The sequence below is a fragment of the Mustela nivalis genome (genome assembly GCF_964662115.1).
Source record: "Mustela nivalis genome assembly, chromosome: X".
Lineage (NCBI taxonomy): Eukaryota > Metazoa > Chordata > Mammalia > Carnivora > Mustelidae > Mustela > Mustela nivalis.
In genome coordinates this window covers 42569953-42714131 of record NC_139040.1, presented here as the reverse complement: position 1 = coordinate 42714131, position 144179 = coordinate 42569953, and the positions used below count along the sequence as shown (strand labels likewise).

The window sequence follows — 144179 nt, the reverse complement described above, 5'->3', positions numbered from 1 at the left end:
TTTATCTGTTGCCATATCACCCATAAGGAACCTCTGGAAAATTCCCCACACGCTCATGAGAGAATGAGAAAGAAAAGGGTAACATCGCTATAACAAAAATAACACCCCCCGCCCCACTGAGGCCGCCCTGCAGAAATAACTAACAGAAATGAGTGTTTGGGAAACCCAAGAAATGCCGCATGGTTAAGGAGAGCCCACAGCTGTCCAAGGAATAAAGTGCACTCCAATACAGATTAAAGTAGTGCTGATCCTGTTTTGGTCAAAGTAAAAATGCTGTAAATATCCACAGAATGCCGCATCAAGAACAAAAACTATAGAGTTTGTCCCACTTTTTAAAGCTACAGGTCTGTCCCGCCAAGTAAGGTGGCTCTGAAAAGAGCCTTTGATTTGCGAGGTGCTCAGGCGGTCCGGAGGCAGCTCACTGGCAGAAGGTGTACCTGAGGATGGCTTTGGTGGCCTCGGACGCGGCGTGCTTGCCAATCTCCCCGGGCAGCAGCAGGCGCACGGCTGTCTGGATCTCCCTGGAGGTGATGGTGGAGCGCTGGGTGGAGCGGGCCAGGCGAGAGGCCTCGTCGGCGATGCGCTCGAAGATGTCCTTGACGAACGAATCCAAGACGCTCACGGCCTTCTTCGAGAGGCTCAGGCCCTCGTGAACCTGCTTCAGAACCCTGGGGAAGTAGGTGGCGAAACTGTTGTGGGAGCAGCAGTGGCGGCGGCGGCGGCGGCGGCGGCGGCGACATTGGCCCCTCGGCGAATTCTGCTTCGGGCCCTTCGGGTCAGCTTCTGTGGGCTCCTCCCCTGTGCCCAGGCTTTCCTCCCGAGCGTTCTCACAGCCAGGCTCCGCCATGTGGGGCTCGCCTTTCCCACGCTCCAGAAGGAAGGACAATGGTGGCTGCGGGGGAAGGGGGGGGTGCGCTGGCCCGTCTATAGTCGCTGCGCTTCCTGACGTCACGGGCAACCTCCATACCTGATTGGACCAAATGCAAGGCAGGAAAGCGGGGCTCTATGCCAGGCCGTGTCACCTGTTATTGCATACCCTTGAACGTGACATCACATCGGACAGTCAGAGAGGGAAATCCAGTGCCCTCTAATCTCCTTGGGACCTCGGTCAGAAAATGTTTCAAACATTCCACTTCGTTGTGCATTTTGTCTGCTGGTTTTCAACGTCAAGACAGTAACAGATCTTAGAAAACTCATGTTTTTATTGGAATACTTTATATTCCACGTCATTACCTTATTTCCGATAAGCAGTAAGTGGCATTGGATCAGGATGTGCTAGAAACCAGGATGCTCTGGAGACCCAGAGTCAACGTGTCCACCTGTACTCTGGAAAACGTTCCCTGGGTACTTGAAAACAATGTGTATTCTACTGCTTTCGGATGGAATATTCGGAACATATCTGCTAAACCCATCTGGTCCAGTGGGTCATTCAAAGCCATTGGCTCCTCCTTGATTTTCTGTTTAGACCACCTGTCCATTGATGTAACTCAGGCCTTAAGGTCCCCTACTACTATTGTGCTATTATCGATTAGTTCCTTTGTGCTTGTTATTCACTGTTTTTATGTATTTGGGTGCTCCCACGTTGGGTGCATAAATATTTATAATTCTTATAGCTTCTTCTTGGAGTATCCTTTTATTACTATATAGTGTCCTTCTTTGTCTCTTGTTAGAGTCCTTTTTTTTAAAAATTGTGTCATGTTAGTCACCATACAGCACACCATTGGATTTTGATGTAGCGTTCCTGATTCATTATTGCAATGTAACACCCAGTGCTCGTCACAACACGTGGCCTCCTTAATACCCATCACTGGGTACCCCCATCCCCATACCCTCCTCCCCTCCAAAGCCCTCAGACTGTTTCCCGGAGTCCACAGTCTCTCATGGTTCGTGGCCCCCTCTGAATCCCCCCACCTTCAGTTTTCCCTTCCTTCCTCTAATGTCCTCTGTGCTATTCCTTATGTTCCACATATGACTGAAACCGTTAAGGTCCAGTTTGTCCGATACAACTATCGCTACTCTGGCTTTAGTTTGACATCCACGCGCATGATAGGTGTTGCTCCATCCTCTCACTTTCTTCCCAACCGTTGGTGTCTTTAGGCCTAAAACGAGTCTCTTGTAGGCAGCATATAGATGGGTCTTTTTTTTTTTTTTGATCCATTCTGTCACCCTATGTCTTTTGATTGGAGCATTCAGTCCATTCCCATTCAAAGTAATTATCGATAGATATGTATTTATCACCATTTTATTAACTGTTCCGTGGTTGCTTCTGAAGATTTTCTCCGATCTTTTCTTGTCTTTCTCTCTTTCATGTTTTGCTGATTTTCTTTAATGACATATTTGGGTCCCGTTCTCTTTATTCTTTGCCTATTTATTAGTGGTTTTTGATTTGTGGGTGCCATTAAGTCTGTGTATAACCTCTTCTGCACAAAGCAGTCTATATTAAGTTGATGGTCACTTAAGATTGAACCCATTCTTGGCTCCTCTCCTCCTCATGTTTTTGGTACATGTTGTTACATTTTAGTGTTTATTTATTTTTATTTTCATTTTTCGTAGTGAGGGAGAGAGTGGGGAGGGGAAGAGGGAGGAGGAGCGAGAGAGTCTGAAGTGGGTTCCACGCTGGCTGTGGAGCCCAATGTGGGGCTGCATCCCACAACGCCAAATCATGACCTGAGCCGAAATCAAGAGTCAGACACTCTACCGACTGAGCCACCCAGGCGCCCCCACGTTGTTACATTTTAAATCCTTGTATTCTGTGAATTCTTTGACTGGCTTTTTACCAGAATAGTCAATTTTTAGTGCTTTTGTGGGTTTTTTTTCCCTACCTTGATACTGTCACTTTGGGTCTCTCGACTTTCCACACAGAGTCCCCTTTACTACTTCCTGCAGGGCCGGTTTAGTGGTCACAAACTCCTTTAGTTTTCGTTGGTCTGGGAAACTCTCTATCTCTCCTTCAATTCTGAATGGCAGCCTTGCTGGAGAGAGTCTTCCTGGCAGCAGATTCTTGCCTTTCAGCTCTCTGCATGTATCATGCCACTGCCCTCCGGCTTGCAAAGTTTCTCTTGGAAAGTGTCCCGCTAGCCTTACGGGCTTTGGCATTCCCTTGTAAATCACTGTCTTCTTTTGTCTTTCTGCTTTTCAAATTTTCCTTTTCGCCCTATTTCGCTGATTTAATTCGAGTATGCCTTGGCGTGGTCTGTTGATTTTTGTGGCAGTTCTCTGTGCCACCTGGATCTGGATGTTTGTTTCCGTCCCCAGTTTAGGGAAGTTTTCAGCTACTATTTCTCCAAATAAGCTTTCTGCCTCCTTTTCTCTCTTCTTCTTCTTCTTCTGGGACTCCTAAAATGTGAATGTTATTACATCTGATGGACTCACTGGGTTCCCTAAGTCTATTCTCGTTTTGGGTAATTCTTTTTTTTTATCTCCATTGTTTGGCTTGATTCCTTTCCATTACTCTGTCTTCTAGGTCACCAATTCATTCCTCTGCTTCTTCCATCCTGCTGTTCATTCCGTGAAACGTGTTTCTCATTTTGTTTACGGAGTCCTTTATCTCCGTTATGTTACCCCTTATCTCTGTGTTAAGGGTCTCACTCGTGTCTTCCACTCTTTTCTGAAGTTCAGTGAGTATCGTCACCGATCATTGCTTTAAATTCTCTAGCAGAGATGTTACTTGCATCTCTTTTGCTTAGATCTCTGGCCGTGGCCTGGTCCCATTCTTTTGTGTGGGATAAAGTTCTCTGTCTCCTCATTTTGTCTGCTTCTCTGTGTCTGTTCCTGCATGGTACGGAAGCCAGCTACGTCTTCTGCTCTTGAAAGTCATGACTTTGTGAAGAGGTAGTCCCAGAGTGCCCTGCAGTGCTGTGTCCCCTGTTGATCAGGACTTGTCACTTCAGGAGAGTATCCTATGTGTGTCGCTTGTGCCCTGCTCTTGTGTCTGAGTCGGTTTCCTTTCAAGGCAGTCATGTGCACTGACTCTCTGTCTGTTGTGGGCTGTGCTTGTTCTCTGTGGTGTTACCGGGACCCAGGGACGGGGTGGGAGGGGCGTGCCCACCAGGGAACTTGGGAGCAAAATTTGCGTGGGGCCACTGGTCCTCTGCCGGATTCCCCCAAGTGCTGTGGTGGCTGGGCCTGTGTGTGGGGTTGGCCAGGGGCATGAAGCTGGATGTGGCTAGAGGCAGTGGCTGGGTACAGCTGGGCCCCACCCACAACAGTGGCTGTGGGTGCACGGCTGGGAGAGGCACCGCTGCTGGGCACGGTTCAGTGGCTGGGCAGGGAGACAGCTGCACACCTGGTGGCTGGGTGGGGCATGCACAGGTATAACAAATTCTGCCTTGAAACCCCCACCCCCAGGGCTGAGGCCAACAGGCTTGGAGTGGACAAGTCCTCAGGAGAACTGGGGGGCATGGCACACTGCTAGCGGGTTAGGTAGCAAGTGTCTGTGCAGTGCACAGACGGCCTTATGTTTATGCTGCGGGGCACGGGAGGAAAATGGCACCTGCAGCTCCTTCCTGCTCAGAGAAGTCCCCCACCACGCTCCAAAATCAGTATGAACAGTTCTGTCTCCCGTTTGCCCCGGGCATCGTGTAAACTGCCATTTTTATGTTGCTTCTCCACACGGGCTGCTCTCTCTTTAAGGGTGGTGACCCAGCTGTCACTCTCCCTCCTGGCTTGCTCAGCTTGCTGAGACAGCTGACTTTCAGAGCTCCAGGCTCCGACTCCCACTGGTTATACAAACTCATGGTATTCAGACCCTCTAGTTCCCACAGCCGAACGGTATGGGTATTAGTCTCCTCTGTGTGAGTTCCCTGGTGCGAGCGCCCATTTCTCTGCCCTCCCTACATGTTCCTGCAGGCAGCCTCTCTCCACATTTCTGACCTTGCTAAGCTTTCAGATGCAGCTTCCTCCCTATATTTAGCTGTGGGGTTCGTTCTTCCAGTCGTTGGGTTGCTCTCTGGTTTATTGACTTGTTGTGGATGATAACTAATTGTAAACGTGGGACAGGGTGAGCTCAGTCTCCTCCTACTCTGCCATCTTCCCAAGCTCCTCTGGATTCCCATTCTTAAAACGACTTTTTAAGTAAAACGATATGTATGAGACCAATGTGCATGAATAACTTTGAAAAGCCTCTGTAAGTCATGTGGACAGAAAGGGCATTTTGAACTGGCAGCAATTAGCATGACGGAAATTAAGAGACTGTGAAACAGAATGTAATTTTTCTAAATGGTCCACAGGCCTTTCTCTGAAAAAGCATAGGGCTCTGAAAAGAGCCTGTGGCTTCAAATATTTAGTTCCCCATGTAAATGGCAATTTCTAGGGACCACCCACAGGGATTTACTGGCCCTTCATTTTATGGTAGCTTTCCTTGAGTATTTATGCAGCAGGCCCTCCATCCCTTTTCATATCCCTTTGGATTTATCTCTCTTCTGATGGACTCAAGAAAAGGTTGGAGTGCTGTCCATTAGCTAGCGTTTGTCTCACCCTTTGGCTCAGAGTGACACCTTTCACAGGCTTCTACATTCAAGTCACAGATTATTTCGAATTTATTTTAAATGTCCACATGGGATACATAGCAAACATGATGAAATAGTGGGTTTTAGTGCAACTCATAACAAACTTCAAAGCACCGAACCCCCCCAAACACCCCCCCCCCCCAGTGTGTTCTCTCTTCACAGATATATAGGAAGCTAGAACTCAGTTAAAGGCAAAGCACTCGGATAGTCACCAACTACCTTGAAATTCAGCATGTACCTATAGGAAAAGGAAACAAGAAAGGAAGGAAGAAAGAAGAAGGCAAGCAGGCAGGAAGGAAGAAAAGGAAAGGAAAAAGAAAAAGAAAAAAGCAAACCCAAGCCTAGCCCACGTACCAAGAAGAAAAAACACAATGGGTATTAAAGGGCATTACCATTATCTTAAGTCCCCCTACCCATCCAATCACCTGACGTAGAGGAAGGAGTCCTCTTAGTGCTCTTAATCGCCAAACAGCCTCCTCTTATTTTGATGCAAAGCAATAGGGACAGGTCCCACTGTGACATGGGCATGTTTGCCCTTCAACCACCCTAGTTCAAAGCAAGAGCTTCAGCAGAAGTCCACAGGCAGACAGACACCACCACCACCTTCCCCCTCAATCTCTAGGCGGTGCCCCGTGTCACAGGAAGGCTGTCATTGGTTCAGCTATGGTCACCCCAACACCCTTTGGGCCAATGGTCGTGGATCCTGTGCCACCAGATGCTTCTTGGCTGCTTCTAGCAGAAGCTGGTAGCACAGCGGCTCTCATTGGAGAACCCCGTCATCCATGCTTAACTGCAGTTCAGGAAGACTTTTGTGTCAAAAGGGAAAGATGACAGAAGCAGGTTAAATTCAAAAGAAGTAAATTAGGCCTATCAGAAGGTCAGGAGCTTGAGTAGGGCATGAGTCTAGATTCAGTTTTCTGCACAGTGTTTGGGTCCTCTTTTATGTAATTAACTGAATTAGGTTGAGGGGCTATGTTGAGCAAGTGTGAATGGGGTAAGTGTGAGTTCTGTATCTGCTACAGCCCTTCCCTTGTTGCTATATCAAAAAATCTCGAGAGGACACTACTCTAGGCAAGTAGAAGAAGGAGAATACAAAAGGCAAGTAAAATTACTGTAGACCCAGCTGTGACGGTAAAGAGTCCTGAAGGGGCTGACCTGAAGGAACAGGCAGTTCAGGAAAGTGACGAAATGTGATAGGGTCAAGGAAAATCATAACAGACCGCACCACACACATATATTAAAATGGACTTGCTCACGGTTAAAAGGGCTTTAAGAATGGGCAGAATGGCCCAGGCTGAAACGCCAGAGTAGGTGGCACTCTGGGGAGTTACAGGTCTTTCTGGGCCAAGTGAGGTGGCTGTGAAAAGAGCCTTTGGTTTGCAGGGTGGTCAGGCGGTCCAGGGGCAGCTCATTCGCATCTGTTGAACCTGATGATAGCCTTGGTGGCCTCAGACACAGCGTGCTTGCCAATCTCCCCGGACAGTGCAGGTGCATGGCTGTCTGGATCTCCCCAGAGGTGATGGTGGTGCGCTTGGTGGAGCCGGCCAGGCGAGACGCCTCGTTGACGATGCGTTCGAACATGTCCTTGACGAACGAATCCATGACGCTCACAGCCTGCTGTGAGAGGCTCAGGCCCTGGTGAACTTGCTTCAGAACCCTGGGGAAGTAGGTGGCAAAGCTGTCGGGGCAGCGGCCACCGCGGTGGCCACTGTGGTGCCCGCAGCACCTTGGCTGGTCCTGTTTTGGACTCTTTGGGTCCACTGCCATAGGCTCCTGGGTGCCCAGGTTCTCCTCAGAAGAGGTCTCACAGCCAGGTTCAGACATTTGGGGCTCGCCTTCCCGACAGCTCAGAAGGAAGGTCACTGTTAGTGGTTTGCGGGGCACTGGCTCACTTATAGTCACCGCGTTTCCTGATATCACCCGCAAGCCCTATCTGATTGGACAAAATGCAATCCCAGGAAGCTGGTCACTTAGCCAGGTCTCATATTTGATTGCAGGCCCTCGAGCTTGACATCTCTTCCGTCCGTGTGGTAATCAGACAGTCCATGTGATGATGTAGTTTACCTCCAGAAGTGGGGTCACAATCTCAGGGTTATGAAATCCAGCACTATTTTCAGCTCTGCACTATATAAACTGTACCTTTACTTGGAATATTTGAACTTTTTTTCTGGCGGCCATCACCAGAAATTTAGAGGCTGCCTGATTACCACATGGGCTGAGGCAATGTCAATACGTCAAGCATCAGAAGTAAAGGTGTAGTTTACCTCAGATTTCCAATGTGAAACTTTTTTTTTTATAAAGAGAGCGAGATAAAGTAAGAAAGAAGGGGGAGTGGCAAAGAGGAGGGAGAGATTCCCAAGCAGGCTCCAATCTCAGCACAGAGCCCAATATTGAGGGGATGTCAAGCTCAAGTTTCTGGAGACATAGCTGACATATGAAGACATAGCTGACTTCAGTTACATGCAGGAACAGATACAGAGAAGCATAAAAAATGAAGAGAGAGTGAACTTTATCCCATATGAAAGAATCGGAGCAGGCCATGGCCAGAGATCTAAGCAAAAGAGATGTAAGTATCATCTCTGATAGAGAATTTAAAGCAATGATTGTTGAGGATACTCACTGACCTTAAGAAAAGAGTGGAAGACATTAGTGAGACCCTTAACACAGAGATAAGGAATAACATAGCAGAGATAAAAGCCTGTGTAAACGAGATGAGAAACACGTTTGATGGAATGAACAGCAGGATGGAAGAAGCAGAGGAATGAATTGTTTTCAGAGTGCTGTGGTCTGAAAATATGCAGGGAATGATTGCAATCTTTTGGTACTTATTGAGAACTGATTTGTGACCCAGGATGTGATATATTCTGGAGAATGTTCCATGTGCACTAGAGAAGAATGTGTTTTCTATTATTTTGGAATGTAATGTTCTGAATATATCTGTGATGTCCATCTGGTCCAGTGTGTCACTTAAAACCTTTATTTCCTTGTTAATCTTTTGCTTGGGTGATCTGTCCTTTTTAGTGAGGGGGGTTGTTAAAATCTCCTACTATTTTTGTATTATTGTCAATGGGTTTCTTTGATTTTGATATTAATTGGTTTATATAATTGGCTACTCCCATATTACGAGCATAGGTATTTAAAATTGTTAGACCTTCTTGTTGGACAGACCCTTTAAGTATGATATAGTGTCATTCCTCATCTCTTATTATAGCTTTTGGTTTAAAATCTAATTTGTCTGGTATAAGTATTGCCACCCCACTTTTTTGATGTCCATTAGCATGGTAAATGGTTTTCCACCCCCTTACTTTAAATCTGGAAGTGTCTTTGGGTCTAAAATGAGTCTCTTACAGACAGCATATCAATAGTTTTTTTTTTAATCCAGTCTGATACTCTATGTCTTTTGATTGGGGGTATTTAGCCAATTTACATTCAGGGTAACTATCGAAAGATATGAATTTATTGCCATTGTATTGTCTGTAAGGTGACTGTTACTGTATATTGTCTCTGTTCCTTTCTGGTCTGTTACTTTTATGCTCTCTCTTTACTTGGAGGACCCCTTTCAAAATTTCCTACAGGGTTGCTTTGGTGTTTGTAAATTCTGTTAGTTTTTGTTTGTCCTGGAAGCTTTTTATCTCTCTTTCTACTTTCAGTGACAACCTAGCTGGATATAGTATTCTTGGCTGCATATTTTTTTCGTTGAGTGCTCTGAATATATCAGGCCAGTCCTATCTGGCCTACTAGGTCTCTGTGGATAGGTCTGCTCCCAATCTAATATTTCTATTATTGTATGTTACAGACCTCTTGTCCTGAACTGCTTTCAGGATTTTCTCTTTGTCATTAAGACTTGTAAGTTTTACTATTAGATGACAGGGTGTTGACCTATTTTTATTGCTTTTGAGTGCAGTTCTCTGTGCCTTTTGGATTTTGATGCTCATTCCCTTCACCAAACTAGGGAAATTTTCTAATTTGCTCCAATATACCTTCTGTTCCCACCCCCTTTCTTCTTCTTCTGGGATCCCAATTATTCTAATATTGTTTTGCCTTTTGGTAACACTTATCTCTCCAATTAACTCCTTGTGGTCTTGTAGTTATTTATCTCTCATTTTCTCAGCTTCTTTATTCTCCATCTTTTGATCTTCTATATCACTAATTCTCTCTTCTGCCTCTTTTATCATATCAGTAATAGCCTCCATATTTGATTGCACCTCATTAATAGCTTTTCAAAAATTTCAACTTGGTTAGGTTTTAGTTCCTTTATTTCTCCAAAAAGGGACTTTACTTCTCCTGAAAGAGATTCTCTAGTATCTTTCACGCTTTTTTTGAGCCCAGATAGCACCTTGATAATCATCATTCTGAACTCTAGATCTGACATCTTAGTAATTTCCATATTGGTTAGGTCCCTAGCCATCGGTAATACCTCTTGTTATTATTATTTTTTTTTTGAGGTGAGTTTTTCCACCTTGTCATTTTATTCAGCTAAGAATAGATGAATGAGAGAACAAAATCCTAAAAGGGTCAAAATGACCCCAGAAAAATATACATTAACCAAATTGGAAGAGACCTGAAGCTGCAATAGGGGGAAGAAAGGAAGAAAAAAATGTATATGTATTAGCCTGGTGAATAGAACAGAGCCACACACTTGATTTTCATGTATTTTGGTCTGTTAGAAGAAACTGCTCCCAAAATTTTAAAGAAAGAAAAACATATATATACAAAAATAAGGGTAAACATGATGTGGTGGAGTATGACTGTAAAGATGAACATTAAAAAGGATTCTAAAAAAGAACTTGGTAAGATAAGAAATTGGTTGAAAGAAAGAAAAAAATTGGAAAGAACGTGATCAGCCTGGAGACTAGAACACAGCTATATTTAAGGTACATTTTGATCTCTTAGAAGAAACTCTATCTCAAAATTTTAAAGAAAGAAAAACCTATATGTATGCAAAAAGTAAGGCAAAATACAAAGAAGGGATAGAATATCTATAACAGTCAAAATTAAAAAAGATTTTTAAGAAGGTCTTGATAAGATAAAATAGTTAAATTTTGGAAAGAGGAAAAAATAAAAAAGTAGACTGAGAAAAAAATAAAATTAAAAAAATTTAACATTGAGAGACTAAAGAATCATGGGGAAAATAAACCATGAATTCTATGTGCTGTATTTCTATAGCTCTGAAGTTTTACATTTCTCATTGATTGGTGGACTTGGTCTTGGCTGAATGTTCTTTTTGATCCTCTTGGGGAGGGGCATGTTGCACTGATTCTCAAATGTCTTTGCCTGAGGCAGCATTGTGCTGCCCTTGCCAGGGGCCAGGCTAAGCAATCTGCTCAGGTTTGCTCTTGAGAGCTTTTGTTCCTGGAAGACTTCATTCCCTGAAGGAGGGGAATGAAGATGGCGGTCTCTCAATCTCTGGCCCATAGGAGCTGAGAGGTCTAAGCCCCACTCCTCAATATGACCTCAGAGAAAAGCAGTCAAATCCTCCTGTCTCCCTGGTCTGTGGCCGCACTCTGAGCTCACCCAACCTATTACTGAGTGTTTCGGTCTCTGGTGCATGGTCCTGTTTGAAGTCTCCAAACCCAGCTGATTCCTGCCACACGTTCCTATGTGGGTTCGAGCAGTGGCCTGTGCCTTGTATCATGATTTAAGGTAACCCTGACCTGAGTGCCCACTCCTCAGCTCTGTCTCTGTAGCCAGCTTCACTGCTCCAATACCTGGGAGCTCTGCCACACTCAGACACCCCTGATCTTTTTGTGTACCCACGGGTCCTGAGGCCACATGTCCCCACGAGGGCTCCACCCCCCACTTAGCCTCTGAAGCAATGTCCCTCAGTGGAACAGACTTCTAAAAGTTCCAATTTTGTGCTCCACTGCTCTACTGCTTGGTGGGAGCTCCCACTCAGTGCAGTCTATCTTCCCATATATCACCTCAGATTCACTTCTCTTCATGTCCTACCTTCCAGAAAGTGGTCACTTTTCTGTTCCTAGAATTGCTGTTCTTCTTCTCTTTGATCTCCTATTGAGTTTGTAGGTGTTCAGAATGGTTTGATAACTAGCTGAACTCCTGGGACCTCAGTCTCCTACTCCTCTCCCATCATGCTCCTCCTCCAAATTGTCTCCTTTTTCTGTTGACCTCTAAGGATGATTTGTCTTCTGCTCCTTCTATGCCTTGCTCCCCCAACAAATTTTACCTACCAAAATTATATTCACCCTTTTTAAAAAGATTTTATTTATTCATTTGACAGACAGAGATCAGAAGTAGGCAGAGAGGCAGGCAGAGAGAGAGGAAGGGAAGCAGGCTCCCCACTGAGAGATACCCTGAGATCATGGCCTGAGCTGAAGGCAGAGGCTTTAACCCACTGAGCCACCCAGGTGCCCCAATTATATTCATCCTTTAGTTCTCTTCTTGAATATCACTTTTTAAAAATAAATGTTTATTTTTATTTTATTAAGGTATTTAACTTTATTGACATTCAACATTATCTTAGTTTTAGTCATATAGATGTACTGATTTGAAATTTGTACATGGTATGAAATAATACTCACAATAAGTCTAGTTAACCTCTCTCACCATACCTAGTTAGAGAACTTGTTTTCTTGTGATGAGAAACTTTTAAGATTTATTCTCTTAACAACTTTCAAATATACAATACAGCATTATTAACTATAGTCACCATGCTGTACATGACATTCCCAAGGACTTTATTTTTACAGTAGTTTTAGATTTACAACAAAATTGAGGGGAAGATACAGAGATTTCTCATTTACCTCTGTTCCCCACACATGCACAGCTTCCTGATTATCAACATTACTCATGAAAATGGTATATATATATATATATATATATATATATATATATATTTTTTTTTTTTTTTTTTTTTTTTTTTTTTTTTGCAAAGGATGAACCTACATTGACAAATCATAATCACCCAAAGTCCATAGTTTCCTTAGGGTTCACTCTTGGTATTGTACACACTGTGTGTTTAAAAATGTATAATGGCATATATCCATTATTATAATATCATACAGAGTGTTTTCACTGCCCTAAAATATTCCCTAACCCTGTCTACCACTGATCTTTTTATTGTCTCCATAATTTTGCCTTTCCCAGAATGTAGTGTAGTTGGAATCATATAGTATGTAGCATTTTCAGGTGGGCTTCTTTCACTTAGTAATATGTATTTAAGATTTCATCCATGTCTTTTCATGGGTTGATAACTCATTTATGTTTAGTGATAAATAATATTCCAATGTCTAGATATTCCACAGTTTATTTATCCATTCACCTACTGAAGGACATCTGGGTTGTTTTCAAGTTCTCTTAAGTATGAATAAAACTGCTATAAATATCCACATGAAGGTTTTTATGTAAACATTACATTTTCAACTCCTTTGGGTAAATGTCAAGGAATGCTACTGCTGGACCATATGAGTATATTTAGTTTTATAAGAAACCACCAACTGTTTTCCAAAGTAGCTGTACCATTTTACATTCCCAACAACAATGAATTTGAGTTTCTTTTGTTCTACACCTTTGTCAGCATTTGGTGTTGTCAGTGTTCCAGATTTCGGCCCTTCTAATAGGTGTGTAGTGATATCTCATTGATATTTTTAAAGATATTTTTATTTATTTGTCAGACAGAAAGAGAGAGTGCACAAGCAGGGGGAGCAGCAGGCAGAGGGAGAAACAGACTCCCCACTGACCAAGCAGCCCATTGCAGACTCCATCCCAGGACCCTGATATCATGACCCGAGCTGAAGGCAGATGCTTAACTGACTGAACTACCCAGGCATTCCATGATATCTCAATGTTGTCTTAATTTACATTTCCTGATTGGAGCATCTTTTCATATGCTTATTTGTCATCATCCTATCTTCTTTATGAGGTGACTTTTAATGTCTTTTTTAATTAAAAATTTTTAAAAATTTAAATTGGGTCATTTTTTTTATTGCTATCTGAAAAGCCATCACCATACCCAAGGCCATCTATGTTTTCTTCTATATTATCTTCTAGGAATTTTATAGTTCTGTGATCTATTTAGATGTTTAAATTTCATTTACCTGATTTATTTATTTTTCTAGAATTGCAGTGATGAAAGTTTTTGTTGTTGTTTTTGTTTTGTTTTGTTTTTTGCAAATTGTCCCCTGAGTCCAGAAGACATCTCTCTTTGATAGTTTAGTGAAAACATGTATTGTATTTTGCCATGTGAGAAAGGCTGCCAGGGTCCTTGTGGTTGGCCACTTTAGGAAGTGGTCTTTTATCCCTTCTCCTTTCTTCTGCTAGACAAGAGCTTAAGTACAGAGGAAGGAGTAATTTGGAAACCCATTTACTGATTGTAGTATACACCAATCCAGAGCATTTCTTCCCAGGTATTGGTGGGAGATCATCACTGGGGAAGAGACAGAACAGGATGGCAAAGGGTTTTTGCAGCATATTTCTTCCTTAAACTTCTTTTTTTGTGTGTGAGCTACAATTGACCTATAACATTGTGTGTATGATTTGTTGATTTGGTACATTTGTATATTGCAATATGATTACGACCATAGTGTTAGCTAGCACCTCTATCATATCACATAATTATAATTATTTTTATGGTGAAAACACTATTCAGCCTGTAGAAAAAAAGAAATCCTGCCATTTGTGACAATATAGATGGACCTTGAGATGAGGTGAGTCAGAAAAAGATAAAGACAAATATTGTATGATATAATTTATACATGGAATATAAAAAAAGGTGAATTGTAAAACCAGCATAGAATGATGGTTGCCAGGGACTGGGGTGGGGGTGGAGGAATTGGGAAGAGGTTGTTTAAGGGTACAAACTTGCAACTAGTAGTTAAATTCTGGAGATCTAATATATAACATATTGATGATAGTCAGAAATACTTCATTACAAACTTCAAACTAAGAAATTAGATCTATGCCATTTGGACTTAATTTTTGTGAGGGGTATTCAAGTATTACTTCTTCACATAACCTTTTCAGAGTACCTCCTATCATGAAATGGGTAGGACTTCATCCTCCTTAGAACATACCGAACACTTGTTTTTTTTCTTCTGTTATGGTTGGGGTGACCAAGTAATTTATTTTTCAAACTGGGATGCTTTTCAGAGTGAAAGAGTATGCTACTTGCTCAATTGGTTGAATATCTGCCTTTGACTTCATCATGATCCCAGAGTCCCAGGATTGAGCCCCACATTGGGCTCCCTGCTCAGCGAAGAGTCTGCTTCTCCCTCTACCCCTCACACCATTCATGCTCTCTCTCTCTATATCAAATAAATAAAACCTTAAAAAATTACATTGCGGGCACCTGGGTGGCTCAGTGGGTTGAAGCCTCTGCCTTTGGCTCAAGTCATGATCCCAGGGTACTGGGATCGAGCCCCACACAGGGCTCTCTGCTCAGCAGGGAGCCTGCTTCCCCCCACCACCCTGCCTGCCTCTCTGTCTGTCAAATAAATAAATAAAATCTTTAAAAAATACATCAAGACAGCAGATACTAATGATAGTATATATTATCTTACCCATATTCTAGTCATTTCTGGACTTAACCCAAGGATTTTGTGAACTTTAAAGTATTTTCTTACTCCTTAGCATCATCTTATTTTCTGAAGCTCCCAGCATGACATTTTTTGAATGTATGTAGAAGCCCTCTTATCTGCAGTGATTCTGTCTACTTAGTTAATTGAAAAAGATAAAGGAAGATATTAAGTGTTCATGATACCTACTTATCTTACACATTATATTTTTCCCAGAACATGTATTTATTTGATCACTTACCTTTTGATCTAGGATCTATCAAGTCCTTTTCTTTGAGGGTAAGTTTATTGACTAGTGCTCCACAAACTCTTTTTTGCAGAAACGGCCTTTATAAGGCATTAACTCTGATTTTCAGGACAGTTTCTTTCATGTAGAGTGATATCATAAAGATACTTGCAAAGTAATAAGTAATAATTTTTTCCTTAATTTTTTTCCAATTTGAAAAAACATATTGTAACATAAAATTTACCATCTTAACCATTTTAAGTGTATAGTTCAGTGTTATTAAATTCATTCTTAATATTGTGCAACCATCATCAGCATTCATCTCTGTAACTCTTTTCATCTTGCAAAATGAAATATTATACTCATTAAACAATAACTGTATATACTGCCTTCTCCACATCCTCTGACAACCACAATTTTATTTTTTTACTATTATTTTGACTATTGTAAGTACCTGTATAAGTGAAATCATACAATATTTGTCTTGTGACAGTCTTATTTCACTTAGCATAATATCCTCAAGGTTCATGTATGTTGTAACATGTGTCAGAATTTCTTTCCTTTTTAAGGCTCAATAATAGTCCATTGCATGTATAGACCACATTTTGCTTATTCATTCACCCACTGTTGGACACATGGGTTGTTTCCACATTTTAACTATTGTAAATCATGCTGCTGCTATGAACATGGGTGTGTAAATATCTCTTTGAGACTTTGCTTTCAATTCTTTTGAATATATATCCAAAAGTGAAATTGCTAGATCATATTATAATTCTATTTATAATTTTTGAGCCATACTGTTTTCTACAACAGCTGTTTTTACATTTACATTGACAATACGTAAGGGTTCTAATTTCTTACATCCACTCCAGCACTTGTTATTTATTTAGTTTTTGATAGTAGTCTTCCTAATGGATATGAAGTGGTAACTCATTATAGTTTTGATTTTCATTTCTTTGATGATTAATGACATTGAACATTTACATCTGTTCTTTGGAAAAACATATATTGAAGTCCTTTGCTCATTTTGGAACTGATTGTTTGGGTTTTTTGTTGCTGAGTTTTAAGAGCTCTCTATATATTGTGAATATAGCCCCTTATCAAATATATGATTTGTACTTATTTTCTCTCATTCTATGGATTATTGCTTTTTTTTACTCTGTTGATATTGTCTTTTGATGCACAAAATTAAAAAAATTTCATGAAGTCCTATTTGTCTTTAGCCAATCTTTCCACATCTTTGAATGCAATTTTGCAGAGAAACAAATCTTTTCATACTTCATTTATTTGCATAACATTTTGTTAAACTACACAAATAAATTGCAAGTAGAAACAAGTTTTGTGAGGCAGAAACAAGTTTTGTAAACAAACCCAGTTGACTCTTGGTAAGCCTAGAGCACGATGAGGGGGAGCAGAAGCATATGAAGAAACCAGAGATTAGCCTACTAAAACAATGGCTCACTGAACCTCAGACATCAGTTAGTATGTTTTACAGAGATCATGAAGAAATTTTGTTAATCTGGTGTGTTAAGGGGAGTTTTAATTGAGAACATTTATTATATAAGGTTCTGGTAAATATTTGTTGGGTTTAATTTAACTGAAATTAATGGAATCCCTAAGAAGCTTTTCTACTCTATATTTTTATTAGCGGTTTACTCACTGTGTCTGTGAAAGGAGAAATGCACATAAGATGACCCCCTTTTTAAAAAATTAATTTATTTATTTTCAGCATAACAGTATTCATTATTTTTTCACCACACACAGTACTCCATGCAATCCGTGCCCTCTACAATACCCAACACCTGGTACCCCAACCTCCCACACCACCGCCACTTCAAACCCCTCAGATTGTTTTTCAGAGTCCATAGTCTCTCATGATTCACCTCCCCTTCCAATTTACCCCAACTCCCTTCTCCTCTCTAACTCCCCATGTCCTCCATGCTTTTTGTTATGCTCCACAAATAGTGAAGCCATATGATAATTGACTCTCTCTGCTTGACTTATTTCACTCAGGAAAATCTCTTCCAGTCCCGTCCATGTTGCTACAAAAGTTGGGTATTCATCCTTTCTGATGGAGGCATAATACTCCATAGTGTATATGAACCACATCTTTCTTATCCATTCATCCGTTGAAGGGCATCTTGGTTCTTTCCACAGTTTGGCGACTGTGGCCATTGCTGCTATAAACATTGGGGTACAGATGGCACTTTTTTTCACGACATCTGTATCCTTGAGGTAAATACCCAGGAGTGCAATTGCAGGGTCATAGGGAAGTTCTATTTTTAATTTCTTGAGGAATCTCCACACTGTTCTCCAAAGAGGCTGCACCAACTTGCATTCCCACCAAGAGTGAAAGAGGGTTCCCCTTTCTCCACATCCCCTCCAACACATGTTGTTTCCTGTCTTGTTAATTTTGGCCATTCTAACCGCTGTAAGGTGATATCTCAATGTGGTTTTTATTTGAATCTCCCTGAGGGCTAGTGATGATGAACATTTTTTCATGTGTCTGATAGCCATTTGTATGTCTTCATTGGAGAAGTGTCTGTCCATATCTTCTGCCTATTTTTTGATATGATTGTCTGTTTTGTCTGTGTTGAGTTTGAGGAGTTCATTATAGATCCTGGATATCAACCTTTTGTCTGTACTGTCATTGGCAAATATCTTCTCCCATTCTGTGGGTTGCCTCTTTGTTTTTTTTGACTGTTTCCTTTGCTGTGAAGAAGCTTTTGATTTTGATGAAGTTCCACTGGCCACACTAATCCAAAAGAAAAGAGAGAAAGCCCAAATTCATAAAATTATGAATGATAAGGGAGAGATCACAACTAACACCAAGGAAGTAGGAACAATCATCAGAAGTTATTATCAACAGTTATATGCCAATAAGCTTAGCAACCTTGATGAAATGGATGCATTCCTGGAAAACTATAAACTACCAAAATTGAACCAGGAAGAAATCAACAACCTGAATAGACCGATATCTAGTAACGAGATTGAAGCAGTGATCAAAAACCTCCCAAAGAACAAGAGCCCAGGACCTAACGGATTCCCTGGGAAATTCTACCAAACTTTCAAAGAAGAAATAACACCTATTCTCCTGAAGCTGTTTCAAAAAATTGAAGCAGAAGGAAAACTTCCAGACTCTTTCTATGAAGCCAGCATTACCCTGATCCCCAAAACAGGCAAAGACTCTACCAAAAAGGAGAATTTCAGACCAGTGTCACTGATGAATATGGATGCTAAGATTCTCAACAAGATCCTAGCCAACAGGATCCAACAGCACATTAAAAAGATTATCCACCATGACCAGGTGGGATTCATCCCTGGGCTACAAGGATGGTTCAACATTCGCAAATCAATCAATGTGATAGAACAAATTAATAAGAGAAGAGAGAAGAACCACATGGTCCTCTCAATTGATGCAGAGAAAGCATTTGACATAATCCAGCATCCGTTCCTGATTAAAATGCTTCAAAGTATAGGGATAGAGCGAACATTCCTGAACTTCATCAAATCTATCTATGAAAGACCCACAGCAAATATCATCCTCAATGGGAAAAAGCTTGCGTCCTTCCCGTTGAGATCAGGAACATGACAAGGATGCCCACTTTCACCACTCTTGTTCAACATAGTATTGGAAGTCCTAGCAACAGCAATCAGACAACCAAGGGAAATAAAAGGTATCCAAATTGGCAATGAAGAAGTCAAACTCTCTCTATTTGCAGATGACTTGATTCTTTATATGGAAAACCCAAAAGACTCCACCTCCAAACTACTAGAACTCATACAGCTTTTCAGCAACGTGGCAGGATACAAAGTCAATGTGCAGAAATCAGTAGCTTTCTTATACACTAACAATGAAAATACAGAAAGGGAAATTAGAGAACCAATTCCATTTACTATAGCACCAAGAACCATAAGATACCTGGGAATAAACCTAACCAAAGAGGTAAAGGATCTGTACTTGAGGAAATTGAAGAAGACACAAAAAGATGGAAGACCATTCTATGCTCTTGGATCGGAAGAATAAATATTGTTAAAATGTCTATACTGCCTAGAGCAATCTATACTTTTAATGCCATTCTGATCAAAATTCCACCGGTATTCTTCAAAGAGCTGGAGCAAATAATTCAAAAATTTGTATGGAGTCAGAAGAGACCCCGAATCGCTAAGGAAATGTTGAAAAACAAAAATAAAACTGGGGGCATCACATTACCTGATTTCAAGCTTTAATACAAAGCTGTGATCACCAAGACAGCATGGTACTGGCATAAAAACAGACACATAGACCAGTGGAACAGAGTAGAGAGCCCAGATATGGACCCTCAACTCTATGGTCAATTAATCTTCCACAGAACAGGTAAAAATATACAGTGGAAAAAAGACAGTCTCTTCAATAAATGGTGCTGGGAAAACTGGACAGCTATATGTAGAAGAATGAAACTTGACCATTCTCTTACACTGTACACAAGGATGACCCCTTTTATTAAAATTAAAATTTCAACCCTTGTTCCTCTTGGCATAGCTTATCCTTCCTCAGCACTTATTTTTTCTCCATAGTACTTTCCACCCTCTGATGTACTAAATATATTATTTATTTAGTTTTCTATTTTCTGTCATCTTATGCTAGAATCAAAGGTCAGTAAAATACAAGAATTTGGGGCTCATCTATTCAGTGATGTGTTCCTAAAGCGTAGAAAATGAAACATAGTAGGTGATCAATAAATTTTCATTGAATGAATAAATGCATGATAGAATGGTTTTATAGAATGTTATAGCTGCAAGGAGCATTTGACATAATCTAGTTCAATCTTGTTATTTTATATAGACATAACATAGAATTCTAGTATGAGACACATAGGTAGATCTGGGTTCAAGTTAATCACTTGCTATGTGATTTGGGCAAATTACTTACCTTTCTGTCCCTCCATTTACTCATATTTAAAATGGGGATAATAACAGAAACCCATCTTATAATGCAAATTGTGAGGATTCAATGACATGATGCATGCAAAACAGTATAGTGTTTTGTGTCTAATACATGGTTAATTTTGTCTCAGTCAAGGTTTAGCAATTAAGATCACATCAAGGATTGTTAATAGAAGGAATATGATGCAGGGGATTGGTAATAAAGGGAATGGATGAGCTGAAAAGCCAAACAGGGCATGGTAAGGTAATCCATTGACCAATAGTAACAGCAAGCTAGGACTTAGAGGGATAAATAGGAGGAGGTAGTATTACCAGAGCCCAGAGGCTTAATCATCTGAGTCTCTCTGTCAGGAATTGAATCTATAGGGAAGATTTAGCTGCTATAGAAGATGCCATCCCAGAAGAGGTGTGGAGAGAAATACGTTGGTTTCTCTCTTCTTAGTATGAAATAGCCTCCCTCCAGTATCTCCCATTGGCTGAACATAGCTGGAAACCAGCTCATGTGGGAACCTGGAAAAGGCAACCTTCAGAAGTCACGCCCTTCCTGCCCTGGAAGGATAGAGTAGAACCTGGAAAGGAGGAAGAATGGTATGATGTTTAATCAAGAAGAACTATTATTGCTATTATTGGCCTCACTAACACAATGCAGAGCTAACCAGCTAGAGGCAGTCTGTTACATAAGGGAAAATGTGCTAAATGATGAATCAGAGCCAGATCCTGTCATGTTCAACACCATTTACATTAGTCATGATGTGATTGACTCACAAGGGATTGGCTGGGTGTTTTAACTCTTTGAGGTCCAACAATACTTTGTTTCTGAGTTGGAACATCATGTGTTAGCAATGTGCATAAGTTTTTTTCCTACCCCTAAACTTAGGCCACTTCCTAGTATCACAACTAAATGTTACTTACAGTTCCATAATTTCCAACCAAAATTAATGTAAACTGAAATGTTTAATTTTTTGATGCTTAGTTTAAACAGCCCAATTGTGGACTAAATTTAAATTAAAAACTCAGCATGAATCGGATGGTTTATGTCTCTATGTGATGGCTTTTATATTAAATGGTTTACATGAATGCTGTTGCTTATGTTGGAAACAGGTTGTCATGCATATTAATGAGACCCAGGTGTTAACTTCATGCTGTTTTCTTTCCAACGAAGAAAATCTTTACATTAAGTTAAAGTGCTTTTATAAGTATTTGTTGTAATAATTATAAGACAATGTTTTATGCATCACAATGTTTACCAGGCTTATTTCCTAATTTCAGCCCACTTCATAATTCCTCTCTTTTCCCACTGCACTTGTGCTTTTGTATCTAAGGGCTTCCAGTCAAACATGGAAATAGGCTGAAGGTCCTGAGGAGATCAAGAAAGACAAACCTTCCTCCATCAGTTCTTCAAATGGCAAGACTTCATGTTCATCTGTGTTCTGTCCAAGGTCATCTTATACTCATCCCTTGTGGTTTTCTCCTTCCCTATAAGGAAGGGAGATTGTCCAAAGTGATTGCAGGCTATAAGACCCCATATGTTTTATAATTTTCCAATATTGCCTTAGAATACTTTTTTTGTACTCCATTGATCATTTCTGTGACTTCTCTCTAGCCCTCCACCTTTTCTTAAAGTGCAAAAACCTGGGATGATTGGATTTCTCTAAGAGGAACTGACCAGTGTAAAACATAGTAGGACAATAGCTTTGTGTATCTTGCTCATCTTAGAGAAAGTTCTCAGAGCAGTAATAATCTACCTGATTTTCTGAGATTGCTATTGTGTGCTTGTATTCAAAGAAAACACCCTCTGAATACATGGTGGGCATACACTCTACTCAGTTTCACAAAAAGTTTTTGAGCACCTACTGTAAGCTAGGCATTATGCTATGTTCTGGGAATATAGGCATATGTAAGACATCATCTTTTTTTTCATCTAAATATTTTTTTAAATTTTTTATTTTTTATAAACATATAATATATTTTTATCCCCAGGGGTGCAGGTCTGTGAATCACCAGGTTTACATACTTCACAGCACTCACCATAGCACATACCCTCCTCAATGTCCATAACCCCACCCCCCTTCTCCCAAACCCCTCCCCCCAGCAACCCTCAGTTTGTTTTGTGAGATTAAGAGTCACTTATGTTTTGTCTCCCTCCCAATCCAATCTTGTTTCATTTACCCCCTTAACCCTCCATGTTGCATCTCCACTTCCTCATATCAGGGAGATCATATGATAGTTGTGCAAGACATCATCTTAGCTCTTGGAGAATGTGTAGTCTTACAGGGAAGACATGTACATAGAGTTTTTAAACGCATAGTTTTGTTATTGAGGTATAGACTGGGTAGTTCTAAATCTCATTACAGACCCCAAACCAGCCTTGGGTAGGGATCCTAGAGGATGCAATACCTGGAGTTAAATCTTGAAGGCAAAGTAGGAATTATTAGGCAGAAGAGGTGAAGATACAGCGCTCCTGGAAGAAAGAACAATGTGAACAAAGGTAAGGAGGTGTGAAGAAATGGTCTATTCAGCAGTACAGTATTAACTTTGGATTTATGAGTGAAGTGCAATTTGATTGAGAAAGTGATGGGGCTAGGTTGCGAAAGGCCTGCTGGTCATTCTATGGAGTATGGCCCTTCACCTTGAATTTATTCTTGGGACAGGGATGAGATGGATGGCGTGAGGAGGGATGGAAGGGTTTAAGAAAGAGTACGTGTTTTCCTTGAGGTTAGAAAGGAAGAGATGGTATGAATAACACCTTATCTTGAAATGACATTTTTTTCTCTAGATTTTTCCAAAGCTGACATATACACCCTGAGGCTTCTGTCTGTTTGTATGGGCATGTGAAGAATTTTTTTTAATCAAGAAAATTAAAAAAAAAAAAAAGTAAGCCAAAGGACTCAATTTTTAAAGTAACATTTGTTGTGTTTTTTTTTCCTGATTCACAGTAACACATGTTCATTTTCAAAATGTGGAAAGTACAGAAAAGTACAAAGGAGAAAATTTAAATTACCAACAATCTTCATATTCAAAGAATGCATTTTTATTATCTTGGAGACTTTCTTTTCAATCTTTTCTACACACACACACACACACACTTACTCACACATACATATACATACATTCACACCCACATACATACACATTTTGCAAAGTTGGGGTCATATGAAATACCTTGTTTTATAACCTACTTTTTTCCACTTAGCCTTATATAGTAACTAGTTATTAAATATTCTTTTTTGAGATAGAAGGCACATGCATGCATGCAAGGAGGGGTTCAGAAGGAGAAAGAGAGAGGAGAATCCCAAGCAGGCTCTATGCCCAATTTGTAGCCCCCTGCACGGCTCCATTTCAGCCCTGTGGTTATGACCTGAGCTGAAGTCAAGAGTTAGATGCTTAATGGACTGAGCCACCCAGGCACCCTAACATATTAAGGATTCTTTTACAAAAACTTTGGTAGTTGCATAGTATTTCATTAATCTTATGTGCATATCACTTATTCCTCATTTTTTGTTAGACATTAATTTTTTCACAATTATACATAATGCTGTGATAATCATGCCCATACATAAATATTTTTTGTACCTTACTGATTATTTTCTTCCTTGGTGAATTCTTAGAGGTAGTATTGCTAGAAAAACGGGGCTGAAAATTTTTTGGAACTTTAATAGGTTTGCTAAATTGTCTTCTAGAAATGTGACTCCATTGTTACTCCCACTTATTACAAATGTTTGAAAAAATGCTTCCCGTTTCTCCATATTTTTGTAAATATTGTAGGGGTAACTGGTATCTCATTTGTTGTAATTTATTTGATCACGAGTGAATTTTACCAAGTTTTCTTATATATGTATGTCATTCTTATCTTTTTTATGAATTTCTTGTATGTATTCCTTCTGTATTTTTATTGGCATGCTATTTATTCATAATTGATTTTTAAAAGTGTTTATATGATAATTTTACTATATATCTGTCCCTCATGTTACATTTTCCCCAGTCATTAAAAAATTTTTTATTCGTGGCATTTTCCTACACATTTTGATGTAGTCAAATATATAATATTTCATTATGGTTTCTTTTTTATTCTTAGAATAAAGAATTTCCCTATTTTATGTCCAAATAGTCACCCATCATTTTTTTCTTTTTATTAAAAAATATTTAAGTTTCTACTCTGTATGGAATTTAGTTGATATATATTGTGAGAAAGGGGGTTGAATGTTTCTTTTCCAAATAGTGAGCTGGTTAGTCCAGTATTATTTATTGAATAACTGATCTATTCCTCTCTCATACTAAAATGACATATATGTTGTATATAGAATACTCATTTAAATTCCTATCTCTTTCTGGACTTGTTATTCTTTTGCTCTGATCTGTCTGTTCTGGTATTAGTGCCTTTGCAATTATTATAGTTTTTTTAAAAATATTTTATTTATTTACTTGAGAGAGAGAGAGAGAGAGAGAGAGAGAGAGTGAGCAGGGGGTAGGAGCACAGGGAGAGGGACAAGCAGACTCCACACTGAGCATGGAGCCTTGTACAGGGCTCGATCCCAGGACCCTGAAATCATTTACCTGAACCAAAATCAAGAGTCAGGTGCTTTGTTTCCCATATGACCTTTAGATGTATTTTGTTCATTTTCCAAGGTAAAATCCAATTGTAATTTTGACTGGAATTATGGCACATTTATAGATTAAAGAGAGAGGAATTGATATCTTTAATTTTTTTTATTATTTTTTTATTTTTTCTTATAAACATGTATTTTTATCCCCAGGGGTACAGGTCTGTGAATCGCCAGGTTTACACACTTCACAGCACTCACCAAAGCACATACCCTCCCCCATGTCCATAACCCCACCCCCCCTTCTCCCAACCCCCCTCCCCCCAGCAACCCTCAGTTTGTTTTGTAAGATTAAGAGTCACTTATGGTTTGTCTTGGTAAGTCCAAATACATAAAGATATCAATTCCAATGAAACAAGGAATTGATATCTTTATGTATTTGGACTTACCATCCAGGAACATCATGTGGCTCTCCATTATTTGAATTTTTTAAAAAATGTATGTCCTCAGAACTCAATTTTGAAAATGCCATGTAGACTAGGATAGACAGCTTGCATTTAGAACCTGCATCTTCATGTTGAGGATTGGTGGCTCATTATCTGACCCGATGGGGCAGCTTGACAACTGCAAACACAAGGAAAGAAATAGCATGAGAAAATTGGTAAGGCCCTTTCAACATTTAGCCCCAGTATTCTTCAGATGTTCACAGTTGCACATATCCTCCTAGGTCACTTTGGGTTTTTTATCTTGACAAAGGCATTGTGCTTGAATTTTATTACTGTTATGGAAGAACTAGAGTCTCCCTTGTGAATAGCAATATGTCAACACATTACTAATTAGAAGAGACTTTACAGCTAAAAAGACCCAAGGGAGGGCTGGATTTCAAGCAGAGACCTAATTTTAAAGCATGAAAGGTAGCCAGAAAATTCTTAAGTGATAAGTTTTTTTAACTTGGTTGTTAGATTCCCAGACACACCCATTCAGTGCCACACACACACACACACACACACACACACACCATGCACAATTTGCTGTTTGAGTTGTTGAAGTAGGAACCTTTTCATTGTTTAGAAGAAAAAATATAACTTGTATTAGTGTATCACTTCATCTCGTTTGAAAATAGGAGACATTTATAAAAGTATCTTTATTCAGTTAGGGAAATATGAAGGTTATTGGCTTGATAGTTTTGGACATAAGTTGAAAGTGAGAAAACCCAAATTCTGAAGTAAATAGGCAGCAGTATTGGAGGTAGTATTAATGGTTATTTCAAATAATAGAATTCCATTCCCATATTAATTTGGATATGTTTTGGGAGACATAATTAAGGTCATTAGAGGAATCTAATCAAGCCTCATCAGGCTTTTACTATATGATTTGTGAAGTAGAATTTATAATAGGTTTCCATTCTATACAATTAAGAATCAGGATTCTTGTTTGATCACTGTAATACCAGTGTATAGGTGTTAATAGGAATAGGTCTGGTTAAGAGGGGACAGAGAGATAGGACTTCTGGAATGGTGAAGTAAGGACTTCCATAAATCTGGATGAAACTCAAAAACATTAAGCCAAGTGAAAGAAACCACTCATAAAAGATCACATATGTATGATTCCATTTGAACAACATATCCAGGATATGAAAACCTATGGAGACAGAAAATAGATTAGTAGTTACCTCAGTTTTGTTCTAATAATTACATGGTTGCCTAGGTTTAGGGCAGAGCATGGAGGAGAATTGGGTGTGATTGCCTACATGTAGTGTTTTCTTTTTGAGGTGATGAAAATTTTCTAAACTTAGATTGTGGTTCTATAACTTGTATATATGGTAAAAACTACTGAATTGTACATGTTGGGTGAATTTTATGGCATGTGAATTAAATGTCAATAAAGCTTTCTTTAAAAGAGGGTGCAAAGGGGCGCCTGGGTGGCTCAGTGGGTTACGCCGCTGCCTTTGGCTCAGGTCATGATCTCAGGGTCCTGGGATCGAGCCCCTCATCGGGCTGTCTGCTCAGCAGGGAGCCTGCTTCCTCCTCTCTCTCTCTGACTGCTTCTCTGCCTGCTTGTGATCTCTCTCTGTCAAATAAATAAATAAAATCTAAAAAAAAAGAGGGTGCAAAATAAAAATTTAGCAGAGCAGGAGTGATTGAGCTGATACCACCTATTTTGGGCAAGTATCTAACTATTCTGGACCTTATTTTCTTCATCTGTGAAAATAAGAGCAATAATTTCAACATCAGAGAGTTGTTTTGGTAATTAAATGAGGTAATTTTAAAGCATTTAACTTAGTAATTGACACATAGTAGTTTTATAGGCCATTAAGAAGGAGGTCAAATTCCAGGTGACCCATTGCTAAGGTGGAGAAAAAGTAGTTACAGTAGAATAAGTGGGCAGTCAGGATCAAGAGTCCAGGAAGTCCGAGTCAGCAGAAATGACATATATGCAGGGTTGGTGTCTACCAATCCCTGGAGTAAGTGTCCTTTGCTTTATTCTGTTTTTATACTGCTTATGAGTTGGATAACCCAGAGAGGACTATCAAATAGTGATTTCAATTAGATAGAGATCAGGGTCTACAGGTTAATTTGCCCTTATGTGACAATTGAGGCAAAGATACTAGGGTTATCTTACACACAATGTCCTGTTTTTTTCTAGTTAATTTTCCCATCAGATGCAGCATCTGTCATATATCTTCCCTATCCATTGTCATAAAATTAATAAGCTCTGCATTTTCATACAATGGAGGGAAAATTATGATTTCTTGGCTGAGAGTTGGTTTGAGAACTTGTTTTCCCATGTATGCTGGTGGGGAAATCAATCCTTATCTATTAGTCATCTCTTTGCCTCTCCCAGAAATGGAATGTATTAGGCTCTCTTGCCCATTCTTGGAACCATTTGAACTACCTACTTGCTTTCTAATCATAGCTCCTTGCTTGGTCAGCTTCTGCTAGATGGTCTGGGGAAATTAGAGCACTGCTGAATGTTTGTCTTTGAGAACTTGTCTGAAGCCAACATAGCTCTTCTCTTTCTCTTTGCCAATTAACTTAATGAGGTGTTTTTTTTTTTTTTTTTTTTTTTGGATGGCTCCACTGAGGTTTGGTAAAAATGAGAAGGAATATCAAAACCAAATAAACTTAAGTCTTGGAAGAAAAAGCGTAACTGGTGAATTGAGTGTTACCATCAGAGACAAGTAGCTCAGAACCTTGGCCATGAAAGATCATAATACAGCTAGTGGGGAAATGCGAGGCTGGTGGAGTCCTGGAGCTTTGCAACTGGAGGCAAGAAGCCTGTTAGTCAGACAAGTTTTGTAAATCACTTTCACTTCACTCATGGTGATGCTTATAGGAAGCTCCTCCTATAGGCCACAGAAGTTACACTAGGTGAAATCTATACTGCTGTTCTTCATCTTTGTTGGGATAAAATGAGTCAGGATTTTTTGGATTCTTTAGGAGAAGTTATAGACATGTTAACTATTTTCACAGGATTGCTAAAATCTGTCAGTCTTCTTGACTGATTAGTAAGTACTATTCCTGAGATATAGTGTGACAGTTTTCCATTTTATATGGCAGATTAGATGATGAAATATTGGCTGCCTCAAATGTCCTGGAGGCATTCCTCCAGTGAACTGCGTCGAAGCAGGAAGTTCTTCAGAGTTCTGTGAAGGGAAATCAATCCTTGGGAAGATCAGGGAGGTGCTCTGCATGTTATTAAAACAAATTTGGTTAAGACATAGCAATAGGGAGACGAGAAAGACATTCTGGAAGCTGGTGTCAAATAACAGCCTACAGATTGAGTTTGTTCTCAATGGAAGAAGATGAATATGACACTTTTAAATGCTGATGGGAATATTTCAAATGTGGTGACACACTTTGGTAATGGACTCTTTTAAAGAGTTGAATGCCTTGGTAGAGGTGAATACGCATTATCCTCTCACTTCAGGGAGACTAGGTGGCTAAATGGAAGAAAAAAACAGTGCAACAGCCCCTTAGTCCCTGACATAGTTTCTCTGGTTACTTCTATTGCCACTAGGTCTTAAGAATTCAGTGATTTATTCATAACACTTGTTGAGTGTTGAATGGGTCATTAGTCTCCTTTATTAAGGTTATTTAGAGAAATGGGATATCTCAGCAGAAAATGTTGCAGTTGAATACCTTGTATATAGTAGATGATGGTTTTGGTGTCTCAGAGGGAGAAAACGAAATAACAAAACTCTCTTGGCCCTTACACAACCCTATGAAGTATCCTTATTAATTCCATTATACAGATGATGAATCCATAGTTTGGATTGTGGAGCCTACATCTTTTTTTTCTTTCTTCTTTATTTGAGAGAGAGAGAGAGAGAGAGAGAGAGAGAGCATGGGGTGAGTGGCAGAGTGAGAAGTGGACTCCCTGCTGAGCAGGGAGCCTGAGGCAGGGCTCTATCCAGGGACACTGGGATCATGACCTGAGGTGAAGGTGGACGCTTAACTGACTGAGCCACCCAGGTGCCCCTGTGGAGACTACATCTTTAATCATAAAACTGTATTGCTTCTTTTTTTTTTTCTTTTAAATTTCTTTTCAGTGTTCCAGAATTTATTGTTTATGCACCACACCCAGTGCTCCATGCAATGTATTGCTTCTTTCTATGGGAAAGTGACTTTACCCAAAGCAAATAGGGCTTACTGAACACTTTGCTTAGATGAAATACAGTGTGCTTATATAAAGTTAGGGAAGGACTCATCTTTAGTTACCCATATTAACAAGGTGGGTTTTCTGAGTTGCATTTTCTGGTTAACTGAGAATGTTTATGGATATTCATTCCACTTCTCATTCACATGGTGGTGGTTGTAAGATTACTAACAACAAATGAAGGCAAGACTTGATGCATAAGCAGTTTTCAAGCCTCACATTTGTTATTGTTGGATTGGCTAAAACAAGTCAAGTGGCTGAGCCCAGACTCAAAGGATGGAGAAAAAAGTCTACCTTTTGTGGTAGGAGTGGCTGCATACAGGGATTTGTGGACAAATTAGGAACCATTGTTAAAACAATCTACCACACCTCCCACTGCATCTCTCACTTGCTTTTAAAGCTTGTTATTTAGCCATATAAGATTGCTTTTTCTTCTCTGAAATGTCTTGCTGGTTCTTGTTTCTGTGCCTTTGCTTGTACTGTTCTCTATACTTGAAATATACTCCACTACCCATTGTTCTCTCACCCTATCACCATTTGGTTGGTTAATATCTATTTATTCCTTAAAGGTCACCTCCTGCTTCCTCAGTCTCCCCTGTACTCTGTGCAGACTTCCATCACCACACTCTATTATATTCATCTGTTTGAATACATATTTGATACATATTCATCTCCTCTTACCAGGCTTTAATCCCCCTTGAAGGCAAGTACTGGATTTTATTTTGTGTACTTTGAACTTGACAGTGTACTTGCTATATAACAGGAGCTTAATATATATATTTCTAATAATACAACAAATAAAGTGCTTCCCAATATTTTTTTTAAACAATAATACACCTATTTTCTCATAGTTTTTTTTTTTTAAGATTTTATTTATTTATCAGAGAGAGAGGGGGGAGAGAGCAAGCACAGGCAGACAGAATGGCAGGCAGAGGCAGAGGGAGAAGCAGGCTCCCTGCTGATCAAGGAGCCCGATATGGGACTCGATCCCAGGACGCCGGGATCATGACCTGAGCCGAAGGCAGCTGCTTAACCAACTGAGCCACCCAGGCATCCCGGCTTCCCAATATTTTGATAGCTGTGGTGCTGCCTGATTTTCTGACCCTGCAAACTGAGATTTTTTGCTGAAGTTGTAACCAGTTGTTTGATTTCTTCAAGGTTCTATAAGACTTTCAAAGCTTAGGGTTGATTTTCTATTGAGACTTTGCAAGGCCATTTTGAGATATGGGGAGAGATAATGTGGGATGTTATCAAAACTACCATTGGGAAGCACTTGCTTGGGTGGGTACTAGCCAAAGCTATTGCCCTTACTTGCTGAGAAGAATGGTTCATTTCTCATATTTGATGTGAAAATACAAAGACTTATAGATACAAAGTGCTAAGCTAAGTAGCAGAGGGGACAGTAAGGGTGTTGCCTAGCAATTGAACATGTGTATCATATACAATATTTGTGTTTCTGGATGAGAGGTCAGAGAGATAGCTAATATGCTGAAGAAATATGGTGACAGCCATTTGTACCCATAGATAAGAAAATGAAATGTTGCTCATGATGTCCAAGAGGTACTGAGAATGATTGAAAGTCTGTGAACTTGTATGTTTTCATGTCTGTCAGCAGATATTTTTCTCCTTCTTTCAAAGCACCAGCCTTTTCATAGTCTTTATTCTTCATCCCCTTTCAAAAAACAAACAAAAAAATCAACCCAGCATTTAATAGCCTTTGCTGAGAAAGAAGTGAACACATTTCAACAAATCAGATACCCACTTAGCTTAGCCTGGCAGAGGCTCCCACATAGAAAGCTGCCGTAATGGACCCACTGAGCTTTGGCTGCCCAGGAATTTCAAAGGCTTTAATGATCCCAGCTCATTGTTTTCCACCAATGCCTTTATCTTCAACAAAAGAAGCAGTGGCCCCAGTGAGGCTTTCTTTACTTCTGCAAGCTTTATCATCTTTTGTCTCTGCTCAGTCTTTACCTCCTCTAAAAAGCATTCATGCCATCTAGCTCACCTTCTGGTTGGATGGAGGCACTGCCTTATTCTCCAATGATAGAGGCCTATTCAAGGGAGATATTTCAGGCCTTTGAAAAGACCTGGATATTGGGAGAAACGTGGAGCTTGGGGAGAAAGATATAAAACCAAATACTATATGTTCTTTTCCAGCATATGACCTTCAAAATTCACAAAAATTCTTGTCAGTTTAAAATTTCTAAAGCCTCAGATTCTAAAGAAGCTCTTTGTGGGGCTTTGTTTTTAAGGATTTGAGAACTGGATTTTGGTGGGTCACATGACCCCCTATTGGATCTCTCATTTACAACTTGAATTTTTGTAAAGTGCAAGGCCTTTGCAAAGCCATAAATACATGGAGCTTGGCTTCATCTTTCTTAGCCCTTGTCTTCTAGTCAGCTTTACAAGGTAACTGCCACCAGACCACAACCTACCATTGCCTGTAAGATTTTGAAAGTGTCTCTTAAAATCTTGTGAGCAGGGGCTTCCCCACCCACGTGAAACCATTAACAGAACTCAAAATAGTTTATCAGCACAAGCTTGGGAGTTGAATAGGATGCTGAAGAGCAAGACAGGGTGGTAGAGTGATGTAGGTAATTGACTTCCTCTAAAAGGTTGATGGGTGAAGGGAATTAGGAAAAGACTGGATTTGAAAGGCATGCATAAGTTCCTGAGGGAAAGGGATAATTTTTATAAGGATCCTCCAAAACAGTTATTAGTTTCCTAAGTATTCTAGAGTTTTATTTTGCATACACAAGCAAATATGAATATAGGGTTAACCCCATCTTTTTAAAAAAAATGTTTATTTATTTGGCAGAAAGAGAGATCACAAGTAGGGAGAGAGGCAAGCAGAGAGGGGGGGGGGGAAGCAGGATCTCTGCTGAGCAGCCACCTCGATGTGGGGCTTGATCCAAGACCCAGAGGTCATGACCTGAGCCAAAGGCTGAGACTTAGCCTACTAAGCCAGCCAGGTTCCCCATCCCCATCTTTTTTTTTTTTTTTTTAACATAGATAGTAGTATAGAACATACATTATTCTGCTTCACTTAAGATATCTTGGATATATTTTGATGACAGTATAGGGAGGACTTCATCATTCCTTTTTATAGATGTGCAGTAGTCTAACTAATAAGCATGTCCTATTTTCTCAACTCAATCCCTATTGACAGAATTGCATTTTTGTGATATACATGAGAATGCCTTTCTCCCTAGTCTTACCATATTGTGAATTATCAGATTTTTATTTTTGCCAGTCTAGTAAATAAAAAGGCATATTTAAGTTTTATTTTGTAATTCTTTTATTATTAGTGATTTTGCACATTTCCCCATATGTTTTAAGAGCTGTTTGAATTTCCTTTTCAGGGTACTGTTGCATTCTTTGACCAGTTTTTGTTGTTGTTGGGTTGTTGGCCTTTTAACATGATGTACTAATCTTTGGAATTTGAGTCTATTAAGAAGCCTTCCTCTGATATACAAAATGAGATGCAGAACCCCATTACATTCAGTGTAAAATACTAAGCATCACACTGTCAGGAGTAAAGCTGGGTTGATATGAGAAGAGCATGGGAGGAAGTTGTTCCCAAGTACATAATCAGCTAACGGGGTGCCTTTTTTTTACACACTTCACAGCACTCACCATAGCACATACCCTCCCTCCCCAATGTCCTTAACCCCACCACCCTCTCCCTCCCCGCCTCCCCCCAGCAACCCTCAATTTGTTTTGTGAGATTAAGAGTCTCTTATGGTTTGTCTCTAAAGGGGTGCCTTTTAAACAACTGTTGAAAAGGTTTTATTGCTGATATGATGAAAATGCATCAGAGGAAGCAGTGTGAAAAATAAGACACATAGAGATAGCAGCCAAGGATAGCATGTCTCCATTCCCCCCACCAGCTAATAGCCCAGGCCAACTTGGCTTAACTGGCTTAGTCTCTGCCCCCTGTTGGAAACGGGCTATTACCTCTCTTCACTAACCATTGATGACTAGTTCTGTGTGGTTGGGTTTCTGTGAGTAGCTTTAGCTTCAGTTTAATATAGACAGAACTCACTCTATGAACATTTAAGTTTCTTTATATTTTTTAATTTTAATAATCTATTTAACTCAATATATCTAAAATATTATCACTTTAACATGTAATCAATATAAAAATAACAATATAGTTTATATTATTGTTTTCCATATTAGGTTTTAAAAATCCAGGGCTGCCTGAATGGCTCAGTTAGTTAAGCAGCTGCCTTCAGCTCAGGTCATGATCCCAGCGTCCTGGGACTGAGCCCCATGTCCATATGAGGTTTCCTGCTCAGTGGGGAGTTGGCTTTGCCCTCTCCCTCTGCCCCTCCCTCCTCCTGCTTATAGGTGCATGTTCTTTTTTCTTTCTTAAATAAAAAAATGAAAAAACCCAATATGCATTTTATGCTTATAGCATATTTCAATTTAGATTAGCTGCATTTCAAGGGCTCAATGGCCTCCTGACCTGGCAGCTGTCATATTAGACAAAACAGTTATAGGCAATGGAGAGCTATTGAAGTCTTTTTAAAAAATTAACTGTACTTTTTAAACAGTTTAATTTGAAGTAATTTTAGTTTTACAGAGAGTTCTCATATGCCCTTTATCCAGTTTACCCTAATATTGATTTTTTAATTTTCTGTATTGTACAACCTTTTGTCCCTTTCTCTACCTTTTTGAGAGATTTCTTCCATTTTAAAATCTTCTCATGTATATTTTATTTCATATGTTTAATTTCTAAGAGGTTTGTCTTGTTTTCTGGTTATTTCTACTTATGGTACACTGTTCTTGATTCATGGGTATTCTATCCTTGATCTCTCTGTGGTTATTAATCAGTTTTTACTACTTCCAGCATTGTTTCTATCGCTTATTTTTTTAAACCTTTCTTTTGTTAGTGCCTTTCCTAAAACGTTTGGTGATTCCTGGTTGTTCTCATGTTTAATGTAAAGCATTAGTAAATACAAAAGCACATGAATGGACAACTATCTGTGGGTGGGACTTGACAACAAGTAAAAATCACACTGGATAATTATGTGAAGACACAACTTTTTAGGGGCGCCTGGGTGGCTCAGTGGGTTAAGCCTCTGCCTTTGGCTCAGGTCATGATCCCAGGGTCCTGGGATGGAGCCCCGCATCGGGCTCTCTGCTCAGTGGGGAGCCTGCTTCACCCTCTCTCTCTGCCTCTCTGCCTACTTGTGATCTCTCTATCTGTCAAATAAATAAATAAAATCTTTTTTAAAAAAGACACAGCTTTTTAATTAGGAGTCCCATATTAATATCTATAGATCTTTTCTCATGGGCTGCTCAGCATCCCTGCAGAAGTGTTCTTCAGTTTTTTGCCTGGGCAGTATAATCATGTTTGCTAGTATTGTGAGAGATACATGAGGGAAGAGAACTGAGGGTTTCACTATTCATCATGTGGACATTTATTTAATGTTTTTTATTTCAGTAAGATCTTTCCTGCTCATCTTCAGCTGTTCCTGGTATCCCCAATTCCAGATCTTGTCTGGTTTAACCTTATTGGAAATTGATCTGTGTGGAGTAGGAAGTAGCTGTCTATCACCTGCCCACTTCTGTATTCCTTCCTTCAGGGATATCTTGTATCTCTAATTTTTGAGCCTTTCCTGGATTTTTGAGACCAAGGTAGGCTTGCTACTTGAAGACTACTATTACTATAGACTTAGATTTCAAATTTATCTGACTTGCAAAGTCAGCTACTACTTAGCCATCAGCTTTCCATTTTTCTAAGATGTTTAATTGTCTGCTATTTTCTCCCCTCCCAATCTCTTTGCACATATGGGTTTATGTGTTTTTATTCATTTATTGTCATTTTAGTGAGGATTCAGGAGAAAGTGGAGATAAACAGTGTTCAGTAATCAATACTTAGCCCGAGGTCTGAGCATTTGAATTTAAGAATTATTCTTGTATAAAAATGGTTCCATCAGCCTGGTGTACTTTCTAAGTGCCAGAGGCTCAAGAATGTCTCCTGTATGAGTTTTGGCATGTTTTGCTGCCCTGGCTGCTTAAAATTGCAAAGCTGTTCTGGACAACAGTAATCTAACTGCCTCAAAGTGAATAACTGAATAATTTTACTTTCATGTAAGCCTATGATTTTTCTCTAAAGGTACAAAAGGACAGAGCTATAGCATGCAAGAGGTAGTAGAGCACTAATCTTATAGATCATTGATCACAAAGTTTCCCAAGTTGTGATCTATGGGGTATTTATTCGTCAAAGTTCTCTGAGAGAAAAGATTTCTGTGGTCAAATAAATTAGGAAACTCTCTATGGCAGAGCCCCACTTTGAGACTTCATAGAATGTATGCCTTTAGTCTCAGAGAAGTCTGTAGAAACTTCCATTTCCAGCATGCGACTGACTTTGCTGAGTTGGCACAAAAGGAGTGATTTTACAGAGGCCAAAAAATAGTTGGAAACAGGAGAAACTTGAGAAGTAAGCTAGCCTTCAAACTAATTTTTTTCCCTCAGGGCTTTTCTTGAATTCTTGAGACCTTGAGCTTCTCCTTTAAAAAACTGCTTTGGAAATGGGGAACAGGACAGCCAAGACAGATTTTTTTTTAATTTTTTATTTTTTATAAACATATATTTTTATCCCCAGGGGTACAGGTCTGTGAATCACCAGGTTTACACACTTCACAGCACTCACCAAAGCACATACCCTCCCCAAAAAGACAGATGGTTTTTACAGGTAATCCCTGAATAAAGCTGGGAGTCCAAAGATGTACCCCCAACGTGATGGTGAATGATGACTAGCTAGTCCTATAAAATACTGTAAAATTGTCCCATAAAGAGAATACTAGGCTTAGATCTCAACAGATGTGAAAAAGTATCAAGCAAAAGTCTGTTGATTAAAAAAAAAAAAAAGAAAGAAAGCTTTTGCAAACTAGAAATAATGGTATGCTTGTAACCTGATACAGGGAATCTGTAAGTCTTAACACAAAACATCATTTTTGATGGAGGAATATTGAATTTATCCCCTTTAAGAAAGAAAATGAGGAGGCTGACTCTCATTTCTTCTGTTCAGTATTATGTTTGAAGTTCTAGCTATTGTTCTAAAGACAAGGGAAAGAAATAAAAGATATAATTGGAAAGGAAGGAATAAACCATCATTTGTACATTTTCTGATTTTCTACTGTAAAGAGCTTCAAGTATCTGAGGATAAATTATTTGAAGCAATAAGAATATAACAACATTAACAGATTAAATACACAGAAATCAACTCCATTTCTTTTCATCAGGACCAATTATTAGAAATGTTAGAAAATACAATAAAAAACATTTGATAGGAACCACAAATAAAAAGCAATCAAGAATTTTTTAAGTCACAAGCCCTTTATAGGAAACATGAAAATGGAGGGCTATATTATGGTTATGGAGACTCAATAGCAGCAGTTAGTGAATTCTCTCCAAATTCATCTGTAGTCTTAGCACAGCCATTCAAATTCTCAACAGAGTTTTCCATGGACCTTGATAAGTTGATTCTAAAACATATGGAAAAACAAGAATTAGTAATAGCCATTACATTCCAAAGAACAAGAGACCAGGAGTGGGGGTGAGGGTGGGAGATATTTCCCTCTGAAGCATATTATAAAAATATAGTAATTAAGAATGCATTGAAAATGAGACTGATTATATTGAAGTACAGCCTATATACCATAAAATGCCCCTATTTAAAATATATAGGGCAATGAATTTGAACAAATGTATATACCTGTGAAGTCACTACCTTTTTACAGTTGACGGGTTTCACTCAACCCTCAGTCCTTGGCAACTACTGATCTAGCTGTTGTTACTATAGATATTTTTGGAGTCACCATTTTGAAACTCAATTAAAGTTGAACTTCTGCATACCCTCTGATCTGGCAATTTGACTTCTAGGGATGTACACTAGAGAAACTCTTACGCATGTGCACAGGAAACAGGCACATGAGTCGGCATCACAGTTGCTTGCAGCACCCATCCTTGCTGTACATTGCTCTTGCTGCTTGTGTATGCTGCTGTTCTTTGACTCTCTTTTTCCTTTTCCCTTTCCCCTCCTTTTCTTGTAATTTTGGTCTTGCTTGTTTTCCCTGTTGTTTACCTTGTTCTTCCCTCATTGCTTCTTAGCAAAATGTCACTGACATTTTTTTCAAGTTTACTATGCAGTGAACTCTCCTTTTACTTTGTATTGGCTATAGTCATGGTATTGGAGTTTTCTCGGCTATTTTTGTCATCACCCACTCTCCAGTAGTTGTTTCTGCAATAGATACAGTTTGAAAAAAGGAGAAAAAACACCAAATCCCTTATATTTCATGGCTTTCTGGATGCTGTAGGTGGCAAAAGGCAAGCCTCAAGGCAAGTGGGGGTCTTGGGATAGCAATACTACATTTACCTAGTGGTCAGGCCTTTAGGAACCTGAGTGGCCTGGAATAGTTGTTACTGCAGGTAAGTGACCAATAATCACAACAGTGTGCAATTTATACTAAAAGAGAGGAATGGAATTAGTTTTAAGTTGGATTTTGATTTATTGATTTAGAATTGCTTGAAATTTAGGATTACTTCTTCCTTGCTATGGGCTCTTACCTTTTTGCATATAAACAGGTTCACATCTCTCCCATATATTTATATTTTATTAATTAATTAATTTTAAATTAAAGTATAGTTGACATACACTATTATATTGACACAATGATCAAACATTTATATACATTATGAAATCCTCACCATGATAGGTTAGAGTTACCATCTCTCCCATCTATACAAAGTTACTTTTTGCCTGAGGTCCACTACTGGCTGATGCCTTATCATTCTTTCCATATCTACATTTCCTAATATTTTTTTAAATTCTTACTTGAAATTTTATTTTCATTCCAATGTAGTTAACAGTGATAACATTAGATTCAGGTGTATAATATAGTGATTCAACAATTCCATATGCTGCTCAGTGCTCATCAAGATAAATGTACTTTTAATCCCCTTCACCCATTTCATCCATCCCCCATAAATTTCCCCTCTGGTGACCATCAATTTGTTCTCTATAATTGAGAGTCTGTTAATTGAGACTTTGTTTCTTGATCAGTCTCTTTTTTTCTCTTTGTTTACTGTTTTAGTAAATTCCACATATGAGGGAAATCATATGGTATTTTTTTTTCTCTGACGGGCTAATTTCATTTAGTGTTATACTCTCTAGATCCATCCATGCCATTGCAAATGGCTAGATTTCATTCTCCTTTATGGCTGAATACTATTCCATTGTGTATATATACACCACATCATCTTTATCTATTCACCTACCAATGGGCTCAGGCTACTTCTATAATTTGGCTATTGTAAATAATGCTGCTGTAAACTTTGGGGTGCATGTATTCTTTTCAATTAGTGTCTTTGTATTTTGGGGTTAAATACCGAATCATACGGTAGTTCCATTTTTAAATTCTTGAGGAACCTCCATATTGTTTTCCACAATGGCTGCACCAGCTTGCATTCCCACCAACAGTACGTGAAGGTCCCTTTTTCTATACATCCTTTTTTCTTGTTTTGTTGATTTTAGCCATTCCGACAGATGTGAGGTGATATCTCATTGTAATTTTGATTTTGATTTCTTTGATGATGAGTGAAGTTGAGCATCTTTTCATGAGTCTGATGGCCATCTGTATGTATTCTTTGGAGAAATGTCTGTTCATGTCTTCTGCCCCTTTTTAAGTTAGGTTATATGTTTTTTGGGTGTTGAGTTGTATTAAGTTCTTTATATATTTTGGATACTAACCCTTTATTGGATATATCATTTACAAATGTCTTCTCCCATTCCATAGATTGCATTTTAGTTTTAGTTTTTGTTTATTGTTTCTTTTGCTGTGCAGAAGCCTTTTATTTGGATGAAGACCCAATAGTTTATTTTTGCTTTTGTTCTGCTTGCCTCAGGAAGCATAAAAAGAAAAATGTTACTATGGTGGATGTCTGAGAAATTACCGCCTGTGCTCTCTTTGAGGATTTCTATGGTTTCAGGTCTTATATTTAGGTCTTTAATCCATTTTGAGTTTACTTTTGTGTATGGTGTAAAAAAGTGGTGCAGTTTTATTCTTTTTCATGTAGCTACCCAGTTTTCCCACCACCGGGTGTTGAAGAGACTGTTTTCTTTGCATTAGATATTCTTTCCTGATTTGTGGAAGATTAATTGACTATATACTTGTGGATTAATTTCTAGGTTTTCTATTCTGTTATCTTAATCTATGTCTTAATCTTAATTAAGATTAATCTTAATCTTAATCTATGTCTTAATCTTAATCTTGTGCCAGTATCATACTGTTTTGATTACTATAGTTTTGTAATATGACTTGAAGTCTGGAATTGTGGTACCTCCAGTTTTGCTTTTCTTTTTCAAAATTGTTTTGGCTACTCATGGTCTTTGTGGTTACATACAAATTTTAGGATTGTTTGTTCCAGTTCTGTAAAAAAATGCTGCTGGTATTTTGGCAGGGATTGCATTAAACGTGTAGATTACTTCAGGTAATAGACATTTAAACAATATTTGTTCTGATCCATGAACATGGGATGTCTTTCCACTTCTTTCTATAATCTTCAATGTCTTTCATAAGTGTTTTGTAGTTTTCAGAGTACAGGTCTTTCACTTCTTTGGTTAGGTTTATTCCTAGGTATCTTATTATTTTTGGTGCAATTGTAAATGAGACTGTTTTCTTAATTAATTTCTCTTTCTGCTGCCTCATTATTGTTGTATAGAAATGAGACAGATTTCTGTATACTGATTTTGTATCCTGTGACTTTACTGAATTCTTTTATCAGTTCTATTACTTTTTTTTGGTGAAGTCTTTTGCATTTTTGAAATACAGTATATCATCTGTAGATAGTGACAATTTTACTTCTTCTTTACCCATTTGGATGCATTTTATTTCTTTTTATTGTCTGATTACTGTGGCTAGGATTTTCAGTTCTATGTGGAATGAAATTGGTGAGAGTGGATATCCTTGTCTTGTTTCTGACCTTAGGGAAAAAGTTCTCAGTTTTTTCCCATTGATTATGATATTACATAGCCACCTTTCTTGAAAGAATTCTCTACATTCTTTTGCTTCCTCTCCTCTCTTTCACCTGCTGAGCCTACTGTAATCTGTTTTCACTTCTATCACTTTATTACATTGGCACTTTATTAAGATTGCTGATAAACTCTGTGTTGCTAAATTAGATGGACAGTCTTCTGTGCTTATGTGCTCCCTTGCAGCATTTGTTTCTGTGGATCACTCCTTTCTGAAGAATTTTTCCCTCCATGGCTTCTGTGAGCTATTCTCTCATGATTTCTCTCATCTGCCTTTCTTTAAGTCTCTCTCTTAATGTTGGTGTTTCTTTGAGTTCTCATACTTGATCCTATTCTGTTTTTATTCTTAGTGACTGATCTCATCCTCTCTCATGACCCCCAAATCTAATCTCTTCAGTTCTGGGGCTCTCACCTGAACTCCACAAGCATATCTTTAACCTCCCCATGTAGATAATCATTCAACCTGGTCAACCCTGAACAATAGGTTTGCAGAATGAGACTGAACAGAGAGGGTCTTCAGTGCCTTGCCATTTAAACTTTGACATGATCAGGACCTACAGTAAGCTTCCCGTTTTCTGGTTAGATGGATGCTAAGGTCCAGCTCCTTCAGAGCTGGCTGTGAATCCTGGTTCTCTTAAAATGAGACTTTGGCTAAGTCTCTTAACCTCTCTGACCCTTGGTTTCTGCATCCATGAAATGAGGATTATAATAATAATATCTTTTATATAAGATTGTGGTGAAGATGGAAAATCCTTTGCACTGGTTCTGACACTTGGTGAGCACTCAGTGATAATGAAATCATTTTATATAATTGTTGTTGATATTTGGTTGCTGCGTTTTCTTTTAAGGTTGAGTACATGTTGTACTACTTACAGGCTATTGTGAGCCTTACCTTTATCTTCTGTAAAATAGGAATTAATATATAACCCAAGTGATATATATTTTTCCATGGTGAACATGAAATGAAATAATGCAGGATTCTACAAACTTTTTTTGTAAAGGGCCAGGTGGTAAGTATCATCAGTTTTGTAGGCCATATGTTTTTTGACATAACTACTCAAATTGCTATTGTGGCACTGAAGCAGCCATAGATAATATGCAAATGAATGTGCATGGGTGTGTTACTTTTATGTTTCATGAAATATTACTCTTCTTTTGATTTTTTTCAATTGTTTGAAAATGTAAACATCATTCTTAGCCTGGGTAGTCATACAAAAACAGGTAAGAACCAAATTCGACTTAAGTGCTCTAGTTTATTGATCCCTGAAATGATGCGTGCAAATTGGAGATTCCAGCCAAGGAGTAGAAGTACTTGTATTCACTTGACTAAAGAACATTCTTCTCTATCTGGGAAGCTTTGTTCAGGCAAAGAGGAAAGCTGGTCTTCTTTCATATGGATGTTAGCTCTGGCCATTGTCATTCCTTCTGTGTGGGAAGAAGGAAAGATTGTAATCAGTCTTTGGTTTCTTCAAAGTCTCTGCCTCTAAAATATGGGCCCCAACCAAAGTGTCCTTAGATTGGACCAACCATATCAGTAGTTCTCCTTCTTGGGGAAGAGCATAGAGTGGACATTCAATGACTTACCTTTTAAAATCTGACCTAGTTAGAGAATGAATTTCAGTGTATTTCTCTCTCTCTTCCTGCCATAAATGTTGTTGGATAGATACTATTTTCCAGGCACTGTGGTTGGTACCAGGAATATAAGGAGAGTAAGATAAGATTGCTGCCCTCGCGGAGCTTACATTTTGGTAGTGACAAACGTTGGTAATTATTGGTGTAATTATTTGGAGGAAAATGTATGGACAGTTTATTTAGATACTTCACCTTTCTTCTTTATGATTGCTTCTGATACTTCCTTGCCTACCTGACACCTCCACTTGAATACGTCACTAGCTTCTCAAACTTAGGTTGCTTTACACAGAATTCTTGATTATCTCCATGCTACTTCCAGACCTGTGCTTTGTTTAGGTCTTTCCCATCTTAGGCAATTGGAACAACATCTACTCAATTATTTAAGCCATAAATTGGGGATCATTTTTATACCTTCCTCTCTCTCTTCTTCACATCTGGTCAACTACTAAGTTCTGTCTCATTTGTCTCTAAAGTATGTCCAGAATTTAGACACTTCTTACAACTTCTGGCATTTTAACACCCTCCTCCAAGTTATCATCATCTCTAGACTTGATTATTGCAACAGCCTACTGTTTGGTATCCCTCTTCCATTCTAGTCCTCCTGCTACCTACATGATAGGCATGAAATCAGTTCATATGCCTCTCCCTTAAGATCCTCTAATAGCAGGGCACCTGGATGTCTCAGTCAGTTAAGTGTCTGCCTTCGGCTCAGGTCATGACTTTCAGGTCCTGGGATTGAGTTCCATGTTGGGCTCCCTGCTCAGCAGGGAGTCTGCTTCTCCCTCTCCCTCTGCCTGCTTCTCCCCCTGCTTGTGCTAGCACTCTGTCAAACAAACAAACAAATAAATAAATAAATAAAATATTTTTTTAAAAAATCCTCTAATAGCTTCCCATTACATCTAGAACAAATCCTAAACTTCTTATGATGGTCTACCTGATCTTCTATAATCTCACCCCTGCCTACCTCTCTCATCTTATCTTATACCCATTCTCTACCCTGATCCCCATTACTCACTGAAGAGTAAGTAACACTGGCTTGGTACATCAAGCTTCTTCCTGTAACTGGGCCACTGAATTGTTTTTTTGTCTTCTTGGAATGATGTCTCCCAGGTTGGCTCATGGCTGGCTCATTCTCATTATTGAGGTCTCAAGTTTAAAGGTAATCTCTTCTCAAAAGTCTTTACAATAGCTGAAGTAGCTACATGTACTCTCTCATATCTAATTATTTTCACATTTTCATAATTTATTTTCTTTGTAGTGGTCATCATTGCTTGATATTATATATTTATTTGTTTCCTGTTTTGCTTGCTATATTTATACATTTGTTTTGCTATATGTTTGCTATATTATATATTTATTTGTTTCCTATATTTATTATTTGTCTTTCCCTATTAGATTGTAAGCTTCCTGAAACATTCTCTGTCTTTAAGAGTCTTATTTTAGGCATGGTAGGGTGTAAGTACCTATGAAGCCTGTAAGTATTGATGTCAAATAAGCGGTTGCATATATTTAGGTAAAATTCTTAAGCCAGTGTGCCTTACAAATAGTATATATCCAATACCTGTTAGCTATCATCAGCAACAGAAGCAGAAATAGTGTCATCACTATCATCACCATTGTTATCCAAATCATTAATTGAAAAGGTATTGAATCATCTTTCATCTTATCACATCAAACAACTAACTTGATTTATCTAAGTAGTTCTTGTAAACTTCTGAGCCAATTTTCAGAGAAAAAAATAACTGAAGAATTTAGGAGCCCTCCAGGATTGTGTTGAAGAAATGACTGTCTTTTTTTAGGGTGAGGGGATGAGCCATCCCCCAGTCAGTTTTGGTGTCCCTCAAGAAAACTAACGCAGAGATAATTTGGGTGGCATTTAGAAACTTCCTCCCACAGTTATGTTGCTACTAGACAGATGGAATGATGTGTTTTGAGGCTGTGCTTGTGTTTCCTTAGGCAGGGGCAACTTTTAAAGGATGTTTCTTTCACAGATCTTGTTATCAGCTACAAAATTGCTGTCAGTTTCTGTCCTCTGCTTTCAATTACATATTATCTCAGCTTTGTGTTGCTGACACCTGTATTTATATAAAACACTAGATAAAATGTGAAATATATGGATGTATAAGCACATTTCAACACTTTAATGGAGTCTAATAAATCTCAGTAAACTTGCCCCTTTTCATGACATTTATGCTTAATATAGTAATAAGTATGAAGTTGCATCTTTCCTCTATTATCTTTCTAGGAACAGTTGCCTCAGAGCATCCTTGAAAACAAGAAGAAAAGAATCCATTGATCCATGCTGAAGCCCTACTCCCCCATGTTTATCTCCTTTCCAGAAATGGATAGGTAGAACTCAGGGGCCAGGGTCTTTGGAAGCAGTAGTTATAGTGGAAGGTAATGGCATCTACTGACTTGGAAGGCACATGAAGTTCCATATTTTAATTACAAATTCCAGTTTCTGACACAGATTTTGGTCTGTGAACTTGGAATGCTATTTAAGTTCTCTGGAACTCAGTTTGCTAATCTACAATGTGAGAAAAAATCCTTACATCTTGGGCTTGGAAGAATAAGTGATATGGTGATATTTGGGAACTGAAGGTATAGATGCTCTATGAGAAGTTTTGTCTACTTTTCCTGCCTGCTCATTTCTGTGACTTCCTTTCAAATATTCATTGACCTCTGTACCTGCCTTATGGTTCTCCCCACAATGTTTTTTTCCTTTCATTTAGGTAGGTGGCCTCTACAACACCTTGACCTTCTCACCAACTATACAGTTCCTCTCTACTCTACTTCAGCCAACCATAACCACACCTTGGACATTTCTGAACTTTGAATTATTTCATCTCTTTGATCTCAAAATCAGAGCTACCCCTCTCCATAATGATCCTTTAAATCCCCTGCCCTTTTATTCACACTTAATATGCTCCTGCCATCCATATCACAACCCTATATCATAACAACAACACTAGATACTCAGCTCTTCCTAGTTCACATTATTCTTCTTGTTTGTTCTTACCTCCTGCCCACCAGGGATCCCACAGTCAGCCATGCCACTGATGGTTGCTTTGGTATCCTTGGACTCTAATCTGACTTTGCCACATGCTCACTAGGCCTTTGACCCTACCTTGCATCAGTCTTGTTGTCTGTTTTTTTTTTTTTTTTTTTGGTGCTGGAATGCTGGTAGTTGTAGAAGAAAGGCACAAACATTTGTTGACTGGTGGCCTACAGAATAATGCTATCTGTTATTTTACCTTTATACTTCATCTACTCTCTACCATTACTGCTCCATCAGCAATTATTATTATTACCTTTTTTGACATCCTATCATATTCACCATAATGGATGTTTTAGATATATTCTGTGTACAGATTCCTCATCCTACTCCCTTATACTCTTGGCAGATGATCTTGCTTGATATCTCCTGAGATGATAAAGACCATTTCCTGATGAAATGACATGATGAAAGCAGATGATTCCTGCTTTCCATATATATTTTAATACTATCTTCATTTACTCAGAATTTCTCTGTATCTTCAGTTTTCTATAAGTTTCCCTTTCTATCTCAGCCAAAGAAATATTTCTCTTCTTTTTAAAGCTAGTCCCTCCACCAAAGTTTTTTTTTAATATTTTTTTTTGTCAGAGAGAAAGAGGGAGCACAAGCAGGGAAGAGGCAGGCAGAGGGGGAAGCAGGCTGCTCACTGAGCAAGTAGCCCAATGTGGACATGATCCCAGGATGCTGGGATCATGGCCTGAGCTGAAGGCAGGTGCTAAACCAACTGAACCACCCAGGTGTCCCTCCAACTGAATTTTAAATTTCCCTCTCCTTCCTAAGGTGGAGCTGTACTTCATCAATTTCTGCTCTTTCTCTAATATCATCAGTCTTTCTTTCTTCATTACCCTTTACTCATATCTTCTCAAGGGTGAAGTAAAATTTTCTCAATCATTCAGAGCTACTCTTACTCTTCTATTCTCTCTTTTTTTTTTTAAGATTTATTTATTTAATTGAGAGAGAGAGAGCACATGCACACACTAATTGATGGAGGGGCAGACAGAGAATCCTCAAGCAGACTCTCTGCTGAGCATGGAGCCCACTGTGGAGCTCTCCACAGGGTTCCATCTCATGACCTATGACATCATGATCTGAGCGAAAACCAAGAGTTGGGTGCTTAACTGAATGAGCCATCCTGGCGCCCCTCTTGTTGTTTCTTTTTATTGCCAACTTCTGAAAATAGCAGTCATACTATCTGCCTGTTTTCTTACAACACACTCACTTTGTCACTCTTTTTTTAAAAATTAAATCTAATATAGTTAAATATAAAGTGTTATATTAGTTTCTGGTGTACAATATAATGATTTACCAATTCTATATATTACTCAGTATTCATTAAGGTGAGTATACTCTTAATTCCCTTCAGCCACTTCACTCATCCCCCCCCACCAACCACCCCTCTGGTAACCATCTGCTTGTTGCCTATAGTTAAGGGTATATTTCTTGGTTTGTCTCTTTTTTTAGTTTGATCATTTGTTTTGTTTCTTAAATTCTGAAACATATAAAGACCTTATACAACTCAACACCAAAAATTTCCCCAACTAATGTAATTAAAAAATGGACAGAAGACACAAACAGATACTTCTTCAAAGAATGCATACAGATGGCCAACAGACACATGAAAAGGCGATCACCATCACTGATAATCAGGGAAATGCAGATCAAAACCACAATGAGATACCATCTCACACCTGTCAGAATGGCTAAAATAAAAAGCACTAGAAAACAATAAGTGTTGATGAGGATGTGGAGAAAAAGGAACCATTGTGCACTGTTGGTGGGAATGCAAACTGGTGCAGTCCCTGAGAAAAGCTGTGTGAAAGTTCCTCAAAGCTTTTTCACTCTTTAATTGAAAATTTTCACTTAGTGCTACTCACCAACCCAAATAGGACTTCTTTGATCATGCTATTTAGTAGTATCTCTTCATTATTTGTTCTGTTGCATGTTGTTTGTCTCCTTTAATAATAATTTATAATAATTGTATTTGATATCCATTTGTTTGTGTGTTTATTTGTTTATCATCTATCCCACAAAGATAATAAATATATAGTTCTGTTTATAAATGTATTAGCCAAGACCTGGCATAGCATGTGGTCTATGGAGGCCCTCAGTAAATTTTTGTTGAATGAATTATGAATAAGTGAATACTTAACTAAAATGCTGCTTTTTTATGTTACCAGGTTTCCATTTAATGACTTTCTCTCAATTTTTATTTGGCTATATTTTTTTTGTAGCATTTGGTACTATTTAAAGTTTCCTCTTTGCTCTTCCTCGAAACAATCTCTTTCTTTATTTTTGTGGCATCACACTGGCCTGGTTTCTGTCTTACTTATTTTCTTTTTCATTATCTTACACAAACATGAATTTCTCCTTAACCACTATCTATGGTTATTTCATGAGAAGTTTATGTTGGTCATCATTATTGTCATCATGATTGTAGTTGTTGTTTCTCCTACTCTTCCTTTTTCTTTCTCTTCTCCATTGTGACTTAAGTAATCAGTCACCCAGTCATCTAAATCTTCTTTCTTTCTTAGTACTTCTCATACGCCTCTCCTTCCAGTTCAGATCCTAATTACCATATTTTAGTGAATATTGGTAATTAAGAGTGTGTGACTGAGGTGCTATATTTAAAATTTTATTTAGTTTTTTAAAAAATTAATTAATTAATTAATTAATTTTCAGCATAACAGTATTCATTGTTTTTGCACCACACCCAGTGCTCCAAGCAATCTGTGCCCTCTCTAATACCCACCACCTGGTTCCCCCAACCTCCCACCCCTCCCCGCTTCACACCCCTCAGATTGTTTTTCAGAGTCCATAGTCTCTCATGGTTCACCTCCCCTTCCAATTTCCCCCAACTCCCTTCTCCTCTCTAACTCCCCTTGTCTTCCATGCTATTTGTTATGCTCCACAAATTTGTATGGAACCAGAAGAGACCCCAAATTGCTAAGGAAATGTTGAAAAACAAAAAACAAACAAACAAAAAAACCACTGGGGGCATCATGTTACCTGATTTGAAGCTTTACTACAAAGCTGTGATCACCAAGACAGCATGGTAATGGCATAAAAACAGACACATAGACCAGTGGAACAGAGTAGAGAGCCCAGATATAGACCCTTAACTCTATGGTCAAGTAATTTTAGACAAAACAGGAAAAAATATACAGTGGAAAAAAGACAGTCTCTACAATAAATGGTGCTGGGAAAACTGGACAGCTATATGTAGAAGAATGAAACTCGACCATTCTCTTACACCGTACACAAAGATAAACTCAAAATGGATGAAAGACCTCAACATGAGACAGGAATCTATCAGAATCCTAGAGGAGAGCATAGGCAGTAACCTCTTCGATATCAGCCACAGCAGCTTCTTTCAAGATATTTCTCCAAAGGCAAAGGAAACAAAAGCTCCACAAATAAGTTAAACTATGCGATAATTGACTCTCTCTGCTTGACTTATTTCACTCAGCATGATCTCTTCCAATCCCTTCCATATTGCTACAAAAGTTGGGTATTCATCCTTTCTGATGGAGGACATGGGGAGTTAGAGAGGAGAAGGGAGTTGGGGGAAATTGGAAGGGGAGGTGAACCATGAGAGACTATGGACTCTTAAAATCAATCTGAGGGGTTTGAAGTGGTGAGGGAGTGCAACGTTGGGGGAGCCAGGTGGTGGGTATTAGAGAGGGCGCGGATTGCATGGAGCACTGGGTGTGGTGCAAAAATAATGAATACTGTTATGCTGAAAATAAATAAAAAATAAATTTTAAAAAAAGGAAACAAAAGCGAAAATAAACTTTTGGGACTTCATCAAAATCAAAAGCTTCTGCACAGCAAAGGAAACAGTAAAAAAAAAAAAAAAAACAAAAACAAAGAGGCAACCCATGGAATAGGAGAAGATATTTGCAAATGACAGTACAGACAAACGGTTGATATCCAGGATCTATAAAGAACTCCTCAAACTCTACACACACAAAACAGACAATCATATCAAAAAATGGGCAGAAGATATGAACAGACACTTCTCCAATGAAGACATACAAATGGCTATCAGACACATGAAAAAATGTTCATCATCACTAGCCCTCAGGGAGATTCAAATTAAAACCACATTGAGATATCACCTTACACCAGTTAGAATCGCCAAAATTAGCAAGACAGGAAACAACATGTGTTGGAGGGGATGTGGAGAAAGGGGAACCCTCTTACACTGTTGGTGGGAATGCAAGTTGGTGCAGCCTCTTTGGATTACAGTGTGAAGATTCCTCAAGAAATTAAAAATAAAACTTCCCTATGACCCTGCCATTGCACTCCTGGGTATTTACCCCAAAGATTTAGATGTAGTGAAAAGAAGGGCCATCTGTACCCCAATGTTTATAGCAGCAATGGCCACGGTCGCCAAACTGTGGAAAGAACCAAGATGCCCTTCAACGGATGAATGGATAAGGAAGATGTGGTCCATATACTCTATGGAGTATTATGCCTCCATCAGAAAGGATGAATACCCAACTTTTGTAGCAACATGGATGGGACTGGAGGAGATTATGCTGAGTGAAATAAGTCAAGTAGAGAGAGTCAATTTTATTTAGTTTTAATTAATTTAATATTAAATAGTTTTCTGGGGGGAGGTAGAGATTGCTCCCTTTACATCTAGGGCATGTGAGTTTATGTAAACACATTCTTGGTCAGATACACAGGTGGGCTCAATACGATAGAGGGCAATAGAATTTTAGTTAGGAGAGTAAAAATATTTAGTGGGAAGTAGGGTGCGTGGTAAGAACAGGGATTGTGATATGTAGTCAGGGTTTAGACTGGGGTTATATGGAGCAGAACATTTTACTCTAGAGAGGTAAACTGAACCAACAAAAGTTTGCAATAAAATGCACCTTTTGTGGGCTATTTGAGGGCTGGATGGTTAGGTCAATGCTTTCAAATCTTAAAGCGTTTTGGACTAATTGAAGAACAAAAAAAAAATGGTATGCACCTGTCTTATATATTTTTATGAGCATTAAGTGAGATAATGCATCTAAAGTATTTAGAACACAGTGCCTGGCACATAGTATGTACTCAATAAATGGTAACTATTTCTTTCTTTTAGATTTTATTTTATTTGACAGACAGAGATCACAGGTAGGCAGAGAGGCAGGCAGAGAAAGAGGAAGGGAAGCAGGCTCCCCGCCGAGCAGAGAGCCTGATGCAGGGCTCGATCCCAGGACTCTGGGATCATTACCTGAGCCAAAGGCAGAGGTTTTAACCCACTGAGCCACCCAGGCGCCCCAGTAACTATTTCTATCAGTAACTACCTCTACATAATATAGCAGTCAAGAGCATAGATTTTGGAAAAAGTGGATCTCAGTTCTAATCTTACTGGCTATGAAAGTCACTTATTTTATAAATCTCTGTTTCCTCAACTCTAAAATGGGAATAATATCCATCCTCCAAGAACTTTCTTAGGCTATAAACATTTTAAGCATATCACACAGTATCTTGCATGTTAATATACACTTAACCATGCTGTTATTATTGTATTTGTTATCTATATTTTGTCTACTGGCTCAGGAAGTATTGCTACTCTTTTACAATAGATAGATGTTCCCTTGAAGCCTGGACAACATCTCTTTCATCCAGGAAACCTCTGGAAGGAGTACCAAATTCAATGATGGCTGTTTGTTTGTTTGTTTGTTTGTGTGTTTTTGTTTTTATTGTGGAAAGGATGCGACTATAGTTGGCAAGTTTTTTGTTCATTTGTTTTGTTTCTTTTTAAATTTTTAAAGTTTTTTAATATCTTTTCAGTGTTCCAGAATTCATTGTTTATGCACCACACCCAGTGGTCCATGCAATTTTTTCACCATACTTTTTCCAGTTCATAAGCTATTAGATAAGTTCCTTGGCCTTAGGACCCAGGAGTCTATATAGACCGTATTTTGTAGACCTAAAATTTGTAGACCACCATAGTAATAATTTTGGCAATGAAGCAGGTGCCTAGAAAATGGTTAGAAAATGCCATGGATGACTGGGAATTACAGAAGCATTCAGGTGAATAATCAGTCTGGTTTGTAGAGGTTCTTGAAGACTGTTGCTAGAGTTTCTTCTAGCCATTATGGTTTCAAGCTATGTTGTTGGTAAGAGGCACAATGTCCAGTGGTGGAGAGAAGCAAAATTATTTTATTTCAGTGGTGACCAAAATAGCACAAAATAAATGGTTTCTTTTTTTTTTTTTAAAGATTTTATTTATTTGACAGAGAGAGATCACAAGTAGGCAGAGAGGCAGGCAGAGAGAGAGGAGGAATCAGGCTCCCTGCTGAGCAGAGAGCCCGATGCGGGGCTCGATCCCAGGACCCTGAGATCATGACCTGAGATGAAGGCAGCGGCTTAACCCACTGAGCCACCCAGGCGCCCCCAAAATAAATTGTTTCTGAAGTATTTAGATGACCTGCAGATAGCGTGCTGGAGACAAATTTGACACAGGAGTGTAGAATAAAAGTTTGTTTAATAGTATGATTTAGACTGGAATTCCAAAGTTTAAAATAATTTGGTTAGAACACCTATAGAGGTGTAAATGGTTTGATACCCATTCTTTGATCCCAACTTTATTCCTTCCCTAGTAGTCTCCATCTTAGTAAAGGGTGCAACCATCTACCTTTTTGTTCAAGCCAGAAAACTCATCATCCTTGATTTGTCTCTTTCACCCTTCAAAACCTTCCAATATTATCTATTTCCAGTTTGTGTCATAAATTCTATCACTTTTTCCACTTTGCCACTTCCCTAGTTTATCCCTCCATCATCTCTCATCTAGACCACTGTAATAACTTCCTAATTAGTCTCTCTGCTTCCACTCTTGCCTCCATTACAATTTATCCTGGAGTGATCTTTTAAAAATGTAAACCACACTTTGTCTCTCTTCTCGTGGCTTTTAATTACATGTAGAATAAAATAAAAACTCTTTAAAATTTTGCCAAAACAACTTTTTTTTTAGTTTTTATAAGAAAAAAGGAAGAATAGAAGGAAGGAAGGAAGAAATGAGGGAGAATTTACTAATAAGTAAAATAACTCCTTACTTTTGCTAAAAGACCCTCCAAGATTTGGCCTGCACTCAACACTATACAACTCATTTATTTTGTTTTGTATTTATTGACTACTTTGAATTAACAAACTGTTCTCTTTTTTTCTGGATCCTGTATTGTTCTTTCAGATATTTTCATGTCTGTCTCCTTCAAATCATTTAAGTGTCAGCTCACATGCCACCTCTTCAGAGAGATCTATTCTAACTACTGTACAGCAAAGTACTCTATTTCTCATCATTATGTTTTATTTTCTTCATGTCACTCATCACTGTTGAAGTTATTTTATTTATCTATTTAGTTGTTTGGTGTTTATCTCCCTCACATGATTGTGAGATCCATAAAGGTAGGAAGAAGTATTTGAACTAAATTTTTAGAATTAAAGGGAGTTTGCTTAATGGATATATGAGAAAGGGGGCTGTTCCAAGTACTGAATACAGATGACTCAGAACTGCTGAAGGATATAGTACAAGGGTGAGATGGGCAAGACAGAAAGTGGTGGGAGATATGGCAAGAGTCACTTAGACAGGGACCAGATTATGCAGGGTCTAGTATATTACCCAAAAGAGTTCAAATTTTGTACTATAGTTGATGAATTCTTATTGAAGGATATTGAGCAGAGAAGTAAAATGATTATAAAGATTACTCTGGAAACACAGTGGAGAATGGATTGGCAGTAGATAAAGCAAGAAGAGGTAGACCAGTTGGGAAGTTACTGGGAAAATGTGAGTAAGAAATGAAGACTGTAATATCTAAGGAGTGGGAGTGGGTAAGAGGATAGACAAGAAATGGCAGAGCTGAGTAGCATTCGGGATGCAGGAGCACAAGGACTTGGTGACCTTTAGTGAGGGAGTCCTAGAGTGGACAAGGGGAAGGGGAAAGGGTAGGAAGAGGAAGAGAAGGAGAGAAGGAGGAAGAGAGAAGAGGGAAGAGGGTAGAGGGAAGGTGTGGGAGGGGAAGGTAGAGAATGGAAGTGGAGGGGAAAAACTAGGTTGACCCTTGGGTTTCTATATTTGGACTGAGAGGATGGTAGTACCACTAACCATTTTAGGAAATTGAGGAGCAGGAACAAGATCAGAGGGTTGGAAATTTTATTTTCAGTTTTAGATATGTTGAATCAGCAGTAATAATAAGAAGAAGCAAAAACAATTAGCATTTATTGAATGCTTACTGTGTCAGTCCCTGTGATGAACATGTTATGTTCAGTAGCTCAGTCAATTCTCACAGATAGGTACTATTTTTATTCTCATTTTACAGGTGAGAAAAATGAGATATTAAGGTCAAATTGATTGCTCATAGTTGTAAAAGTCAGAGCTAGAATTTGAATCAGAGTCCACAATATAAACCAGTAGGCTAAATTGCCCTTTAGTGTGGAACATTATAAGTGATGGTGTCAAGCAAGTATTTACATGTGTGAATATGAAGTTTATCGGACATTGGGCTTGACACTTATATTTGGGAGTCATAAACATATAGCATATAGTAGACACTTTGGATTCAATGAGATCTCCCTGAGAGAATTAGACAAGAGAGCCTCGGCTAGACTCTGAGGATCACCTATATTTAAATATGGGTAAAGTAAGGTAGCCAAGAAAGAAGACTGAAAAAGAGCAGCCAGAGAGGTAGAAAGTAGGAGAGTTGGCATCATAGAAGTCAAAGGAAGAGGAAACGTAAGAATGAAGGGAATTGTCAAGCATCACATGTTACTGAGGGTTAAGATAAGAACTGAGAAGGCTCCATGTATTTGGGAAACAAGGAGGACATTGGTGACCTCAGTGAGAATAATTTCATTGGATCAGTGAGAGTGAAATCCAGGTTATTGGTTGGAGAGCTGGTGGTGAGGAAGGAGAGATCTCAAGTACAGATTACTTGCTTTAGAAGCTTGGTCATATAACCAGAGGTGATGGACAGTGTGAAGAAAGGATAGAGTATCAAGGGAGGTAGGAATTTGTTTAGGATGAGCAAGAGTTTTAGATTTTTATTTGTGGAGGAGAATGAGCGAATCAAACGTTAAAAATAAGGAGAGAGAAAGGCTCATCATTGGAGACAGATGATGGGATTAAGAGCCCAAGTGGAGGTTAGGCCTGAGCTAGGCGGAGGCCCTCTGTTGGACAGATAAGAAGGTAGCCATTGGTGCAGATATAGTAAAGATTGGAGGGAGGAACCCAGGAAATTGGGGGAGTTCATAGCCAGTGGTTTTTGTTTTCTCTGGGACAGGAAATAGACTGTCTGCCAAGAGAAGCATATTGGGAGAGAGTCGGGGGTGCATTGTGCTGCAAATCTTCAACTATCAGATAATTGAATTGAGTCAGTTAATCAGGGATTAATGTTTACCTAGATGCTGAGCAGGATGGTATCAGCAAATATGTAGTGTGTGTCCCATCTGGCCGGCATTGATCAAGACATTTATCATTTCCTGATCTCTGAAGAAGACCATGGCCTCCAAGCTTCGAGAACAGTATTACTTATCTTTTCCAGTTGGGAAAAAAAATGTCTTTACATTATTTAATCAGAAACAAGTTTGGAATTCTTCAGAAGGAACATTTAATAGAAAATTGGTGGAAGGAGCCGAAGAGTATAGGCATGAACAGCCTTCAAGAATATAGATTCTTGAGGGGGGGACAAGATGGCGGGGAAGTAGGAGGAGGCGCCTTTTCAACCTGTACCCTAAAGTGAGCTGATTACCTACCAAAGAACTCCAATCACCCATGAAATCAGCCTGAGATCAGAATTATACACGTCTGGATCTCTACAGGGGCAGAAGACACCAGTGGGCAGGTAAAGCGGAGTGAGAACGGTGGACTGATATTGGAAGATAAACAAAAGGGGGAGGGAGCCACCAGAGGTGACCCATTGGAAAGTAATACCCCAATCTGAGATTGCCCTGCGTCTGGGGACCAGCATTAACTTGGAGTCTGGTTGAAAGCACTCAAAAAAAGCAAAGGATTGTGGGGGGGAAATTGTGGGAATCGGGGGGCTAGGGACAGGGGCTTAAGTCCCTGGTCCCAGGACAGCCTCCCCTGGCGCTGAGCCAGAGAGAGTGTGGCAGAGAAACCAGGTCTTGGTCCCTAAGCCACCAGCGCGCCCAAGAATGCATGGGTTCTGGCTCCTGTGAGGGGATGGGAGCCATGCCAGACGGCAGAACGCATGAGCCCCGCTACAGAGCCTGAGATACGCACACCCCTCATCCTCCCCTGACAGAGGTACAAAGGTCCAGCTGGCGCTCTTTGACCCACGCCATTGTTTCAGAGCCTAAGACGTGCGCCCCAAATTCTCCCCTGACAGAGGTGCGCGAAGGCGCAGCCTGGTGCTTTCAGACCTGCGCCCCGTTCTCAGAGCCTGAGACGCACACGCGACCCACAGCCTCCCCTGAAAGAGGTGCGCATAAGCTGGGTGCTCTTAAACCCAGAAAGACCGGGTACTCCCAACCTGGGCCAGCGGGAACATCTCAGTGTGCGATCGCTGCTTGGAACCTCTCTGGCGGTCTGAAGATCCCAGACAGCCACTGATGCCATGGTTTCGGGTACAAGCAAAAGATCCTGCATTCCCAACTCAGAACCTGCTCTGCCAGGGGCCAAGGGGGAACTTATTTGGGCTCTTCAGCCAGACTGAGGCTTCTCTCTGAGAGGAAGGTCAGGGTGCAGTTTGTTTTCCTCTAAAACTACAAAAACCATCAAAAGCGGTCAAGGTGAAAGAAAAAAAAAGTGAACAAACATAAAAACTGCCAGAGAACAAAAGCCTGAAAAAAACCAGTTTCTTCAGAGCCCACCCCCTTGAGGGGGGCTGGAGGACTTAACTCAGGGAACATCATTGACTGAAAACTCACGTGGCAGGCCCTTCCCCCAGAAAACAAACCAAGAAAGAAAAAAAAAAAAAAAAGAAAAGACTGCAAGAGAACAACCACCACTACTTCATAGAACAACTTTTATTTTGAACTTGTTCCCACTATTCTGGTTCATTTTTTTATATAGATAATTTTTTAACCTATTTACCATAACAGTGAGCTGTCCAGTCCATCAAATTCCATAATAACCTTTTAACCTCAACTTTTTGATACATACACCTGTGTTTTTCTTTTGCATTTCTATTTTTTGAATTTCTTTTTTTTTAAATTTTAGTTTAGCTTAGTCTAGTTTATTCCTTTTTATTTTTATTTTCTAATATTCATATAGAGTTAAACTTCAAAGTAATCCCCTTTCCCCAATCAATACTACCCCTATAGGTAAACCAATTTTTAATCCCCCTTTATCTTAGGAAAGTTGAGTCCTGTAATAAAGATATCAAGATACATCCAGGAAGAATCAAAACAACCTTCCTCACCCACACTGAGAATTTATAACCACTCTCCTATCTTTTTCTTACCACTGTTTCTGTGTTTTTGTGTTTGCCCTAATAGTATATAAATCTTACACTTGGGGTTCTTTTTGATGAGGTTCTTCCTTTATTTGCCATATACTTTTGTCATATACTTTTATCAGTCTTTTTGTTTGTCTGTTTTTGTTTGTATACTTCATAAATTGTACCTTGGGGCCCATTTGGGCTGAACCTTCTCTTTGATCTTCCCTTTCTTTCCTGTCTTTCTCTCTCTCTCTCTCTCTTTTTTTTTTTTTTTTTGTTTTTCTTTTCTTTTGTCTCTCGTTTGGGTGGGGAATCCTGATTGCTCAGAAGTGTTCCAGGGTGCACCTTGACAGCACCACGGTTGATACATCCAGCTACATCTGTTCAGTCATCTCTCACCGAAATGTCTAGGAGGAAGAATGCCCAACAGAAGAAAAATACAGAGGATGGACCTTCTGCAAAAGAGCTAATGGCTATCAACATAGACAATATGTTGGAAAGAGAATTCAGGCTAACAATTATCCAGGCAATAACTAGGTTGGAGAAAGCCATGGATGACCAAATGGAATTGATTAGGGCAGACCTGAAAGCGACCAGACAGGATGTTCACAATGTTTGGGCAGAGCTAAAAGCTACCATGGCTGAGGTTCACAATGCTCTCAATGAGTTCCAATCTAATCTAAATTCTCTCAAAGCTAGGGTAACTGAGACAGAAGATAGAATTAGTGATCTGGAGGACAAACAGATAGAGAGAAAGGATCAGGAGGAAGTCTGGAACAACAGCTTAGAAACCACAAAAACAGAATCAGGAAAATAAAGGATGCCATGAAACATTCCAACATCAGAATTATTGGAATCCCTGAAGGGGAGGAGAAAGAAAGAAGTCTAGAAGATATAGTGGAACAAGTTCTTCATGAAAATTTTCCCAATCTCGCGAATGGAACCAGCGTTCATGTACTAGAGGCTGAACGGTCTCCACCCAAGATTACAGATTCCAGAAAAACATCAAGGCACCTGATAGTCAAATTGAGGAATCATAATTGTAGATATAATCTCTTGAAAGTCTCTAGGACAAAGAGGCTCCTTACTTACAGAGGAAAGCCCATCAGAATAACGTCAGACCTGTCCACAGAGACCTGGCAAGCCAAAAAGGGCTGGCAAGATATATTCAGGGCACTAAACGAGAAGAACATGCAGCCAAGAATACTTTATCCAGCAAGACTGACATTCAAAATGGATGGAGAGATAGAGTTTCCAAGACCGGCAAGCCTTAAAAGACTAAGCAACCACCAAGCTGACACTGCAGGAAATATTAAAGGGGGTTCTATAAAAGAGAAAAAATCCTAAGAATAGCACTGAACAGAAATACAGAGACAATCTACAGAAAGAAAGACTTCAAAGGGAACACGATCTCAATAAAAACGTATCTATCAATAATCACTCTCTATGTGAATGGCCTAAATGCACCCATAAAATGGCACAGGGTTGTAGATTGGATAAAACAATAGGACCCATCCATATGTTGTCTACAAGAGACCCATTTTGAACCTAAAGATACACCCAGACTGAAAGTGAAGGGATGGAGAAGAATCTTTCATGCCAATGGGCCTCAAAAGAAGGCTGGGGTTGTGATTCTCATATCAGATAAATTAGATTTTAAACTAAAGACTGTAGTCAGAGATCCAGAAGGACACTACATCATTCTTAAAAGGACTATCCACCAAGATGATCTAACAATTGTAAATATCTATGCCCCCAATATGGGAGCAGCCAATTACATAAGAAAACTGTTAATCAAGATAAAGAGTCATATTGATATGAATACACTAATAGTAGGAGATCTTAACACGCCTCTCTCAGAAATAGACAGATCATCGAAGCAGAAAATCAATAAAGAAACAAGAGCATTGAATGACACATTGGACCAGATAGACCTCATAGATATATACAAAACATTCCACCCTAAAACAACAGAATACTCATTCTTCTCAAGTGCACATGGAGCCTTCTCAAAAATAGAACATATACTTTGTCACAAATCAGGACTCAACTGATACCAAAAGATTGAGTTTATTCCCTGCATATTCTCAGATCACAATGCTTTGAAACTGGAGCTCAATCACAAGGAAAAGTTCAGAAGGAACTCAAACACCTGGAAGCTAAAGACCACCTTGCTTAAGAATGCTTGGATCAACCAGGAGATCAAAGAAGAACTGAAACAATTCATGGAAACCAATGAGAATGAAGACACTTCAGTCCAAAACCTATGGGATACAGCAAAGGTGGTCCTAAGGGGGAAATACATAGCCATCCAAGCTTCTTTCAAAAAAACTGAAAAATCCAGAACACAGCAGCTGTCTCTACACCTTAAAAAACTGGAGAATCAACAACAAATCAAACCAACTCCACAAATAAGAAGGGAAATCATCAAGATTAGAGCTGAGATCAATGATGTAGAAACCAGAGGTACAGTAGAACGTATAAATGAAACTAGAAGCTGGTTTTTTGAAAGAATTAATAAGATTGATAAATCATTGGTCACACTAATCCAAAAGAAAAGAGAGAAAACCCAAATTCATAAAATTATGAATGAAAAGGGAGAGATCACAACGAACACCAAGGAAGTAGAAACAATCATCAGAAGTTATTATCAACAGTTATATGCCAATAAGGTAAGCAACCTAGATGAAATGGGTAGATTCCTGGAAAACTATAAACTCCCAAAATTGATCCAGGAAGAAATTGACAATCTGAATAGACTGGTATCTAGTAACAAGATTTAAGCAGTGTTCAAAAACCTCACAAAAAACAAGAGCCCAGGACCTGACGGATTCCCTGGGGAATTCTACCAAACTTTCAAAAAAGAAATAACAGCTATTCTCCTGAAGCTGTTTCAAAAAATTGAAGCAGAAGGAAAACATCCAGACTCTTTCTATGAAGCCAGCATTACCCTGATCTCCAAACCAGGCAAATACCCTACCAAAAAGGAGAATTTCAGACCAGTATCACTGATGAATATGGATGCTAAGATTCTCAGCAAGATCCTAGCCAACAGGATCCAACAGCACATTAAAAAGATTATCCACCATGACCAGGTGGGATTCATCCCTGGGCTACAAGGATGGTTCAACATTTGCAAATTAATCAATGTGACACAACAAATTAATATGAGAAGAGAGAAGAACCACTTGGTCCTCTCAATTGATACAGAAAAAGCATTTGACAAAATCCAGCATCCGTTCCTGATTAAAATACTTCAAAGTATAGGGATAGAGCAAACATTCCTGAACATCATCAAATCTATCTATGAAAGACCCACAGCAAATATCATCCTCAATGGGAAAAAGCTTGCGTCCTTCCCGTTGAGATCAGGAACATGACAAGGATGCCCACTTTCACCACTCTTGTTCAACATAGTATTAGAAGTCCTAGCAACAATCAAGAGAAATAAAAGGTATCCAAATTGTCCATGAAGAAGTCAAACTCTCTCTCTTCGCAGATGACATGATTCTTTATATGGAAAACCCAAAAGCCTATGCCCCCAAACTACTAGAACTCATACAGCTTTTCAGCAACGTGGCAGGATGCAAAGTCAATATACAGAAATCAGTGGCTTTCTTATACACTAACAATGAAAATACAGAAAGGGAAATTAGAGAATCAATTCCATTTACTATAGCACCAAGAGCCATAAGATACCTGGGAATCAACCTAACCAAAGAGATAAAGGAACAGTACTCGAGGAATTACAGAACACTCATGAAAGAAATTGAAGAAGACACAAAAAGATGGAAGTCCATTCCATGCTCTTGGATCAGAAGAATAAATATTGTTAAAATGTCTATACTGCCTAGAGAAATCTATACTTTTAATGCCATTCCGATCAAAATTCCACCTGTATTCTTCAAAGAGCTGGAGCAAATAATCCAAAAATTTGTATGGAACGAGAAGCGACCCCGATTCGCTAAGGAAATGTTGAAAAACAAAAATAAAACTGGGGGCATCACACTACCTGATTTCAAACTTTACCTCAAAGCTGTGATTACCAAGACAGCATGGTACTGGCATAAAAACAGACACATAGACCAGTGGAACAGAGTAGAGAGCCCAGATATGGACCCTCAACTCTATGGGCAAATAATCTTCAACAAAGCTGGAAAAAATATACAGTGGAAAAAAGACAGTCTCTTCAATAAATGGTGCTGGGAAAACTGGGAAGCTATATGTAGAAGAATGAAACTCGACCATTCTCTTACACCATACACAAAGATAAACTCAAAATGGGTAAAAGACCTCAACGTGAGACAGGAATCCATCAGAATCCTAGAGGAGAACATAAGCAGTAATCTCTTTGATATCAGCCACAGCAACTTCTTTCAAGATATATCTCCAAAGGCAAAGGAAACAAAAGCAAAGATGAACTTTTGGGACTTCATCAAGATCAAAAGTTTCTGCACAGCAAAGGAAACAGTCAAGAAAACAAAGAGGTAACCCATGGAATGGGAGAAGATATTTGCAAATGACAGTACAGAAAAATGGTTGACATCCAGGATCTATAAAGAACTCCTCAAACTCAACGCACACAAAACAGACAATTATATCAAAAAATGGGCAGAAGATATGAACAGACACTTCTCCAATGAAGACATACAAATGGCTATCAGACACATGAAAAAATGTTCATCATCACTAGCCCTCAGGGAGATTCAAATTAAAACCACATTGAGATATCACCTTACACCAGTTAGAATCGCCAAAATTAGCAAGACAGGAAACAACATGTGTTGTAGAGGATGTGGAGAAAGGGGAACCCTCTTCCACTGTTGGTAGGAATGCAAGTTGTTGCAGCCACTTTGGAAAACAGTGTGGAGATTCCTCAAGAAATTAAAAATAGAACTTCCCTATGACCCTGCCATTGCACTCCTGGGTGTTTACCCCAAAGATACAGATGTAGTGAAAAGAAGGCCCATCTGTACCTCAATGTTTATAGCAGCAATGGCCACGTTGCCAAACTGTGGAAAGAACCAAGATGCTTTTGAATGGACTACTGGATAAGAAAGATGTGGTTCATATACATATGGAGTATTATGCCTCCATCAGAAAGGATGAATACCAAACTTTTGTAGCACTATGGAGTATCATGCCTCCATCAGAATGGATGAATACCCAACTTTGTATCAACATGGACAGGACTGGAAGAGATTATGCTGAGTGAAATAAGCAAAGCAGGTAGAGCCAATTATCATATGGTTTTACTTTTTTTTTTTTTTTCAACACTCCACTCTCATTTAAAGATAGATCTTCTAAGCAGAAAATCAACAAAGAAACAAGAGCTTTGAATGACATACTGGACCAGATGGACCTCATAGATACATACAGAACATTCCACCCTAAAACAACAAAATACACATTCTTCTCGAGGGCCCATGGAACTTTCTCCAGAATAGACCACATACTGGGTCACAAATCAGGACTCAACCATTACCAAAAGATTGAGATTATTCCCTGAATATTCTCAGTTCATAATGCTTTAAAACTGGAACTCAATAACAAGAAAAAGATTGGAAGAAATGCAAACACTTGGAAGCTAAAGACCATCCTGCTGAAGAATGTTTGGATCAACCAGGAAATAACAAAGAAGAACTTAACCAATTCATGGAAACCAATGAGAATGAAGACACATTGGTCCAAAACCTATGGGATACAGCAAAGGTGGACTTAGGGGGGAAATATATAGCCATCTAAACCTCACTAAAAAAAAAAAAAAGAAAAGAAAAGAAAAGTCCTGAATACACAAACTCTCTTTATACCTTAAAGATTTGGAGAATCAATGACAAATTAAGCCTAACCTATGCAGGAGAAGGGAAATAATTAACAGAGCACAAATCAATGGTTTAGAAACCAGAGGTACAGTATAACACATCAATGAAACTATAAGCTGGTTCTCTGAATGAATTCATAAGATTGATAAACCACCGACCCGGTTAATCCAAAAGAAAAGAGAAAGGACCCAAATTAATGGAACTATGGATAAAAGGGGAGAGATCACAACTAACACCAAGTATATAGAAACAATCATCAGAAATTATTATCAACAGCTATATGCCAATAATTTAAGCAACCTAGATGAAATGGATGCATTCCTAGAAACTTATAAACTTCCAAGATGGAAACAGGAAGAAACTGACAACCTGAATAGACCAATAACCAGTGACAAGATTGAAGCAGTGATCAAAAACCTCCCCAAGAAGATGTGGTATATATACACAATGGAATACTATGCAGCCATCAAAAGAAATGAAATCTTGCCATTTGCGACAACATGGATGGAACTAGAGCGTATCATGCTTAGCGAAATAAGTCAAGCAGAGAAAGACAACTATCATATGATCTTCCTGATATGAGGAAGTGGTGATGCAACATGGAGGCTTAAGTGGGTAGGAGAAGAATCAATGAAACAAGATGGGATTGGGAGGGAGACAAACCATAAGTGACTCTTATCTCACAAAAAAAAAAACTGAGGGTTGCTGGGGGGAGGGGGTTTGGGAGAAGGGGGTGGGATTATGGACATTGGGGAGGGTATGTGCTTTGGTGAGTGCTGTGAAGTGTGTACACCTGGTGATTCACAGACCTGTACCCCTGGGGATAAAAATATATGTTTATAAAAAAAAAAAAAAAAAAAAAAAAAAAAAAAAAACCTCCCAAAGGACAAGAGTCCAGGACCTGACGGATTCCCTGGGGAATTCTAACAAACATTCTAAGAAGAAATAATACCTATTCTCTGGAATCTGTTTTTAAAAATAGAAACAGAAGAAAAACTTCCAGACTTTCTGAGGCCAGTATTACCTTGATTCCTAAACAAGGCAAAGCCCCCATTAAAAAAAGAGAGAGAGAGAGAGAGAGAGAGAGGGAGAGAGAGAGAGAGAATTTCAGACCAATATACCTGATGAATATGGATGCCAAAATTCCCAACAAGATCTTAGCTAATAGGATCCAACAGTTCATTAAGGGGAGGTGAATCATTAGAGACTATGAATTTAGAAAAACAATCTGAGGGGTTTGAAGTGGCGGGGGAGTGTGAGGTTGGGGTACCAGGTGGTGGGTATTATAGAGGGCACGGATTGCATGGAGCACTGGGTGTGGTGCAAAAATAATGAATACTGTTAATGCTGAAAATAAATAAAAAATAAATTAAAAAAAGAATATAGATTCTTGAGGTGCTTGGGTAGCTCAGTCATTAAGTGTCTGCCTTTGGCTCAGGTCATAATCCAGGTGTACTGGGTTTGAGCCCCAGCTGGGCTCCCTGCTCAGCAGGGAGTCTGCTTCTCCTGCTCCATCTTCCCTGTGCTTATGTTCCCTCTCTCACTTGATCTCTCTGTCATAAATAAATAAAATCTTTTAAAAAAAACCCAACAGATTATTGGAGCACCTGGGTTGCTCAGTTGATTAAGTGTCTGATTTTGCAGGGTCTTGGGATGGAGCCCCACATGGGGCTCCCTTCTCTCAGCAGGGAGTCTTTTTGTCCTTCTCCATCTCCCTCTGCTCATGCTCTCTCTCTCTCAAACAAATAAATACAATCTTAAAAAATTATATAGATTCCTTATTTGATCTACTCCTCACAGGGTGTTAAAGATCAACTTGATTAACCAAAATTTCAAGGAGCTAAGGTTCCTTTTCCTCTCCTTGTCCCATTTTTATAGACTTTCAGTAATTTTCCCTTTACTATTGTTGGATCATATCAGCTAATCCCTTTTCTTGGAATGTGAAATATATAATTTCCACCATCCTTTGTTGCCTTCATGTTCCTTGTTCTTCCACTGCAGAAGACCTACTTCCTTCCATCTGAGGCTTTATTGTAATGGTTAATTTTATGTGTTGACCTGACCGGCCATGGGGTTGCCTAAATTAAACATCATTTCTGTGTGTGTTTATATGGTGTTTATAGATGAGATTAACATTTGAATTTGTGGACTCAGTAAAGCAGATTGCTCTCCCTAATGTGGGTGAACATTATCCAATATGTTTAGGGTCTGAATAGAAAAAAAAAGGTATAGGAAGGAGGAATTCATCTCCCCCCCCCTTTTTTTCTGCCTCATGTCCTGAGCTGGGGCATTTCATTTCATCTGCCTTCCGACAGGATTTACACCATTGCCTTCACTGATTTTTATACATGTAGTCTCAGACTGATTTGTACCACTGGCTTTCCTAGGCCTCCAGCTTTCAGACAGCAAATTGTGGGATTTTGCAGCCTCCATAACTGTATGAGCCAATTCTACATAATAAACCCCCTTAAAAAAATCTATCACCTATCTATCTGGCTACCTATCTATCATCTACCTATCCATCTTTCTCTGTCTAATCTCCCAGGGTTCTGTTCTTCTGAAGAATCCTCACTAATACACTTATCCTTTAAGTATCTGATAAATATTCACATTATCTCAGAAGCCTTTCTGACTAAGGTTAACCCGTGGTAATCTCTTAAACCTGTTCACCACCTTAAAACAGTGGCGTTCAATCCTCATGAATCATTGTAATTATCTGGATAGCTTTTAAAAATACTGTTGGCCTGGGTTCTGCCCTGGAGAATCTGATTCAGTTAGTCTGTGGTGGGGCTTGGGTTTTGGCACAAATTGCTTCTAGTGGCCAGTCAGTGTTTAGAAGCTCTGTCTTAAAAGATCTTTGGGCAGTAGAAAAATAAGTTGTATAAAGCTGCAAAGCAGCTAAAGTTATTCCTTTGCTTTTAGTCCTTCGCGTGACTTTTGACAATCACACTGACATTGATCTTTGACTTCATTTGATATTGTTCTGCCTGATACTGTGCCTTTGTCCTGTCTGATAGGTCATCCAATACCTGCCTGGTTTGATCTGCCTTGACTTTCGGGTTCATGTCATCATGTGTCTCCTTGAACCAGGCTGTTTTCCTGTCTCTACGTTTTTAGCTATGGTTTTCCCAGCTTCCAGAATTGTCTTCACTTGGAATCTGATTCCATTTTTGGGCTTCTGATCCTGGCAGGTCTTGAGAATCCTCTCCTCCACCCTACTTCTTCCCAGCAGTTCAAATTTGGGACTTGACAACTCCATGGTTTTGAATTACCTCAGCATCCTAGAACATTCTCTAGATCCCTGGATCTTACCCTTGTTCATGTTGTGCATTAAAATGAGTCTCCAGTGTTTAGTACAAATATATCTAATCATCTCATCTCTACCACAAGCTACTTGAAGGCAGAGCTCAGGCCTTTGTAGCTTGATTTTCCCTTCTAGCACCTAGAACAGACCTTGACACCTAGTAGATATTCAGTAAGAGTGCTGGGTTTAATTTATATACTTCAAAACTTATGAAGTTGGAGAAAGTTTGGGTTCCAGAGATGGTGAAGGGCCTGGCTTGCTGTCTGTCTTTTAGGACATCTTCATTGTCCTCACCTAATTCTAGGCCATGCTTAATTATCTGAGTGGGACTCACTGGTGTTTGATCTAATATTGTCTTGTCAAGTATTGATCAGATTGTTGCATCAGCATACAACTGTGCTGACATGAGGAAGAGAGAAAAAGATTCTTTTTAGGAGAAATAAAAAAAGCTCATGCTATTCATGCTATTATACCTGGTAGCAGACTGTCAGAGAAGGTGACAAGCTGATGATGGAAAGCCTATCTTCTTTCTATGTCATCATCAAAGCCCATGCTAGACTCCTATTGTCCACAAACCCTCTGGCCAGAGTCTGCCCTCCTTAGTGGTATCCCAAGATGTGAAGATAACTTTTCCCTTTTCATTTCCCTTCCTTTCAATAATCTTACAGTTTCTTGGCTAATGGTAGCTTAACTGCCACTCTTTTTGGAGTGATACACGTTTTCAAAGAAGCTGTTTCAAAGCAACAAAATTAGAAATTCTCTCAATAAACAAGCAAATTGAGGGAATCTATTATTTTTCCATAGAAGGAAGGAGAAGTGGCCTTTCCAGTGCCCTCAAACCACATTATGTTCAGTGCAGCTCTGCAGGCTATCAAATAACAAACAAGAAAAACTAAAAATTTTCAGCTAAAGACCACTTGACAATACTTAGATTATAAACTAGCTTTTACAATGTAAGTCAAACCTCTTAATTTTACAGTGAAGAATCTGAGGCTCAGAGAAGGAAAATAATTTTCCAAGTATTACCTGGAAGAAGGTCTAGACTCTAGGCCTCTGTTGTTCTAGCTAGATGAGGGTTATTTGTATTTGGCTGCTCTGATTCTCTACTACTGTCTTTGTTAAAAGTTGATATGAGAACTTCAGTATTTTTCACAAATAGGAGAGGTACAAGAGAGTTTTGTTTTCAATGTATGTGCAGATGTTCCTATTGGAATCTAGACCAAAGTATCACAAGAATAGATGAATACTAATAACTGGTCTGGAGTAGAGCAAGGAACTGAAGTGAATGGCTTGTGCCTGGCAGCCGGATTAATAAAGCACCCACAGAAAAAAAAAAAAAAAAAGAATGGATATGTGAGAAGCCTGAACTGAAAGTCACAGTTAGACTTCTTTTTTCAGAGCTTTCTAAGGAAGAGCTTCTGGCTTTGGCTTAATGAGGGAGCTTTGGAGGAAGACTCCCCTTTGAATTAGGCCAAGGCATCTTAGACAAAGCTACATAATGTATATGAGTATCCAAGATGCCCATCTCCCAGTTACTGCCATCTCAAGTGGGCCAATAACCAGAGTTCTCATTTGATGGATTTCTGAAGTTTTGTCATATTGTGGGTTCTGTGCAAACTGAGTCTTCAAATACAATTTCAGTTTCTTGATGCAGTAGAATAGCAGCTAGGATCTGTTTCCATCACTTTGGAGGAGTGGATTAACTTGGGAACCTTGATTCTTCCTCTCCCCTTCTGGTTCAGGGAGAATGTGGTAGAGGTGGGGAGACAGCATAAAATTAGGCTTGGTTGTGATCTTTTTGGTTGTTTTTGAACAGTGAAGTTTTTAGTGATAGATAAGGACATTGTAAGCCTTTAAACTTTTGGTGCTGATACTGCCTAGGAAAGGCATTTGCCCTAATACTGCCATTTTCCCTTCTTATGCCTTTCTTGCTCACTGTTGGTCTCAGCCTCCTGTAAAAGATGTAAGATTGACGATAACCTCTGAATACCTAGTATTTTGCACTGAACACATAGAAGCACTTCTTTTGACCCCCATACCCCTATTTTACTAGTTGATAAGGTATATTAGGGCATTGTACTCACTGGGTCCATTTCAAATCAGCAAACCAACCAACCCTGAGGCTGAGCTTCAAATCTCCATCTCTTCCTGAAAGCAGAAAGAAGCTCACTGTTTGCTAGGAAGAGGAAGAAGCAGGATGGCCCTTCTCTGGCAGTCATGATCATATTCATTGGCACATTGTCCTGGAATCTCTGATGTAGGAATCCTTTGGTATTGAATCAAAGGCTTCCTTGGCTAGATAAAGTAGCACATCACCTCTGGCAATTCAGCTGGTAAACAAAATGAAGTAAGGCTGGCTAAGGAAGCAAAAAGATGGGAACAATGTCATAGCAAAATCTGTCTTGCTGAACAGAGATTCTTATTTGCAGTATCACTGGGCATGGAATGCTGTGAGTGCTGCCACCAGGAAAGAGCAGATGGGGGAGTGACATAACTGCCAGCAACCAGGACTAGATATAGATATATAGAGAGGAGACTAGAGGTTCTTTTTTGAAGTCAGCATGAAACAGAATCTATTCAGAAGCAAACCCGAACTTCCTGAGATTTTGGAACAGATGAAGCAGAAAAGGTGCTGAGCAGTTGCCCTAAACTGTCAATAACAAGGAATCTAACATTCATGACTTTAAGCTCAATATACAGGCTATAGACTTGAGGCTTAGTGTGAACCAGGGCTAATATTCAGTTGAGAGAATTTCCTGTTCTAGGCTCTTTCTTAAACTACCAAGACCTGAAATTGGTTTGTGTATCCATAGAACTAGGCACTTTGTTTAATGTGTGTGTTTCAATCTTTCTACCGTTCTTTATGGTTAGTTGATTAACTGGATTGATTTGGTGCCAACTCAGCAGGAAGTGAGCAAGAGATAGTTGATTCACACCACAGCCCATCTATTAGTTGGATTTTTATTAAAAACTCTGAGAAATTTTAAATCAATGATATTAGAGTAGACCCAGTAACCTATTAGACATTTTTTTAGAAGAGTTCTTGAGTAGCTTTTCTTAAATGAGTGGGAAGGGAATGTTTTCTGACTTGAATTCAGAATGTTTGACATCTTTAAATGAGTAACAGCAATTACCTTGGCCAAACCTCTGTGTGATATTCTCTGTTTAAGAGAGAGAATTTATCATTGAGATTTGGGAGAAAAAAAAGAATATGCAGGAAATGGATTCTAGGAAGTGTCCAGCAACCTTTTTAACTCCAAGAGAGAATGTATATTTGACAGGAATTGCAGAGGAAAAAGAGAAAAGAAGAGAAAGAATCTTAAACATGTTCTACACCCAGTGTAGAGCCAGACATGGTGCTTGATCTCACAACCCTGAGGTCATGACCTGAGTGGAAATCAAAAGTCAGACACTTAACTGACTGAGTTACCCAGGTGTCCCTAGACTTCCTCATTCTCAAAAGTCTATATGATCCTTTCTTTACAGTTTCACAGCTATCACCTTACTTCAAGCCCCCATCACATCTCATTTGTATGATCACAATAATTTCCTAAATATTTTGATTCTTGGTTCACCCTCCCTCTTTGCAAGGTAGCATAGCATAATGATTAAAAGGATAGTCTGATAGGGATTAAGGAGTGCACTTGTCATGATGAGCACTGGGTGATGTATGGAATTGTTGAATCACTGTATTGTATACCTGAAACTAATATAATACTGTGTGTTAACTATACTGGAATTAAAATAAAATTTTAAAAAAGGATAGGCTGTGCCCTTAATACACTTCTTTTGAATTTTATTTTATTTTTACAGTGTTCCAAGATTCATTGTTTATGCACCACACCCAGTGCTCCATGCAATACGTGGACACCCACAACCAGGCTCTTATAGGAACATATTTTGAAGTTTGTGTCCTACCTCTGCCACTTATGATCTAGGTGACCTTGGAAAGGTTAAATAATCCTCATGAGCCCTCAATTCTTTTATAAAATGGGACTTCAAGCATGGCAAGGCAGTTTCTTACTATAGCCCCACTAATGCCAACACAGTACTGTTTTATAAATAATGACGTTGGGACAAGAGTACAAATGAAGGCCCATGGACCTTATGTCTAAATACTTAATAATTATTAATCATATTAACAAATAAAATTTACTCTAACCTTCACCTAGACAAATATACCTTCATAATGGCAGAACTTAAAAAAAATTTAAATGTTTTCCTATGACTGAGAGTAAGAAAAATATCAAGATAACTGAATTTAGGGGTGTCTGAGTGGCTCAGTCACTTAAGTGTCTGCCTTCGGCTCAGGTCATGATCCCAGGATTCTGAGATTGAGCCCCACATTGGGGTCCCTGTTCAGTGCAGAATCTCCTTCTCCCTCTCTGACCCCTTCTTTGTCTCCCCCTGTTTGTGTTCTCTCTGCCTTTCTCTCAAATAAATAAACAAATAAATAAAATCTTACAAAAAATTAAGATAGCTGGATTTAATTATTATTATACATGTCTGGATATTCTGTGGTGGGCTGATGTTAGAATAAATAATAAAATAAGGACATATAATTAATCCATTATTATATATTCCATAAAATTTACTTTTCTTGCCTTTATGTCAGTAAAATCAGTTATTATCTTGTTTAAGTCAAGATTTCTATATTAGCTATTTAATGGATTCTATGGACAGTAATTAAATAGTTAAGTAAAATACTGTATTCAAAGTACAAAATTTGAATACATGTTTATCAGAATGTTAAATAAAGTATATAGAAGTGAAAAAGCTAAAATTATTTTTCATGTTTTCAAAAAAATAATTTTTCTTAATAAACATTCAAGATTAGTCATTAAAATTAAAGGCAAAATTATAACTAACTAGGACTAAATTTACATAAAATTATTTAACTATGACTAAAGATTTTAATTGAGTACTTGAAAAATTAATTAAATATTATTAAATGTCTTTATAAAAATAAAACTATTATCAATTTTAATGTTCAATGTTCATTTAGTTGCCAGTATAAGTTGGTATCATGCTTGATGCATATTACATCTAGATCTACATGTATATGTTAAGAGTAATAAATATTGTTTAATATTGCAAACTATTCCTCAGTGGCCATGTGCAATTGCCACATACATGTGCTAATTTATGAATATACCTTTATAACTTTGAACTAGAATATAAAAGGAAACAAGAAATGGATGATTGACATTATTTGGAAATAATATGTCCTTATGTAAGGATCTACTATAGTCATATGGGTGATTAATTTGACAATTAATTTGTCTTTTCTCTTTCCAACATGTTTCTCCTGCCCAAATCATCCCCATATACTAAGACATTGTTATTCTTCAAAGCTGGCAGACTTGCAACCTCCAAAGCTCAAGGGCATTCAGTTTTGGTTGCCTTTTATGTTGAGAACATAGAGCAAGAGATGGAGAAATCATTGCCAGAACGTTAGTCATGAGTGTGGATACTTAGGTTTATGGATTGAGCCATGACTGTGCTCAATCCTGGATCTGGAGTGACAGAGGCAGCTATGTATTCTCTTTTTTAAGATTTTATTTACTTATTTGAGAGAGAGAGAGAGAGAGAGAGAGAGAGAGAAAGAGAACAAGCAGGGAGGAAAGGCAGAGGGAGAGGGAGAAGCTGGCTCCCTGCTGAGCAGGGAGCCTAATGTGGGTCTTGATCCCAGGACTCTGGGATCATGGCCTGAGCCAAAGGAAGATGCTTAACTGAATGATTCCCCCAGGTGCCCCAGCAGCTGTGTATTCTTTAATAAATGCAGTGTGTGTGTGTGTGTGTGTGTGTGAGAGAGAGAGAGAGAGAGAGAGAGAGAGAGAGAGAGAGAGAAAGATGCATAATCTTCTAAAGCATAGGGTCCAGGCCAGGTCCCTTCTTGCCCAGAAGTAATGGTGGAACTGACCAGAACATTTGTTATAGATAACATTGTTTTCCTTTTTATCTTCCTTAATAGACTGTGAACTTCTCAAGCGGTTTATTCATATTTTATTTCATGTCTTTCTTTGTCCTCTATACTACAGCCTAGATTTCAGGTCACTATTATCTCTTACCTAAATTAGTCTTTAATTGGTCTCCATGTTTGTCTTTTTCAAGCTGTATTCCACACTCTGCCTTCTACAGGGACATTTCTAAGATGCACAGCCTCTGGGAGAATAGAGCTTTTATTTATATTAGAGCTTTTATTTATATTTATTTTTATTCATTGCTTAATTTTTTATATTTGTATATTCTATGATGTCCATAATATATATGGGAATGACTATATAATCAGTTCATATATATGAAAGTCAGAGGCATATGCTCAAACTCTTTGCTGTCAGGAGAATGAAATACCAAAAAGGCTAGAGACAATTGGTCTCTAGGATCATTGCAGACCCTTCATGATTGATTCCTGCTTCTTCTCTCACCAAGGACAGGAAGAAACCCTGAGGAGAATACAGTGCAGATTATGGAAGTAACTGAGATCCAGCTGGCAGAACACAACAGAACAGGGCTTGGCAGGTGATGATCCTGGCATGTCCTCTGTGCCAAGGCTTCAGTGCAAAGTAGTACAGATGTCTTGGCTGGTGGGTGGATTGTGGAGACAGGAATCCAGGCACAAATGCTAGAGTTTCTGGCAGGCTGTGGAAGTTGGTCAGCATCAAGGAAATCTGTAAGAAGGTAGAAAGACCCAACTTAGACTGGCCTGGGGCTTGGGGCCAGGCCCACAGTCCTCAGAAAGGAGGGAACTGGCAAGAACAAGGCAATTCTCTAGTCACTGAGGGACGGTAAACTATGAAGGTAACTTGGATTGGGACTTATACACAGGGAAAAAGACAATAGCAAGAACTGAGAAAGTATTGTGGAGGCAACTGGGTCTCAAGAGCAAAATGGAAATCTAGTTTTTAGAGCTGGGCCCTGAGGTCAAGTCTGGCCCAGCAGCAAGTGTGACCTGAGGAAAAGTCCTAGATAGGTATGCTGGGCAGGTATAGCTAATATTCCTCTAGCCTGTGCTCAGGGAGAATCCTAGAGTCCAAGACAGAGCTGAATCTGCAGCTTGGAGTATGTGATCCCCAGAAAGTAGCTCAAGTCATAGGAAAGAAGGAATAGAGGCTGAGGAAGAGACATGACCCAACATTGTTTTCAGGTTACAATGCTAAAGCCTTTACAATCTGTCTCCATAGTGATGGTAACATTTAATATTTGGTGAAAACTTTCTATATGCTAGCCACTGCTCCAAGTATATATGTATTGACCTGTTGGATCCTCAAAACAATAAGAGCAAATTTAGAAATACCACAAATATATGGAAGTTAAAGAATATCCCACTAAAGAACAAATTGGTTAACCAGGAGATTAAAGAAGAAATAAAAAAGAATACATGGAAGCAACACATTGTCTTTAGTGTTTTTTTTTTTTATAATTTTTTATTTTTTATAAACATATATTTTTATCCCCAGGGGTACAGGTCTGTGAATCACCAGGTTTACACACTTCACAGCAGTCACCAAAGCACATACCCTCCCCAATGTCCATAATCCCACACCCTTCTCCCAAACCCCCTCCCCCCAGCAACCCTCAGTTTTTTTTTTTGTGAGATAAGAGTCACTTATGGTTTGTCTCCCTCCCAATCCCATCTTGTTTCATTGATTCTTCTCCTACCCACTTAAGCCCCCATGTTGCATCACCACTTTATCATATCAGGGAGATCATATGATAGTTGTCTTTCTCTGCTTAACTTATTTCGCTAAGCATGATATGCTCTAGTTCCATCCATGTCGCAAATGGCAAGATTTCATTTCTTTTGATGGCTGCATAGTATTCCATTGTGTATATATACCACATCTTCTGGATCCATTCATATGTTGATGGACATCTAAGTTCTTTCCATAGTTTGGCTATTGTGGACATTGCTGCTATAAACATTCGGGTGCACGTGCCCCTTTGGATCACTACGTTTGTATCTTTAGGGTAAATACCCAATAGTGCAATTGCTGGGTCATAGGGCAGTTCTATTTTCAACATATTGAGGAAGCTCCATGCTGTTTTCCAGAGTGGCTGCACCAGCTTGCATTCCCACCAACAGTGTAGGAGGGTTTCCCTTTCTCTGCATCCTCGCCAGCATCTGTCATTTCCTGACTTGTTGATTTTAGCCATTCTGACTGGTGTTAGGTGATATCTCATTGTGGTTTTGATTTGTATTTCCCTGATGCCGAGTGATATGGAGCACTTTTTCATGTGTCTGTTGGCCATCTGGATGTCTTCTTTGCAGAAATGTCTGTTCATGTCCTCTGCCCATTTCTTGATTGGATTATTTGTTCTTTGGGTGTTGAGTTTCCTAAGTTCTTTATAGATTCTGGACACTAGTTCTTTATCTGATATGTCGTTTGCAAATATCTTCTCCCATTCTGTCAGTTGTCTTTTGATTTTGTTAACTGTTTCCTTTGCTGTGCAAAAGCTTTTGATCTCGATGAAATCCCAACAGTTCATTTTTGCCCTTGCTTCCCTTGACTTTGGCGTTGTTCCTAGGAAGATGTTGCTGCAGCTGAGGTTGAAGAGGTTGCTTCCTATGTTCTCCTCAAGGATTTTGATGGATTCCTTTCCCACATTGAGCTCCTTCATCAATTTTGAGTCTATTTTTGTGTGTGGTGTAAGGAAATGGTCCAATTTCATTTTTCTGCATGTGGCTGTCCAATTTTCCCAGCACCATTTATTGAAGAGGCTGTCTTTTTTCCATTGGACATTCTTTCCTGCTTTGTCAAAGATTAGTTGACCGTAGAGTTGAGGGTCTATTTCTGGGCTCTCTATTCTGTTCCATTGATCTATGTGTCTGTTTTTGTGCCAGTACCATGCTGTCTTGATGATGACAGCTTTGTAATAGAGCTTGAAAACCAGAATTGTGATGCCACCAACGTTGGCTTTCTTTTTCAATATCCCTTTGGCTATTCGAGGTCTTTTCTGGTTCCATATAAATTTTAGAATTATTTGTTCCATTTCTTTGAAAAAGATGGGTGGTACTTTGATAGGAATTGCATTAAATGTGTAGATTGCTTTAGGTAGCATAGACATTTTCACAATATTTATTCTTCCAATCCAGGAGCATGGAACATTTTTCCATTTCTTTGTGTCTTCCTCAAATTCTTTCATGAGTACTTTATAGTTTTCTGAGTATAGATTCTGTGCCTCTTTGGTTAGGTTTATTCCTAGGTATCTTATGGTTTTGGGTGCAATTGTAAATGGGATTGACTCCTTAATTTCTCTTTCTTCTGTCTTGTTGTTGGTGAAAAGAAATGCAACTGATTTCTGTGCATTGATTTTATATCCTGACACTCTAATGAATTCCTGTACAAGTTCTAACAATTTTGGAGTAGAGTCTTTTGGGTTTTCCACATATAGTATCATATCATCTGCGAAGAGTGATAATTTGACTTCTTCTTTGCCGATTTGGATGCCTTTAATTTCCTTTTGTTGTCTGATTGCTGAGGCTAGGACCTCTAGTACTATGTTGAATAGCAGTGGTGATAATGGACATACTTGCCATGTTCCTGACCTTAGCGGAAAAGCTTTCAGTTTTTCTCCATTGAGAATGATTTTTGCGGTGGGTTTTTCATAGATGGCTTTGATGATATTGAGGTTTGTGCCCTCTAACCCTACACTTTGAAGAGTTTTGATCAGGAAGGGATGCTGTACTTTGTCAAATGCTTTTTCAGCATCTATTGAGAGTATCATATGGTTCTTGTTCTTTCTTTTATTGATGTGTTGTATCACATTGACTGATTTGCGGATGTTGAACCAACCTTGCAGCCCTGGAATAAATCCCACTTGATCGTGGTGAATAATCCTTTTAATGTACTGTTGAATCTTATTGGCTAGTATTTTGTTGAGTATTTTCGCATCTGTGTTCATCAAGGATATTGGTCTATAGCTCTCTTTTTTGATGGGATCCTTGTCTGGTTTGGGGATCAAGGTGATGTTGGCCTCATAAAATGAATTTGGAAGTTTTCCTTCCATTTCTATTTTTTGGAACAGTTTCAGGAGAATAGGAATTAGTTATTCTTTAAATGTTTGGTAGAATTCCCCCAGGAAGCCGTCTGGCCCTGGGCTTTTGTTTGTTTGGAGATTTTTAAAGACTGTTTCAATCTCCTTACTGGTTATGGGTCTGTTCAGGTTTTCTATTTCTTCCTGGTTCAGTTGTGGTAGTTTATATGTTTCTAGGAATGCATCCATTTCTTCCAGATTGTCAAATTTATGGGCGTAGAGTTGCTCATAGTATGTTCTTATAATAGTTTGTATTTCTTTGGTGTTAGTTGTGATCTCTCCTCTTTCATTCATGATTTTATTTATTTGGCTCCTTTCTCTTTTCTTTTTGATAAGTCTGGCCAGGGGTTTATCAATTTTATTAATTCTTTCAAAGAACCAGCTCCTAGTTTCGTTGATTTGTTCTATTGTTTTTTTTTTTTTTGTTTCTATTTCATTGATTTCTGCTCTGATCTTTATGATTTCTCTTCTTCTGCTGGGCTTAGGGTTTCTTTCTTGTTCTTTCTCCAGCTCCTTTAGGTGTAGGGTTAGGTTGTGTACCTGAGACCTTTCTTGTTTCTTGAGAAAGGCTTGTACAGCTATATATTTTCCTCACAGGACTGCCTTTGTTGTGTCCCACAGATTTTGAACCGTTGTATTTTCATTATCTCTTGTTTCCATGATTTTTTTCAATTCTTCTTTAATTTCCCGGTTGACCCATTCATTCTTTAGAAGGATGCTGTTTAGTCTCCATGTATTTGGGTTCCTTTCAAACTTCCTTTTGTGGTTGAGTTCTAGCTTTAGAGCATTGTGGTCTGAAAATATGCAAGTAATGATCCCAATCTTTTGATACCGGTTGAGTCCTGATTTAGGACCGAGGATGTGATCTATTCTGGAGAATGTTCCATGTGCACTAGAGAAGAATGTGTATTCTGTTGCTTTGGGATGAAATGTTCTGAATATATCTGTGATGTCCATCTGGTCCAGTGTGTCGTTTAAGGCCTTTATTTCCTTGCTGATCTTTTGCTTGGATGATCTGTCCATTTCAGTGAGGGGAGTGTTAAAGTCCCCTACTATTATTGTATTATTGTTGATGTGTTTCTTTGATTTTGTTATTAATTGGTTTATATAGTTGGCTGCTCCCACGTTGGGGGCATAGTTATTTAAAATTGTTAGATCTTCTTGTTGGACAGATCCTTTGAGTATGATACAGTGTCCTTCCTCATCTCTATTATAGACTTTGGCTTAAAATCTAATTGATCTGATATAAGGATTGCCACTCCTGCTTTCTTCTGATGTCCATTAGCATGGTAAAATCTTTTCCACCCTCTCACTTTAAATCTGGAGGTATCTTCGGGCTTAAAATGAGTTTCGTGGAGGCAACATATAGATGGGTTTTGTTTTTTTTATCCATTCTGATACCCTGTGTCTTTTGACAGGGGCATTTAGCCCATTCACATTCAGGGTAACTATTGAGAGATATGAATTTGGTACCATTGTATTGCCTGTAAGGTTACTGTTACTGTGTATGGTCTCTGTTTCTTTCTGATCTACCACTTGTAGGCTCTCTCTTTGCTTAGAGGACCCCTTTCAAGATTTCCTGTAGAGCTGGTTTGGTATTTGCAAATTCTTTCAGTTTTTGTTTGTCCTGTAAGCTTTCAATCTCTCCTTCTATTTTCAATAATAGCCTAGCTGGATATAGTATTCTTGGCTGCATGTTTTTCTCGTTTAGTGCTCTGAAAATATCATGCCAGCTCTTTCTGACCTGCCAGGTCTCTGTGGATAAGTCAGCTGCCAATCTAATATTTTTACCATTGTATGTTACAGACTTCTTTTCCCGGGCTGCTTTCAGGATTTTCTCTTTGTCACTGAGACTTGTAAATTTTCCTATTAGGTGACGGGGTGTGGGCCTATTCTTATTGATTTTGAGGGGCGTTCTCTGAACCTCCTGAATTTTGATGCTCATTCCCTTTGCCATATTGGGGAAGTTCTCCCCAATAATTCTCTCCAGTATACCTTCTGCTCCCCTCTCTCTTTCTTCTTCTTCTGGAATTCCAATTATTCTAATGTTGTTTCGTCTTATGGTGTCACTTATCTCTCGAATTCTCCCCTCGTGGTCCAGTAGCTGTTTGTCCCTCTTTTGCTCAGCTTCTTTATTCTCTGTCATTTGGTCTTCTATATCGCTAATTCTTTCTTCTGCCTCATTTATCCTAGCAGTGAGAGCCTCCATTTTTGACTGCACCTCATTAATAGCTTTTTTTATTTCAACTTGGTTAGATTTTAGTTCTTTTATTTCTCCAGAAAGGGCTTTTATATCTCTCGAGAGGGTTTCTCTAATATCTTCCATGCCTTTTTTGAGCCCGGCTAGAACCTTGAGAATTGTCATTCTGAACTCTAGATCTGACATATTACCAATGTCTGTATTGATTAGGTCCCTAGCCTTCGGTACTGCCTCTTGTTCTTTTTTTTGTGTTGTATTTTTCTGTCTTGTCATTTTGTCCAGATAAGAGTATATGAAGGAGCAAGGAAAATACTAAAAGGGTGGCAACAACCCCAGGAAAATATGCTTTTACCAAATTAGAAGAGATCCCAAATCATGAGGGGGGAGAAAGGGGATAAAAAGAGGTTCAAAAAGGAAGAAAGGAAAAAAAAGAAAAGAATTAAAAAAAAGAAAAGAAAGAAGAAAAATATAAAAAAGAAAAAATATATATATTAGATAAACTAGTTAAAAAACGTTAAAAAAGAAAAAGGTAAAAGTTAAAAAATAATTTTACCAGAAGGCGAGAAAAAAAAAACAAAAAATGAAAAAGAAAAAAATTAAATTAACTGCAAGACTAAAAAAAATCACAGGGAAAAAGCCATGAGTTCCGTGCTTTGCTTTCTCCTCCTCTGGGATTCTGCTGCTCTCCTTGGTATTGAAACCGCACTCCTTTGTAGGTGAACTTGGTCTTGGCTGGATTTCTTGTTGATCTTCTTCTGGGGGAGGGGCCTGTTGTAGTGATTCTCAAGTGTCTTTGCTCCAGAAGGAATTGCACCCCCCTTACCAGGGGCCGGGGTGAGTAATCCTCTCAGGTTTGCTTTCAGGAGCTTTTTTTCCCTGAGTGCTTTCTGTAGAGTTCCAGAGGACGGGAATACAAATGGCGGCCTCCTGGTCTCCGGCCCGGAGGAGCCGAGAGCCCAGGGCCCCACTCCTCAGTGCGCCCTCAGAGAACAGCGCCCAGTTACTCCCGTCTGCCTGACCTCTGGCCGCGCTCCGAGCTCACAGAGCCTGGGACCGGTTCAAGGTAACACCGAGCTCTGAGCTTACTGTCGGTTCTGTCTCTGTAGCCGGCTTTCCCGTTCCAATACCCGCAAGCTCTGCGACACTCAGACACCCCCGATCCTTCTGTGACCCTGTGGGACATGAGGCCACGCTGACCCTGAGTGGGCTTCGCCCCCAGTTTAGCCTCTGGAGCGAAGTCCCTCAGCAGAACAGACTTTTAAAAGTCCTGATTTTGTGTGCCGTTGCTCCGCCGCTTGCCGGGAGCTGGCCCCTCCCCCCAGGGTCTATCTTCCCATCGCTTTGGATTAACTTCTCCGCCGGTCCTACCTTTCAGAAAGTGGTTGTTTTTCTGTTTCCAGAATTGCTGTTCTTCTTCTCTTCGATCTGCCGATGGATTTTCAGGTGTTTGCAATCTTTAGATAAGCTATATAGCTGATCTCCGGCTAGCTGAAGTAGTCTCAGCCTGCTACTTCTCCGCAATCTTGACTCCTCCTCCTCTGTCTGTAGTGTTTTTGTGAATATCTTCTCCAATTCCGTGGATTGTCTCTTTGTTTTGTTGACTGTTTCCCTTGCTGTGTAGAAGCTTTTGATCTTGATGGAGTCCCAAAAGTTCATTTTCGCTTTTGTTTCCTTTGTCTTTGGAGACATATCTTGAAAGAAGTGGCTGTGGCCAATGTTGAAGAGGTTACTGCTTATGTTCTCCTCTAGGATTTTGATAGATTCCTGCCTGTCGTTGGGGTCTTTTATCCATTTTGAGTTTATCTTTGTGTATGGTGTAAGAGAATGGTCAAGTTTCATTCTTCTACACATAGCTGTCCAATTTTCCCAGCACCAAAAGACACTACAGAGAAAGGGCTGATATCCAAGATTTATAAAGTACTCCTCAAACTCAACACACAAAAACCAGATAATCATGTCAAAAAATGGATAGACATGAACAGACACTTCTCCAATGAAGACATACAAATGGCTAACAGACACATGAAAAAATGTTCATCATCACTAGCCATCAGGTAGTTTCAAATATAAACCACATTGAGACACCACCTTACAACAGTTAGAATGGCCAAAATCAACCAGACAGTAAACAATAAGTGTTGGAGAAGATGTGGAGAAAGGGGAACCCTCTTACACTCTTTTGGGAATGCAAGCTGGTGCAGCCACTTTGGAAAACAGTATGGAGATTCCTTAAGAAATTAAAAATAGAGCTTCCCTATGACCCTGCAATTTTTCTACTAGGTATTTACCCCAAAGATACAGATGCAGTGAAAAGAAGGGCCATCTGTACCTCAATGTCCAAAGCAGTAATGGCTGCCATCACCAAACTGTGAAAAGAACCAAGATGTCCTTCAACAGATGAATGGATAAAGAAGATATGGCCCATATATACAATGGAATATTATTCAGTCAGTAGAAAAAATGAATACCTAACTTCTGTATCAACATGGATGGGACTGGAAGAGATTATACTGAGTGAAATAAGTCAAGCAGAGAGAATCAATTATCATATGGTTTCACTTGTAGAGCATAAGGAATAACACTGAGGACATTGAGAGATGGAGAGAAGAAGTGAGTGGGGAAAATCAGAGGGGGAGACAAACCATGAGAGATTGTGGACTCTGAGAAACAAACAGGGTTTTGGAGGAGAGGGGAGTGGGTGTTGGGTGAACCTGGTAATGGGTATTTTGGAGGGCACATATTGCATGGAGCACTGGGTATGGTGCATAAACAATGAATTTTGGAACACTGAAAAAAATTAAATTAAATTAAAAAATACATGGAGGCAAATGAAAATGAAAACACAATAAACCTTTGAGAAGCAGCAAAGGCAGTCCTAAGAGCTAAGTATACTGCAATATAGGCCACTTTTGGAAGAAAAGTCTCAAACACACAACCTAAACTTACATTTAAAGGCACTAGAAAAGGAACAGCAAATAAAGCCTTAAGTCAGCAGAAGGGAAATAATGAAGATTAAGGCAGAAATAAACAATATAGAAACTAAAAACAAAAAAACAAAACAAAACAAAAACAAAAACAAAAAAACCCAGTAGAATGGATTAACTAAACTAAGAACTGGTTCTTCAAAAGAATTTACATAAGATCAGAATGAAAGAGAGATCACAACCAATACCACAGAAATACAAACAATTATAAGAGTACTATGAAAAACTATGTGCCAACAAATTGGACAACCTGGAAGAAATGGAAAGATTCCTAGAAAGTTAAAAATTACCAAAACTGAGGGGCGCCTGGGTGGCTCAGTGGGTTAAACCGCTGCCTTCGGCTCAGGTCATGATCTCAGCATCCTGAGATCGAGTCCCGCATCGGGCTCTCTGCTCAGCAGGGAGCCTGCTTCCCTCTCTCTCTTTCTCTGCTTGCCTCTCCATCTACTTGTGATTTCTCTCTGTCAAATAAATAAATAAAATCTTAAAAAAAAATTACCAAAACTGAAACAGGAAGAAATAGCAAATTTGAACAGACCCATAATCAGCAAAGAAATTGAATTAGTAGTAAAAAATCTCAACAACAAACATAAGTCCAGGGCCAGATGGCTTCCTAAGAGAATTCTACCAGACATTAAGGAATAGTTAATACCTATTCTCCTAAAACTGTTTCAAAGAGTAGAAACAGAAGGAAAACTTCCAAACTCATTCCACAAAGCCAGTATTAATTTAATTCCAAAACCAAAGACCCTGCTAAAAGGAGAATTACAGGCCAATATCACTTATGAATATGGATGCAAAAATTTTCAATAAAATACTTGCAAATTGAATTTAACATTATATTAAAAGAATTATTCCTCATGATCAAGTGTAATTTATCCTGGGTTGCAGGGGTGGTTCAGCATTCACGAATCAATAAATGTGATACATTACATTAATAAAAGAAAGGATAAGAATCATATGATCCTGCAACTAGACGCAGAAGATGGATTTGAAAGAATAAAGCATCCTCTCTTGATAAAAAGTAGGGACAGATGGAAGATACCTTAACATCATAAAGGCCACATATGAAAGATCTGCAGCTATCATCCTTAATGGAGAAAAACTGAGAGAATTTCCTCAATGGTCAAGAACAAGACAAGAATTTCCACTCTCACCATTACTATTTAACATAGTACTAGAAGTTTTAGACTCAGCAATCAGACAACAAATAGAAATAAAAGGCATCCATTGGCAAGGAAGAAGTCAGATTTTCACTATTTGTAGATGACATACTATATGTAGAAAACACAAAAGACTATCAAAAAACTGCTTGAACTTATACACAAATTCAGCAAAGTTGTAGGATATAAAACTGATGTACAGAAATCTGTTGCATTTCTGTACAACAATAATGAAGTAGCAGGAAGAAAATCAGGGACTAGATCCCATTTGCAATTTCACCAAAAACAATAAAATACCTAGGAATAAACCCAATGAAAGAGGTAAAAGATCTGTACTCTGAAAACTATAGATCACTTATGAAAGGAATTGCAGAGGACACAAAGAAATGGAAAAGCATTCCATGCTTATGGATTGAAAAAACAAGCATTGTTAAAATGTCTGTACTACCCAAAGGTATCTACTCATGGAATGCAATCCATATCAAAATACTTCCAGCATTTTTCACAGAGCTAGAACAAACAATCCTAAAATTTGTATGGAACCAGAAAAGACTCTGAATTGCCAGGGGAATGTTGAAAAAGAAACCCAAAGCTGGGGGCATCACAATGCCTGATTTCAAGCTATATTACAAAGCTGTGACCATCAAGACAGCATGGTACTGGCACAAAAACAGACACATAGATCAATGGAACAGAATAGAGAGTCCAGAAATGGACTCTCAACTCTGGTCAACTAATCTTCAACAAAACAGGAAAGAATATTCAGAAAAAAGACAGTCTCTTCAATAAATGGTGCTGGGAAAATTGGACAGCCACATATAGAAGAATGAAATAGAACCATTTTCTTATACCATACACAAAGACAAAATAAAAATGGATGAAAGACTTCAATGTGAGACAGGAACCCATCAAAATCCTAGAGGAGAACACAGGCAGGAACCTCACTGACCTCGGAGAGACCAACTTCTTGCAAGACATGCCTCTAAAGGCAAGTGTAACAAAAGTTAAAATGAACTATTGGGACTTCATAAAGATATAAAGCTTCTGCATGGCAAAAGAAACAGTCAGTAAAGCTAAAAGGCAATCTATGGAATGGGATAAGGTATTTGCAAATGACATAACAGATAAAGGGCTGGTATCCAAGATCTAAAAAGAACTTACCAAACTCAACACTCAAAAAGCAAAAAATCCAGTTAAGAAATGGGCTTAACAGCAAAGGAAACAGTCAAGAAAACAAAGAAAACAAAGAGGCAACCCACGGAATGGGAGAAGATATTTGCATATGACAGTACAGACAAAAGGTTGATATCCAGGATCTATAATGAACTCCTCAAACTCAACACACACAAAACAGACAATCATATCAAAAAATGGGCAGAAGATATGGACAGACACTTCTCCAATGAAGACATACAAATGGCTATCAGACACATGAAAAAATGTTCATCATAACTAGCCATCAGGGAGATTCAAATTAAAACTACATTGAGATATCACCTTACACCAGTTAGAATGGCCAAAATTAGCAAGACAGGAAACAACATGTGTTGGAAAGGTTGTGGAGAAAGGGGAACCCTCTTACACTGTTGGTGGGAATGCAAGTTGGTACAGCCTCTTTGGAGAACAGTGTGGAGATTCCTCAATAAATTAAAAATAGAACTTCCCTTCATAGGGGAAGTGCCATTGCACTACTGGGTATTTACCCCAAAGATACAGATGTCGTGAAAAGAGGGGTCATCTGTACCCCAATGTTTATAGCAGCAATGGCCATTGTCGCCAAACTGTGGAAAGAACCAAGATGCCCTTCAATGGACGAATGGATAAGGAAGATGTGGTCCATATACACTATGGAGTATTATGCCTCCATCAGAAAGGACGAATACCCAACTTTTGTAGCAACATGGACGGGACTGGAAGAGATTATGCTGAGTGAAATAAGTCAAGCAGAGAGAGTCAATTATCATATGGTTTCACTTATTTGTGGAGCATAACAAAAAGCATGGAGGACATGAGGAGTTAGAGAGAAGGGGGTTGGGGTAAATTGGAAGGGGAGGTGAATCATGAGAGACTATGGACTCTGAAAAGCAATCTGAGGGGTTTGAAGTGGCAGGGGGGTGGATGGTTGGGGTACCAGGTGGTGGGTATTATAGAGGGCACGGATTGCATGGAGCACTGGGTGTGGTGAAAAAATAATGATACTGTTATGCTGAAAATAAATAAATAATAATAATAAAGAAATGGGCTGAAGATATGAATAGACACTTTTTCAAAGAAGACATCCAGATGACTCACAGATACATGAAAAGATGTTCAACATCACTTATCATCAGGGAAATACAAATCAAAACCACAATGAGATACTGCCTCATATCTGTCAGATTGGCTAAAAATTAACGACACAAGAAGCAACAGGTGTTGGCAAGAATGAGGGGAAAGGGGAATGCTCTTGCACTGCTGGTAATGCAACCTGGTGCAGCCACTCTGCAGAACAGTTTGAAGGTTCCTCAGGAAGTTAAAAATAGGACTACCTTATGTTTCAGCAATTTAACTGCTAGGTATTTACCCAACTACTAGGTATTTACCTAAATGATAAAAAATACATATTTGAGGGGTTATGTGCACGCTGATGTTTATAGCAGCATTATCAACAATAGGCAAACTATGGAGAGAGCTCGATGTCAGTCAACTCATGAACAGATAATATACAATTATTACTGTATATATATAATTATCATTATATATATATATATATAATTATTGTATATATACAATGGAATATTACTCAGCCATCAAAAGAAACAAAATTCTGCCATTTATGATGATGTGGATGGATCTAGAGTGAAATAAGTCAGTTAGAGAAAGACAAATACCTTATGATTTCACTCATATGTAGAATTTAAGACACAAAAAAGATCAATGTACGTCAAGAGGGAAAAGAAAAAAGAGGAGGGAAACAAGCCATAAAGTGACTCTTAAGGATAGAGAACAAACCATGAGTTGTTGAGGGGAAGGGGGTGGTATGGACTAGATGAGCGATGGGTATCAAAGAGGGCATTTGTTGGGGTGCCTGGGTGGCTCAGTGGGTTAAAGCCTCTGCCTTTGGCTCAGCTCATGATCCCAGGGTTCTGGGATCGAGGCCCACATCGGGCTCTCTGCTCAGCAGGAGGCCTAATTCCTTCCCTCTCTCTCTGCCTGCCTCTCTGCCTATTTGTGATCTCCCTCTCTGTGTGTCAAATAAATAAATAAAATCTTTAAAAAAATCTTTAAAGAGGTCACTTGTGATGAGCACTGGATATTGTGTGTGGAGATGATGAATTACTGAATTCTACTCCAGAAACCATTATTGCACCACATGTTAACTAACAAAATTTAGATAAAATAAAATAAAAAACCCATCATTAAGACCGTTATCAAGGTGGGGTACATTCTCTGGGGTACAGAGATTTAGTGATGTGTCCAGAATTACTTACAAAGGTGCTAAAATTCACACTTAGGCAGTTTAGTACCAAAACTCATGCCTTTAACAATTGCCCTGTGCTGTTTCCATGCAGCATGCCAGATCTTGTACCCATCACAACTTTCTATGCACACAATGCTACAGTCAAATTGGGCTTGTCACTGTCTCCTAGATATTTTATGCCTGTTTTCTTAAGGGTCTTCCCATTGTTCCCTTGCCCCAGTGATATAACTGGAATGTTCTTGCTGCTCTCAACCTATCCATGTTAGGCTGATACTGCAGGTCCCAAATCAAATCTTCTTTTCCCTGACCCTTATTCACTAAGATGGCTGAGCTTATGACCTGAATTGTGGCTTTGAAGGATTCGCAGGTACATGGAGGTTAAAGGGCAGAACTCTAGTCCCAAACCTGGTATCAGTAGCTGTGGAGCTATGGGATAATCTCTTCCTTTTTTTTTTTTTCTAAATGGTATGTGTGTTCAAAAGAAGAAGACTACTTAAGAGCTTGTCCTGTGGGGGGCTCTGGTTCCATGCTAGGGAAAAAGTGTTCCCCCAAAGATTGACTTTGAATGACTGTCATGAGGTTTTTTTTTTTTTTTTTCCCAAAATGTACTGGGGAATGATTATATTTGGGTTTGGTTTCCTCTTTTGTTTTTGGACAACAGCATGATTCCACTTCCTCAGGAGTGTTGAGTGGTATGGTATCACTTGTGCTGGTTCCCAGCAATCTTTACAGAGCTTCTAATTAGAGACTGATAGCAGAGAAGGAGTGCAGAGGAATGTTGCATACTGTGACAATTGCTGGACAAAGAGCAAAGTAGTGAAGAATAGCTGTAATGAGTGGGGATTTGGATAGATGGAGGAGCAGGAGGCAGGTAAGGAGATATGACAGAAAGGATGGTGGTACTAGTCATGCCCATTCCTTTTGGAATAGGATTTTTCTATCTTCATAGTCCTTTAGGGACTTAATCACTTTTGCATGAGGGAGTCAAAAGTCACACTATCTTTATCTTATTTTTTTTTTAGGCACACATGTTCCATAAAGGCAGTACCAGCAGATATTTCCTAGACAGGTTGTATTATTTGAGGGGTTCCCTGTCTCCCCCATAAACCTGTGAACTGATTGAGGGCAGTAATATATCTTCACTGTTGTTTTGGCCATTCCTCACACCTTGCCCAGGACACAGTGATTATTAAATATCTGTTGAATGAATACATGGATATTCTATGTCTGATAAACCAAGAGATTGCATTATGAAAGTTTATTCTAAGAAAAAAGGATCGTGCAGATGTTATTGATTTTATTCAGTGGACATTATTGAGCTGGAAGTTGCATAAGGTAGTGACACCAGTACAAAGGAGTCCTCAAGTTAAGATTGCATCTAGAACAGAAGTGTATTATATGGTTTTGTAGGTGTTTATTGTAGTACAGCACAGTCAGAAGAAAGCAGGCGAGCCCTGGCCCTGTGTGTACTAGTAGTAAATGTAGTGGGATCCACTATAGGAACATAAATATTCCTGCCAAAAATTTCCCATTTTATGCCAAGGGATCAGGAACATACCAGATGTTCAAGAAATATATGTCAAATAGGGTGAGAGAATGGTAAACAAAAACAAAAACAAAAAACAAACCCAACAACAAACAAGACCCATCTATGGGCTGCCTACAAGATACTCAGTTCAGACCTAAAGACACCAGCAGGTGGAAACTGAGGGGATGGATAATAATTTATCATGCAGATGAATCTCAAAAGAAAGGCAGAGTAGCAAAACTTGTATCAGACAAACTAGACTTTATTTTTTTAATTTAATTTTATTTTTTTAGTGTTCCAAGATTCATTGTTTATGCACCCAAATTAGGCTTTAAAGCAAAGACTCTATCAAGAGCTGAATTAGAGCACTATATAATAATAAAGGGGACAATCTAACAAGAAGACAGAACAATTCTAAATATGTATGCACCCAACATAGGAGAACCCAAATATAAATTTAAACACAAAACAATTAATAGCAAACATAAAAGAACTCATTCAGAATAATACAATAGTAGTAGGGGACTTTAATATCCCAGTTATATCAAAGGACAGATCATCTAAACAGAAAATCACAAAGAAATAATGGCTTTGAATGACACACTGGACCAGATGGATTTAACAGATATATTCAGAATATCCCATCCTGAAACAGCAGAATATACATTCTTTTGAAGTGTATACAGAACATCACATATTAGGCCACAAAACAAGCCTCAACAAATTCAAGAAGATCAAAATCATACCACGCATCTTTTCTGACCACAATGCTATGAAATTAGAAGTCAACCACAAGTCTTACCCCTCTGATAACCATCAGTATATATATAATGGAATATTATTCAACCATAAAAAGGGAAGAGATCCTGCCATGTGTGACAACATGGATGGACCTAGAGGGTATTATCCTAAGTGAAATTAGTCAGATTAAGAAAGACAGATACCATATTATTTCACTCATATGTGGAATCTAAAAAGAAAAACAAGATAAATGAATAAATAAACAAGCATAATCAGACCTATAAATACAGAGAGCAAATTGATGGTTTCCAGAGGTAATAGGGATGGGGGTATGGGAAAAATGGCGAAAGGGAATGAAAGATACATGCTTCCAGTTATGGAATGAGTAAGTCATGGGAATCAAACTTACAGCATAAAGAATATGGTCAATAATACTGTAATATCATTGTGTGGTGACAGGCAGTAATTACACTTGTGGTGAGCATAGCATAAGGTTTATATATTCCTGATCACATGTAATACTGGGGGTCTTTTCATGTATTTATTGACCATCTATATATCTACTTTGGTGAAATGTTTAAATCTTTTGTCCATTTTTTTGTTGGATTGTTTTCTTATTATTGAGTTTTCACAGTTCTTTATTCTTAAACTTTTTTTTAAAGATTTTATTTATTTATTTGAGAGAGACACAGTGAGAGAGAGCATGAGCGAGGAGAAGGTCAGAGGGAGAAGCAGACTCCCCATGGAGCTGGGAGCCCAATGCGGGACTCGATCCCAGGACTCCAGGATCATGACTTGAGCTGAAGGCAGTCGTCCAACCAACTGAGCCACCTAGGTGCCCACAGTTCTTTATTCTAAATACAAGTTCTTTATCAGATGTGTCGATTTTCTATAGATGTATAATAAGTTACCATAAACTTAACAACTTAAAATGATAATATCCATTAATTAGCTGAGTTTTGCAGGTTTGAAGTTCGGCACAGTGTTGCTATGTTCTGTGCTCAGCATCTCACAAAGCTGAAATTAAAGTGGTGGTTGGGCTGAGTTCTTGTCTGGAGGCTCCAGGGGAAAATTCATGTCCAAGATGATTCTTGTAGGCACAGAATTCAGTTACTTGTGGCTGTAGGATGAAGGTCTCCATTGTCTGTCATTCAAAAATCACTCTTAGCTTGAAGAGGCTGCTCACATGTCTTGCTATGTGGTACCCTCCATCTTCCAAAACGGTTTGTTTAAAAAAAAAAAAGCAAACAAACAAACAAACAACAACAACAAAAAAAAAAAACAAAAAACAAAAAAAATCAACTATCCTCTTTCCCCTGAATTGCCTTTGTAGGTAGTTAAAAATCATTTATCCAAATATATGTGAATCTATTTCTAAACTTTCTATTCTGTTTCATTGATCTATTCACTGATCTCTATTTCAATACCACCGTGTTTGTTCTTTTTAATACTTTATTTATTGAACAGAGAGAGAGATTGAGAGATCACAAGTAGTCAGAGAGGCAGGCAGAGAGAAAGGGGGAAGCAGGCTCCCTGCTGAGCAGAGAGCCCAATGCAGGGCTCAATCCCAGGACCCTGAGATCATGACCTGAGCCAAAGGCAGAGGCTTAACCCCCTGAACCACCCAGGCACCCCATGTGTTTGCGTTTTGTAAGTCTTGAAATCAGATGTTGGAAGTCCTCCAACATTGTTTTTTTTTTTTTTTTCAAAGTTGTTTCGGCTATTCTAGATTGTACATATTTCCATATGAACTTCCATATGACTCAGCTTGTTCATATCTAAAAAAAGGCCTGCTGGAATTTTGACTGGGATTGTATTAAATCCAGAGATCACATTGGGGAGAAATGACATCTGAACATTATGAACGCAGTATATTTACACCTTAGGTTTTCTTGATTTCCTTCATCACTGTTTTTTAGTTTTCAGCAAATATATCTTGTATATATTTTTGTCAGATATATCTATAAGTATTTCATTTTTTTTAGAAGTTTGATTTTTAAAAAAATTTCTTTTCAGTGTAACAGCATTCATTGTTTTTGCATCACACCCAGTGCTCCATGCAATACATGCCCTCCCCAATACCCACCACCTGGTTCACCCAACCTCCCACCTCCCGGCCCTCCAAAACCCTCAAATTGTTTTTCAGTATCCATAGTCTCTCATGGTTCTCCTCCCCTTCCAATTTCCCTCAACTCCCTTCTCCTTTTCATCTCCCCATGTCCTCCATGTAATTTGTTATGCTCCACAAATAAGTGAAACCATATGATAATTGGCTCTCTCTGCTTGACTTATTTCACTCAGCATAATCTCTTCCAGTCCCATCCATGTTGCTACAAAAGTTGTGTATTCATCCTTTATGATGGAGGCATACTACTTTGTAGTGTATATGGACGGCATCTTCCTTATCCATTCGTCCATTGAAGGGCATCTTGGTTCTTTCCACAGTTTGGCGACCGTGGCCATTGCTGCTGTAAACATTAGGGTACAGATGGCCCTTCTTTTCACTGTCTCCGTATCTTTGGGGTAAATACCCAGTAGTGCAATTGCAGGGTCATAGGGGAGCTCTATTTTTAATTTCTTGAGGAATCTCCACACTGTTCTCCAAAGTGGCTGCACCAATGTGCATTCCCACCAACAGTGTAAGAGGGTTCCCCTTTCTCCACATCCTCTCCAACACACATTGTTTCCTGTCTTGCTAATTTTGGCCATTCTAACTGGTGTAAGGTGATATCTCAATGTGGTTTTAATTTGAATCTCCCTGATGGCTAGTGATGATGAACATTTTTTCATGTGTCTGATAGCCATGTTTTAAGAGAGATTTAGATGAGATATAGTAAATAATAAAAGTCTATATGATCCCAGTTCCCTCTTGCCATGCCCTGAACTGAGAGATATTAAAATTATGCCTTTAAAATAACCCTCTTTTCCTTAGTTCTAATCCTAGCTGGATTCTTGGCCCCTTAGCTGCATCACTTAGTTTCCACATATATGAAGGACCAGCCCTATCTCATGTACTAGAAAATCAGGGGAAAATCCATGGAGTCAGGGAAAATCCATGGAGTCCTGGACCCATAGCACACAGCTCAGCATTGAGTCAGCCTTATCTTCTTCCCAATAGATCCCTCCCATGCTTAAATACCTATCCTGGTGTGGCTGTGCTCTTGTCTTGTGCTAACCTGTCCTCCCAGGCGTTAGATGCTTACATCTTGATTCCAGGCCCAATGATAGGATCCTTGTTAAGTTCTGCTTTACTTCTCCTACACAATGCCCTGCCTACCACCCTCTCATTCCTCCATCACTGTTAGACTTCCCTGATGTCAATTTCCTATTGTCCAACTGTTCCTCTGTCAGTTTCTTGTTGTTTTTCCCCTTCAGGACATAAATTTTCCTGGTATCTACATCAGCATTGTATACCAGTTAAGGGTTCTGATGGTAAATTGTTATGTGACCTGTGGCAAGTTACTGAACATTTCTGTACCTCATTTTTTATGTCTCAGCTTTAAATGATAATAAAAGTACCTACGTGTTGTGAAAAGTGCTAATCAGAATGTCTGGTGTGTACTTACCGAGTACTCAATAAACATTGGCTATTACACTGGGAATTCCCTGGATCACCCGTTATTTGAGTTTAGGTGGGTTCGTCTCAGCCACTCTTCCCAGCCATCTCACTTGATCCACCTGATTCTGTCTTGGCTAATGGAAAAGCCACCCCTTTCGTCCTTGTTCCAGGGAATGGGGCGGAAGTAAAAAGAAAATGGTTTACCCTAGGCTCTGCTTAGTTGGGTTAACTGGCAAAGCTCTGATTCTGACCTGAGTGACTTTTCCCCTCAGGTTGGGGAGAGGAAAGCCTGCTTCTTCTGAAAACTGGAATGACTTCTCTGGAAGGAACACAAAAGGAACATCTCAATTCTTTTCCACTGGACATCTTTTCAATCTCAGTGATAAGACAGAGGGAGGGAGAAACCCATAAATTCTCTGCTGGGTGCATGATGGAGACCTCTGGGTACCAGGATAGATAAGATGAAAAACCAAAACAAAATAAAACAACTGTTTTAGTGTCTTTAGTAAGTGCAAGACAAGCCAATGGAAAATAACTTGCTCAGAGGCTATGCCCTGGATTCATTAACAGAACTCTGCCATGGAGCCAACTGGCCCAGAAACCTGCACAAGAGTCCAGCTTTTTAGATTCCTTATGGAGTTCTCCAGGGCTCCAGATACAGTGATATATGTCAGAGGCCCAGCCCACTGAGAGTCTTTTTTCATCTGTTGCCTAGAAGTCCTCTACGCCCAAGTAGAGATGACCCAGCATGGAGGCCTGCACTTTTGGGATGAGTCAAATTCTCCAAGTAGCTTCTGCTTCAGTCTTGAAGCCAGAAAATTCTTACCATTAATTATTTCTTAGGGGATTTGGGAGACATTCATTTTAGCCTGATTAAGACAGTATGTACACATTAATAGGGATTATTTAGTAATTAATTCATTGGTACCAACTGACACACTAGCAGAGAGTGGGGACCTGTGAGAGTTGTATTTTGGGTTGGACCTGAGATAGATAAGGTTTGATGTAGATAGTGGTACAGAGTGGGGAAAGGGTGGTAGGGAAAATCAGGCAGGGACAAATTTGAAAATGTAGGCTTAGAAAATGGAAACTCATTTTGGCTTCTGATGAGGACAACATAATTAGGGAAGTTAAATCCACTGGAGAGAAAAAGAAAAAAAAATCATGACACCTTCCAAGACAAACTGAAATGATTCTTGGATTATTCAGTTTTAAATGAGCTGTACATTGGCTGTGCCTTTGGTCATGAGCCCAGGGAGTGGAGTCTATCAGTGGACAGAACTGCCCAGGGATCCTATAAGGGTAAGAAGTACTTGGGATTCCCTGTCTCTGTCTGTTCTTCAAACTCTGAACAGAACTGAGCTAGTTCCTCCTCCTATACAGATCTTGCCTTATCTTCGTGGTCCAGCTCAGCATTCTCCTCTTCTTTGAGTTCTTCCCTGTCCGCCTGTCTCTAGTGTTCTTTTCCTCCTGTGAATTCCACACTGGGTATAGATGGGTATTTAATTTTACAGAATCCTTTCATGTGTTTATGTCCTATCTCTCTGCCTGGAAGAGAAGCCATAGAAGGCAGGGCCCATTGCTTATTTATGTTTCTAGCCCCACAGCATCTGCCACAGAGTCTGCTCTCAGTTGATATTTGAAGCCCTGTCTAGGCAAACCTGCAATTTTACCTATGCTCCTGAAAATACTTGCAAGCCTCTCCTTTCTTCTAACATTTTTTAAATGATAAATTATAGGCATAACATATGACTACATTGTCATTGTAAAATTTCAAATGATACAGATGGAGTTAAATTCTCTTTGACTTTCACCACCCTTATCCCAGTCCTCTTTTTGGAGATTATCACAGTTTACAGTTTGGTGGGTATCCTTACAAGCATTTTTCTCTGCATACATGTATACACATACATGTATTCATAGAGATATATAGATTTATGTGTGTGTTTTCCTACAAACAGGTGTTATACCGCATTATTCTGCAGCTTGCTTTTTAAATTTAATGACATAATTTGGGGATCTTACCAGGATTGTAAGGCAGATTTACTTCCTTCTTGTAAACTGCTGCATTGTATTTCCTATGATAGAATATTGATCCCTTATTAATGCACATGTAGTGTTTTTCTAATTTTTGGTTTTAATTATTACAAACAATAGTATAATAAAAAAACCTTATACATATCTCCTTGAGCACACACCTGAATGTTTCTCTAGAGAGAATATCAAAAATTAGAATTGCTGGGTCATAGGGTTTGTGTTTAAAATTTTTTTTTAAAATATTGGTAACATGCATAATAAAATGGAATAAAAAAATTATTTTTTAAAATAAAGTCTTCTGGTGTATTGGGGTGTTATAGGCCTTTCTGACCCATGTTAAAGCAACTGGTAGACTGTCCCTCCCTAAGACCTACTACTTACAGCATCAATGAGATTTTTTTTTTTAATTCTTGTTAATAAGGAGATAGTAAAATATTTAATACAAGTCATTTCCTTTGCTTTATAGCTTTTATTTGGAGACTCTTAAACAATGTTATTTTATTGCCAGTGTATAGCCCTAGGTGAAATTCAGAGTGACATTTGGGGTTTTAAGGCAACACAACAGATAGGCAGTAACAGGCAAGGTAGCCTTGCTAACTCAGGGAACCTTCTTCTGGGCTTTACTACCATGGTGGTCTGATTGCTCCACTCTGTGCTCCAGAAAGCCAACTGGCAAACATGTTTTTAGTATTAACAGGCAATGAGTGAGTGAGTTTAGAGGCACATTTCTCTGCACTTGGAAAAAATAGTCCAAAGTTTAGCCTTGCTGTCAGTGGGATGGTAAGCCATCCTGGAATACAAAGGCTGGCCTACAACACTGAACACTCAGCAGTAGTTTAAAAATAAATGCAGTTCAATTAAAATAATTACAAAATTGAATTTTGAGGCAGTCTTTATTTATTTATTTATTTATTTATTTATTGGTTGACTTTTTTTTTATTATTATGTTATGTTAGCCACCATACAGTACATCATTAGTTTTTGATGTATGTAATGTTCCATGATTCATTGTTTGGGTGTCATACCCATGCTCCATACAATCTGTGCCCTCCTTAACATCCACCACCAGGCTAAACCATCCCTCCACCTCTCTCCTCTCTAAAACCCTCGGTTTGTTTCTCAGAGTCCACAGTTTGAGGCAGTCTTTAGATACTAAGGAATTGTTAATTTTTGGTGTTTGGTGTGATAATGACATTGAGGATGTGTAATTAAAAATGTCTATATTATTTAGAAATGTATACTGAAGTATGTAGGGGCTAAAGGACATGTTCGAGATATGTTTTTAAATACTGTGGAAATAAGGAAAAACATTGTTTAAAGTGATGGTTGCAGCATTTTGTTACATGGTGCTTTGGATAGATCTATTTGGTTCATTATATTCTTTCTACATTTTAGTAGACATGACAACATTCATAGTGTCTGTTTATAATGAAAGATGATAAAGACCCCACATGGAGAAATGGCACATCTAAAGCAACCTACCAAAGGAAAATATAGATTCATCTTCTGAGATAAATTTTTAGGTACTGTTGAATATTCTTTTCTTTGATGAGATTTAGTTCAGGTCTGGCAAAAAAAATGGGGGCTGGACTAGATGACCTTTGAAGTACTCAATACTCAAGTATTGCTGTTCCATGATACTCTAGGAATAGGCATTTACATTCAAGCACAAGGTAAGGAAATCTGAATTTCTCTTACTGCTATTACAGTTAGGGCATTTCTTTTCTTCTTTTCTTTCATTGAATATATTTGACATCTAACATGTGTAAAGAGCATTTTGAAAACCTAAAATGTCACTTCAGAAATCATTTGAGTAGCCAACTGCCCTTTTTTAAAAAATTTATTTTTATTTATTTTCAGCATAACAGTATTCATTATTTTTGCACCACGCCCAGTGCTCCATGCCCACTGCCCTTTTATTTGTTGATTGGAATAAAAAAATTTTGAGTAATCTCTACACTCAACCTGGGGCTTGAACTCACAACCCTGAGATCAAGAGTCACACTCTAGGGACGCCTGGGTGGCTCAGTTGGTTGAGCGGCTGCCTTGGGCTCAGGTCGTGATCCAGCATCCTGGGATCGAGTCCCACATAGGGCTTCTTGCTCAGCAGGGAGCCTGCTTCTCCCTCTGCCTCTGCTTGCCTCTCTGTCTGCCTGTGCTCACTCGCTCTCTCTCTCCCTCTATCCCTGACAAATAAATAAATAAAATCTTAAAAAAAAAAAAAAGAGTCACACTCTATCAACTAAGCCGGCCAGATGCCCAGGATTTTAAAAAAATTTAATAGTCAAATAGTAATAAGAGTATATATAATATCTATATTTTATTAAGTTTAATTTACAAACAAAATTGTGTATATTTAAAGTATATAATGTGATGATTTGATATACATAAATTTGTGAAATATGAAAATTATGTTAATTAGCACATCTACACCTCACACAGTTACCATTTTTTGTGTGTGTAGTGAGACTGCTTAAGATCTATTCTCTAATGAAATTTCAAGTGTGATGTACGGAATCATTAATTATAGTCACCATGCTAAACATTAGATCTCCCAGAACTTATTCATCTTATAACTGAAAGCTTGTTTCCTTTGACCAATATTTCCCCATTTCTCCCACTCCTCTAGCCCCTGGCATCCAGCACTCTACTGTCTGTTTCTACAAGTTCAAATTTTTCAGACTCCACATTTAAGTTTGGTCATATTTGTCTTTGTCTGGTCTATTTCAGTGAGCATAATGTCCTTGTTTTTGTTACATCCATGTTGTTGTAAATGACCAGAGTCCCTTTTTTTGTATGACTGAATAGTATTCTATTGGGGGATGTGTAATAAAAATGTCTATTTATACTATTTAGAGATGCATACTTAGTTATGCCAAGGCTAAAAGGCATGCTCAAAATGTGTTTTTAAATAGTTTAGAAATAAAGAATAAAGGGATAGATACATGATTATATTTCTGTCCCTATCATCACATTTTCCTTATCCCTTCACCTGTCGTTCATCCATCAACAGACACTTGGGTTTTTTCTATACCTTGGGTATTTTGAATAATGCTGCTGTGAACATGGAGGGGGGTGCATAGCTATCTCTTTGAGATCCTGATTTCTTTTCTTCTGTGTATATACACAGAACTAGGATTACTGGAACATATGGTAGTTTTATTTTTAATTTTTTGAGGAAACTCCATACTGTTTTTCATAGTGGCTATGCCATTTTACATTCCCAACAAGAGTGTACAAGGATATACTCTCCACACTCTTGGCAACACTTGTTATCTTTTGTCTTTTTGATAAGACATCCTAACAAGTGTGAGGTGATAGTTCGTTGTGTTTTTTACTTGTCTTTTACTGATGGTCAATGACTTTGAGCACCTTTTCATATATCTATTGGTTATTTTTATGTCTTTTTTAGAAAAATATTTAGGTTCTTATCCATTTTTTAAAAAAACTGGATTATTTGGTTTTCTTTGCTGTTAAGTTGTGTAAATTCCTATATATATTGGATATTAGCCCCTTATCAGATAGATAGTTTGCAAATATTTTCTTCCATTCCATAGGTTGCCATTTCATTTTGTTGATTGCTTCCTTTGCTGTATGGAAGTTTTAAAGTTTGATATAGACCCATGTTTACTTTGTTTTTGTTTCCTGTGCTTTTGGTGTCATATCCAAAATATCATTGCCAAGACCATTGTCAAGGACTTTTCCCCCTAAGTTTTCTTCAAAGAGTTTTGTATTTTTAGGTCTTATATTTAAGTCTTTAATTCATTTCAAATTAGTTTTGGCTAATGGTGTAAGATAGGTGTCAAGCTCATTCTTTTGCATGTGGCTGTCCAGTTTTCCCAGCACCATTTATTGGATAGACTACCCTTTGCTCACGGAATATTTTTGGCTGTTTTATCAAATATTAGTTGACCATTTATTCATGGGTTTATTTCTGGACTGTCCTGTTCCATTTGTCTATGTGTCTGTGTTTTTTTTTAAGGTTTTATTTATTTATTTGACCGATAGAGATCACAAGTAGGCAGAGAGACAGGCAGAGAGAGAGGGGGAAGCAGGCTCCCTGTTGTGCAGAGAGCCCGACGTGAGGCTCAATCCCAGGACCCCAAGATCATGACCTGAGCCAAAGGCAGAGGCTTAAACCACTGAGCCACCCAGGCACTACTATGTGTCTGTTTTTATGCCAGCACCATGTTGTTTTGATTACTAGAGGTTTGTAACATAGTTTGAAATCAGAACCTATGATGTCCCTAACTCTGTTCTTGTTTCTCAAGATTGCTTTGGCTATTCAAGGTCTTTTGTAGTTCCATACAAATGTTAGGATTGTTTGTTCTAGCTCTGTGAAAAATGACAATGGAATTTTGAAGAGAATTTCATTGAATCTGTAGAATGCTGTGGATTATTTGGACTTTGTAACAACATTAATTCTTCTGATCCAGGAACACAAGATATATTTCCATTTATTTGTGTCTTCCTCAATTTCTGTGTGTACAGGTCAGAGAATGAAAATAGAGCAAAATAAAGTGAGTTCTTAAGTCATCACCACCCAGCTTATGAAAATAAAAATTGCCTGTCATTCTGAAGTTACCTGTCTGTGCATCCTCCTCCTTCCCACCTAGAGGTAACTGCTAGCCTGAAATTTGGATAAATCATTTACTTGATTTTCACTATTTTTATCACACATGTATTTATTTCTAAATATTGTGTCATTATGTTTTTTAAAAATTCATGTAAATTAAATCATAGTGTACCTTTTCTTTTACTCAATATTGTATTTTTCCAGATTCATTCCTGTTGATATGAGTGGCTATAGTTAATTTTAAGTACTATATGGTATGTGATTGTATAAATATATAAAGGTTTATTTATAGTGTTAATGGATGTATGGGCTATTGCCAGGATTTTGGATATTGAAAGTATTGGTGCTATAGGCCTTCTTACGCATGTTTGCCATTTAACGTGTAAGAGTTTCTCTAGGTATAGATCTAAAAACAGAATTTCTGGGCTGGTTACAAGTTATGTACATTTTGAACCTGAATTCTTCTAGAATTCTTTCAGAGATGATTTGCATTTACTTTTGCCAGTAGCCTAGAGGATACTACTTACCCTGGGACATGTGAAGTCTGATTTTTTGCTTTGGGTTTTGGACACCTAGTATGTATCTCAACAAGAGACTCACATGGAGGACAACTTGTAGTTACAAATTCTCAAGGGAATGTTGTTTTTTTTGTTTTGTTTTGTTTTTCTGACTGCTTTTGTTTACTGTCTAGATCCTTCAGGTAGCTATTTTTTATGTGTTTTGTCCAGAGTTTATCATTATTATCTGCAAGAGGGTACATTTTATTAGCAGTATACTTCTCCATGTTGGTCAAGACACATTGCTGACTGAAAAAAAAATTAAGGTACAAGATAGCATAAATGAAATGTTTCTATAGCATAATAAAATCTGGAAGGATATACACCATTTTTTATTCGTAGAAAAGTGGTGTTATGAAGGATTTTACTATTTACTTTCTATACACTTGTATTATTGAATGTTTACACAGAACATGTATTACTTTTATGACCACAATAACAATAAAGATATTTTCAACTTGTAAAAAGAAAATATTGCTCCCAGAATAGGCCCTACTCTCAGTCATTATAGTCACATCTTATATAAAAGTAAATGTGTTACCTCTTGCAGAGGTATATGCATCCCAAGACATCTACCTCATTGCAAAATGATAGGTCTTATACAGAGAGAAAACAATCTTTGTCATCTTGGGTCAGGGTAGACCTTTTGGCAGTGAGCCCTTCCTTGGCCTTCTGAATAACTCTCTGGACCTGGGCCTGAATTGAGGTAGTTTACAGATTGAGACTTCTAAACCAAGTGATCTCTTTCCATGGAAGCTATCGTAGCATTGCTTTGGTTCTGTTAAAACAGCAACTTAGATGTTAGTGTCAGCAGGAAGAAGATTCCTTTTTTTATTATTGTATTATGTTAGTCACCATAAAATACATCATTAATATTTGATTCAGTGTTCTAAGATTCATTGTTTATGTACAACACCCAGTGCTCCATGCAATACATGCCCTCCGTAATACCCATCACCAGGCTTACCTATCCCCCTACTCTTCTCCCCTCTAAAATTCTCAGTTTGTTTCTCAGAATTCATAGTCTCTCATGGTTAACACAAATCCTTTTTCCATGTGCTCTCATTGAAATAATGTCCTGCTGGGCCTCAAGTTGGATCTAGAAAAATGAAATATGTGACATAGTTGTCTTCCAGAGGGCCTCTAAACTCTTTTTCAAACACCGTAGATGGGACCTGCTTCCAGAGCCCAGTGGCATGGTTTTTTCCACACTGTATTACCACATTCTTGTCTGTCTTTGTGGCAGCATGCTATATCCTACAATCTTCCAGAACTCTCTGTTGCTTAATTTTCTCAAGGTCCATGCTCCCAAGGTGACAGCAAGGTAATATGACACCAAGCTCCATGCAGATGTATTTATGGGTATCACTGGGTACCCATGTGTTGCTGGGTGATCTCTCTGATTTCAACATATCTTAACACAAAATAGTCTTAGTGGAAATAAGTGACTAATACTTGGGAATTCAGGTACAATGGCTGGCTTGTAGTGGGGGGAATACTCTGGATAAATAGTCAGGGAGGCAGCATAGTCCAAACACAGTGATGAAGTTTTAGGATATGCAGTGTGAGACATGGAATTTGGCATGCTTTGAGCCTCTCATTTAAACTTTCTAGGAGGCCAAAGTGATTCCTAATAACTCCCCTTGAACTCACTAATTGACTAGGACTTGTTATTTGTGGAAATCACATAGCTCTAGCCCTTTCCTCTCCATTGATGAGAAGATGGTTCTAGAATTGATGAGTCCTGTATGGTAAATGATATCATTTTCAAAAAGTTTTTCCTGTAAAAAATAGCAGCTAGGTTGATTGCTCCATTGAGTCATTTGTCTCTATTAAGACTCTTGAAGCAGAAACTTGGAGAGTAAGCCCTGGTCAGATAGCATTTGCCTCTATTTGAGGCCAGAGCCTCATTTTTAAAAAAAATTTTTACCACTGTTTTTTTAAAAAATTATGTTATGTTAGTCACCATATAGTACTTCATTGGTTTTGATGTAGTGTTCCATGAATCATTGTTTGTGTATAACACCCAGTGCCCCTGCAATCTGTGCCCTCCTTAATACCCATCACCGGGCTAACCCATCCCTCTACCCGCCTCCCCTCTGAATTCCTCACTTTGTTTCCTGGAGTTCACAGTCTCTCACTATTCATCTCCTCCTCTGATGTCCCCCCTCCATTTTTCCCTTCCTTCTCCTGATGTCCTCCATGCTATTCCTTATGTTCCACCTATGAGTGAAACCATATGATAATTGTCTTTTCTGCTTGATTTATTTCACTTAGCATAATCCCTTCCAGTTCCATCCATGTCAATGCAAAGGATGGGTATTCACCCTTTCTAATGGCTGATTAATATTCCATTGTATATATGGACCACATCTTCTTTATCCATTCTTCTACTGAGGGGTATCTTGGCTCCCTCCATAGTTTGCCTATTGTGGACATTGCTACTATGAACACTGGGGTGCATGTGCCCCATCTTTTCATTACATCTGTATCTTTGGGGTAAAGATCCTCATTCTTATCAGAACCAATGTTTCAGAAGATGCTTTAAGTGTCTCCTTAACTGCCCTTCACCAGGAAAAAAGAAGGTCTTCTTTCTGGATCACCAACGTCAGCAAACCTCCTCTGTGCCTCATGGCTCCTGTCTCTCCTTTTGAATCCCTTCATTGTATCCTTAACACATCCCTATCACTACTTTCACCTCTTTTCAACATCTCTCTGTGTTCCACTGGATCCTTTCCTTGTTCTGAATCCTAGTAAAAGAAAGCCTATACCGTCCCTCTCTTGCCAGCTTGGACAAGATAATCTCCAGGTACTCTTTGGAAACTTTGGATTTTTTCCTTCTTTTTCTTGCATCCTTCGTCTTTCTGATTCCATAAGTTATTTACCCTTGGTTAAAAGATGGTTCAGGGATTACCTCATCCAAATAAAAGAGGTGTCTTCCCTGAAAACACCTTCCCCTGATAGGGAGAACATGGGGAATAACTTTCCTCCTAAAGCTACTATTCTCTCTCTCCATCCTTCCCTTTGCCAGCAAATTTCTTAGAAGAGTGGCCTACATTTCTGGTCTCTATAGCTTTCACACTCATTTGCCTCAACCCATGACAGGGTAGCTTGCACCTTCACTGCTCTGGTAGAACTACTGTTTAAAAATCACCAACAGCCTCCTGCATGCTCAATCTGTGGCCTCTTTTTAAACCTTTAGTTTTTTAAAAATATTTTATTTGTTTATTTGAAAGAGAGAGAGAGAGAGAAGGAGCAAGAGAGGGAGAGAAGGAGTAGGAGGAGGGGCAAAGAGAGAAGGAAAAGCAGATATTCCACTGAGCAGGGAGCCAAACAAGGGACTTGATCCCAGACTCCAGGATCATGACCTGAGCCTAAGGCATATGCTTAACCAGGTGAGCCACCCAGACATCCCTTAAACTTTCAGTTTTGAAAAAGGAAGATTGGGGTACCAGGTGGTGAGTATTATAGAGGGCATGGATTGCATGGAGCACTGGGTGTGGTGAAAAAAATAATGAATACTGTTTTTCTGAAAATAAATAAATTAATTTTTTTTTAAAAAGGAAGATTTCCTAGGTACATTAATGTTCTCAGTCACTGGCCAAATACAAAAGGCCCTGTCTCCGTTTCTGAGGAACAAATGAAAACTCATGGTAATGACGCTTGTTCCTGGAATGGCTGGTGGTAGAAGGGAGGAGCCACAGCCTTTCTTTTCTTGCTGTGATTAAAAATAAAATAGGCATCTATTCTTTCATTGATTTATTTGCTATATAATTTTGTGTATCTACCATGTGGCAGGAAAGTAGCCTTCAACTCCCTGGGATGTGGTGAGGCATTTTTCTGCTCCTGTGAGGACCAAGAGGTAGTCAAATGCTCAAATTGTCTTAGTATCTAAGTTACCTGTGCTAGACTCTCTGTAGGTTTAGCAATCCATTGCCACACCTGCCTGCCACTCATCAAGAGCAATGCTCACTTACCTGAGGATGGATTTTAAAAGCCTCACCCTTAGATGCAAAATGACCCACTTCACATGATTTTTAAAATACCACTAGGAAGAGGTGGGAGGAGTGATCTGAGTATAATTTATTTGAAAACTCAGTTCTGGCAGAGGGAATTTAAGTTAATGTTAATAACAGAGCCTCTTGAGAAGAGGTCAAGGGGGTAACATTGCTTTAAAAAATTCTGTTTCATAATCCCGTCCATTTAGAAAGAGGAGGAGTGCAGTTTGTCTGAAGGAGGCAAGAGGGAGCCATGGCCTCAGGTCCTTGCTTTGAACTTCTGAGCTTATTAGCAAATGGAATCAATATTCAGAAAGATTTCACCACAAGTTGCAAGAACTTGGGCTCTTCATTCAATGTGATTATTTCCTACCCTCTAGCTGTCCAAAGAGAAGCTCTTAAACATGCTCTTCAGGCCTGATCAAAACATTAGCCAAGCTTATGATGTTTGGATGTGCTAGGCAACACAGGAGTCATTAATCATGGGGTTACTGACAGATGCTAAGTACAAGCATCTGTGTGTTAAAATTTTTCTTTTACCGATCAACACATATCAGGGCCTGAGGACTGGAAAAAATAAAGCATATTTGGGGATGTGCAGTGCATGCAGATTTGATCCAGATTCAGGAATCAGAAAATAAAATGCAAAGTGGGAATCTTGACATCACTAACTCTGCTTGAAAAGTACTAAACATCTTAATTTTCTTAATGATCCTGGATGTTTTAAAGATAATTGAAGTTAACTAAAATAAAAGGCCCCACTTTTCAAAATACACATGGTAGGCATATTCTGAGAATATGAAATTATACATTTCTCTTTCCTAGGTAAGAATTTATTTGAAGAAAAACTTAATCAGTAGAAATACATTTATTTAATGCTCCTATTTTAGAAGGTACAAATTCCTTAGAAATTTTCTCAATTACCAGGAAGAAAGTTCCTGTATTATTCTACCATCTAATAGATCAGTGAGTTACTTAAGCCTACAGGAAATACATTTGTTAGGGTGTAATCTATGTTATTAAGTACTCAGGGGACTCACTATTAAGTTATAAATCAGTGTCACTGTTGATTCAGAGTAAAAAAAAAAAAAAACGAATGAGTCTTCACAGATTTTACTAACTGATTTCCAGGCATCTAGAGAAAATGAGAAAAACTTCAGCCTTGGGGTTTAAATATGCATGCAATATGTTTCCTTTAAAAAGGAAGAAGAAAAGTCCCTTCAAGGCTGGTGTATTTTAACTCCACCTACATGAAATTAAGAGAAATCCATTGTATAACTCTATTTGAGATATAAAATGGTTTGAACTGTGCTTAAGTTCATAATGAAGAAAGGACAAAATTTTTCACAGAACCCAAGCTCAAAACCAAACGAGTACCAGAGTGGACTATTCGTAGCAAAAATTGTCAAAAATGCCAATTAGGACAATGTAATTATTTAATACTTAGCTGTATAACTGAGATGAACAAAGAGAAGCAAAGGTAACATTAGATGTGTATTTGTATGGTCTTCATTGTTATTTTTTATCTTCATGACATTAAAACAATAGACTAATAAAGAAAAATAATTAAGACATATTGAGGGCTTAATAGGCATCAGGTACTCTCCTACATGTATTACCTCATTCAAGTCTCATGACAATTCTATAAGTAAGTACTATTATAATTCCCACTTTACATTGTTATCCCCATTTTACAAAAGAGATAGCTAAGGCTTATAAAAGACTTGCCCAGGATTAAATGCAATTAACACGAAGTAGAGCTGGGATTCAAACCTAGGCAGTATAATTCTGTATTTATAACCACTTCATAGGAATAGGAGCTTCTGTTCCACATACTCCACGGGAAGGAGCTTAATAGATCATTTATACCAAGTCCATCCCACTCTCTTGTATCCATATTGTGGGAGTAGTGACATTGAGATCCAGAGTGGGAAAATCAGCAGCCTAAGGACTATGGCTGCTGCTGGAGTAAGAGCTGCTAATTTTATTATGTTCAAACACGAGAAGAGTATCTTCAGTCTTTATTTATTGCCAAAATAAATGAGTAAATATATAAGCCAGCTCAATAAATAAGCCAGCTCAAGTGCTCTGTATGTTAGGGTACTGCTGGGGCTCTGCGGTTACAGAGTTAAGAAGATGGAAGTCGCTTTGCCCTCAAGTCAGAGGAGCACAGCAAGTGTAAGACCTCTGAAGATGAGAGAATGCTTGCCTGCCTGATGTGTCTTTTGACCCTGGACTGCACTAATTCTTCTTGGCTGAAAGGCCAGTCTGATTCTAAGTCTCAGCTGAAGCTGGCAGTTCAAGTTCAAATTCATTCTAAGAAGGCACTGCTCAATGCTCAGACTCCAAATTTGGTGGGTAGATGGGAGCAGGAAGAAGGGGAAAGGCAATGTGCTTGTGCGACTAGGGAGAACAGGGAGGGAGGGCCTGAGATGCAGTCTAGCAAGGATCATCTCCTCTTGAGCTTTCTCTTTATCTCCCACCGTACCTCAGAGCCTCCACCTTCCCACTCTGACTCCTTTTTCTTCCTTTGTTACAGGGAACTTTCAGAACCAGTTCATAAGGAGAGGGCAAAATAAGCTGCAATTGGGACAATTAGTCTTTGTTGACACCCCCGCTCATCTTTGGGCATGTAGAGGAAAGAGAAAAAATGGTGAGCCCTGAGCTTAAAATATTATGCAATCAGGCTGCTTTAAAAAAAAAAAAAAAAAAAGGAAGCCATTATTTTTAGGTTTGTCATGTTTGTCTCACCATGATAAAGCGAACCATCTAATTCAAACTGAGGCCAGAGAACGAGCCCAGTGCAGCTGTCAAAGAAGCTTGGAGAAAAGGAGAAAAAATAGTTTTCACGTGCTGTTCCTTCTGTCTGGAACGCCCCCCTCCCACCTTTTGAGATGGCAGCTCAATTGTCACTTCTTCAGGGAAGCATTTCCAGCAGCATTCCACTACCCCCTTCAAGGTCACAGTCCCTTCTTGCCTGTTTTCAGAGAACCAGATAGTGCTCCTTGGTATCACCTGTCACAGTTGTGATTTTATTCTTACTAGTTTTTTTTTTTTTTGAATGAATGTCTATCTCTCACATTAGATTGGAAGTTTCACAAGGGCAGTGTGGGCATAATTCTAGGTACACATTAGATGCTCAGCAGTGGTTTGCTGAATAAATGAATGATTTATTGGACAAGATCCAGTATATGGGAGTAGAATATTTTTTTACCATTTCCTCTGTGAAGAGAGTCAGTGTAGTATATGAATGCAGCACTGGAGTCAGACTACTTGGGATCAAATCCCAGCTTTGCCTTTTATTATTTAACCTTGGTAAAATCACTTAAGGCCTCTGCCTCAGTTTCCTTGTCTGTAAAATGGGGAGAATAATTGCATCTTTTTCATAGTTCTGTTGTAAGGACTAAATGAGTTAATACATGTAAAGCACATACTTGGTATACTTACTACATTCAATAAATATGAACAATTATTTTATTAAAGCATCTGCTTCACACCACACTAAGCAATTGTGTATAGCTTCTTTTTATACAGATTACACCTTCTGACACCAGTGGCAGAGATATTGCACAGCATTTTGATTCATACTCCTTGAGTCCATTCCTAACCCCCTCCACCCTCAGCCCACATTCACTGTTTCACTCCATTACTTGATTCAATATCACTGAGGCAGGTAGTGAAGGGGTCCTTTGGTTTTTGCAGCTCCAGCCTTGTGAATGTCACTAATGGTTCTGGAGAAAGAATAAATATGAGGGCAAAGCAGCTGCCTAGGCTTCCCAGGTTGCAAAGTAATGAAATGAAATAAGTGAAATAAGTGTCTTGTGTGTTTCATTTTGAAGCTACAGGAAAATTAGCGGCCCAACAACCACTAATTATTTGGCAGATTACTGAAGAAAGGTTCTGGCTTCCACAAGACTGCCTCAGAGCCAGCTAGGTGCTTGCAGTTCAGTACAGTGGTCATTACATTAATCAATGAAGAGGAATTGAGTGAAGTAAGGGGTTCTCATTTCTTTGGAGCAGAGATTTTATGCATGAGGTTGCTAGGTTTTGAAACAAGTCATGATAAGGAGGATATCGTGCCTTCTAATCCTGCCACCCATAGGCAATCATGGTGGGTATCCCATCCACGAGCATCATGGACCCTCACCTCCTTGACCCTTTGTGCACTGTTGATGAAAAGGACTCTCATTTGTGTTTTTACATTCCTGTTGTTGGATCCAGAGATTTTAGGATGAAGAATTTGTTTTCTGGTTCTAGGGAATATAACAACTTTGACTTTTGTATGAAGGGAATTCCATGGTTTTAAGATCAGGTTCTAGAATGAAACAGCCTGGGTTTGAGTTCTAGAGCTCTTACTGATGAGTTCTGTGACATTGGCCAGGCTAACTTCTCTGTTCCAGTTTTTCCATTGGCAAAAAGATCCCAATCTTAAAGGTTGAGAAGATTATATGAGTTATTATGTATAAAGCATTAGTACACAGTATCATATAGAATAGTCAACAAATTATTATTATTAGGAGTAATATGTGCTTCCTCTTTTTTTTGTGCTTCCTCTTTTTGATATCCTTTTGGAGAATTAATTACGCAGCTGTCTCTGTGATAAAAACTTTACATACATTATCTTATTGAGTCCTCTCAATCACAGCTGCAGGATAATTACTCTTAACCCTGTTGTACAGGCCAGAAAACTGAGACTCAGAGATTAAATTACTTGTCTAATGACATGCAACCAGTAAGTAGTAGAATCTCTTCTCTTCACTACCACAGGGGGAGAAAGGGAGGAGGCTATAGAGAAAAGGAAGGGCTATCAAGGCTCCAGGCAACATACTGGCTCTGTCCTTAAGGCAGACTGAAAAGGGGAGTTCAACAACCCCAGACAATCAGAGTCCTTCAGCTGAGCAAAGAATGAAGCATGCCACTGGCTTCTCTAACGTTTATACTCATTGCTACCGTGATAATTGCTCCCTTCAGAATGTACCTACCTCCTTACTCCCTGACTTGAGAGCAAACCAAAGAAATCTTTAAGGCAGACAATAACCCAGTGATTAAAAGAGGGGCCACTTGGACTCAGACTGCTGTGATTCAAATCCAACACACCCCCTTTTTTTTCAAAACAGCACCATACTTTTTTATTTCAACCCTCAAACAATATAAGGAGAAGACCACTTCTGATGCCAAACTATGAAAGTTAATAATAAAGAAACAGAAAAAAAATATTAACAACTAAATGACAATTATTTAAAAGTATTTCACATTTCAGGGGCGCCTGGGTGGCTCAGTGGGTTAAGCCGCTGCCTTCGGCTCAGGTCATGATCTCAGGGTCCTGGGATCGAGTCCCGCATCGGGCTCTCTGCTCAGCAGGGAGCCTGCTTCCTCCTCTCTCTCTCTCTCTGCCTGCCTCTCTGCCTACTTGTGATCTATCTCTGTCAAATAAATAAATAAAATCTTTAAAAAAAAAAAAAGTATTTCACATTTCACAGCAGTGCTTTGGCAGTACTGGCAAGTGTTTCTGGTTATCTGCTTCTAACAACAGGGTCTAAAAGATCCCTCTGATCTTAGCAAAAGAACCACCATATTTTTTTACAAATCTGACCACTTTTTGAGTGATCTTCAACACTTACTCAAACCTCTAGGCCAATAGTTTTGAAAGTGTGGTCTGAGGGTCCAAGAAGTTCTTGAGAAGAAAATGTTTGAAGACTGCTGCTCTAGACTTTAGTTCTGCAGATTAGTAATGATAATACTATGTATCAACCCTTTAAAAATGATTAGAAGATTAAATGATATAAGGCGTACAGAGTTCCTAGTCCAGTGCCTGGTATATAGTAGGTGCTTAATAAACAGTTACTATTTGCTCTGGATTTTCAGTCTACCTCTAAGCTCATTAACTGTAATGTGGACATACATATGTTTACCTACTAGGAAAAAACATATGCAATATTAATCCTTCATGTGGCCATCACAGTGCTGGGTACAGTAGCAAAATACATTAAGGACTTTCAATCTATTTGCAGTGACAAAATTCATACCTAAAACAGTATCCACCCAGGTAAGATGCTGTATGACTACCAAATCAGGTGGAGTACCTGTATAAAGCTGTGCAGGGTGAGACACTTCTCTAGGAGTTCAGGGAAGAGGAAGACCAAAGCCAGAGATGGAAGGTTTGGCTGGGTGATACATGTCCCAGAAAGGTCCTAATCATCCTCAGTAAGAGTATGTATCTTCCCAGAAATCCTATAGGGTATGTGCCAGGCCCTTAACACCTACATTGAAAATGGGATGTTCCTTGGTATCTAGGAATACTCTGGTGTACTTTAACAAAACAGAAAGCAAATTCTTACTTCTTAAATTGTGTTATCAGAAAATGCAGGGATTTGGAGTCAGCAACCTGGTTTCAAATCCCAGTTTTGTTACTTCAGTAATTGTAGGAGCTGGGGCATATCCAGTCACTGTATGAAGTCTTGTGATTCTGTTGTGGAAAATGGGGTTGGTACTAATTGGCTCCCAACATAAGGAAAGCAAACGAGATCATGTAGGCGATAGCACTTTGCAAACTATAAAACCCTAAATGAATGTGCAGTGGTGTCACCACATGGTCTTTTGCTTCTTTTGCCTATTACATCTCTACCCCATGATGTTCTGAGACTGGTGGCATCTGCTCCAGAGAGGAAGCAGGCCTGGAATAGCCTGGGTATTTACGGAGGAGATTGGCAGAGTCTGAGTTGTGAAACTCAGTGGTCTGCTCCAGATCATCCTAAGTTCCTCACTCTCCTGAGCACTAAATTTACTCTCCCCACTTTCTTAAAAATAGCTTTGTAATTTTGCTTATTATGTTTCCCTTCACTTTATATGGGGGAATTTCAGAATACTCTTGTGCCACGGGCTCTTCCTTACCTCAGAATGATCCTGTTGGCCTTATAGCTCACCCTCATTGTTAGGCACACAGCAGGAGAGTAACTTGCTCAGAATTGATGGCCTTTTCTAAACCCATTAAAGAAACTCTAAAGAATGGCTCTGCTGTCCCCAGGCCTTAGAAGGTTTATTTTATGTGGATTGGGTTCCTCCAATAAGCTAGTCATTAGTGGAAGGGTAGCTGCAGCCTGCTCTCCTTTGTGACCTAAACTCAACTAAACAAGTCAGTCTGAGACGTGCTTTCCCATGCCTGCTTTGAAACCTCCTCCTCTTACTGTGTAACCTCAGGCAGCTAACTTCATCTGTCTGATTAAGTTTCTGCATCTGCCTAAAAGAGATCATGAGTACTAATCCAAGAGGACTAAAGAAGGTCACACTTGTACATTGATCTCTGTAGCCAGCATATAGTCAGCAATCAGCAAATATTAGGTACTATTACCATGATTATGCAGGGAGCTGGGAACCACACCCTTTACCCCTGAAGGCTTGTACTCAAAATGAGATAAAATACGGAAGTAAGGACAATCCAAATGTGGGTGGAAGGGTGAGGGAGGTTACATTCAGTCCAATGGTTATAATGGTTACCTATCACTCCTGGTGGATTCATGGAATTCTTCTTTCCTTCCTCCCCCCTCAACTCAAATTGTGGACCTTACCACAGAACAAGGCATTCTTTTAACTGCTTAGAAGCCACTTTTCTTTTTCTTTTTTTTTTTTTTCCCTAAGTAGAGTGAGGGAGAAGGGAAGAGGGAGAGGGAATAAACACCAGCTGGGATGAGAATGTGAAGAAAAGACAGGTTTCTTTTTTTTTTTTTTTCTAATTAAAGAAATAAAAGACTAGGGTAGCAGGGAGAAAAATAGGTTCTTGTTGCAGAGGGGCTGTGGGGAAGAGCTGTGCGTGCATTTTCACCAAGGCTCTGCTTCTTCTTAATCATCTCCATGCAGGCAACGTTCTGGCCCTAGCCAATCATTTATTTACACCAAAAGGTGCAGATGCCAGAGGCAGGTGTCAAAACAATTAATAACACTCCTGGAAATGAATAGTATCTTCCTAATTCTGTCAGCCTGAGGGGAGTCTGCTGCTCTGGAAAGCTCCTTGTGAAACTGCGCTCCCAGCCAGAACAGTGGGGTGGGTCCTCTGAGAACCTTCCATCCTGATAGGCAACCACACTCCAAAGTCAGTTGAAAATAGGGGTAAAGATTTGCCTTTTTGAAGGACCTGCCTTTCGCCTTCCTTGCAGTGACTGGCACCCACATAAAGCTAAAGCTTTGCTTGTAAGTCTCTGCCCAGAGAAACAGAGAAGCAGATAGGCAACTTTAATGGTAGGAGTTGATGCTCTTTGAAGATAAATTAGAAATAAATGAATGAATTCTAGAGATGAGGATTGAAAGTGACTTTAAATTTAAATTGAAACTGAGGGCGCCTGGGTGGCTCAGTGGGTTAAGCCGCTGCCTTCGGCTCAGGTCATGATCTCAGGGTCCTGGGATCGAGTCCCGCATTGGGCTCTCTGCTCAGCAGGGAGCCTGCTTCCTCCTCTCTCTCTCTGCCTGCCTCTCTGCCTACTTGTGATCTCTCTCTCTCTGTCAAATAAATAAATAAATAATCTTTAAAAAATAAATAAATAAATAAATAAATAAATAAATAGATTGAAACTGAGACACAGGAGGCTAAGCACTTTGCCCAAGTAAGTGGCAGTGGCAGAATTTGAACCCAGGTGAGGATTGAAAGTGACTTTACTTTAAATTGAAATTGAAACTGAGACACAGGAGGCTAAGCACTTTGCCCAAGTAAGTGACAGCGGCAGAATTTGAACCCAGGCAGTCTGGCTCCAGTGCTAATGCTCTTAACAATTACACACTGTTTTGTTCTCTTTTGTTCAGTTCAGAGAAAGGGTTTCATTCTCTTGACTCTGCAGTCAAGGTGGTTGCTATGGCATACGATTATCCTTTCTATAACTGTGAGTGTTGGTATTTATTTCTCACTTCCAGTCAAGAATCTCTGGATGCTTTGGAAGCCTTCCCACCCATTCTGTGCACAACTGCACACACTCTCAAATAATTAAAATATTTTTCTTCTTTATTTAGTAAGCAGAAATTGTTGTTCTCTTTGGAGCTGTGGTACCTTATATTTTTCTTCTTTATTTAGTAAGCAGAAATTGTTTTCTTTGGAGCTGGGGTACCTTATGTGTGCACTAAAATCAGGGAAGAAGCACTCAGTTTTCAGTGAATGCTTTGCCATTCTAACTTTGGAGAAATGGGGAGGTGTTTCCCAGTGATCTGACCTAGAAAATCTGCGCTTGAGCTCTCCAGACCTTAGACATTAGACCTTAGAGCAGAACTTATGTTCTTAGAAGCATAAGAGTTTAGGTAAATATGTGAATCTTGGAATTTGCAATCTCCTGGAGAATTCTTTTTTTTTTTTTTTTGGTTGATGGCTTCTCCCAGTCCTGCCCAGTAGATGGCAGGGTCTTGAGGAGAGTAGGGGTTTGAGATAATTATCAGATTGTACTCAATGTTTGTTGGTGGCTTGGTTACTAGAATCTGCTATAGAACTTTTAGAACCTCAAGAGCAAAATAGATTGTGGTTCAGATTCCAGGGCCAGGTTCAACCTCTTTGTAAGATTTAGGAGGTCGGAGTTTCCTAGAAAAAAAATCCACACTGGGAAGTCTCCAAAAAGTTCCTATTACCTGCAGGGTGGAAGAATCATGGTCTATGGGGAAGGTAATAGGTACTTATTTCATGCTTTGGCTTTCCTTACAGATAGAAGCAGCAGCAACATAACCTTGGACCAACAGAGCATTTAATTGAACTTCATCTGATGGAGTGACATTTGTTTCACAGGCAAGTTTTGTTGCTATTAACAAGGAGGTAGTTATCATGGTTAAATATACTCTGATTCCAGCAGAGTACCAGGGGAGCTTTTTAATATTTATGTGACAATAATTGATCTCTTACCACTGTCAAGTACTGCTAAAGACTTATCAGCTTGCTGTTTCAGCACCATATGTTGTAGCCAAGATGCGCTCCATGTGTCCTTCCTGTGCCTTGGGGAGAGAACATTTGCAGTGGATTAGAATAGAAAATGGTATGGGCTTTAGAAAAACTCCTTGTGCTTAGATTTTCCCCTCCATGACCGGGCATGTGAATTATGACTATAAAATAATGAGATTGCCTCCTCAAACCACTTGTGAAATGAAGCCCCAGTCTGTAATTTTTCCCTTCTACCACGTGCAGACCAAGAAAGAGGTGGCCCAATTAGAGGGGACTTCTTGTAGATTCACCTTGTATTGCATATAACTGACTTTAAATAGGCCATTCTGTGAAATCTGAAAACCCGCCCACAATTAAAATGCTAACATCTCTACCATTTGGTTTTTCTTAATGAGCCCTGTGCTGATTTTGCTTGTCTTACTTTGGCAGTCACAGAGTTTAGCATACACATACCACAAATTTCCTAGGAACCTAAGGAGTGGGCTTTTTAAAAATTTTACTTGAGTCAGATTTTCATTAGGAATTTATTTATGGGCACAAGTGAACTACTCAGAGAGATTGTTTAACTATTTGAAGCTGTGAGGATTCCCTCGCATAAACTGCATCTGAGGATTACAGTGGCAGTTAAGGAGCCTGAAACATTAATGTAAGCATCCCACAGCCATATTCATAGGGAGATTGCTCCAGTAGCTTTTCCTTCCCATTGGGCTGGGGTTGCCAGGACTGTTGGATTGTTGTGACTGGAGGGATCATACTTCCAGTGGATGGGTTAAGTGAGGCAAACATGTTGTGTTACATGCCCATAGTAGTATTTATATATAAAAGGCATCCTGATATGATGGGTCTTAGAGAACTGATATTCATAAGTCATTCCTCAGATATACACTATCTATGAACTCAATCATATAATGAGCTGTTTCTATTTAAAAAATCTAAACACAGCAAACATTTTGGAAAAAATTGGATATGCTAACCACACTAGAATGCTTGTTCCTGAAATCCGTTTTCTGTCTTTTGTGGCATGGTGAATCTTTTTTTCTGCTTGTTCATTTTTTTGCTTGCTTTTGGGGGGGGGGGGAAATGGGAGGATGTTATCCAAGCTTTTTGAAAGAGACATGGAGAACATGGATATTTAATCCTTCCTCAGAGCAACTGAAAATGGCCTTAGAGAAAGTTTTCCTATTAAAATCTCCAGGGAATTCCAGAAATGGGTTGAATGTGGTCATCAGGGGCCCTGGGCCAATGATGTCTATATATTTCTTAGACAAATATCCAAATATTTGGAAAATCTAATCCTTAGCCCTAATGCCACAGTGCAAGTGAAGTATTTCCTAAAAATCCTCTGGATATTCTGTTTTCTGTCACCTTCCTTTTTTCTTGATCTGAAAGTTTTTTTTAATATATAATTAAAGGAAATGAACCTTTAAACAGAAATTATTATCATGCTTTATTCTTTTTCCAAACACTTTCACACCTATAATTTGACCTGGTCCTCATATAATTCTTCAATTGTAATTTATCATTCCCTTTGTCCAGATGAGGAAATTTAGTTACATTTAGGCTGATACCTAGGTTCAGAGGTGTTTCTATTTCCTATTAGCATATGTTAATAACTTGAATCTGGTGCAACCTTATTTTAATATTTCTTCCTTGTTGCCACTCATTTTCAACCCATTCCTGATGGCTTTCTGTCTTTTACCTATGCAGTTGGGCTTACTGTGATAGTGATGTGACTGTTCCTTTTGAGATTATAGAGTCTGTGAAGGTGGATCTCATAGAAAGGTGATGACCTAAACCAAGGGTTAGCAATATTTTTTTCTGTAAAAGTCCAGATGATAAGTATTTCCGGCTTTACAGGCCATAGGGTCTCTGTGTCAATTACTCAGCTATACATTAGTAACTCAAAAACAGCCATAGATAATACATATATAAATGGGTGTGCTGTGTTCCAACAAAACTTTATTCATGGATGCAAATTTAAATTTTATATACTCTTATGTGTTTTTAAATATTTTTCTTCTTTTGATGTTTTTGGCAATCATTTAAAAAATGTAAAAAACATACTTAGTTTATGGGTTGTAGGAAAACAGATGGCCAGTTGGATTTGGCCTTATAAGGGCTATAGTTTGCCAACCCCTGCCCTAGACCAGCAGTTGTCAGCTCTGGCTGCACATCAGGGTCACCTGGGGAGCCTTTAAGACATACTGATGCTGAGAAAAGGAAATTTTGATGCTGGACTCTGTCTCTTCTGGTTCTGACTCAGTTGGTATGGGGTCATGCTTGGGCATCAGTCCTTTTTTAAAGCTCCTCAGGTGATTCTAATGTGTAGTTGTGGTTGAGAAGAAGTACTGGTCTAGAGCTGTGTTTTCTAGCTCAAAGTTTAGCCCAGTTCTTCTGTAAATCATGGAATTGTAAATTCTTGAGGGTCTCAACATACTCCATGGGATAAAGCAGATATCCAAAACAAGTTTCTGAATCATTTTTAAACACTGCTTGACTTCCCCTTATTCAAGAGGTAGCAAGAGAAAGAGCACCAGACAGTATGATCTATGTAGACAAAAAAGAAAGAATGAAACAAAAATGTTTATTTTCTATGGGTACATGACTATGTATATAAATGCATAGAATGAGTTGGGAAAGCTATGTACCAAATGGATGATTCTGGTTACCTCTACAGAAGGGTTTAGGACTGCAGGGGTGAAGATGGGGTAAAGAAGGACTTGATTTCAGCCTACCTTGGCTTAATCCTGACTCAGCCAGTTACTAGATATATGACCATAAACAAATGATTTTACTTCCCTCTGCTCAGTTTTCTTATTAGTAAAATGAAGAAAATAGCGTTATCTACCTCATAGGGTGTATCTGGGATTTAAGTGGATTAAATACATGTAAAAACATTTAGAACCTTATATGGCATATAGTAAATGCTCAATAAATGTCAGTCATTTTATCATTTAAAATGGTTTAGAGGGGCGCCTTGTGGCTCAGTCAGTTAAGCATCTGACTTCATCTCAGGTTATGATTTTAGGGTACTGGAATTGAGCCCTGCCTTTGTCTCCCCTCAGCAGGGAGTCTGCTTGTCCCTCTCCCTTCACCCTACCCTGGCTGGTGCTCTCTCTCTCTCTCTCTCTCTCATATAAATAAATAAAAAATCTTTAAAAGAGATTTAGGACATACAAAGTATTATATTGGTAGTGATCAACCTTTTTTCCTGCCTCCATACTCTTTTAGTGAGTAACTAGACTCTCTGAACACAGTGATTATCACCAAGCAGGAGTACTCGCCCACTAAGGAGGTATATCTAACTCCCGGTAGGGGAATCTATGGTTTGTAAACAACCCTCTAGAAATTCTGATATGCATTCCAAGTCGGCACAATCCTCAGTGTATATGAATGAACTTATGTTTTCATTCATTGTCAAATATAAATCAACCCTCTTTCACAGAGACAGTGCAGGGTTGGGTTCCCAGGAAACAGGAATAAAGTGATATAAATATGGGACTTTATATAGCCCAAAATCCCCACAACTAAAATCATCTTACTGCATACAAACACAGCTTCAAAGAAAGATTAACTGTATGCAACCAAAAGGAGTATTGAACCATAGCACCACCTTTTATATATAATAGATGGTCTTTAAAATACACTGAATTCCCAATTCTCAGCAATATGAATAATATGGTATAGGTAAGGGGTCATTCAAAGGATGAAAAACGAATAACTTGACTATTTTTGACTTTGTTTTTATAGGCAGCATATTTACCTTATAAATTATGAGACTGAAATGAATATTGATATGAATTTGTAGTTTTGACTGGTGGGAGAAACTGGGAATGTTTTTGGTACTAATGAAGACTTGATCTGAAAGAAAAAAAATGGTTTTAAAGACCTATCAAGCATATAATTAAAAACGGCCTATGTAAAAATATGGTGAAGTATGAAGGGTATAAAATTGTTAATATCCCCACTCTGGTTGATAGCCTTACCAGAGAATTCAGAGGAAAGGAAGACGCCATGTGTTTTAGTAAAATGATGCTCATTTGAGTATCAGAAGACCTGGCTTCTGGTCCCTTCTGTTATTGACTTTGGGTTCATCAGTTAAACTCCATCGTTTGACAAGATTGACTTGATGAGTTCAAAGGTCCTTTTGGCCTGAATATTATATTAATTGTTAATAGCAGTGTACTTAGCCATGAAGTTCTGCCTGGGGCCTTACTCTGAGGAAATCATCTATGCTATGTGGGTGAAACAAAGCTCTTTGATGAACTCTCACCCATTTGTGGAACCAATTTAAACTTTAAGATGTCAGTGTTCATTGAAATGTCATCTCTAGATTGATTGCTTTGTATAAATAAAACAGGCCTTTTGATGCATCTCTGCATTAGTCAGTGATGGTAAGTTTTGGGAATGTTTTCTAATATGAGAGTACATTGGATATCTTTCTTTGAAATTAATTTCAACAGAGCAATCTTATCAACTGTTGTAGAAGACAGTACATGAAGATGACTGAGGTGTTTGCACCTCAATGCTATATGCTAGTGAAGGAATCTCTGGGAGAACCATACTCTACCACCCTTCTTCACTTCCTTTGAACCTCCTGCTATTACTGGTATTATTTAAAAAACTGATTTCGTTCTGACTGGTATGTGCTGGGCAGTGCTAACTTAGAGAAGCCATGGGGCCTCTGGCAAACAGAATTTCCTTCTTCACCCTCCGCCTTGTCAGTCTGCTGTTTTGCCAAAAGGCCTCCTCTGTTGTGGTGGTGGGTCTCTTTAGCTAAAATGGGGAGAGATGGCTATGGCATTGCTGCGATATTTGGTAACATTCTCCATTAAGGGCTCTGTGGTTCTTTTTTTTTTTTTTAAGGATTTTATTTATTTATTTGACAGACAGAGATCACAAGCAAGCAGAGAGAGAGGTAGGGAAACAGGCTCCCTGCAGAGCAGAGAGCCAGATGCAGGGCTCAATGCAGGGCTTGATCCCCGGACCCTGGGATCATGACCAGAGCTGAAGGCAGAGGCTTTAACCCACTGAGCCACCCAGGTGCCCCAAAGGCTCTGTGGTTCTTACTTCAGGATAAATCTGAATCAGCTTGAACCAGGGATTTGTTTTGCTTTCTTTAGTAAAAGTTTTTAATCTTCAAAAAAAATCCAAGAAATTCTGTGTATTGCAAGAAAAAAAGGGCTAACAAGTAAGTCAGCAAAATAGTGATCACTAGTTTAATGGCGTACAAAAGTAATAAGTATTCCCTTTTTTTTTATGTGGCATATCTGTATCATCCTTTTATTCTGCTCTTTGGACCAATTGCGTGAGCAGGCAAATGTACCTCCATTTTACAGATTAGAGTATTAATGAGTCCAGTCACTTGCCAAAGGACAGTTACTGACTGAAATGAGACTCTAATCCTAGCCTTGAACTCTAAGCCTACTTCTTGATTACAATGATTATAGTCCTGCTCCTCTAAACTGTTTCTGGTAGGGAACGACAACAGCATTCTGTGGTTGGAAGCAGGGGAGTGGGAGTGGCTTGCCTAGGTGCCCATGGGTATATTGTAGAGAGTTCCAAACAATAATAAAACTAATTCCAAGTCAGTCTGCACTTTATTATCATGGTGACTTGGAAACACTAAACAGTATCTGTAATAAAAATAATTCTCTCTTCTGGAGAAAACCATTTCTACCACTCCCTCCTGGGAGGTAAATCACCTGAGGCTGTCCATCCAGGGCCAGAGGAGCTGCTTAAAGCCAGAAGAGAAGACAGAAGCTGATGAGCAGGTTGCAGACTGGGATGGCTCCTTACCAGTGCACTGGATCATTTAGCAAGTGTTTATTGAACAGTTTCCTTACTCATCAATGGGTTAAGAGCTTGGAGGAAAGAGTCATAAGGCATAATCTCTGCTTCAGGGAGCTCAGTTACCTTGAAGAGCTAAGACTTATATTGAGGCTACTAGAGCTCACACTTAACACAGCAAATAATTAAAAGGATAATAGGGTAGACTATACATTTTTCAAGAGCTTATTTACTCATTCACGAGTGGGATCTAGGTTTGGGTTTAGATTCTTTGTCCCTTGTTCACTAGCTCTATGATTTGGGACAAGTGATTTAGCTCTCTGTGTTGCATTTTCCTCGCCTGTAAAAACTGAGATGATAAACTGAGTATTATAATAGTATCAATAGGATTCCTTTAAGGATTAAATGAGATAGGAAGGTACTTAATAGAATTTTAGCTATTATTCATTCAGCAAACATTTGATGAGAATCTATACTTTGCCATATACTGTGCTAGCTAGAGTTATGGCCAGCCCTCAAGAAGCTTCTGACTCTATCATTGTCATCTATAGTTGCAAAGCAGTATGGTGTAATGGCTTAGAGCATAAGTTCTGACATTAGATTACCTAGGCTCAAATCCAATCTTTTTCATGTTCTGCCTATGTATTCTTAGGCAGGTTACATAATATTCATGTGCTTCATTTCCCTCATCTGTATAATGGGGACCACACTAGTGCAGGTCTCACTTGGATTATTGTGAAAATGAAATGAATTAAAATATGCTGAGTACTTAGCACTGTATCTGGAACATAGTTAGCTCTTAACAAGTTTTAACAGTTACTATTATTACAGTTTGTTCTCTTATCAACACTAATGGAAATAACATTAATTTGGAGATTGATAAAAGGTTACTAAATCAGTTACAGAAATGGTGAAACAAGAAATGATGTTATCTTTTGACTGCATTCTGCTTATAATAAAACCTTGATTATCCAGTATGAGGTAATATGCTGAGCTTAATTTTCTAGTTAATTAAGTAAGAGTTGACTAGGATGTCCTATTGATTTCAATCTTTGTGGTTGGAAATCTTTCTTAAATGTCAGTAGCCACTTTCTCACTTTAGTAAATAGAGACCAGTGATTATCTCCATGTCTATGATAGAGGCAAAGGGTCTAATGCCAAGATGATGGGCTGGATGTTATGGAGTCTAACTGTGACTCCAGTGAACATAGCTATCAGATACTAGCGGAATCACTGGGAGTTATAGTTTAGGCTTTGCCAAGGGGTGTTTTTCACAGTTTTAGTGACTTACAATGCAGGGCAAAGTTAATGGCTTTGTTTTTCATGTCCCTAAGGTAGGAACTCAGTTGAAGGTTGCTATGAGTGTTTCTAAAAGCAAGGGCCAGATAGCTATATGTCACTTTCTCCATCTACCCTTATGGGTTGGGTGAGACATAAAATGACTTTTTGGCAAAGACTGAGAGGCTTTTTGGGCAGCAGCAAAACGAACATTCTATAAGGGCAAAAGTTATTCACAAAAGATTCACGGTCCTTTTGCTCCCTACATCTCTCTGGCTATCCTTACCAGCCTACCTGAAAGTCCTACCATTAGATTCAATTCTGCCCAGTAGAAATTTCTGCTGGAAATGTTATATATCTGCACCACCAAAAACAGCAGTTACTAATAACATGTGGCTGTTGAGCACTTGAAAATTAAATTTTAATTTAATTTAATTTAAAATAGCCACAGGTAGCACTCAGTGGTTACCATATCAGATAGCATAGCTATAGATGCTTTAAGTAAAAGGCTTAACTAATCACCTTTTTTCCTAAAGACATTGAAGGTCCCCTTTTAAAAAATTTATTTGCATATAGCTGACACACAATGTTAAATTAGTGTCAGGTGTACAGCACAGTGATTCAGAAGCTCTATGTATTATGCTATGCTCACCACAAGCGTAGCTACTGTCTGTCACCATACACTATTATAGTATCACTGAAAATATTCCTTTTGCTGTGCCTTTTTTTCCCTATGAGTTATTCATTCTATAACCAGAAGCCTGTATCTCTAACTCCCCTTCACCCATTTTGCCCATTTCCCCATCCTCTACCTTCTGGCAACCATCAATTCTCTGTATTTATATGTCTTATTCTGCTTTTTTTATACTCAGCATAACAGTATTCATTATTTTTGCACCACACCCAGTGCTCCATGCAATCCGAGCCTTCTATAATACCCACCACCTGGTACCCCAACCTCCCAACCCCCGCGACTTCAAACCCCTCAGAATGTTTTTCAGAGTCCATAGTCTCTCATGGTTCACCTCCCCTTCCAATTTCCCCCAACTCATTTCTCCTCTCCATCTCTGCATGTCCTCCATGCTATTTGTTATGCTCCACAAATAAGTGAAACCATATGATAATTGACTCTCTCTGCTTATTTCACTCAGCATAATCTCTTCCAGTCCCATCCATGTTGCTACAAAAGTTGGGTATTCATCCTTTCTGATGGAGGCATAATACTCCATAGTGTATATGGACCACATCTTCCTTATCCATTCATCCGTTGAAGGGCATCTTGGTTCTTTCCACAGTTTGGCGACCATGGCCATTGCTGCTATAAACATTGGGGTACAGATGACCCCTCTTTTCACGACATCTGTATCTTTGGGGTAAATACCCAGGAGTGCAATGGCAGGGTCATAGGGAAGCTCTATTTTTAATTTCTTGAGGAATCTCCACACTGTTCTCCAAAGAGGCTGCACCAACTTGCATTCCCACCAACAGTGAAAGAGGGTTCCCCTTTCTCCACATCCCCTCCAACACTTGTTGTTTCCTGTCTTGCTAATTTGGGCCATTCTAACTGGTGTAAGGTGATATCTCAATGTGGTTTTAATTTGAATCTCCCTGAGGGCTAGTGATGATGAACATTTTTTCATGTGTCTGATAGCCATTTGTATGTCTTCATTGGAGAAGTGTCTGTTCATATCTTCTGCCCATTTTTTGATATGATTGTTTTGTGTGTGTTGAGTTTGAGGAGTTCTTTATAGATCCTGGATATCAACCTTTTGTCTGTATGGTCATTTGCAAATATCTTCTCCCATTCTGTGGGTTGCCTCTTTGTTTTTTATTGACTGTTTCCTTTGCTGTGCAGAAGCTTTTGATCTTGATGAAGTCCCAAAGGTTCATTTTTGCTTTTGTTTCCTTTGCCTTTGGAGACATATCTTCAAAGAAGTTGCTGTGGCAAGAAGAGAGGAGAGGAGAGGTTACTGCCTATGTTCTCCTCTGGGATTCTGATGGATTCCTGTCTCACGTTGAGGTCTTTTATCCATTTTGAGTTTATATTTGTGTACGGTGTAAGAGAACGGTCGAGTTTCATTCTTCTACATATAGCTGCCCAGTTTTTCGAACACCATTTATTGAAGAAACTCTCTTTTTTCCACTGTATATTTTTCCTGCTTTGTCGAAGATTATTTGCCCATAGAGTTGAGGGTCCATATCTGGACTCTCTGTTCCACTGGTCTATGTGTCTGTTTTTATGCCAGTACCATGCTGTCTTGGTGATCACAGCTTTGTAGTAAAGGTTGAAATCAGGTAATGTGATGCCCCCAGTTTTATTTTTGTTTTTCAACATTTCCTTAGTGATTCAGGGTCTCTTCTTGTTCCATACAAATTTTTGGATTATTTGCTCCAGTTCTTTGAAGAATACCGGTGGAATTTTTATCGGAATGGCATTAAAAGTATAGATTGCTCTAGGCAGTATAGACATTTTAACAATGTTTATTCTTCCGATCCAAGAGCATGGAATAGTCTTCCATCTTTTTGTGTCTTCTTCAATTTCTTTCATGAGTGTTCTGTAGTTCCTCGAGTACAGTTCCTTTACCTCTTTGGTTAGGTTGATTCCCAGGTATCTTATGGTTCTTGGTGCTATAGTAAATGGAATCAATTCTCTAATTTCCCTTTCTGTATTTTCTTTGTTAGTGTATAAGAAAGCCATGGATTTCTGTACGTTGACTTTGTATCCTGCCACATTGCTGAATTGCTGTATGAGTTCTAGTAGTTTGGGGGTGGAGTCTTTTGGGTTTTCCATATAAAGAATCATGTTATCTGCGAAGAGAGAGAGTTTGACTTCTTCATTGCCAATTTGGATACCTTTTATTTCTCTATGTTGTCTGATTGCTATTGCTAGGACTTCTAATACTATGTTGAACAAGAGTGGTGAGAGTGGGCATCCTTGTCATGTTCTTGATCTCAACGGGAAGGCTGCAGCTTTTTCCCATTGAGTATGATATTTGCTGTGGGTCTTTCATAGATAGATTTGATGAAGTTCAGGAATGTTCCCTCTATCCCTATACTTTGGAGCGTTTTAATCAGGAGAAAAATCCTAATAATAGCACTGAACAGAAATATAGAGACAATCTACAGAAAGAAAGACTTCAAAGGTAACATGATGTCAATAAAAACGTATCTATCAATAATCACTCTCAATGTGAATGGCCTAAATGCGCCCATAAAACGGCACAGGGTTGCAGATTGGATAAAATGACAGGACCCATCCATATGTTGTCTGAAAGAGACCCGTTTTGAACCTAAAGATACACCCAGACTGAAAGTGAAGGGATGGAGAAGCATCTTTCATGTCAATGGGCCTCAAAAGAAGGCTGGGGTAGCGATTCTCACATCAGATAAATTAGATTTTAAACTAAAGACTGTAGTCAGAGATCCAGAAGGACACTACATCATTCTTAAAGGGACTATCCACCAAGATGATCTATAACAATTGTAAATATCTATGCCCCCAATATGGGAGCAGCCAACTACATAAGAAAACTGTTAATCAAGATAAAAAGTCATATTGATATGAATACATTAATAATAGGAGATCTTAACACGCCTCTCTCAGAAATAGACAGATCATCGAAGCAGAAAATCAATAAAGAAACAAGAGCATTGAATGACACATTGGACCAGATAGACCTCATAGATATATACAGAACATTCCACCCTAAAACAATAGAATACTCATTCTTCTCAAGTGCACATGGAACCTTCTCAAGAATAGACCACTTACTGGGTCATAAATCAGGACTCAACCAATACCGAAAGACTGAGATTATTCCCTGCATCTTCTCAGATCACAATGCTTTGAAACTGGAGCTCAATCACAAGGAAGAGTTCAGAAGGAACTCAAACACCTGGAGCTAATGGCCACCTTGCTTAAGAATGCTTGGATCAATCAGGAGATCAAAGAAGAACTGAAACAATTCGTGGAAACCAATGAGAATGAAGACACTTCAGTCCAAAACCTATGGGATACAGCAAAGGAAGTCCTAAGGGGGAAATACATTGCCATCCAAGTCCCCTCAAAAAAATTAAAAAATCTAGAACACACCAGCTGTCTCTACACCTTAAAGAACTGGAGAATCAATAACAAATCAAATCAACTCCACACATAAGAAGGGAAATAATCAAGATTAGAGCTGATATCAATGAGGTAGAAACCAGAGATACAGTAGAACGTATCAATGAAACTAGAAGCTGGTTTTTTGAAAAGATCAGTAAGATCGATAAATCATTGGCCACACTAATCCAAAAGAAAAGAGAGAAAGCCCAAATTCATAAAATTATGAATGAAAAGGGAGAGCTCACAAGGAACACTAAGGAAGTAGAACAATCATCAGAAGTTATTATCAACAGTTATATGCCAATAAGATAAGCAATCTAGATGAAATGGATGCATTCCTGGAAAACTATGAACTCCAAAATTGAACCAGGAAGAAATTGGCAACCTGAATAGACTGATATCTGGTAACAAGATTGAAGCAGTGATCAAAAACCTCCCAAAAAAGGAGCCCAGGACCTGACGGATTCCCTGGGGAATTCTACCAAATTTCAAAGAAGCAATAACACCTATTCTCCTGAAGCTGTTTCAAAAAATTGAAGCAGAAGGAAAACATCCAGACTCTTTCTATGAAGCCAGCATTACCCTGATCCCCAAACCAGGCAAGGATCCTATCAAAAAGGAGAAATTCAGACCAATATCACTGATGAATATGGATGCTAAGATTCTCAACAAGATCCTAGCAAACAGGATCCAACAGCACATTGAAAAGATTATCCACCATGACCAGGTGGGATTCATCCCTGTGCTACAAGAATGGTTCAACATTCACAAATCAATCAATGTGATAGAACAAATTAATATGAGAAGAGAGAAGAACCACATGGTCCTCTCAATTGATTCAGAAAAAGCATTTGATTCTGCTTTTTGTTTGCTTGTTTATTCATATGGTATTTATCTTTCTCTGTCTGACTTATTTCACTTAGCATAAAGCCCTCTGTGTTCATCCATTTTGTCACACACGGCAAGATCTCATCCTTTTTAGTGGATGTGTGATTATTTCATTTTGTATATATAACACATCTTTTTATCTATTCATCTACCAGTGGATACTTGGGTTGCTTATCTTGGCTATTGTAAATAATGCAGCAATAAACATAAGGGTGCATATATCTTTTAAAATTAGTGTTTTCATTATTTTCCACAGTAGCTGCACCAATTTACATGTCTGCTAACAGTGCAAGAGTATTCCTTTTTCTCCACATCCTCATCAACACTTGTTATTTCTTGTCTTTTTTATTTTAACCATTCTTACAGACTTATAGTGATATCTCATTGTGGTTTTGATTTATAGTTCCCTGGTGATTAGTGATGTTGAGTGTCTTTGCATGTGTCAATTGGCCATCTCTATGTCTTCTTTGGGAAAATGTCTATTGAGGTCCTTTGCTCATTTTTATTTTTATTTTTTTAAAGGTTTTATTTATTCATTTGAGACAGGTACACACACACACACACACAGAGCATGAGCAGGGGGAGAGGCAGTGGGAGAAGAAGAAGAAGTAGAATCCCCGTTGACCTGGAACACTGACTTGGGGCTCAATCCCAGAATCTGGAGATTATGACCTGAACTGAAGGCAGACACCCAACCATCTGAGCAACCCAGGCACACCCTATGCTCATTTTTAAATTGGATTTTTTTTTTTTTTGGTTTTGAGTTGTATAAGTTTTTGGTTTTAAGTTGTATAAGTTCTTTATATATTTTGGATAGTAATCCCTTATTGGATAAGTCATTTGCACATACCTTCTCCCACTTGGTAGATTGCATTTTTGTTTTGTTGATGGTTTCCTTCACTGTTCAAAAGCTTTTTATTTTGATGTAGTCATATTTATAAATATAAACTATATAAACTATAGTTTTATAGTTTATTTTTGCTTTTTTGTCTCTTGCATTAGGAGACATATTTAGAAAAAAATGTTACTATGGCTGATGTCAAAGAAATTGCTGCCTGTGTTCTTGAAGGTTCCTGTTAAATTCCAGGTATGATACTTGAGAGAAGAATATTAACTTATTATCCTATGTTCATTGCTGATTGATGCACACATTGGCTTGTTTGTTCTTATCACCTAAGAGTGCCCAAAATGAGATGGATGCAGATTATTTGAAAGTGAGGGTGGTAAGTATTTTAAGAGAGAAAGCAATCTTGGCTAGGAGAACTTAGAAAAATAGGTAAGAAGGCATCATTGAAAGGGCAAGTAGGGAGCCTCACATTAGGTGCTAAGAGATAACAAGGGCAGACAAAATTTGTCTTAATTTATCTTATTGATTAGGGCTGGTGCAGAATTAAGGAGACAGAGTTTAAGAGGAGATGGCGGGCTTGGGAAGTGAGCTTGGAGTCATTACTACCTCATTAATGAAGACACTTTCTTTCTTCACCCTGGCCTGTGTACATGGAATTTGTCTGGGAGTGGCTAGCCCTACAGTAGAAATGCCAGGACTGTATGCCAGAAGACCAGCTTTAGTGAGTTATAGGCCAGGGGGCAGAAAGAAGGAGGGCAAGTCACAGGTCTGTAAAAGCTTCAACCCTGAGAGACTTTCATCAACCTGTCAATGGAGGTAAAATTCAGCATCTTCTTTTCAGTGGATGATGTTCTTAATACTTAGATAAAATGCCAATCAGCAACCTATTGCTTTTCTCTGGGATCTTTCATGCTTCTGCCAGCCAGACTCCTCATAGATAAGTCAGACTTTTCAACACAGAGATGTGAGTGATTTTCTTAGTATTTGGAAGTGTGGTGCATTGGACATGCAACAATGACTATTTGAAATGCACTTGAAGCTGAATAAGCTTTTAAAGATAGTAGTTTTTGGTGGTTTAAATATTTTCTGATCCAGTTTAAGTGTTTGGCATTAAAGAAGCTTTGCTTCATGATTTACCCTGGAAAAGATCAACAAACCCAGGGTGAAAGTTCATGGCGGTGAGTAATCACATTTCCCAAGGCAAGTGAACACCAACAGGTTGTCGAGATCCTGCAGGTATCTGGAGTTAGTAAACTTCAGTGTCCCCTTTGTAAGAAATAAGTATTCAATGAAGGACAGGGAAGTATTCATACTATATGTGAAGGAGAGAGTGCCAGGGGTTAGGGCACACAGGAGGATGCTCAGGGCTGTCTGATGCTCACCTATTAGGGCTTAGGGTTCATCCTTAAAGTAGATCTTCTTAGTGATAGTAACAGAATAAAGGTGCTGGGAGAAAAGCTTACATAGGAAACCAGTTGTGGATATGGAGGGCTTTATTGAATCCCAGATTGGAACATATGCATAGACATATATCTGACATAAGATAGAATATTTGAAATTAGACCCATTCTGGAAATTCTCAACATTATGATTGATTCCACTATGGATTACTCTCTCATGCCAAAAAGAAAATTCTACTTAAAGAATAACTGGCATATTTTATTGTGAAGGGTAAAGGATGGAGCTACCATCCCTCTGCTTCTTCCATGTCTTTCATTAAAATAAAGCACCATCAGCATGCAGTCTTTCTTCTAATACTTGCAAGGCATAAAGCAAAGTTACAAACACAGACATCTGGCCTGTAGCCTGCACACCTTTGTTCCCTCATTTGTCCACTCCTAATTTTCTTTCCACACTATGAGAGGTCTCATAGAAATACACATGGACATGCCAGACTGTATGTTCAAGCTCCATGCAGCACTCTTCCATCCCAAACAGCTGGCCCTGGGCCAGCCAGCAAACTAGGGGTATGTACAGCTATGCTGCTATTTGCTCCTGGGAGGATAGACCTGGAGAAGAGGTCTGTTCAAGCCCCTGTGCCTTCATACTGTTTGGACAGAGAATTACAGGGACTGTTTACCTGGATTTTGGCCTAGAAGCTGTGACTCTAGACTCAAAGTGGGCATGTTCCCTTGGCCCACTCACTTTCTAGGGAGAGGTACAGCCAGAGGAGAGCTAAAGTAGGGTCCTCTAAAGTGCGGGCCTTAGGGCAGGGCATCTTTCCTGGGACTGACTGAAAGCAATATTGTTAACTTGATACCAGTATACACAATGAAAAAATGTGGACACACCAATGGGTTACTCCTCTTTTTGGTCAGAGACTCCATCAACCAGTGATGGAGTGTTGGGAGTGTTGTGAAAATAACTTCAATGAGCTGAAAATGAATGGACATGAAGTACTAGCTGAGGTAGTGACCATCTACTCCTGCTGTTTAGTGTGCAGCCATTTCATACATACATATATATGTATGAAAGGGGAACCCTCTTATACTGTTGGTGGAAGTGCAAGTTGGTGCAGCCACTTTGGAGAACAGTGTGGAGATATATATATATATATATATATATATATATATATATATATATATATATATTCAGCATAACAGTATTCATTGTTTTTGCAAAACACCCAGTGCTTCATGCAATACGTGCCCTCCCTAATACCCACCACCTGGTTTGCCCAACCTCCCACCGCCCACCCTTTCAAAACCCTCAGGTTGTTTTTCAGAGTCCATAGTCTCTCATGGTTCACCTCCCCTTCCAATTTCCCTCAACTCCCTTCTCTCCATCTCCCCATGTCCTCCATGGTATTTGTTATGTTCCACAAATTAGTGAAACCATATAATACTTGACTCTCTCTGCTTGACTTATTTCTCTCAGCATAATCTCTTCCAGTCCCATCCATGTTGTTACAAAAGTAGGGTATTCATCCTTTCTGATGGAGGCATAATACTCCATAGTGTATATGAACCACATCTTCCTTATCCATTTGTCCGTTGAAGGGCATCTTGGTTCTTTTCACTTTTTGGCGACCGTGGCCATTGCTGCTATAAACATTGGGGTACAGATGGCCCTTATTTTCACTACATCTGTATCTTTGGGGTAAATACCCAGGAGTGCAATTGCAGGGTCATAGGGAAGTTCTATTTTTAATTTCTTGAGGAATCTCCACACTGTTCTCCAAAGTGGCTGCACCAACTTGCACTTCCACCAACAGTATAAGAGGGTTCCCCTTTCTCCACATCCTCTCCAACACACATTGCTTCCTGTCTTGCTAATTTTGGCCATTCTAACTGGTGTAAGGTGGTATCTCAATGTGGTTTGAATTTGAATCTCCCTGAGGGCTAGTGATGATGAACATTTTTTCATGTGTCTGATAGCCATTTGTATGTCTTCATTGGAGAATTGTTTGTTCATATCTGCAGCCATTTTTGCTCAACTGAGCACTGTGGGAGTTGTCAGGACAAGACTCTGGAGCTTATGGCTGTCAGAGAATTAGCAGGGAGTAGTCAGTTTAAATAAAGTGAGTCAAGGATAGTCCTCAATATTCTTAGGTTTCAGGGACTGATGTCCAAGAAAGTACTGCAATCACATCATAAAAGCTGAGGCCCACTGTGGGACTTGCTTTATGTAGTTCATTTGGGTATTATTTCTAGGAAGAAATTGCTAGCATTATCAATGAAAGGGAATATCCTAGGGGTTGACATTTTGCCTTTTTCTTTAAGAGGTGGTAGGGGTGTACAGCCTTGGGTCTCTTTCTGGCTGTCCTGCTCATTGGTGAACTGTAGAGCTCATAAACACTTCTGGTCAGGTGGTGTCCAGGGGCTCTGTACCCCATCAATTCCTGTGCCCTCCTTCTATGTTATGCTTCCCTCAAGGAAGCCATATAGCTGACTTGGCTGAGGCATGTTCCTAAGAAGGATCTGTGGGCTTGTCATTGGATTATATCAATAATAAGAAATGGCTACCATTGAGTGGTTTAAGTTTTTATTTTAATCGCAGTTAGTTAACATACAGTGTTATATTACTTTTAGGTGTATAATACAGTGATTCAGCACTTCCATACAACACCTGGTGTTCATCAAGACAAGTCCACTCCTTAAACCCCATCACCTATTTAGCCCATCCACCCATTCACTTTCCCTCTGGTAACCATCAGTTTATTCTCTAGAGTTAAGAATCTGATTCTTATTCTCTCTCTCTCTCTCTCTCTCTCTCTCTTTTTGTTTTCCCTTTGTTCATATGTCTTGTTTATTAAATTCCACATATGAGAAAATCATATGGTATTTGTATTACTCTGATCAACTTATTTAACTTAACATTACACTCCATAGCTACTCTCAGGCTCCATCATGTCATTGTAAATGGCAAGATTTCATTCTTTTTGATGGCCAATTAATATTCCATTTTGTGTGTATCCAGTACCACATCTTCTTTATTATTCATCAACTGATGAGCACTTGGGCTGCTTCCATCTCTTGGCTATTGCAAATAATGCTTTCATAAAAATAGGAGTGAGTGTATCCCTTTGAAGTAGTGTTTTTGTATTCTTTGGGTAAATACCCAGTAGTGCAATTGCTGAATCATAGGGCAGTTCTATTTTTAACTTTTTAAAAAAAAATATTTTATTTATTTATTTGACAGGCAGAGATCACAGGTAGGTAGAGAGGCAGGCAGGGAGAGGAAGGGAAGCAGGCTCCCTGCTGAGCAGAGAGCCTGATGCGGGGCTTGATCCCAGGACCCTGGGATCATGACCACAGCTGAAGGCAGAGACATTAACCCACTGAGCCACCCAGGTGCCCCTATTTTTAAGTTTTTAAGGAAAGTTCATGCTGTTTTCCACAGTGAATGCATCAGTTTTCATGCCCCTTCACAGTATAAGAGGATTCCTTTTTATCCACATCCTTGCCAACACTTGTTGTTTCTTGTGTTGTTGATTTTAGCCATCCTGAAAGGTGTGAGGTGGTATCTCACTGTGGCTTTGGTTTGCATTTCCCTGATTATGAGTGATGTTGAGCATCTTTCTATGTGTCTGTTGGCCATCTGGATGTCTTCTTTGGAGAAATGTCTGTTCTTGTCTTCTTGCCCATTTTTAAATTGGATTATTTGCTTTTTTGGGTGTTGAGTTGTGTAAGTTCTTTATAGATTTTGGATAATAGCTTTATCAGATATGTCATTTGCAAATATCTTCTCTGATTTGATAGATTTTCTTTTAGTTTTATTGATTGTTTCCTTTGCTGTACAGAAACTTTTCATTTTGATTTTTCCTAATAGTTCATTTTTGCTTTTGTTTCTCTTGTCTCAGAAGATATATCTAGAAGATTACTATGGTCAATGTCAGAATTTACTGCGTCTTCTCTCTTCTAGGTGTTTATGATTTTAGGACTCACGTTTAGGTCTTTAATTTTGAGGTTATTTTTATTTATGGTGTGATAAAGTGGTTAAGTTTTATTCTTCTGCATGTTGGTGTGCAGTTTTCCCAACACAACTTGTTGAAGAGACTGTTTTTTTCCCATTATGTATTCAATCCTTCTTTGTCAAAGATTAGTTGAACATATAGTTGTGGGTCCATCTCTGGGTTTTCTATTGATGTATGTGTCTGTTTTTGTTCCAGTACCATACTGTTTTGATCACTACAGCTTTGTAATATAACTTGAAGTCTAGAATTGTGATGTCTCCAGCTTTGCTTTGCTTTTCTGCATTCCTCTGGCTATTCAGGGTCTTTTGTGTTTCCATACAAATTGTAGGATTATCTATTCTATAGGGTTGTCTGTTCTTGCTCTGTGAAAAATGACGTTAGTGTTTTGACAGGGTATTGCATTAAAGTGTAGATTGCTTTTAGTAGTATAGACATTTTAACAATATTTGTTCTTCCAATCCATGAACGTTTTTCCATTTCTTTGTGTCTTCTTGAATTTCTCTCATCAGTGTTCTATAGTTTTCAGAGTACAAATCTTTTACCACTTTGGTTAGTTTTTTTCCTAGCTATCTTATGGTTTTGGTGCAACTGTAAATGAGATTGTTTTCTTAATATCTGTTTCTGCTGCTTCATCATTGTGTATAGAAATTCAACAGATTTCTGCGCACTGATTTTGTATCCTGCAAATTTACTGAATTTATTTATCATTTCTAGCAGTTCTTTGATGGAATCTTTGGAATTTTCTATGTATAGTATTATGGCATCTGCAAATAGTGAAAATTTTACTTCTTCTTCACTGATCTGAATGTCTTTTATTTCTTTTTGTTGTTTGTTGTGGCCAGGACTAATAGTACTTACAGTACTATGTGGAATAGAAGTGGTGTGAGTGGACATCCTTGTCTTATTCCGGATCTTAGGGAAAAGCTCTCAGTTTTTCCCCATTCAGAATGATGTCAATTGTGTGTTTTTCATCTATGACCTTTATTATGTTGAGGCACATTCCCTCTAAACCTACTTTAAGGGTTTTTATCATGAATGGATGCTGTTCTTTGTCAAAGGCTCTTTCTTCATCTATTAAAAGTATCTTATGGTTCTTTTCCTTTCTCTTAGTAATGTGATGCATCATGTTGATTGATTTGCAAATATTAAACCACTTTTGTAACCCAGGAATAAATCCTGCTTGACTGTAGTGAATAATTATTTTAATGTATTAGTGGATTCTTTTGCTAGTGTTTTGTTGAGAATTTTTGCATCTATGTCTCAGGGATATTGACCTCTAGTTCTCTTTTTTAGTGGTGTCTTTATCTGGTTTTACCTTACCCTGATAAGGGTAATGCCAGCTTCCTAGAATGAATTTGGAAGTTTTTCTTCCTTTTCTATTTTTTGGAATAGTTTGAGAAGAATAGGTTCCAATTCTCTTTAAATGTTTTGGAGAGGGGCACCAGGGAGGCTCAGTCAGTTAAGCCTCCAACTCTTGATTTCAGCTCAGGACATGATCTCAGGGTTGTGAGATTGAGCTATACATCAGTATCTGAATTTAGTGGGGACGCTGCTCCAGATTCTTTCTCACTCTCTTTCTGCTCCTCACCCCTACTCTTGCTCTCTCTCTCTCTCAAACAGTTAAATAAATCTTTAAAAAAAGATGTGTGGTAGAATTTGGGAGGCCATCTGGTCCTGGACTTTTGTTTCTTGGGACCTTTTGATTACTGATCCAATTTCTTTGCTGATTATTGGACTGTTCAAGTTTTCTCTTTCTACCTGTTCCAGTTTTGGTTGTTTATATGTTTCTAGGAATTTATCCATTCTCTAGGTTGTCCAATTTTTGGCATATAGTTTTCCACATTATTCTTTTATAATTGTATATATTTCTGTGGTGTTGGTTGTTATTTCTCCTCTCTCATTTGTGATCTTATTTATTTGGGTCCTTTCTCTTTCTTTCTTGATAAGTCTGACTAGAGGTTTAATCAATTTATTGATTTTTTTTCAAAGAACCAGCTCCTCGTTTCATTGATCCCTTCTATTATTTTCTTAATTTCTATATTGTTTATTTCTATTCTGATATTTATTATTATGTTCCTTCGGCTGATTTTAGGTTTATTGTTCTTTTTCTAGCTCTTTCACATGTAACATAAGATTGTTTATTTGAGATATTTCTTGCTTTTTGATGTAGCCCTGTATTGCTATAAAGTTCCCTTAGAGCTGCTTTTATAACATCCCAAAGGTTTCGAACCATTGTGTTTTCATTTTCATTTGTTTCTATGTATTTTTTCATTAAAATATTTTGTGACTTATAAAACATAATGGGATTAAGAAAATTGTTTCCATTTTTTAAATTTTTTCTTTTATTTTCTAGTTGGCTGATTCATTGTTTAGTAGCATGTTACTTAACTTCCATGTATTTGTGGTCTTTCCAGGTTTTGCCTTATGGTTGATTTCTAGTTTTATAGTGCTCTAGTCAGAAAAGATGCATACTATGACTGATCTTCTTGAATTTGTTAAGGCTCATTTTGTGGGCTAATATGTGATCCATTCTGGAGAATGTTCCATGTGTACTTCAAAAGAATGTGTATTCTGCTCTTTTAGGATGAAATGTTCTGAATATATTGGTTAAATCTATCTGTTCTAGTGTGTCCCTCAAAAAGCCACTGTTCCCTTGTTGATTTTCTGCTTAAATGATCTGTCCATTGATATAAGTGGCTCAGTCAATTAAATGTCTGCCTTCAGCTCAGGTCATGATCCCAGGGTCCTGGGATCCAGTCCCTCATTGGGCTCCTTGCTCAGCTTGGAGCCTGCTTCCTCTGCCTGTAGTTCTCAGAAATAAATATATAAAATCTTAAAAAGAAGCCTAGTTTGTCCAATATAGGTATTGCTCCTCTACTTTCTTCTGACAAGCATTTGCATAATAAATGTTTTTCCATCTCCTTACTGTCCATCTGCCGGTGTTTTTAGGTCTGAAATTAATCTCTTGTGGGCAGCATATAGATGGGTTTTGCTTTTTTATCCATTCTGTCATCTATGTCTTTTATTGGAACACATAGTCCATTTAGTCCATTGAAAGTAATGTACTTATGTATGTACTTAATAGATATTTACATATGTAGATATGTACTTATTGTCATTTTATTTTTTGTTTTGGGATTGTTTCTGGAGATTTTCTTTGATCCTTTCTTGTCTTTCTCTCTCCCATATTTTGATGACTTTCTTTAGGAATATATTTGGATTTCTTTCTCTTTATTCCTTGTGTATTTAATTATTGGTTTTTGACTTGTGGTTACCATTAAGTTTGTATTTAAACTCTTTTGCATATACCAGTCCACATTAAAGTGATGGTCATTTAAGTTTGAATCCACTCTTTACTTATCTCTTCCCCCCATTTTAAGTATACATATGGTGTTATATTTTATATCTTTTTATTTTGTGAGTTTCTTGATTGGTTTTTTTACAGAAATATTCATTTTCACTCCTTTGTTTTTGTTTTTTTACCTTTATAACTGTCACTTTTGGTCTCTCTTTTCCACTATTGAGTAGTATTTATACTCCAGATTGTGCAAAGTAATTAACATGCAACTTATTGCATTCTCACAGGAGCACTGTAAGAGTTTTTTTTTTAATTTCAGTGTAGTTGGCACACAATGTTACATTAGTTTCAGGCATACAACATAATGATTCAACAGCTTTCTACTTTATGTTATGATAAGCTCACCACAGGTGTCGCTACTGTCTGTCACTATAAAATGCTACTACAATATCATTGACCAATATTCCTTATGCTGTCTTTTTTGTTTTCTTGACTTATTCATTCCATAACTTGAATCCTGTATCTCCTACTTCCCCTCACTCATTTTACCCATCCCCCGTATTTCTCCCCTTCAGTTGGGTGTCTGTCTTCAGTTCAGGGTCATGGGATTGAGCCCCACATCATGTTCCCTGTTTAGTGAGGAGTCTGCTTCTTCCTTTCTCTCTGCCCATCACCCCTGCTTGTGCTATGTCTCTCTCAAGTAAATAAATAAAATATTTAAAAAAAAAACCTAAAAATTAAAAAGAGAGCCCTATAATTTGGTGTTTACTTTCAGAGTATAGGAGCCTAAGTAGTTTAGGAGTTGAAATTTTGAGGAAGAAATAGCACTAGCTTCCCTACCCAAGTTCTGAAGCAGTTGAATTGTAAAGCAGAGTACAAAACATTGCCTTTATTTGATTAATTTATTTCACTTAGTATAATACCCTCTAGTACCCTCCATGTTGTTGCAAATGGCAAGATTTCATTCTTTTTGATGCTGAGTATGATTTTACTCAAATGTGAAATTTAAGAAATGAAACAGATGAACATAAGAGAAGGGAAGGAAAAATAAAATAAGATGAAAACAGAGAGAGGTGCAAACCACAAGAGACTCTTAGCTATAGGGAACGAACTGAGGATTGCTGGAGGGGAGATGGTTTGGGGGCTGGGGTAATTGGGTGTTGTATGCAACTGATAAATCATTAAATTCTACCTTCAAAACTAATAATACAGTATATGTTAACTAAATTGAATTTAAGTTAAAAAATTACTCATTTATTTATATTTAATTTAATTTAATCTTATTTAATTTTATATTTTTTTCAGAGTTCCAAGATTCATTGTTTACATGCCACACTCAGTGCACTATGCAATATGAGCTCCAGAAGAGCTCACCCATCCCCCACTCTCCTCTCCTCTAAAACCTCAGTTTGTTTTTCAGAGTCCACAATCTCTCATGTTTCATATCCCCCTTCCCCCACTGATTTCCCCCCAATTCACCTTTCCTTTCCTACTCCTAATATCCTCCATGTTATTCCTTATGTTACACAAGTACATGAAACCATGAAACCATATGATAATTGACTTTCTCTGCTTGACTTAATTCACTCATCATAATCTCAGTCCCATCTATGTTGATACAAAAGTTGGGTATTCATCCTTTCTGATGGCTCAGTAATATTCTATTGTATATATGGAAAAATTTTAAAAAATATTGCCTTTATTCCTGATAAGATCTAGCTTGGGGGAGGTAGCTAAAGTGTGAGGGCCAAATAGGCTTGTGAAATGAAATCCAGGGTTGGACAGATGCACCTGTCCAGCTACAGTAGACACTGTAACACCAGAGTTGTAACCTGCAATGACAGAACCTTCAATGCTGAACTTGGAGTCTGGTCCAAAATGTGTTCTCAGATAGTGGGCTAGTTTGGAAAGAGGAAGGAAGGAAAAGTAAGGTCATGCCTGTTCTATGTATTCTTCCTCATTTTTACCACTCAGTTAAGATCTTCTCTGGCAGAAAGTAGTAAGTGAAGAAGGAAGAGAGAGATCAAGCAATGCTTTTCTGGAAACTAAGAGTTGGGAAGAATGGTCTGCTCTAACACTGGGCCAAGTCCCATGATACAGCATTTTGGGGAGCCACCAGCCTCTGTAAAGTTCAGATTTCAAGGAAAGTGATAGCAGCTAGCACTTTTGCCACTCCACCTAGGGTCATAGAACAAACTAACCACAAGTTCTACTGTTCTTGTTTTAATTTCTGTGTCCCAGAGGCCTCTTAATTCTATCACCTTTGGAAACAATTTGGCAGTTAAAACATTTGTGTTCCAATTTTAGCTCTGCTAATTCTGGGCTATGTGGCTTTGGACAATTTATTTTTTAAGCCCCAGTTTTCTCATCTGTAGAGCAGGTATAATAGCACATACCCCCATAGGGTTGGGTCAAGAATGTAATAAAGTTCATGGCACCTGGGTGGCTCAGTTGATTAAGTGTTTGACTCTTGATCTTGTTTCAGGTCTTGATCTGAGGGCTTCAAGTTCAAGCCGCACACTGGGCTCCAAGCTGGCTGTGGAGCCTACAAAAAAAAAAAAAAAAAAAGAATACAGTGAAGCATGAAGTATTTAAGATCATGCCTGCCCTGTAGTAAGTTCTTAGTTAATGGTTTCTATGCTTGCTCATAGTTTTTCTGTTTCTCTGCCTCCTGGAAACCAGTTGAAAGCTACATCTCATTAAATATGAATTTAGGTAACCAAAGTGGCTAGCCCAGTGCCTTTCCTTTCTCTTCTAGGGTATATTGGCCCTTTTCTTCCATGGATTACTCTTATCACCTGTACTGGACAATTTCATATGATTGCTTAATCATTCTTCTTGGTGGATGGACCCTTTAAGAATGATATAGTGTCAGTTTAAAATCTAATTTTTCTGATATGAGAATTGCTACCCAATCTTTTTTTTTTGAGGCCCATTGGCATGAAAGATGCTTCTCTATCCCTTCACTTTCAGTCTGGATGTATCCTTAGGTTCCATATGGGTTTCTCATAGACAACATATGGATGGGTCCTGTCGTTTTATCCAATCTGCAACCCTGTGCCCTTTTATGAGAGAGTTTAGGCCATTCACGTTGAGAATGATTATTGAAAGATACATTTTTATTGACATCATGTTTCCTGTGTAGTCCTTGTTTTTATAGACTTTAAATTTCTGTTGTATGTCACTCTTGGGTTCTTTTTTCTTTTATAGAACCCCCCTTAATATTTCTTGTAGCGCCAGCTTGGTGGTCACATACTCTTTTAAACCTTGCCGGTCTTGGAAGCTCTTTATCTCTCCATCCATCTTGAATGTCAACCTGGCTGGATAAAGTATTCTTGGCTGCCTGTTCTTCTCATTTATTGCCCTGAATACATCTTGCCAGCCCTTTCTGGCATGCCAGATTTCTGTGGACAGTTTTGACATTATTCTGATGGACCTTCCTCTGTACATAAGGAATCTTTCCCCCCTAGCTGCTCTCAAGAGCTCCTGTATAAAATTGTGATTCACCAGTTTCACAATCAGGTGTCTTGAGATATTTCTAGATTTTATGATCTTGGGGGGTAACCTTTCTGCCTCTAGGACACAAAATCTGGTTCCATTCCCCAGATTGGGAAAATTTTCATGGAAAATTTGTTCAACAATATGTTCTAGTCTTCTTTCTTTCTCCTCCCTCTCAGTGATCCCAGTAATTCTGATGTTGGAACATTTTATGGTGTCATTTATTTCCCTAATTCTGTTTTCGTGGCTTCTAAGATGTTTGTTCCAGGCCTACTCCTGATCTTTTTTCTCTATCAGTTTGTTCTCCAGATCAGTAATTCTGCCTTCTGCCTCAGTTACTCTAGCTGTTAGAGAATTTAGATTAGACTGGAGCTCATTGATAACATTTTTAACTTCTTCCTGGGTGGCTTTCACTTCTTCACTAATAGATTCCACGTTGTCATTAATGGCTTTCCCCAACCCAGCCATTGCCTGGATAATTGTTACCCTGAATTCCCTTTCCGACATATTGTTTATGTCCATCCAATAGCTCTGATGGAGAGGGCACAATCTCTGAATTTTTCCTCTGATGGGCATTCCTCTTCCTAGTCATTTTGGTGATAGGTGTTTGAGGGGATGTGTAGCTGAATATATAAGCCGCAATCCTGGAAAGTTGCACCCTGGGACACTTCCAAGCAATCAGAATTCACCACCAAAAAGAAAGAAAAAGGAAAAAAAGAAAGGGAGAAAGAGACAGAAAAAAAAAGAGAGAAGACACAGCCAGAATGGGCCCCAAAGGTAAGATTTATGAGGTATACAAACAAAAATGAACAATGAAAAAGAGGGACAAAAGTAGATGACAAGAAAAAAAAATAAATAACTCAGCCAAAATGAACCCCAAGTATAAAATTTGCATAATACCAGAACAAAAACCAAAACACTGACAGAAGAAACAGATGAGAGAGGGTGATGAGAAGAAACAGATGAGAGAGGGTGGTTATAAATCCTCAATGTGGGCGATGAAGGTTATTTTGATTCTTCCTTGATGTATCTTGATATCTTTGTTAAAGGATTCAACTTTCCAGAGATAAACGGACATTAAAACTGGTTTATATATAGGGGTAGTATTGACTAGGGAAGGAGGATTACTTTGAAGCTTACATCTATGTGTATATTAAAAAAAAAAAAACAAAAACAGGTATATGTATGAAAAAAGTTCAAGTTAAAATGTTATTATGGAATTTGTTGTATTGAACCTCTCATTCTAATGGTAAATAAGTCAAAAAAATTAAAAAGAACGAGAATAGTAAGAACAAATTAAAAAGAAAAGTTGTATCCATGAAATATACAGGTTTTAGGGCAATACTGGGAGCTTTATATCTTGTTTTCCCCTGATATTGGGGTTTTACAGTTTTATGGGGACCCTGTGGTGGTTGCCCTCTCTTTCTTTTGGCTGGCTTTCTGGGGGAGGGGCCTGCCTCATTGTTTTTCAGTCAGTCTTGCTTGGGTTGAGTCCTCCTGCTCCCTATCAAGGGGCTGGACTCTGTGGAAACCAATTTTTCAGGCTTTTGTTCTCTGGAGGTTTTTGCTCTTTGGTGGCTTTTTGAGGTTTAATGGAAAGCAAACTGCACCCAGACCCATGTCTCAGAGAGAAGCCTCAGTCTGCTCCCCTCTGGGTGGTCCAGAACACATATACTCCCCCTCTGAAAACTCCACTGAGCCATGCAACCTCCCACTGGCACTGCACATCCCTCATCTCAGGGGTCACCCAAAACGCCCACTTGTCTCTGTACCCCGATGCCACTAAAACTGCGAGTGATATTGGTCCAGGAAACCTGCTTCTGGTGGTTGCCTTTGCCAGGACTGCAGTCTGGGGTCTCGCTGGCCTGAAAGATTCCAACTAGAGATAGCATGCTGAGGTTTTCAAGCCCTGGCTGGGAGTTTTCAGACTCTCCACCGGTCCCAGAGACCACCAGCTAGCTTCCACAAGGAGCTCTTTCAGGAGAGGGTGGGGAGCACAGTTTAGGCCCCATCTCACAGTGCGTGTGCAAAGTGCAAAAGGCTGTGGTTCTAGAGGGTGCCGGATGGCATACACACCAGACTTTCTCATCCACACTGGTGGGAAGTGTGCTTAGCTCAGCGCTGCTGCAAGCAGCAGAAAGCCAGGGGCTCAGAGACCATGGGCTGGAGGTTTTGCCGCACTCTCTCTGTTATGGGTGGTCACCAGCATTGGCCATCCTGGGTCCGTGGGCTTATGCCCGTGCCTGTGACCACCAGATTCCACCAGTTGCCCCTTAAGATCTTTTGCTCTTTTTAATTGCTTTTAACCAGACTCCAAGTTAATGCTCATCCCCAATCACAGGGTACTCTCATATTGGGGTATTACTTTCCAATGGGTCACTGCTGGTGATTCCCTCCCCCTTCTGTTTATCCTCCAATATCAGTCCAATTGTTCCCAGTATGCTTTACCTTTTCTTCTGCCCCCATAGAGATCCAGAAGTGTAGAATCCTACATCTCAGGCTGATTCATGGGTGTTCAGAGCGTTCTGGTAGATAATCACCTCACTTTAGGGGACCAGTTGAAACAGGGTCTCCTACTTCTCTGCCATCTTGCCCCAGCCTCTCATATTTCTGTAAAATAATATGATATATACAACATAGTAACTATAGTTAACAATATTGCATTATATACTCAAAAGTTGCTAAAAGAATGGTTCTTAAATTTTTAAATTCTTAACTATTCCTACCACTGAAAAAAAGGTGAGGTGATGGAGGTATTAACCACCTTATTGTGTATCAAATTACCACATTGTATACCTTAAAGTCCCACAATGTTACATGTTAATTATACCTCAATAAAGCTAGAAAAATAAAGGAAAAGTAATATGAGGTATATAAGTGCCCATAGCATATATAGTGTCTGCCACATAGTAAGAGATCGAAGTATTTTTCTTCCTTCCATTCTTCTTCTTCTTTCTCTTTTTCTTTCTGCTCTCTCTCCTTCCCATCTACTGAAGTTCCTAGTGCAGTGCTGAAGTCCCAAGAAATGTTAAATAAATATCTGTGATCTAAAATTCAGTGTATTTTATGTGAGGTGAGTACTGACCGGAACCCTTTATTCTCTCTAAACTGGTGGTTTCTGATTGTGAAATGCTTCCTGTTTAGTCTGTCCAACATGATTCCTTTCTTCCATTGTTGACTAGGGAGAGAACCAAGCAGCAACCAAATTAGAGCTATGTGTTGGGCTAAATTGGACCCTAATAATGTGTCTGACACCCTATTTTGGTTTCCTGTATATATCCTTGTGTGACTGCTGTACTGTAAATTACCCAAAGGTAGGAACTGTGTTGTGTATAGTGCTATATCCCAAGTACCCAGCACAGTCCCATATCCACATTAATTGTTCAGTAAATCTTTAGAATGGCCAATTAAAGAAGTTCTGCAGTATCAGAAATTCAGCTGTCTTCTAAGTAGAAGTTGACATACTGATCCTAAAATTCTCATGGAATTGAGAGGGACCCCAAATATTGAACAAAATCTTGAAAAAGGCAAAGGAAACAAAAGCAAAAATGAACTTTTGGGACTTCAAGATCCAAAGCTTCTGCACAGCAAAGGAAACCTCAACAGAACAAAGAGGCAACCCACACAATGGGAGAAGACATTCACAAATGACACTACAGACAAAGGGCTGATATCTAAGATCTATAAAGAACTCCTCAAACTGAACACACACAAAACAGATAATCATGTCGAAAAATGGGCAGAAGACATGAACTGACACTTCTCCAAAGAAGACATACAAATGGTAACAGACACTTGAAAAAATGTTCATCATCATTAGCCATCAGGGAGATTCAAATGAAAACCACATTGAGATATCACCTTACACCATTTAGAACAGCCAAAATTAACAAGACAGTAAACAGTATGTGTTGGAGAGGATGTGGAGAAAGGGCAACCCTCTTACACTGTTGGTGGGAATGTAAGTTGGTGTAGCCACTTTGGAAAATAGTGTGGGGATTCCTTAAGAAATTAAAAAATAGAGATTCCCTATGACCCTGCAATTTCACTACTGGGTATTTACCCCAAAGATACAGATGTAGTGAAAAGAAGGGCCATCTGTACCCCAATGTTCATAGCAGCAATGGCCACAGTTGCCAAACTGTAGAAAGAACCAAGATGCCCTTCAATGGACGAATGGATAAAGAAGATATGGTCTATATGTACAATGGAGTATTATGCTTCCATCAGAAAGGATGAATACCCAACTTCTGTATTAATGTGGGTGGGACTGGAAGATATTATGCTGAGTGAAATAAGTCAAGCAGAGAGAGTCAATTATATGGTTTCACTTACTTGTGGAGCATATGGAATAACATGGAGGACATAGGGAGATGGAGTGGAGAAGTAAGTTGGGGGAAATTGGACTGGCAGACAAACCATGAAAGACTGTGGACTCTGAGAAACAAGCTGAGTGTTTTTGGGGGGGGGGTGGTTGAGGCTTTTGATAGGTATTTTGGAAGGCACATATTGCATGGAGCACTGGGTGTGGTGCATACACAATGAATTCTGGGAACACTGAGAAGAAATAAAATAAAATGGAAAAAATTATAAAATGAGAAAGAGAACAAATAAAGTCTTCCCACTTACTTATTTCAAAATTTACTAACATCCTACAGTAATCAAAATGACATGTTACTAGCTTAAGGATAGATCAATAGAGTAAAATTCAGAATCCACAGCTATACCCATACATCTATGGTCAATTCATTTTCAACAAGGGTGCTATAACCATTCAATGGAGAGAATGTATATTATCTCCAGCATATGGAGCTGAGACAACTGGTATCTGTACACAAAGGAAAAGTTGGACTCTTACCTCTACGATATATAAAAATTAACTTAAAATGGGTCAAAGACATGTATGTGAGTGCTAAAACTACAAAATTCTTAGAAGAAACCATAGGGATAATTATTCATGATCTTGAACTTGGCAATAGATTATTTGATGTGACACTAAAAATGAATGACAAAAAAAGCTGGATAAATTGGACTTCTTAAAAATTTTAAGGTTTTGTGAATTGAAGGACACTCTCAAGATTGTGAAAATACACCCAACAGAATGGGAGATGTTTGTAAATCATATATTTGATAAAGAACTTTAATCTATAATATATAAAGAATATATACAACTCAATAATAAAAGACAAATAGGTTGGGGTGCCTGGGTGGCACAGTTGGTTAAGCACCCAACTCCTGGTTTCAGCTCAGGCTGTGATCTCAGGGTCATGAGATTGCACCCTGCATTGGGCACTGCATTCAGTGTGGAGTATGCTTAAGACTCTCTCTCCTTCTTCCTCTTCCCCACCCCCATGCACTCTTTCTAAAATAAATAAATAAATAAATAAATGTTTTTTAAAAGGACAAGTAGGTCAAAATGGGCAAAACGTCAGAAAGATATTCTTCCAAGGAAAAGAAACAAATGGTCAATAAGTGCATGAAAAGATCCCAAAGATTATTAACCATAAAAGGCATGTTATTTAAAACCAAAATGAGAAGCCATTTCATACTTACTAGAACAGCTATAACCAAAAATGGAGATAGTTACAAGTGTTGGTAAGGATGTAATGACATTGGAACCCTCACACGTTATTGGTGTGAATGTAAATTGGTATAGCCACTTTGGAAAACATTCTGGAAGTTCTTCAAAGAGCTACATAGAGCTACCATTTGACCCCACAATTCCACTTCCTTTTAAGAAAGCTGAAAACATATGTCTATGTGAAAACTTGTACACAAATATGAATATCAACATTATTCATAATAGCCATAGGGTGGAAACAATATGAATGTCCATCAACTGATACATTGGGGCTGATGGATAGGGGCACCTGGATGGCTCAGTTGGTTAAGCACCTGACTCCTTATCTCAGCTCAGGTCTTGAACTCAAGGTTGTGAGTTCAAGCCCCACACTGGGTTCCACATTGGGCATGGAACCTACTGAAAAAAAAAGTATTGGTGGTACCTGGGTGGCTCAGTCAGTTAAGTGACTCTTGATTTCAGCTCAGGTCATGATCTCAAGGTCATGAGACTGAGCCCTGATTGGGGTTCTGCACTGGGTGTGGAGCCTGCTTAAGATTCTCTCCCTCTCCCTCTTTCCGCACCCCCCAGTTGCGTGCATATGCACTTTCTCTCTGTCTCTTTCTCTTGCTCAAAAAATCCCCCTGATACATGGATTAACAAAATGTGGTATATTTATATAATGGAATATTATTTGGCTATAAAAATGGCTGAAGTGCATGCTACAATATGAATGAACCTTGAAAACATTATGGCAAATGAAAGAAGCCAGACATGAGAGGCCACATATTTTATGATTCCATTTATATGAAATATTCAAAATAAGTAAGTCTATAGAGACAGAAAATAGATTTGCATTTTCCTAGGTGCTTGTACGGAGTGTGGGGGTGATAACTGAAGCATACAGGTTTTCTCTCTCTCTCTTTTGTTTTAAAGATTGTGTGTATTTATTTGACAGAGATAGGGCACAAGCAGGTGAAGCAGCGGCAGAGGACAGGGAGAAGCAGGATCCCTTGCAAGCAGAGGGCCTGATATGGGGCTCGATCCCAGGACCCTGGGATCATGACCTGAGCTGAAGGCAGACGCTTAACAGACTTAGCCACCCAGGTGCCCCCTCC

The 144179-nt window shown here is 38.8% G+C and overlaps 1 protein-coding gene across 1 annotated transcript in view; it reads left to right on the top strand.

The window, feature by feature from the left end:
- The first annotated feature begins 138261 nt into the window (after positions 1 to 138261).
- The window catches only part of IL1RAPL2 (interleukin 1 receptor accessory protein like 2), a 1449628-nt gene continuing 1443710 nt past the window's right edge, over positions 138262 to 144179 (top strand). Inside the window, exon 1 of the mRNA XM_082717421.1 lies at positions 138262 to 138292. The gene's annotated coding sequence lies outside the window, so the exon portion shown is untranslated. The remainder of the gene's footprint in view (positions 138293 to 144179) is intronic.